The sequence below is a fragment of the Nyctereutes procyonoides genome, unplaced genomic scaffold (genome assembly GCF_905146905.1).
Source record: "Nyctereutes procyonoides isolate TBG_1078 unplaced genomic scaffold, NYPRO_anot_genome, whole genome shotgun sequence".
NCBI classification, from domain to species: domain Eukaryota; kingdom Metazoa; phylum Chordata; class Mammalia; order Carnivora; family Canidae; genus Nyctereutes; species Nyctereutes procyonoides.
Window position 1 is genome coordinate 439,386 of NW_026575049.1, and position 103,262 is coordinate 542,647.

The 103,262-nt window shown below is 53.1% G+C and overlaps 7 protein-coding genes, 1 long non-coding RNA gene and 1 other non-coding gene across 16 annotated transcripts; 8 read left to right on the top strand and 1 right to left on the bottom strand.

The window, feature by feature from the left end:
• Positions 1–2,230: 2,230 nt before the first annotated feature.
• On the top strand, positions 2,231–20,186 carry ERBB3 (erb-b2 receptor tyrosine kinase 3). The gene is given in 29 exon segments (XM_055327895.1): positions 2,231–2,496; positions 5,785–5,936; positions 6,474–6,660; positions 7,268–7,393; positions 7,953–8,018; positions 8,161–8,279; positions 8,384–8,525; positions 8,865–8,978; positions 9,074–9,194; positions 11,622–11,695; positions 11,875–11,965; positions 12,204–12,409; positions 12,624–12,756; positions 13,144–13,234; positions 13,452–13,606; positions 14,001–14,054; positions 14,608–14,749; positions 15,306–15,425; positions 15,552–15,650; positions 15,837–16,022; positions 16,151–16,306; positions 16,552–16,627; positions 16,803–16,949; positions 17,256–17,353; positions 17,446–17,483; positions 17,485–17,632; positions 17,786–17,857; positions 18,065–18,359; positions 18,521–20,186. Coding segments are annotated over 29 exon segments (4,014 nt in total). The 5' UTR covers positions 2,231–2,414; the 3' UTR covers positions 19,045–20,186.
• A 1,142-nt stretch (positions 20,187–21,328) lies between these two features.
• PA2G4 (proliferation-associated 2G4) lies at positions 21,329–29,406 on the top strand. Its single transcript, XM_055327896.1, has 13 exons — positions 21,329–21,557; positions 23,406–23,534; positions 23,822–23,927; positions 24,022–24,091; positions 24,539–24,631; positions 27,171–27,234; positions 27,463–27,541; positions 27,692–27,770; positions 27,866–27,999; positions 28,299–28,393; positions 28,511–28,638; positions 28,805–28,858; positions 29,074–29,406. Exons 1-13 carry the CDS (start codon positions 21,470–21,472, stop codon positions 29,137–29,139), a joined length of 1,185 nt encoding a protein of 394 aa, XP_055183871.1. The 5' UTR covers positions 21,329–21,469; the 3' UTR covers positions 29,140–29,406.
• A 3,299-nt stretch (positions 29,407–32,705) lies between these two features.
• On the top strand, positions 32,706–33,921 carry LOC129511334 (uncharacterized). Of its 2 annotated transcripts, XR_008664795.1 has the most exons (4): positions 32,706–32,746; positions 32,861–32,885; positions 33,271–33,293; positions 33,556–33,921. It is a non-coding gene; the product is annotated as an uncharacterized LOC129511334 (long non-coding RNA). The 2 variants fall into 2 exon arrangements; XR_008664794.1 differs by having other exon boundaries at positions 32,709–32,885.
• A 363-nt stretch (positions 33,922–34,284) lies between these two features.
• On the top strand, positions 34,285–40,539 carry ZC3H10 (zinc finger CCCH-type containing 10). Of its 2 annotated transcripts, XM_055327795.1 has the most exons (4): positions 34,285–34,465; positions 35,226–35,289; positions 36,096–36,268; positions 37,115–40,539. In XM_055327795.1, the coding sequence occupies exons 3-4, from the start codon at positions 36,264–36,266 to the stop codon at positions 38,475–38,477; spliced, it is 1,368 nt and encodes a 455-aa protein (XP_055183770.1). In that variant the 5' UTR covers positions 34,285–34,465; positions 35,226–35,289; positions 36,096–36,263; the 3' UTR covers positions 38,478–40,539. The 2 variants fall into 2 exon arrangements, with proteins under 2 accessions (XP_055183770.1, XP_055183771.1); XM_055327796.1 differs by lacking the exon at positions 36,096–36,268.
• A 3,495-nt stretch (positions 40,540–44,034) lies between these two features.
• Positions 44,035–58,890, top strand: ESYT1 (extended synaptotagmin 1). Of its 2 annotated transcripts, XM_055328936.1 has the most exons (31): positions 44,036–44,668; positions 46,053–46,094; positions 46,265–46,399; positions 46,526–46,599; positions 46,717–46,789; positions 46,947–47,036; positions 47,209–47,264; positions 47,678–47,801; positions 47,890–48,066; positions 48,186–48,268; positions 48,564–48,612; positions 48,737–48,823; positions 48,947–49,039; positions 49,270–49,341; positions 49,515–49,601; positions 52,162–52,311; positions 52,642–52,797; positions 52,916–53,092; positions 53,257–53,339; positions 53,466–53,514; positions 53,606–53,695; positions 53,800–53,895; positions 54,377–54,448; positions 54,540–54,626; positions 56,402–56,542; positions 56,823–56,971; positions 57,049–57,156; positions 57,262–57,393; positions 57,471–57,576; positions 57,772–57,821; positions 58,027–58,890. In XM_055328936.1, the coding sequence occupies exons 1-31, from the start codon at positions 44,291–44,293 to the stop codon at positions 58,064–58,066; spliced, it is 3,306 nt and encodes a 1,101-aa protein (XP_055184911.1). In that variant the 5' UTR covers positions 44,036–44,290; the 3' UTR covers positions 58,067–58,890. The 2 variants fall into 2 exon arrangements, with proteins under 2 accessions (XP_055184912.1, XP_055184911.1); XM_055328937.1 differs by lacking the exons at positions 57,049–57,156; positions 57,262–57,393; positions 57,471–57,576; positions 57,772–57,821; positions 58,027–58,890 and having other exon boundaries at positions 44,035–44,668; positions 53,800–53,867; positions 56,823–56,961.
• Positions 58,891–69,189: 10,299 nt separating this feature from the next.
• On the top strand, positions 69,190–73,520 carry MYL6B (myosin light chain 6B). Its single transcript, XM_055328507.1, has 8 exons — positions 69,190–69,343; positions 70,802–71,024; positions 71,743–71,770; positions 72,022–72,165; positions 72,394–72,567; positions 73,048–73,125; positions 73,254–73,291; positions 73,418–73,520. The coding sequence occupies exons 2-7, from the start codon at positions 70,848–70,850 to the stop codon at positions 73,280–73,282; spliced, it is 630 nt and encodes a 209-aa protein (XP_055184482.1). The 5' UTR covers positions 69,190–69,343; positions 70,802–70,847; the 3' UTR covers positions 73,283–73,291; positions 73,418–73,520.
• Positions 73,521–73,734: 214 nt separating this feature from the next.
• On the top strand, positions 73,735–76,889 carry MYL6 (myosin light chain 6). 2 transcript variants are annotated; one of them, XM_055328509.1, is made up of 7 exons: positions 73,735–73,849; positions 74,093–74,120; positions 74,987–75,130; positions 75,359–75,532; positions 75,624–75,701; positions 75,963–76,007; positions 76,701–76,889. In XM_055328509.1, the coding sequence occupies exons 1-6, from the start codon at positions 73,847–73,849 to the stop codon at positions 75,989–75,991; spliced, it is 456 nt and encodes a 151-aa protein (XP_055184484.1). In that variant the 5' UTR covers positions 73,735–73,846; the 3' UTR covers positions 75,992–76,007; positions 76,701–76,889. The 2 variants fall into 2 exon arrangements, with proteins under 2 accessions (XP_055184484.1, XP_055184485.1); XM_055328510.1 differs by lacking the exon at positions 75,963–76,007.
• A 747-nt stretch (positions 76,890–77,636) lies between these two features.
• SMARCC2 (SWI/SNF related, matrix associated, actin dependent regulator of chromatin subfamily c member 2) lies at positions 77,637–99,766 on the bottom strand. 4 transcript variants are annotated; one of them, XM_055328503.1, is made up of 29 exons: positions 99,612–99,766; positions 97,769–97,888; positions 96,727–96,812; positions 96,186–96,267; positions 95,992–96,084; positions 95,120–95,189; positions 94,815–94,884; positions 93,789–93,864; positions 92,672–92,803; positions 92,451–92,566; positions 91,932–92,056; positions 90,654–90,713; positions 90,499–90,536; positions 90,082–90,212; positions 89,722–89,793; positions 86,614–86,727; positions 85,999–86,152; positions 85,215–85,307; positions 84,863–84,982; positions 84,703–84,765; positions 84,102–84,360; positions 83,722–83,883; positions 83,400–83,464; positions 83,097–83,232; positions 82,849–83,015; positions 81,701–81,835; positions 80,309–80,690; positions 79,921–80,004; positions 77,637–79,040 (listed from the first exon to the last, which is right to left on the bottom strand). In XM_055328503.1, exons 1-29 carry the CDS (start codon positions 99,720–99,722, stop codon positions 78,964–78,966), a joined length of 3,393 nt encoding a protein of 1,130 aa, XP_055184478.1. In that variant the 5' UTR covers positions 99,723–99,766; the 3' UTR covers positions 77,637–78,963. The 4 variants fall into 4 exon arrangements, with proteins under 4 accessions (XP_055184478.1, XP_055184475.1, XP_055184477.1 ...); XM_055328500.1 differs by having other exon boundaries at positions 79,579–80,004; XM_055328502.1 differs by lacking the exon at positions 85,215–85,307 and having other exon boundaries at positions 79,579–80,004; positions 84,863–84,979.
• Positions 99,767–100,469: 703 nt separating this feature from the next.
• On the top strand, positions 100,470–100,551 carry TRNAS-CGA (transfer RNA serine (anticodon CGA)). The gene has a single exon. It is a non-coding gene; the product is annotated as a tRNA-Ser (tRNA).
• The last annotated feature ends 2,711 nt before the right edge of the window (positions 100,552–103,262 follow it).

The window sequence follows — 103,262 nt, forward strand, 5'->3', positions numbered from 1 at the left end:
GGATCCCAGGATGCTGGGATCACCACCTGAGCCAAAGGCAGACGTTCAACCCCTGAGCCACCCAGGTGCACCGCCCATTGAATGCTCCTAAAAAAAAAAAAAAAAAAAAAAAGGTTTTATTTATTTATTTGAGAGAGGGAGAGTGCAGAAGGGTAGAGGGCGAGGGAGTGTGCGTAGACTCCACCCGGAGCCAACCGCGGGGCTTGATCCCACCACCCGCAGGTCCAGGTCGGGAGATGGATGGGTCCTGACCACCCGGAGGTCATGACCGGAGAGGAAGCCAAGAGTTGGTGGCTTAACCCACCGAGTCGTCGAGGCGCCCTTGATTGAACTTTTTTGTTGTTGTTTTGTTTTGTTTTTAAGATTTTATTTATTTAGGGATCCCTGGGTGGCGCAGCAGTTTAGCGCCTGCCTTTGGCCCAGGGCGCGATCCTGGAGACCCGGGATCGAGTCCCACGTCGGGCTCCCGGTGCATGGAGCCTGCTTCTCCCTCTGCCTGTGTCTCTGCCTCTCTCTCTCTCTGACTATCATAAATTAAAAAAAAAAAAAAAAAAAAAAAAAAGATTTTATTTATTTATTTGACAGAGTAAGAGAGAGCAAAAGCAGAGGGAGCCGGAGAGGAGGAAGCAAGGTCCCAGCAGAGCAGGGGGCGGGATGGGGGGCCAGGACCCCGATCCCTGGGACCAGGGCTCCAGCACGAGGCGCGGCTAAGGGGCTGAGCCCCCGGGCGCCCCTCATCTCGGGCCGCTGCGAGCCGGAGCCCCGCCTGCCTATCGTGACGCTCCCGCCGGGGGCGCAGCTCCTCCGCGGAGAGGCCTCGGCTCCGGGAGGGCCTGGAGCCCGGGCTGGGTCGGAGCCTCGTCCCGGCAGCCCCTGGAGGGGCTCTAGGCTCGGAGCGGAGGCCGCCCGCACGCTGAGCCCGCGGAGCTGCAGTCTCTGTGGCGGGAACCGGCGCAGCCCCGCGCTCCTGCGGATACGCCTGGCCCCGCGTCTCGGTGGACCCCCGCGCCGCCAGGGCCCCACGTGCGGTGCTGCCGCCCACGGCACGTGCTTGGGGCCCGTGAAGCCTCGGCCCGGGTGGCAGATGAGGCGCCGTTTGTTTGGATTCGTTACCGTGTCGCTGCTGCGGGGTCGGGACCGTCCTGCAAGGACGAGGACAGACCAGCGCCGGGGTCAGGGTGAGCCCCGCAGAGAGCGGGGGCCCGGGCGACAGCGATCCCGAGCAAGCTTAGAGCCTTAGGCGGGAGACTTAGTGACGGGAGGAAGCTTTCCTGGCCGAGGCGCTGGGGGTTGGGCTTGAGCCTCGGGGCGCCCGGGAGCCCCCGGGCGGGGGCGGGAACGCCGGCCTCGCGCTGTGAGATGCGCACCCCCGGCGCCAGGGGGCGCGGGTGAAAGCTGCTGGGGGACCCGCGGGGCTCGGGGGCCGCGCGCCGGTGCCCTCCCCCGCCCCGGGCCAGGACCCGGGAGCGGCCGCCGGAGGTGGCGGGGGTCCGAGCCCCTCGTGGCCGCGGCCTCGGGCGCCCGCCTTGCGCGCCCCTTTGCAGCGCGAGCTCGGGCGTGCAAGGAGCCCGCGCGGGTGCGGGTGCGGGTGCGGGTGCGGGTGCGCATTAAGGCGGCGGGGGCCGCGGCCGCCCCGACGGCGGGGACTCCGGGCCGCGATGGGAGGCAGCTGTTCTCCCAGGCGGCCGCGGGGGGCAGCAGAGGGGGCGCGACAGGTGCGGGAGCCCCTCCCGGGCTGGAAGGGAAAAGGCGGGCTTCGGGTCTGTTCCCAGGCTGGAGGCCGCCCCCGCCTCCGCCCCCCAAATCCCCCGGAGAGGCCGGGCCGGCGCCGGGTCTGCGGGAGGAAGCGGCCGGAGACGGCGCGATTTCACGCGGCCTCGGGGCTCGGCTTCCAGGGCAGCGTGGACGGATTACGGGGCCGGAAGGGTCCCGGGGAAACCGAGGCGCCTGAGCGTGCGGCCCGCGCCTTCCTCACAAACACTCACGGAGAAAAACATTCACATTCAGGGAGCCTCCCCCCCGAGTGACCCAACCGGCTGGGGAAGTTGAGTGATCTGGTTAATGGGCGCGGCCAGCTTCCAGGGGCCGGGCTTCGAGGCGCCCTCCCCGCCCCCAGCACCTTTCCCCGTCGGAGGCGCTAGGGCGTCTGCAGTCCCGGCCGCCCCTCGGCCCGGCCCCCGGGAAGGTGCGGGCGCGACCCCGGCTCGGCTCGCGTGGCCCGGGGACGAGCCCCGGCTGCAGCGCCGCCCCGCTCCCCTGCCCGGCGGGCCCCCGCCCCGGCCCGGCTCCGATTGCACTCCGCAGCCTCGCCGCCGCCGCCGCCCGTCGCTGGCGGCTCAGGTGGCCCCGCTCCGATGTCCTAGTCGGGGCCCCGGGCCGGATCCCGCGGGGCCGCCGCCGCCTCCGCGGGCGTCATGAGGGCGACGGCGCCGCTGCAGGTGCTGGGCTTCCTGCTCAGCCTGGTCCGCGCCTCCGACGTGGGCAACTCCCAGGCAGGTAAGCGGCGCGGGCGCCGGGGGGGGGGGGGGGGGCCGGGCGGGGGCGGGGGGGGCTCTGGGACCACCCCGGCGGGGCGCTGCGGCGGGCTCGGGGCTCCCGACCCCCCACTTCTGATCTGCGTCGGGGTGGGGGCCCCCCGGGATACCCCGCTCCCCTGGGCGCTGCGGGCGGGCTCGGCGCTCCCGACCCCCCACTTCTGATCTGCGTCGGGGTGGGGTCCCCCGGGACCCCCGCTCCCCTGGGGCGCCCTGTGGGGACGGCCGTGGGGCCTCGGCTCCGCAAACGTGCGGCGGCAGTGAGGGGGGTGAGGTCCGGGAGAGTGGGGGTCCCGGCCTGTGAGCCCACCCCCTCCCTGGGTTTCGGCGCCTCCAGTTTCGTTGTTTTGCCGACAGGGCGGAGCTAGGGAGGGGTCGGAGGGGGTTGTTGTTTTCTACTCTTGGAAAAACAAGAGCCGCACCTCCTCTTCTGTGGACCTGCCCCGGGACGGGCGGAGGCGCACCTAAGGGCCAAGTACAGGTGACATCGGGGTGAGAGGCCACGCAGAGGCCGACCTCCCTCATTTCCTCAGAATAACCAAGCTGGCTGGTCCCCGGCTTGACCAACCTCTTGTTTTTGTCAAGACCCAGATCAATTCAACTAATATTTATTGAACATCTACTACGCACAGGCCCTGGGCCAGGAGCTGTAGGGTCAGGGGCCTGCAGCCTGGACTTGTCTGTCTTTTCTCCCCCAACCCGAGACCAACAGGACGTCTCTCCCACCTCCTGAGCTTCCAGTCTGGGAGTCCCCGGACCCAGCTCCCCCCCCCCCCCCACTACATTCTGCTTATTGTCTGACTCTGTCTCCTGGAGTCTAGACAACAAACTGCTCCTCTCTTCCTCCTCCCACTCCCATACCATCCGAGCCCACCCCCTTGGGGTGTCTCTGGGACCGTGGACACCTGAGGGTTCTGGTGTTGCTCGAATTGGAGGAATCCTGTTGATCTCTTCCCCTCCCCCAGACTTCAGCTTGGGGTTTGGGAGGGCCAGGGCCTCTTCCCCAGAGGGGGAGTGGGAGAAACACCTGTGCTTCCCCCACAGTTGCTGGGCCTAAATTTAGACTTGGGATCTTGACTTTGAAACTCCCAGCTGGTGGGGGGGGTGGAGGGGGGGGTCTGGGGACTGGAGTGGGAGGGACCAAATAGAATGACTGGGTCACTGTCCCATCCAGACCCTTGGAATCTTCAACCAGGAACCCAGGAGTCCCAGATCCTGGCCACCTTCCCTTGGGGAGACAGGAGGCAGGCATGGTTGGGTTTCTTTACCCTTTATCTGGATCCTGCAGCCTCTGGGCATCCGGCCCTGTCTCAGTCCTTCTATAGTCCCTTTGTCCTGGCTGTGATGGGGGTGGGGGCTATTGGAGAGGAGGCCTCTGGTTGAGGAGGCCCCGAAGATTCCTGGTCTGGTCGACCCACCCCAGTGCTCTCTACCAAAGGAGTGCCAGGCCCCTCCCTAGGCCCCTGGTCCCCCGGTACAGTGGGGCTTTTCCTTACACTCTTCCCCCTTCCCTCCTCCCCATGCTGCCTGTTCCTCCTTAGAGGTGGTTTTCATGCTCTCTTCCTGAGCAGGCCCTTTGCTCCCTGTTTGTGTAATATGGACTTTACCCTCAGGATGGCAGAGAACTGGGACCTCTAACCCTTTAGCCTTCCAGGCACAGACACAGAGTCTGCACAGACACCTAAGGCAGGTGGGATAGATGGGGCCACCTGAAATACTTCCTCATAAGGAACCCCGAGGACAGAACCAGTATAGATTTCTGGGCCAGCTGGGAGCGGTGTGCATGCTTGTCTGTGTGTGTGCGCACGTGTGTGTCCCTCGTGCATGTGCACACACACACATCACATACATACCCCACTTCTCCATGCAGAAATCTTGGCTCCTCCCTTATCTGGGGAGAGCGGTTGGCGCCTTGACTTGCAAGAGGGGGTGTCCTACCAGGAAAGGGTTTAGGGTGGGGCTGTTCCCTAAATGATTAACCTTCCTAGTTTCTTTACTTTCAGCCCCAGGACCCTAGAGTTCCCAGGCTCCTCTGGGAGCTCCCAGCCAGTTTACTCCTCTGCTGGGTCTAGCCCACCGCCTTCCTTCCCATTGTGGGGAGTGAAAGGGGATGGGAGCCCTCCAAAGTCCAGTGGTCAGACTAGGGGTGTATCTAGGAGGAGGGGTTGGAGCCTCACTAAATCTCTCTTCCTCCGTTCCCACTCCCGCCTCCTTAAACTGCCAGAGCCTCGGGGAAGGGTGGTGAGAACAGGTGGTGTCTACCCCCCACCCTCCCCCGGCCTCTGAGCGGAGGGGAGAGGGGTGGGGCTTCGGGGTCCCGCCTTTCCCTTAGCCCCTGTGTCCTCCATACCTAGAAGGGCAAGTGAACCCCCAAGACTGCCATGTTGCAAAGCTTTTTAATGAATCTTTTGACAATGAAATTGCGTGGAAGGCTTAGAATGGGGGGATCCTCTGCTGTTTCCCTCCAGGCTTGTCTGTATTTGCTGGAAAGTGTGATGGTGAGGAGCTGCGATGTGTTGGAATAGGGCAAGGGAACCGGGAGGCCAGAGTTGAGGAAGAGGGGGTGCGGGGTAGGCAACCAACTCCTTATCTTTCAGCTTTAAGGACAAAGCTCACATTGACCCCCTCTCCCCACTGGAGCTCCCCCTCTAGTGAGGTCACTTGTCTGAGCCCAAGGCTTGAGGGTGGAGGGGGCGGGTGCCACTGAGGGCAGGGTGTCTCGGGACTGGGTGGAGCAGCCCCCTCCTCCCAGATAGAATTGCCTCATTGTGGGCTGAAGTGTGGCCCTGGGCACTGCCCCCACCCTCTGCCCCCATCCCACCACCCTCGGTAGACACAATAGGGGCTGTGTGCTGGCCCCAAAGAGATATTTATTCCAGGATGGGGGTAGAGAAGTAAGTACCCTGGTTGGAGAGGGGGGAGGGAAGAGGAGGGTAACCAAGTTGTGGTCCATTCCTAACTTCCCTAGGGAGGGGGGAAAAACCCCTACATCCTCTTTGGTTAACTCCTTAGTACCCAAAGGAGTACCTGACAGAGGGAAACTTTTTCACCTGCCTGTGCAGAGAGATGGCGCGGGGGTTCTGGGAGGGGAGGGGGTTCGGGCTCTCAGACCGACATTGGCCTTTGTGTCCGGCTCTCGGGGTGAGGGCTGAGGTGGCGGCTTGGTGGGAGGGCGACCAGGGGGATGACTCGGGGGGGCCGGGTGGGAGCTGTGTCCAGTCTCCGCCACTCTGACCCCCACTTTGAGCAGTGTGTCCTGGGACTCTGAACGGGCTGAGCGTGACCGGCGACGCTGAGAACCAATACCAGACCCTGTACAAGCTCTACGAGCGGTGCGAGGTGGTGATGGGGAACCTCGAGATCGTGCTCACGGGGCACAATGCCGACCTCTCCTTCCTGCAGGTCAGAGCGCGGACTCCCTACCTCAGGCTCCCCCCTTAATCTTCCCCACAGAGACCCCCTTTCCCTCCCCCAGGGCTACCCTCTGCTGGGGTTCAGCACGCCTAGAACCTTGGGGTTTGTAAGATCCCAGCCGGGTGCTTCCGGGGCCCGGGCCGGGATGTGGGCCCCAGGGCCTGGTCGCTGAGGCTGGGGCGCGCGGGGGCTGGCCCGGGAGGCGACTGGCTGGTGCTGGGCACCGGGGCCCACTTGGGGACTTGGGGAGGCGCTCTGGAGGGGAGGACGGGCCTGAGCAAGGACCCAGGACCGAGGAAGCTCCTGGCTCGAGACCCTGAGAAGGAAAGGGGAGGGGCCTAGGATTCCCGGCACTTGTGCCGCCTGTCTTCCTTGGCAGAAGGGACACGGCAGTGGGCACCCGCTGCTCCCTACTCCGGAGCAGGAATTAGAAAGACTTGGGGGGGTTAGGGATCCCCCTAGGATGGGGGATCGAGGCCGTTTGTTCTGTTATCCCTCCCGCTGACATGACCTGTGCCACCCCAGTGGATCCGAGAAGTGACCGGCTATGTCCTGGTGGCCATGAATGAGTTCCCCACCCTGCCCCTGCCCAACCTCCGGGTGGTGCGAGGCACTCAGGTGTACGACGGGAAGTTCGCCATCTTCGTCATGCTCAACTATAACACCAACTCCAGCCATGCCCTGCGCCAGCTCCGCTTCACTCAGCTCACGGGTCAGTCCTGCGGGTGCCTCCCGGCCGCCCCCAGCCAGGCCGCGGGCAGGCGTCCTCCTGAGACCCAGGCTGCCACCAGGCGCTCCCCTCCGCGGCCTTAGTCTAAAGGTCCGCTCCTCCTTAAGCAAGAGAGGGAGCGGAGGGCCCTGCCCCGGGGGAGGGCCCTATGTCCCCAGCCAGGAGCTGGGGTTCTGAAATCCTGTCACTTCCCCCTCACGATTACCCCCAAGCTGGGGAACTGTGGGGCCACACGCCCCAGGGCTACCTCTTACCCCCCTGCCCGGTCCTTGGAAAACACACTTGGAGGCGTGGAGGCGGACCAAGGAGGTGACTGAGTCAGGGATCTCCTGGCTCTGCCTCCCCTCCCCCACCGGCTAAACCGGATCTGGACAGGTGTCTGGGAGGCCGCGTCCGGCCTGGCCCCTCCTGCCCCCTCCTGCCCCCTCCTGCCGGCCAGGCGAGCCTTCTCCGCAGCTGCTTTAATCAGACAGATTTGCCTGCCCCGCCTCCCTTCTGCCAAGTCCGAGTCCCGGTGGCCTGCGGGGTCGGTGGGGGCAGGGGGAGGCCTGCGGAGCCCTTAGCCTGTCACTGCTCTGCCCGACCTCAGAGATTCTGGCGGGGGGAGTGTATATTGAGAAGAACGACAAGCTTTGTCACATGGACACGATCGACTGGAGGGACATCGTGAGGGACCGAGACGCCGAGATAGTGGTGAAGGACAACGGCAGGAGCTGTGAGTGACGTGATGGGCCGCCCCCCGCCCCGCCAGACAGAGCGGCCCTTCCCCCGTCATCACCTACCCCAGTCCGAGAGGAACACCTGGGGCCCCAGACCCCTGGGCTCCCAACCCCGGAAGCTCTATGCGAAGGAGCAGAAGACCCCGGGACTGAGGAGAGCCTCATCCGCGGGCTCCAGGCCCCCATCTCCTCCGTGTCAACATTCCGCTCTCCGGGCCCCCTGCCCCCCATCACAGTCCGCTGCCCCCGCCCACTCACACACACACACACACATATTCCTGCTGGGTTCAGTTTGCTGAGGAGGAACTAAGTGCCCGGGGTGGGCCCGGGGTGGGCCTGGGCCGGGCTTGGCACTTTCAGCGGCCCTGCTGGCGGTGCGGAGGTGTGGCCCCACCCCTTGTTGACAGTTGCGGAGCCCCAGGGCCAGGAGGGACATTGCCCGGCCCTTTGCTTTGTGGGACTGGGGTGCCTGCGTGCTGACATCATACCCTGTTGACTCAAGCAAGCCTTTCTTAGCCCTCAACAGCCCTTTACGTTGCTTTCTTTCCCAACCAGGTCCCCCGTGTCATGAGACCTGCAAGGGGCGATGCTGGGGTCCTAGACCAGAAGACTGCCAGACATGTGGGTTTACTCCCCTCCAAAAACCTCATACACTTTTAATATCCCTGCCCCCCCCACCTATGTCAACACCGGGGGTAGGACAAGCCTAGACTAGAGGGCAAGAGTCAGAGCCCTGACTGCTGTGCTTCTTCTCTTTCTATAGTGACCAAGACCATCTGTGCCCCTCAGTGTAATGGTCATTGCTTTGGGCCCAACCCCAACCAGTGCTGCCATGATGAGTGTGCAGGGGGCTGCTCAGGCCCTCAGGATACAGACTGCTTTGTATGTACCACCGTTTGCCTGGTTCTGAAGTGGGGATGTGGGCTTTGGGGAGGAAGTAGGGATACGTACATAATGTGAGTTTTATGAATCTCCTACATTCCTAGGCCTGCCGACTCTTCAATGACAGCGGGGCCTGTGTGCGCCAGTGTCCACAGCCTCTGGTCTACAACAAGCTAACTTTCCAGCTGGAACCCAATCCCCACACCAAGTATCAGTATGGTGGAGTTTGTGTAGCCAGCTGTCCCCGTAAGTGTCTAAGAAGAGGAACAATGATAGTAGAACCAGGGTTTTAGAAAAAATTTTAGGAGATATAGGAATCAAGTTGGGTGGTAGAGGATGTAGGTTGTAATCTAATCACCTCCGGTGAATCCTCTCCCCACTGTCCTGTCTACTTCCCATGATTTCTAGCAACTGCTCCTAGTTCTGCAACAAAGAGCAAAGAGCTTTTCTCAGCCATAGGACAGCGCTTAAGGAACCTTGGGTGGTGGTTTGGGACAGATCCAGCACAGAGCAGGAGGGAGCAAGGTTCAGTTGCTCGTTGGCAGTGTTCCTCTCTTGTCTCTCATGGTGCCCTCCTCTCCCTAGATAACTTTGTGGTCGATCAAACGTCTTGTGTCCGGGCCTGTCCTCCTGACAAGATGGAAGTAGATAAAAATGGACTCAAGATGTGTGAACCTTGTGGGGGGCTGTGCCCTAAAGGTGAGTAGGAGATGGTGAAGAGTTGGTGAAGAGAACTTCCTTTCCCCAGAGACCACAATCAGGCTCCACCCACTGAGCCTCTTTTGTGTTTGCAGCCTGTGAGGGGACAGGCTCCGGGAGCCGCTTCCAGACTGTGGACTCGAGCAACATTGATGGATTTGTGAACTGCACCAAGATCCTGGGCAACCTGGACTTTCTGATCACTGGCCTCAATGGGTTAGACTCTGCATTCCCTCTCTAACCCCCACTCCATCCATCCTCTCATGGTTCATTGCATTTGGCTCAACCCTTCATATGTGCAGCTGATTAGGAATATGAATCACAGGGGCACCTGGGTGGCTCAGTCGGTTAAGCGTCCGACTCTTGGTTCCAGCTAAGGTCGTGATCTAGGCGTTGTGAGATCAAGCCCCGCATCCTGCTCTGTGCTTAGCGTGGAGTGTCCTTGAGATCCTCTCCCCCTGCCTCTGCTCTTCCCCCTGCTTGCTCTCTCTCTCTCTCTCTCTCAAAATAAATAAAAATCATTAAAAATTAAAATAATAAAAGAAATATAAATCATGAAATTTTAAAGGTTACACAGTACCTGACCATTCCTAACTCTGTCTGCCACCCAGGACTTGAATCCCTTGAGACCCCCCAAGGAATCTGATAACCGTCTCACTGCACGGCAGTGGACAAAGAAATTGTGTTCTCTTACTACTTTTTTTGTTTTTTGTTTTCAGATTTTATTACATCTACCTATCTATCTAACCATTTATTTGATAGAAAGAGACAAGCAGGGGGAGCTACAGAGGGAGAGGGAAAAGCAGGCTCTCCTACTGAGTAGGGAGCTCAATGTGAGACTTGATCCCACGATCCTGGGACTGTTACCCGAGGTGAAGGCAGACAGCCAGCTGACTGAGCCACCCAGGCACCCCTTTATGTAAGAGAGAGAGGAAGAAGGATGCCCGGGTGGCTCAGCAGTTTAGCACCTGCCTTCGGCCCAGGGCCTGATCCTGGAGACCTGGGATCGAATCCCACGTCAGGCTCCCTGCATGGAGCCTGCTTCTCCCTCTGCCTGTGTCTCTGCCTCTCTCTCTCTCTGTCTCTCATGAATAAACTTAAAAAATCCTTTAAAAATGAGAGAGGGAGAGAGGGAATCCCAAGGGGGGCCATGTCAGGAGCACAGCCCCACGTGGAGGACCCTGAGATCATGACCTGAGCCGAAATCAAAGTCCAATGCCTAATGGACTGAGCCACCCAGGCGCCCCTTAAGATTTTTATCTTTAAGTTATCTCTATACCCAACGTGGGGCTTGAACTCAACCCTGAGACCAAGAGTCGCATGCACCACTACTGAGCCAGCCAAGTGCCCCTGCCCGAATCAACTTACTTTAAGAAAGATTTTGTTTGTTTATTTATACACACACACACATACACACACGTGTGCATGCTTGTGCGCGTGTGCGGGTGTGCAAGTTGGCGAAGAAGCACATGGGGAGGGAGAAGAAGGGGGAATCTCAAGCAGATTCCACGCTGAGCACAGAGCTGGCCTGGGGCTCCATCCCATGACCCTGGGATCAGGACCCCAGCTAAAACCAAGACTTGGATGCTCAGCCGACAGCCACTCAGGCACCCCCTGAATCAATTTTTTTAAAAAATTTTATTGATTTATTCATCAGACACAGAGAGAGAGAGAGAGAGAGAGGCAGAGACACAGGCAGAGGGAGAAGCAGGCTCCATGCAGGGAGCCCGATGTGGGTCTCATCCTGGGACTCCAGGATCACCCCCTGAGCCAAAGGCAGAGGCCCAACTGCTGAGCCACCCAGGCATCCTCTGAATCGATTTTTCAATGAGAGTTGCCACATGATGATTTTCTAACTCCATTATTCCTTTTGCATTTATTTGTCGGCATTTTAGTGTTAGGAACAGTTTTCCGTTCCCATTGATTGATTGATTGGTACCTATTTCACTCAGTCCTTTATAATCTTTTACAGTTATTTTTTTTTTTTTTTTTTTTAATTTATGATAGTCACAGAGAGAGAGAGAGAGGCAGAGACACAGGCAGAGGGAGAAGCAGGCTCCATGCACCGGGAGCCCGATGTGGGACTCGATCCCGGGTCTCCAGGATCACGCCCTGGGCCAAAGGCAGGCGCCAAACCGCTGTGCCACCCAGGGATCCCCTCTTTTACAGTTATTATTTTGGTGTTGATTTGTCTCTGTTCTGGCCACTGGGGGCTTCTTCAAGCCGGATCCCAGATTCTTTGTACCCTTCATTCTCTGAGCACTTACTTCCTTTTTTGCAAAAGATGCTATAAACTCATGTTATATTTCTCCCGCCCTACTCATTTCTCCAAGGAGCCCTGTTTCCTTTTAGTGGAGGATGGTATTAGAAACGAAGTTCTGGGCAGCCCGGGTGGCTCAGTGGTTTAGCGCCACCTTCAGCCCAGGGAGTGATCCTGGAGACCCGGGATGGAGTCTCACGTCGGGCTCCCCGCAGGGAGCCTACTTCTCCCTTTGCCTGTGTCTCTGCCCCTCTCTCTCTCTCTCTGTGTCTCTTATGAATAAATAGATAAAATCTTAAAAAGAAAAAAGAAACAAGTTCTGAGGCTAGGTGTGACTGGGTTGTACCTGTATCTTGTTGACTGGTTTGGACTGTTCTCTCCAGAGACCCCTGGCACAAGATCCCTGCCTTGGACCCTGAGAAGCTCAATGTCTTCCGGACGGTACGGGAGATCACAGGTGAGTGGGAAGAGAGGCTGCTACCCTTTCTGAGAGAAATGAGTGAACCACTGACACAAATTGGCGCATAACTAGTTACAAAATCATGTCCCAAGTGATGGGAGAGGGGCCACTAGAACCTGAGAAGGCAAGAGGAGAAGACTCCTTCCCTGCTGATGCACCTCTCTCCAACCCGTCAGGTTACCTGAACATCCAGTCCTGGCCTCCCCACATGCACAACTTCAGTGTCTTTTCCAACCTGACAACCATTGGGGGCAGAAGCCTGTACAAGTGAGTAGTTAGGAGGGTGGTGGTGGTAGTACCTCCAGGCAATGAACCCTGTTTCTTAGGCATCTTTGAGTGAAGCACACGTGTTGTCTCAGCATGCCCAAAGGGCTGAGAGTTGGAAGGGGAATCTCTCTTCCCGGTCTGACTGGCCCAGAGCACATTGGTTAAATGAAAAGGAATCAACTGCATGGTCATTTTCCCCTGTGTAATCTCCCTTCTTACCCCGTTTCCTTGTTCTCAGCCGGGGTTTCTCTTTGCTGATCATGAAGAACTTGAATATAACATCTTTGGGCCTCCGATCTTTGAAAGAAATTAGTGCTGGGCGTATCTACATAAGTGCCAACAAGCAACTCTGCTACCACCATTCTCTGAACTGGACCAGGCTGCTTCGGGGGCCTCCGGAAGAGAGGCTGGACATCAAGCATAATCGGCCCCGCAGAGACTGCGGTGAGGGGAAGGGCCCAGAGGGTGGCTGGGAAAAAGAAGTCAGGGAGGAGAGGGTACAGTGTGTAAAAACTGTTCTGCTCTGGAAGTAGGAGTAGGGATCAGAGGGTAGAGCCAAGGAGAGGGGTGTGCTAGGCTGGAGGCACTTAGGAGGAAGAGCTTAGCAGAAGGCACGTGAGGAGAGCTGACTCCTCCTGTCTCACCCCTTCCTTCCCAGTGGCAGAGGGCAAAGTGTGTGATCCCCTGTGCTCCTCTGGGGGATGCTGGGGCCCAGGTCCTGGTCAGTGCCTGTCCTGTCGAAACTACAGCCGAGGAGGTGTCTGTGTGACCCACTGCAACTTTCTAAATGGGTAACACTGAGGGGAGAGAGAGGCACGAAGGGGTGGGAGGATGGGGCCCTGGGATGGATGCAGCTATTCAGCTGGTACATGAAGGCCTTTAGTCCACTTTCTTCCTTTTTTAAAAAATAATTCTTTATTTTAGAGGGCGGGGAGGGGCAGAGGGAGAGGGAGAGAGAACCCCAAGCTGACTCAAGCCCCGATGAGAGGCTTGATCTCACAACCCTGAGCTCACAACTGGACCCGAAACCAAGAGTTGGATGCTTAATTGACTGCATCACCTAGGCGCCCCTAGACAACTTTCTGCATATGCCTGGGTGGGATCGAGCAAGGGGACCCTGTGGTTGGACATAAAGGTCAGGACTTAGAAGTGACCCCTTCCCTTTACCCCCACTGCAGGGAGCCTCGTGAGTTTGTCCATGAAGCTGAATGCTTCTCCTGCCACCCGGAGTGCCAACCCATGGAGGGGACTGCCACATGCAATGGCTCGGTATAGTAGCAACACCAGGATCTCTAAGGGAGGAAGGGCATGGGCAGTACTAGAAGGTCTTGAGAATGATAATGGCCAAATCACAAGGCCAGCACAAGGAGGCCAGATAACCCTAGGGTCTGTGGATGGAGCATCCTGAATCGCTGCGTTGGTCCTTGCTGGGAGGGGTGAAGTTGGCCTTGGGATCCCATTCTTCCCAACCTTCTCTTCCACCCAGGGCTCTGATGCCTGTGCTCAGTGTGCCCATTTTCGAGATGGGCCGCACTGTGTGAGCAGCTGCCCCAGTGGAGTCCTTGGTGCCAAGGGCCCCATCTACAAGTACCCAGACACTCACAATGAATGTCGGCCCTGCCACGAGAATTGCACCCAGGGGTCAGTGATGGGATAATAATGGGGGAGGGGGAAAAACAAAACTAGGGGGAAATTAGAGGGTAAAGGGGACCTGAGAGAAGAAAGGAACTGTGATTTTAAGAATCACGCCAAGCTGTATGGTGAAGAATTGGAGAAAAAGAATCTCAATAACAGCACAAAATTATACCACAGTTTTGAGAACCTGAAATAACCCCAGCTCAGGGGAGTTTCATTCAAGAGAGGGACTAGGGGAGAGTTGGCAAGCTAGAGAGGGGGGCTGTGTCTTATGATTAGGGCTCCAGGATGGGATACCATGGTAGGGTCTGAAACAGTGTCGTGTGTTGAGGCTGGTGGGATTGAGCTTGCTATGGGGGTCTCCCAAGCTCCCATTTAAGGAGGTGACTTTCTTCTCTAGGTGTAAGGGACCAGAGCTACAAGACTGTTTAGGTCAAACACTGGCACTGATCAGGTATGATGGGCTTGGAGATTTTAGCAGCTGGGGGTATTTGGGAGAGAAGCTAGGGAAAGGGGCAGTTATCTGCTGGGAAGAGGGTCTCTATTCATTCTGTCCTTTTTTTTTTTTTTTTTTTTTTTTAAGATTTTACTTATTTATTCATGAGAGACACAGAGAGAGTCAGGGACACAGGCAGAGGGAGAAGCAGGCTCCATGCAGGGAGCCCGATGCGGGGACTTGATCCCAGGACCCCAGGATCATGACCTGAGCTGAAGGCAGACCCAACCACTGAGCCACCCAGGCACCCCCCATTCTGTCCTTCTATATACACCAGTATCCCTGGACTTGGAGACACAAGAATCCAGGCTTCTGGACTGCCCATCCTAAAATTAATTTGTAGTATCCTCAGGAGGTGCAGATGTAGTTTAACCCTTTCATTGCTCAATAATGTGTATGTGAATGTTAACTTCTTGCCCCAGATCTGTACTATACCTTTCATGTAGGCGTAGATGACATTTTTTAAGGGAGGTGTAGACCCAGGGTAATGCTGGACTTCTCTATCCCACAGCAAAACCCATCTGGCAGTGGGCTTAACAGTGGTAGTGGGATTGGCAGTGATTTTCCTGATCCTGGGAGGCACTTTACTCTATTGGCGTGGGCGCCGGATTCAGAATAAGAGGGCTATGCGGCGCTACTTGGAACGGGGTGAGGTGAGTGCCTAGCTTACTTACTTACTTACCTACTAAGAGCCTCCTCCTTTCCCAGAGATTTGATCCCTTTCTTCAAGGAGGTGGTATGGTCCATTAGAAAGAACTCTGGCCAGAGAAACGGGAATCCTGCATTCTGGTCCTGATTTTGCCATTAATTTCCCACATGACTGTGAAGTTACTTTCCTTCTCTGTGCCTCATTGTATGCTCGTAGATGGAAAAAATAATAACATTTATCCTTATAGGATGGCTGTAAGGATGAAATGGAATGATGTACATGAAGGTGCTTTGAAAAGCATAGAGAATTGTATAAAAGTATTCAGGGTGGTAGCATTACCAGCTCTGCCCCCTTCCTCCCATCAAAGGGGAAACCCAACTCTTGATTCCTGTTGTCATGAACACAGACCTTAGGGTCTCTTACTCCCCAGTATGCCTGCAATGACTTTAAAGACAATTCTTCCTGTTCCCACTGCTCTGGGCATCCACTTATAGGTAGGGGGTGCGAGTGGGACATGGTAATGGACTTTCCTGAGTATATTCTTCCCTTCTGCTCCTCAGAGCATAGAGCCTCTGGATCCCAGTGAGAAGGCTAACAAAGTCTTGGCCAGAATCTTCAAAGAAACAGAGCTGAGGAAGCTTAAAGTCCTTGGCTCAGGCGTCTTTGGAACCGTGCACAAAGTGAGTGGAGGAGGAGGAGGAGGAGGAGGAGAAAGGTTCTATCTAGAATGAAGGAGAGAAAGATTTAGGGAAAGGGCCAGCCTGGGGAGAATGACCTTAGGCTGACTCCTGCCCAACACTTCCCAGGGAGTATGGATTCCTGAGGGTGAATCAATCAAGATTCCAGTCTGCATTAAAGTCATCGAGGACAAGAGTGGACGGCAGAGTTTTCAAGATGTGACGGATGTAAGTGAAGGAAGGGTATTCTGTATGCCACTAGGAGAGAGGCCAATAGTAGGTAGGATTTTGTAGCAGCATGGTCCTGTGTTAGCAGATACTGTTGGCCTCACTGATGTCCCTGAATGTTGGGCTAGCCCTCTGGGTGTACGTGGACTTTCTTGATCCTTGGATAACCCCTCCTGTGTCTCATAGCATATGCTGGCCATTGGCAGCCTAGACCATGCCCACATTGTACGGCTGCTGGGACTGTGCCCAGGGTCATCTCTGCAGCTCGTCACTCAGTACTTGCCTCTGGGTTCCCTGCTGGATCATGTGAGACAACACCGTGGAGCACTGGGGCCCCAGCTGCTGCTCAATTGGGGAGTACAGATTGCCAAGGTGAGAGGAACCTGGCTGGTGGCTGGCAGGGAGGTTGAAGTTCTGAGAGGTGCCCTTAGGGTTTAGGAGGATTCTGGATCTCAAGGATCAGTTCCACCCAACTTTGAGAATACGTCCTTCCTCTGTAGGGGATGTACTACCTTGAGGAGCATGGTATGGTGCATAGGAACTTGGCGGCCCGAAATGTGCTACTGAAGTCACCAAGTCAGGTCCAGGTGGCAGATTTTGGGGTGGCTGACCTGCTGCCCCCCGATGATAAGCAACTACTACACAGTGAGGCCAAGGTGAGGTAACACAAAGGGCTGGGTAAGGAGGTGGGGGTGGAGTGAAGCATGGGAGTAGAGAGCAGTCAGTGGTCTCCTTCAGAGGCAAATGGATGCTGCACAGTACATTTGAGGAGAGGAACCTGGAGATGGAAATTCAAGTTCAGAAAGCAACAAAGAAAGGAATGAGAGAGAACTTGGGGCAGAGAAGTGGTGAGAAAATCTGTGGAAGTCAACTGATGACACTTTTGCCTTTAAATCCCCAGACTCCAATTAAGTGGATGGCCCTGGAGAGTATCCACTTTGGAAAATACACACATCAGAGTGACGTCTGGAGTTATGGTCAGTCCCTCCATACCGTCACTGGTCCAAATTCCATAGTTGCCTTTTGAGAGACCCCCTTTTCAGAATTTCTGAGCCCTTCAGATCCTTGTGTGAGATCAAGTTCTGCTTTCCCTTCATCTTCATGCCCATGTCTACTATTTTGCCATCAACTAGTCATATCTTCCTCTACCAGGAGTGACAGTTTGGGAGCTGATGACCTTTGGGGCAGAGCCCTATGCTGGGCTACGATTGGCCGAAGTACCAGATCTGCTAGAGAAGGGGGAGCGATTGGCACAGCCCCAGATCTGTACCATTGATGTCTACATGGTCATGGTCAAGTGTGAGTTACTTGCTGATCCCAGCCATTTTCTCTTTCTTTCTCTTTATTTCTTTCTTTAATTAATTTATTTATTTGAGAGAAAGATCGAGAGAGCAGGGAGAGGGGCAGAGGGAGAGGAAGAGAGTCCTAAGCAGACTCCGCACTATGCAAGGAGCCTGATTCAGGACTCAATCTCATGACCTGAGCCAAAACCAAGAGTCAGATGCTTAACTGCACCACCTGGGTGCCCCCCAGCCATTTTCTAACTGCCTTCCCTCCCTACTCTACTCCCCTCTTATGGCTCTGCTTCCTACATCTTGCCACCAGGTTGGATGATTGATGAGAACATCCGTCCAACCTTTAAAGAACTAGCCAATGAGTTCACCAGGATGGCCCGAGACCCCCCACGGTATCTGGTCATAAAGGTGAGTAGTGGTTAGGAGTTGTCAAGGAGATCTAGAGGAAGGGGGACTTGGCTGGAACTAGGATCCATCTTAACAATCACCTGCCCCTACAGAGAGAGAGTGGGCCTGGAATTCCCCCGGGGCAGAGCCCCTGCTCTGACAAACAAGGAACTGGAGGAGGTGGAGCTGGAGCCAGAACTGGAGCTAGATCTGGACTTGGAGACGGAGGAGGATGGCCTGGCGGCCACACTAGGCTCTGCCCTCAGTCTGCCAGTTGGAACACTTAATCGGCCCCGTGGGGTAAGGCACTTCCCAGTTTTAAGACTCTGCACCCTGAGCCCTCTATCTACCTAGACCCTCATGAACCCCACTGATGCCCAGATTAACTACTTAAAAGCCCCCAGGGTGAGTAGATTTCTCCCTTAATCTAAACCTTCACTTTTTTCATCCTAGAGCCAGAGCCTCTTAAGCCCATCATCCGGATATATGCCTATGAACCAGGGTAACCTTGGGGACACCTGCCAGGTAAGGTCTGTCTCTTTAAGGGGCTGCTGAGAGGCTGGGTGGCAGTTTCTTAGAATCCATAGGGGCCATGTGGGAGGCTTTAGAAATCCTTGAGGTTTAACCAGTGCCCCACAAAAAAGAAGGCATCGAACAACCCAGTCTCTTAAAGGAATACCAATTTTTCCCTCATCTCTGTATAAATTTCCATGTATTACTTTCCTCCTTTAGGAGTCTGCCATTTGTGGGACTGGTGAGCGGTGCCCCCGTCCAGCCTCTTTGCACCCAATGCCACGGGGGCGCCTGGCATCAGAGTCCTCAGAGGGCCATGTGACAGGGTCTGAGGCTGAGCTCCAGGAGAAGGCATCAATGTGTAGAAGCCGGAGCCGGAGCCCACGGCCACGAGGAGACAGTGCCTACCATTCCCAGCGCCACAGCCTGCTCACTCCTGTCACCCCACTCTCCCCACCAGGGTTGGAGGAAGAGGATGTCAATGGATATGTCATGCCAGATGCACACCTCAAAGGTGCCTGACTCTTCCTAGAAATCTTTCTCTGATCCCTGCCCCCAGGCTCCTTTTGTCTTCTCTGATCTAATCCCTCCCTTTGCATAATTTCCTCTTTCCCCCAGTTCCCACCAGCTACTACCATGTTCTCCACATACCTACCCTCTCTTCTCAACCCTTAGGTACTCCCTCCTCCCGGGAAGGCACCCTTTCTTCAGTGGGCCTCAGTTCTGTCCTGGGTACTGAAGAAGAGGAGGAAGATGAGTACGAATACATGAACCGGAGGAGAAGACACAGTCCACCTCGTCACCCTAGGCCCAGTTCTCTCGAGGAGCTGGGTTATGAGTACATGGATGTGGGATCAGACCTCAGCGCTTCCCTGGGCAGCACACAGAGTTGCCCACTCAACCCCGTGCCCCTCATGCCCGCTGCTGGCACAACCCCAGATGAGGACTATGAATATATGAATCGGCGACATGCTGGAGGAGCTCCTGGGGGAGACTATGCAGCCATGGGGGCCTGCCCAGCCGCTGAGCAAGGGTATGAAGAGATGAGAGCTTTCCAGGGGCCTGGAAACCATGCCCCGCATGTCCACTGTGCCCGCCTCAAACCTCTACGTAGTTTAGAAGCCACTGACTCCGCTTTCGATAATCCTGATTACTGGCATAGCAGGCTTTTCCCTAAGGCTGATGTTCAGAGAACATAACCCCTGCTCCCTGAAGTACTCAGGGAGCATTTCATGGCAGCTAGTGCCTCTAGAGGGTACCCCTCATCTCCCTAGTCCCTTCCTCACAGGTCTCAGCCGTATTTCCCCAGCCCTAGACAATTCCATTCAACCTTTGGAGGCTTTTAAACACTTTGACACAAAATTCTTGATATGTAGCCAGCTGTGCACTTTCTTCTCTTTCCCAATCCCAGGAAAGGAGATTTTCCCTATTTTGTGTGCTTTCCTAAACCCATTCGTCAGCTTCCTCAGGGGGACTCCCTGAAGATATGAAGGATTACTCCCTTGTCCCTTTCTCTCAGACTCTGACTTGTCGAGATTAGTCTTTAAAGTGTGCTTTTGTTTCCCATCAGACTCCTAAGAAAGAGGAAAATGGGGGTAACGTGCCAGGGGCAAGTAAACTTTGGGCTTATGACTCAACCCTCTAGGAAGAATGGAAAGCTTCGAATCTTAAGTGAAGAGAGAGATTGGGCATAGATATTAATGAGTACTATTAATTGAGTATTTACTATGCCAGCCATCATGCTAAAGTTTACCTATGTTATCTCTGTTATCTCATCTAATCCTTAAAACAATTCTGTGAGCTAGGTATTAGCCCATTTCACAAATAAGGAACCTGAGCCTTAAAAAGATTAAGTAAATTAAGTGGCAGGTTCAGGATTCAGTATCTTACAATGCAGGTTTTCTTACTGTAAGGTATCAAGGAAAACTGATAAAAGTCAGAGTCCTTGTAAGGGGCATTGTCTTCTTGTTTTTGCACTGAATCAAGCCTAACCCCCCAACAACCACAGCCTCCTCCTACACCCAGACTTCTCATCTCAGGTCTCAGGAAGTAGGGGGAAGGAGGTGGTCGGATGGAAAAAATAACTGGACATTTTTGTGTAAACCATAACCTGTATGTGCTGTAAATGGTCTCTTCTTAACCAAGGGACAGCCTCACAAGGGTCGCAAGAGCCACTTTTAGGGTCTGTTCTCATCCAGTAGTGGGAGGCTTCCAGCTGGGATAGAAAGAGGACCCAGCTTCAGGCCTCTGTCTCCTTGGATGGGAAACGGAGTATGTTGTATCACTGAAGATTTTTATTTTGTTTTTATACACACCTGAATAAATGCCGGTTTTTCAGCTTCCTGTGTGTCAGATGAAAACCTTTATGGTGTGGAAGGCAGATCACCCCTTCGCTCCTCCGCAGTGCATGGCCATTTAGCTTCTGACAGTCTGTACCTTGCAGCTTCTCCAGCCCCACTTTTCTTTGTATTCTCAGAGGACAAGCATAGTATACACACAGTTCCTTCTCCTTTAAGGCTTTTACTAGGAATCTTTTTTTTTTTTTTTTTAAAGATTTTATTTATTTACTCATAGACACACAGAGAGAGGCAGAGACGCAGGCAGAGGGAGAAGCAAGCTCCATGCAGGGAGCCCGTTGTGGGACTCAATCCCGGGTCCCCATGATCACAACCCGGGCTGCAGGCGGCGCCAGGCCGCTGCGCCACCCGGGCTGCCCTTACTAGGAATCTCTAAGGACCACCAGCTGGGAATAACAAAAACAAGAAAGCCCACATTTGGGAAAATAAGAAAAAGCCCTACAAACGTGGTGCCTCACGGGATGGAACAACTCGTCTGTCGGAAACTCCCGTGTATTTCAGAAGTCTTGCTCTCCTCACGTTCTGAGCACTTCCTCAGGTGCCATCCAAGCCTATTGTTGGAACAGCAGAGCCATCTTCAGCGGAGTCTGGCCTCTGGGAGGCTGCACGTGGATAATCCCTCTGGAGTCGAGCCGCCCCCGGGGCTCCTGGTTCTCCCAGCATCGGAGGGTGACTGGACGGGCCGAGCCGGTCCCGCCGGCCGCTCCAGGGAGCCCTGGAAGGGCGCACGCAGCCTCCGCGCCCGGCTCCACCCAGCTGCCCCCGCCGCCTGCCTCTACCCGCCCCATCCCGCCCCTTGGCCCGCCCGCCCCTCTCTTACGGCTACTCGCTCAGGGCTCCTGGTCGCTGCGGTTTTTCCGGGAGAGACCACGCTTCCCCTCAGGCTCCCCGAGGGCTCCGCCTTCCCGCCGGAGTCGGACCCTTCCCAGCGTGCTCGGCGGTTCCGGCGTGCGAGGCCCTCGGAGGGCAAGGCCCCAGGGCCTGGCTTAGGGGCGCGAAAGGCGGGCTGGGAGTCGTAGTTCAGGAGTCCGCAGGTTCGGCTAGAGGCGGGCTGTAGCAGGGACTCGTTGTCCCAGCGTGCCTTGTGCCTCAGCCCGCGCGCTCGCGGCTTCTCGCTCGCCCGCCCGCCCGCTCCCTTGCTCGCTCGCGCTTCGCTCGCGCTCTCCTCGCGGATCCAAGGGGCTCTGGCCACAGCCTGCGGCTGGGAAGGGAGACAGAGGCGGCGGCTCAGGGGGAACGAGGCGGCGGCGGCGGCGGAGGTGGGAAGATGTCGGGCGAGGACGAGCAGCAGGAGCAAACTATTGCCGAGGACCTGGTCGTGACCAAGTATAAGATGGGGGGCGACATCGCCAACCGTGAGTGCGGGCCTCGGGGGTCCGGAGGTCGAGGCTGAGAGGGGGAGGCGGAGAGGACGGTGCAGGGCTGCCCCCGGAGCGGCCGCGGCGGTGGGGCCGTGCCGAGTGACCGCGGAGGGCCCCGCTCGGGTCCCTGGGGGCGGCGGGTGGGAAGACTGCTGCGCTGGGACCCGCGCCGCCGGGCCTGGGCCGGAGTCTGGAGGCACGGGCCCGCGGCCGGCTGGACCTCAGGCGGTTACTCGGGCGGCCGGGCGCAGCTGCCGCCCCGCGCTCTTGCTCCGGATCCCTGCCTCCCGACTCAGGCAGCGGCGAGGCCGCCTCGGGAGGGAAGCGGCAGCTGTTGGCGTCGGAGGCGCCCCTCTATTTTGTGTTCGCTCCCCGGCGTCAGGAGCCCAGCCGACACGTGTCGCCGAGTTCCCTTGCGGATCGCCGGCTCCCTTCTTCCCCTGCTGCCTCCCCTGACACCAGCTTCCCTACCACGTGCTTTGCTGGAGGCTCGTGCTTTTTACTTCAGCTCCTTCGCTGGTGGGGCCCCCTTCTACTCTGGGTCAGCTCGGGGACCGTTGGAGGGCACCCCTGCAGATCCTACCACAAGTCTTGGAGATCCGTCTGCCTTTCCTTGTAGTTATTCATCACTACCAGCAATCTGGGCGGATCGCCTTAGTTAACCATCAGATATGATTGTTCTCAGGGGTTTGACAACTCTAGGAGTGTTTTGAGGTTCTCACCCCAACTAGGCCAGCCTTGTGAACAGTACAGAAAAGGGAGGGACTGATTTTAGAATCTCAGAAGTTCTCTCCTTATTATGACTGCGCTCTGACTTTCTCAGCAGCTGCCTGCCAAGCTAGGCAGGTGTCTCACTTTCTGTTTTCTCTCTTTCCAGTTCACCTTTTTACTTTAATACCCAGTTAAGGGGGACAGAAGATGCTTGGATTTGGGCTTTTAAGTGGTTTTGACAGTAAAGATAAGTATTTAGGATCCCTTTAGTCCTAGGGCCAAAAACCTGTGTTTTTCACACTTCCAAAGAATCCCCAAAACTTAGATAACAAAAATCAAACCTGTAGTTCAGGTTAGGCCACAGACAGAATGTCCTGTGACTACAACAGTGCTTTATAACATAATGGGCATTTAGTGTAGTGCCCCCATTTGGGGTACTTTTGAGTATTAGTGGTTTGAATCAGGAAAAAAGTTTTCCCTTGCAACTTAACAACTTCTGAGGCACTGTGATCCCAGATATCAGTTTGAAACTCTTTCGGGTCTTAACACCTCTTTGAATTGTGCTGAAAGCTGTAAGCCATGAGCCCGTTGAAGCCCAGGGAATTTAGGCTAAGTCCTCTTGGTTTATACACTGGTTGATGAAGAAATACGTTTACACAGAGATTACAAACATCTAATTGGGGTGTCTGGAAAGGGAAAAAGGTAGCATTTAACAATGCATCAGCTTCGAGTCAGCAGTTCTGTGTCTACCTTCCTGTTCCTGACGCCTATAAATTTCTTCTAGTCTGCTTTGCATGTATGTTGGTTACCTTGATGAGAACCCCCTCGAAGTTCGTAACTGTCCTACCGTGCCACAGGTATCTTTGGAAAGTCTCCCTTTCCTAGGGAGACAGATAGTGTTTACCCAGTTGTCACATTCTATAGGGAGGGATTTTTTTATTTTAGGAAAAAGAAAGTAGAAATTTAGTGATTATAGGTAGCTGTATTCCAAGAGGCAAAACTTTTCTGTTCACTCTTTCAGCCTTTGGGCAATGGCACTACGGAATATTAGTAACTCTAACTTCTGGATATTATTTGGATGGTAACTTAGACAACACATGCAGGGCTGACATTGTGGGATTCTGTTCCCAGGGGTACTTCGGTCCTTGGTGGAAGCATCCTGCTCAGGTGTGTCGGTACTGAGCCTGTGTGAGAAAGGTGATGCCATGATTATGGAAGAGACAGGGAAAATTTTCAAGAAAGAAAAAGAAATGAAGAAAGGTAAAAAAAAAAAAAAATCCCCCCACTAATTTCCCAAATTTGACTCTTACTCAGTCCTGTTTGTTTTATTGTAATGATGTAACCCCCATCCGAGCCCTGGTTGAGATATTTGGAAATTTGAATGGCAGGTGGGATACAAGCAGTTTCCTACTCAATCCAAACTGATCAAACGGGCAAGACCCTGAAGAAAATCCTTCCATTTTTCTGAGGGGCAACAGGGCTGAGAGAAAGAGAAAGAGAGAGAGAGAGACAGCAAGGCAGTAAGGCTGATGATTGTCTCTTTACAGGTATTGCCTTTCCCACCAGCATTTCAGTAAATAACTGTGTATGTCACTTCTCCCCTTTGAAGAGCGACCAGGACTATATCCTCAAGGAAGGTGACTTGGTAAAAATGTAAGCTTAAGCCGTTTTAGAGCACTTGTCTGTTTCCTAAGCCTTTGCGTAGTGCTAGTTGCTAATGCTGTGCTCTGCTCTTCTTGCCTTTTAGTGACCTTGGGGTCCATGTGGATGGCTTCATCGCTAATGTGGCTCACACTTTTGTGGTTGATGTAGCTCAGGTAGGTGGCCTCCTTTGAACTCTGTTCTACCTATGGGGAGTGGGGGAGGATATGCTGCTGCTTGCTTTTTTTTTTTTTTTTTAATTTTTATTTATTTATGATAGTCACAGAGAGAGAGAGAGAGGCAGAGACATAGGCAGAGGGAGAAGCAGGCTCCATGCACCGGGAGCCCAATGTGGGACTCGATCCCAGGTCTCCAGGATCGCACCCTGGGCCAAAGGCAGGCACCAAACCACTGCGCCACCCAGTGATCCCCTGCTGCTTGCTTCTTATTCCCACTCTCTACCACCAAATGTTTTGAGAGATTCCCTAGAGAAATAAAAAGAGGAAAGTGTTTTCTCTCCTGTTCATTGGCTGGCCTTGCATAGTGACCAGTTGAGTAAAGCACTTTCCAGGAAGGTACTGATTGCATCCAGGAAGGTACTGATTGCATTTCCTTATCTACAGGGGACCCAAGTAACAGGGCGGAAAGCAGATGTCATTAAGGCAGCTCACCTTTGTGCTGAAGCTGCTCTACGCCTGGTCAAACCTGGAAACCAGGTAAGTAAGCGGTTGAGTCCAGTTCCAAAGATGATAGAGCCAAAGTTGATTAGTCACATATAATTATTCTCTCTCTCTTAAGATTTTATTTATTCATTCATGAGAGATATATATTTAGAGAGAGGCAAAGACATAGGCAGATGGAGAAGCAGGCTCCCTGTGGGGAGCCCAATGTGGGACGTGGGACTCCATCCCAGATCCCAGGATCACGCTCTGGGCCAAAGGCAGACGCTCAACCCCTGAGCTACCCTGGCATCCCACATATAACTATTCTCTATTGAATTCCCAGCTTCTGCAGCCCCCTTATAAAACAGCTTTTCTTTGTTTTGTTTTTTTAAGTAAGCTCTATACCCAAGGTGGGGCTTGAACTCATGACCCTGAGACCAAGAGTCACATGCTCTACTGAGTGAGCCAGTCAGGTGCCCCTAATACAAACAGCTCTTTAAAATTAGAATTGGATTTCTGGGTCCTGGGTGGCTCAGTGATTGAACGTCTGCCTTTGATTCAGGTGATGATCCCAGAGTCCTGGGATCAAGTTCTTGCATCAGGCTCCCTGCAGGGAGCTTGCTTCTCCCTCTGCCTATGCGTCTGCCTCTCTCTCTCTCATGAATGAATGAATAAAATCTTTAAAAAAAACAAAATTAGAAACAGATTTCTGAAATAGAAGAAGCAGTTAACTAAGCACTGTTTAACTCTGAGTGCCTATCATAGGTAAGTTCCATGCTAGGTATATGGGGATGTATGATCCATTCTTCATGGAGCCTAGAGATCTTTCCTTTTTCATGTTTTGGCTGTGCATCTTTTCCTAAAATAATTTGAGGTATATTACTTGGAGTAAAATACATGTTAAAAAAAGATGAAAGGGCAGCCCTGGTGGCTCGGCGGTTCATCGCCACCTCCGGCCCAGGGCGTGTCCCTGGAGACCCGGGATCAAGTCCCGCATCGGGCTTCCTGCATGGAGCCTGCTTCTCCCTCTGCCTGTGTCTCTGCCTCTGTGTGTCTTTCGTGAATAAATGAATAAAATTTAAAAAAAAAAAAACTTTTTCTTTTTAACTTAATTACTTGAGTAACCTCTGCACCCAATGTGGGGCTCAAAATCCTATCCCCAGGATCAAGAATTGCCCTTCCAACTGAGCCAGGCAGGTACTCCCAAAACCCAACTTTAAAAGCTAATGAAACAAATCATAATAGTACCAGTAAACTGGTAGCAGAGAGAGGCCAAAAGTGAGTTCTTTGCCTTGCAAGACAATGTCAGGGAAGCCTAGGGATCATGAACTGTTATGGATTCATTCTAACACTTTAACATGTTAGATTATGAGTGGAGACATTTTTTCTAACACTTCAGTCTCCAGGGTCCTATTCGATACTTAAAGCTTGCCTTTTTTGTTCCCCTGTGCTCTTGTTTTTTATGCTTTTAATCAGTTTGTACCTCATCTCCATTGTTATTCACATCATTTTTACTTAAACCTCTGTCTTGGTTTCCTTATGATACTACTTCCTACCACTCTTATGAAGCTCTTTGAACAATGCCTGGCCCATAGTAAGCGCTTGTGCACATTAATTATTTTTATTCTTTATATACTATTGCATATCTCCACTGGAACGTATAATTGTATAGTGGCTATTGTAAATTATGACATACATCAGAATTTCTGGGTTCTTGCCCTGTTGCCACCCCTTACTGTTTAAAAGTAACTTGGAGGGATCCCTGGGTGGCGCAGCGGTTTGGCGCCTGCCTTTGGCCCAGGGCGCGATCCTGGAGACCCGGGATCAAATCCCATATCAGGCTCCCGCTGCATGGAGCCTGCTTCTCCCTCTGCCTGTGTCTCTGCCCCTCTCTCTCTCTCTCTCTCTCTCTCTCTCTGTGATTATCATAAATAAATGAATGAATGAATGAAACTTGGAATTCAGATTTCCTCATCTGCAAAATAGGAAAAATAAAATTGCCCCTTATTGTCAGAGGGTTGTTACGACAATTGAGATGATCCATGTGAAGTACCTAACACAAAATTTAGTATTATTAGTTATGATTATGTATTTTTCACTTTGTTTAATGACAAAGGAAATAGTTTAGGTGGAGATCAGATGTTTGAAAGAGTTAAAAGGGAAAATCAGAACTTGTCCCCTCTCAACAGATATCATGGGATAAACACGGGATTTATCACCAGAAAACCTGGGTTTATTCCCATTTCTTTTCGGTTAACTGGCTTAACCCTATGCAAATCTTTTAACCTTTCCAAGCCTCAGTTTATACATCTTCTAAATTGGGATATGGAATATAGCTCTGCCCCATTCATCTTTCAGAATTATTGTCTACTTGGACCATCTTGGTGAAAGCATTTATAAAATGATAAGCTAATGTAAGGTGTTTTTAGGTTGTAGGGATAATAGGGCTATGAAATGAAAAGCCACTGAGAATCATTGCTTTTTGATGGAGGATATGGAGACTCTCAGTTCTTTTATCCCTTTCATTCTCATGTTAGAGAACTTGTTGACCTCTGGTATATATCTCACCTGTTACTTGATTTTGTACTTCTAGAACACACAAGTGACAGAAGCCTGGAACAAAGTTGCCCACTCGTTTAATTGCACACCAATAGAAGGTGAGACCTCAGATAACAGGGTTGAGGGTCTGAGTGAGTGCTTTAGTAGAATGAAGAATTTTGCTCCTTTTAGGATCTATCCTGGCTCTAGCACAGTCTAAGCCAAAACCCATACTACCCTGAGTTTTCATAGCCAGGCACTTTTCCTTTATTGCATGCCCTGTCACAGTGTCGATGGGTGGATTTGGAAACCCTTTGGGATTCTAAATGGCTTTGTCGTGTCTACAGGTATGTTGTCACATCAATTGAAGCAGCATGTCATCGATGGAGAGAAAACCATTATCCAGAATCCCACAGACCAGCAGAAGTAGGTGCCAATTCCACCCTTTACTTTCTACCATCTGAGACTAGTCATGAATGTTTTCTTCCATACGCCCAGCCTAATTGTGTCTGCCTTTCTATTTCATACTCCAGGGACTAATCATTTTTTTTACGGTTCCCTTTTTATTCCTTTTAGGAAGGACCATGAAAAAGCTGAATTTGAGGTACATGAAGTATATGCTGTGGATGTTCTTGTCAGCTCAGGAGAGGGCAAGGTGAGGAGAGTTTACCAGAGCTACCAAAGAGGGGTAGCTGAAGGTATGTTCTAAGAGCACCAGACCAACTGTGACCTAACGCATTACTCTTTTAGGCCAAGGATGCAGGACAGAGAACCACCATTTACAAACGAGACCCTTCTAAACAGTATGGCCTAAAAATGAAAACTTCACGTGCCTTCTTCAGTGAGGTGGAGAGGCGTTTTGATGCCATGCCATTTACTTTAAGGTACTATGACTGCACTTAACAAGAACAGGACTTGGAACCAGCCTGACTCATAGACCACACACCCAGGAACACTGTTACCTCTCCCAGTGCACCCCCTCCCACCCTGCCCCTGCCTAGACTTGTAGCTCCAGCCTGCATGCATGCCTTCTCTCCCTCTCCCCATTGCCCTCATCGAAGATAATGTGCAAGAGCAATCCTAAGCATGATTTCTGCCTGAGGGTAGGAGCTATTTAAAAACAGGAAAATGGTAAGACTTGATAGGGGGTTAAGGATACCTGAATCTGTCTTCCCCCACCCAGAGCATTTGAGGATGAGAAGAAGGCCCGGATGGGTGTGGTGGAGTGCGCCAAACATGAACTCCTACAGCCATTTAATGTTCTCTATGAGAAGGAGGGTGAGTTCTAAGAAGAGAGTTTCACTTTGGAGCCCCTAATTAGGGTCCCCACCATCTAGCTTCAGAAAAGATTATGACAGGGGGTCATTTTATCAAAACCTTTCCTTTCTCCTATAGGTGAATTTGTAGCCCAGTTTAAATTTACAGTCCTGCTCATGCCCAATGGCCCCATGCGGATAACCAGTGGTCCCTTTGAGCCTGACCTCTACAAGTCTGAGATGGAAGTCCAGGATGCAGAGCTAAAGGTCAGTGTGTGAGCACAAAGGAGAGTGGCGAGCACATGGCACCTGTCCTGGGAGTGAGGATGAGATGTCAACAAAGGCCTGAAAAGAGTTACGATACTGAGAGTGACATTTCATGTTTCCTCGACATTGCTCAAAATTTGTTTTCTTTCTTCCTCCTCTTTTCCAGGCCCTCCTCCAGAGTTCTGCAAGTCGGAAAACCCAGAAAAAGAAAAAAAAGAAGGTGTGTTATGATCTTCCCTCACTGGCAGGGTGAACCTGATCTTTAGTCTTTAGTCTACCTTCCTGGGTTGTGGTGGACGTACATATTTCTGTAGATCCTTACTGCCCTGCTTGGTCCTGACCTAAAGCATTAGGATGTTTTTGTCCTTGGTCTCCCAGATACTATCACAAGTAGTTGGAAACTGATAAGTCTTCCTGTTCTTTCCATGAATATAGGCCTCCAAGACTGCAGAGAATGCCACCAGTGGGGAAACATTAGAAGAGAATGAAGCTGGGGACTGAGGTGGGTCCCATCTCCCCAGCTTGCCGCTCCTGCCTCATCCCCTTCCCACCACACCCCAGGCTCTGTGAAGTGCAGTTCGTCTTCTCCACCCAGGACCGCCAGCAGAGCAGGGTCTCCCTGCCCCCATCCCTGTCCCCATCCCAACCCCTTCCAACAACAACCAGCTCCAACTGACTCTGGTCTTGGGAGGCCAGGCTTCCCAGCCACCGAAGACTACTTTAAATAGAAAAGAGAAATTGAATAATAAAATCAGGAGTCAAAATTCATCGTCTTCAAGCCCCTCTTTCTAGCCTTTTTCTACTACTCTCTGCTTGGTCAAGGTTTATGGCCCTACAACAGAACAGGGAGAAAGCTAAAGTAGCCACCACCACTAAAAACTCAGCTGAAATTTTTTTATACCACTCTGGTGTCAGCATTTTCCCACCTGTTGGGGCTTGTTCCTCTCTTTTCCCACTCCCCAGGTATTTTATCAGGCCTCAAAATATAGAGAGGAGCTATATTCTTCAGATTGTTTTTATTCACATGTGGCAGATTCCTTTTCTGATCCACACTGTCTGGTTAGGCCCCTCTTCATTTTTAGCAGCTGGAGCCTGAATTTACCAAGGGATTCTCATCTGTCAAATGGATCCTTATTTGTAAATCTCTTTAGTCATTTCTGTTCCACAGGACTTTTTTTTTTTTTTTTTGTCTTCACAAAGCTGTGAAGAAGTAATCCATCTCAACCTTGTCCATTTCTTTGGAGTCAATGGGGCGGGGGGGGGGGGGGGAGTCAATGCATTCCCCTGCTCCATCTTAGAAACCTGAGCTGGAAGCTCAACTGGTTTTTGTTCCCTGTTTGAAATATTTTGACCTCCCTCCCTGAAAGACCAGGAACCAAAGGAGCAGACTGACTGAAAATACAACTTTTGGCTTTTTGAAGCTGTGGACTTGGATTGGATGAATTGCTAGGGGTTTGGAGAGAAAGGTGATGAATTTCAGTACCTCTGGCATGCTGTCCCAGGAACTAGGGCTCCCGCTAACTTATGAGGTTTTTAAACATGTTGAAAAAGACATGGCGTTAAAATAAATTTGGATTTGCTCATAATCCTGGTGCCTTCATATGCTGCTCTTATTTGATGGAGGTGGGGGAAATGTCAGTTGAAGTGATGGTCATTTGGAACTAGTTTTCTATGTTGCCACATTCTGTCTTTCTAATCCAAGAAGTACTGTGGATTGGGGAAGACCTAAAGCCTGGGTTCTCTGAATTAAGACAGTAAATTTTTAATGAAAGCTTTTAAATTTTTCTAGAGTAAAATCTTACCCCTTGTTGGTGACAATTTGTTCAGGACAAGGTGTACTGTAAGAAAGAAAGCACTGTATATAAGTATCTTGGGGCACCTGGGTGGCTCAGTCAGTTAAGTGTCGGCCTTTGGCTCAAGTCATGATGTCAGCACCGTCATGATGTCAGGGTGCTGGTATCGAGCCCCATATGAGGCTCTTTGCTCAGTGGGGAGTCTTTAAAAAAAGTATTTTGATTTCAGAAACCAGGAAAAATGCCTTTGTCTTTAGGCAACTTTTCAGGGCCAGTCTGAGATGGATGGATGATTTATTAGACTATCTTACTTGTGAGGCTTTGCTGATATGGAGATAACTATAGTGAACAAAACTGAATGTAAGTCCCTTCATAAGAGCTTATAGACTACAGTTGACGCCTAAACACAAGGATTAGGGGCACCAACGTGCTGGCACAGTCATCCATATGTAACTTGACCCCCCAAAACTTAATAGCCTACTTTTGACCAGAAGCTAGAATAACCATTAACACATTTTACGTGTTATAGGCATTATATACTCTATTACAGTAAGATAAAGACAATCACAAGGAAAATACATTTACAGTATTGTATGTAGATTAAAATTCCACGTGTAAATGTACTCATGGCAGTTCAAACCCATGTTCATATGGCAACTGTAGTGGGCAATCAACAGGTGAAATGCTGGTGGACTTGATTTAATGTTGATGGAGGTTTTTTTTCAAAAATTGTTATATTCTGATGGTGACAATACTAGGTCTTCTTAAACGAGGGCCTGAAGTATTAAAAAAATTTTTTTCCAGTTAAAAAGGTGAAGTGTTACTGTGTAAATTATAAAGGAAAATACGAAAAAAGGATGATCACAAAAAGCTGTACACTCTTACTATAAAAGTAAGGTGAAATCTGTATGGTATAGGGCTCTTTCTCATCCTTCCTAAATCAAATTTCCTATAGCCAAATCTATGGGTATGTTTTCTGAGTGCTTCTGACCTGACCATACCATGAGATGGGTAAGTTCTTTACCTTAATACCAAATATTCTCACTCTAAAAACAGCTGAGGGGCACCTGGGTGGCCCAGTGGTTGAGTATCTGCCTTTAGCTCAGGTCATGATCCTGGGGTCCTGGGACTGAGTCCCACGTGGAGCTCCCTGCGGAGAGCCTGCTTCTCCTTCAGCCTGTGTCTTGTGTGTGTGTGTGTGTGTCTCTCTCATGAATAAATAAATAAAATCTTCTGGAAAAAAGGGATGCCTGGGTGGCTCAGGGGTTGAGCATCTGCCTTTGGCTCAGAGCGTGATCCCAGAGTTCCCGAATCAAGTGCCACATCGGGCTCCCTGCATGGAGCCTGCTTCTCCCTCTGCCCTCTGCCTCTGTCTCTGTCTCATGAGTATATAAATTTAAAAAAAAAAAATCTTTTAAAAAATAAAAATAGGGACGCCCGGGTGGCTCAGCGGTTTAGCGCCGCCTTCAGCCCAGGGCGTGATCCTGGAGACCCGGGATCCAGTCCCATGTCGGGCTCCTGCATGGAGCCTGCTTCTCCCTCTGCCTGTGTCTCTCTCTGTGTCTCTCATGAATAAATAAAATCTTAAAAAAAATACAATAAAAATAAAGACAGCTGATCTTCCTATCTTCCTCTATTGATTTGATCTTCACCCCTAGGTAGAGGGAGAGTCACTCAAGTATTTTCTGAACAAAATGCATTGTGGCCAGGAACCTTGCGACATTCAGCCTCAGGTACTGTGGGGAAAGACCATAGTTGAGGAAAAAGCACTGATTTAAGTGACAAAGGCCTCTGTAGTATGGCGGCCTCCTGGACTCCCCACTTAGCAACCCTCCATGTCCTGTAACTTAAGAGCCTTTGTAAATCTCCGAGATAAGATCTCCCTACGGCAATTTAGAAAATAAACCAGTAAACCAAACGAGGAATTTTTAGACTCCGTACCTAGCCTTAATAAAATGGACGGCGTCGCCAGGAAACTGCAACTCCCAAGAAGCAGTGAGGGAAGGCGGAAGTCTGCGCCTCTCCGTCCCACGTTGGAAATACGCGCTCACGTTGAAATGATACATAAAAATGGTCCTCATAAAAAATAAAAAACAGAGGAGGGGAATTTTGAGACTCAAATGTCAAACGTTTCCAAGAGAATTCCTAATCCAACCGCTTCACTTGCCACCGGAGACGGGCTGAAAGCCACGGAGACTCCCTTGGGAAGCCCCGCCCCCGGAGGGAAGAGGCGGCGGAAGTGACGACACAGCTCCTTGTTAAATAGCTGGAGGCGGGCCGCCGCCGCTCTCTCGGCGTCAGCGCCATCTTCCCGGGTGAGTGTTGGTGCCTGTTGTGTCCGGATTTCGTGCACAATCCATTAACATCTGATCTCTGCACTTGCCATCATTACAGCAAACTAATTGTAGCCTTTCTCTCTTTACCTGTAGAGACCTCTGCGCCATGAGAGCCAAGGTAAGCGGTCCCTGGCGGCAAGCGGACGCAGTAGCGATTGGTGGGGGGGGGGGGGGGAGACACAGCCAGGCAAGGGAAGTCCGCCATGGCTCCCGAGCCGCTGGGTCCTCCGGGATGTCCACGAGCTAGGAGGAGGGAGGAGAATTTGGGGAGAAGCAGAGGAGGTGGGTAAGAGGGCGGGAGGAGAAAAACGCACGGAGATTCAGATTTATGTAGGCGGTTGAGGGAGTCAAATTACTCATCGGGTTACTGCGACTAGGCCCTCATACTTGGTCAAAAACCTGCCAGGTTTTAAATAATGCCGTTTACACCCCTGCCTAAAACTATTCCTAAACCTAATAATCTCTTGTTTTGTTCACTGCCTCTGGTTATGATCGGTTGCCAGTGGAGGAAGAAGCGAATGCGCAGGTATGTTGAGATCTGACCGGCCAAAACGGGAAGAGGGAAACGTAGCGTTCCTCGGACAAAACGTGGGAGGAACACACTTGGTGTAGAAATCTAAAATAATTTTAGGTGGAAAACCATCGAAGTATTGACTTCCCCTAGTCAGGGATTGAACACAAGATAATAGGAGCCAAGGGCTTGTCGGTCTTGCCGGCCCAGAAGATGGGAGGGAAGGACTGAACTGGTGTTTGTGGGCAGGAGCTGTATTCCCGTGTCTGCTTTTCAGGCTGAAGCGTAAAAGAAGAAAGATGAGGCAGAGGTCCAAGTAAACCGCTAGCTTGTGCACGCATGGAGCCACGGGAGCAGAGATCAGGGAAGCCAGAGGCCAGGGACGCTGGGACCAGTTGTTGGACTGCATGCCTCCTTTCTAGAGCTTGATACAGTGTATCTAGAACATCCATCGCCATCTGATCGCGACAACCACCTTTGAGAGACCGGACTTGATCATCCCCAAACCGTCCCTCCTTGGTCCTTTGCCCTGGACCTGTTACTTTCGGGACTAATTCTGTTTTCGTTTGTGGCTGAATGTAACGTGTACAATAAATCATCTCTTCTGCTGTCTTAGCTGAAGAAAAAAAAAAAACAAAAACAACGGTCTTGTCTGATACGTGGTTTTTATGGTTCCCTCGCCTGGGGAGTGTGTATCGGTGCAGCAGGCCCTTTGAGTACCCCGTGCTGTAGGGTGTCAGGCACGCTACGGAGGCTACGGCCCGGGCTGGGACCCCCGTCCCTGGCCAGCATCTGGCCCCAGGCCCTCGGAGCAGCTCGATAACTGGGTGGCCCTCGCCGTGTTGGGTGTCGTACACGCAAGGGGACGGATTTCAAGACGGTTTCGCGGCTGAGAGCGGTGAAAAACCGTCCCACCCCTACTCTGCTTTGGGCTCACGGAAGCTTAAGTTCCCGCTTTTGGGTCCCTACTGTGTTGCTGGCCTGGGTTGCTATGGTGACACGCAAGGCTTGCTGGGAACTTCCTGCGGCGAGCCGCTCAAGTACTCTGCACACCATAGAGTAGTTCCGGGTCTGGTGGCTAGAGCGTCACTTCTTCCGCAGGAAGCGGAAGGGCGAGAGGGTAGGCGGCTCTTTGTCGAAGCTAGAGGACCGGCAGGCGGCAGCAGCAACTACGGCGGCGGCGGCAGGTGAGGGAGGCGGGAGACTTAGGTGGAGGCCGCGCCCGGAGGGGAGGAGTCGGGGCCGGCCCAGCAGCTGGGCTCGGCCGGGCTACACGAGGCCCCCCAAGACCGAGCCGTTGCTTTCTCACGCCCCGGGGCCGAGCCCTCTTTCTGACTGACCCTGCTTCGCGAGCAAACGCCAGCTCTGTGACGTCACAGCCCTGTCCATCCCCGCAGCTTGATGTCACCTGGAGTCCCCTCTGCCCGCTCCACCTGTGCCCCCTTAGTGCCCGTCCTACTCGCCTGGTCCACCGCTGAGCGCCGGTCGCGCTGCACAGAACCTGGCAAGCCGGCCGACTTGTGTGGGAAACTCCTAGGACTTTCCCCGAACTCCGGGGTGTTGCGAAGCGTCATAATCACCGCCCCCAAGTGTAACCAGCCGTCCCGCTGCACTGTCAGCCGCTGCCCTTGCGCGGCTCCCCGCTCGGAGAGAACTGGCCTCAACCCGGGCCCGGGCCCCCCACCTTCCTTCATCTTGAGGCAGGGCGCCCCTCGGCAGGTTTTCCAGCCCGTCCTCCTAGGCTCTCCAGAGGAGTTCTCTCTTACTCCTCTTACCGACACCTTCTCCCTCTGACAGGAAATTCAGTTTGAACTCAAAGGAAATTTTGGAAGCGCTCAGAGCTCTTGCCATTTCGTCAGACTTCTTAATTGTGACAAACACCTCATAGTCCCCCGTTCTTACCCCTTCTCCCACCCAAGGCTCTGTTTGTTTTTTATTCCTGTTCAGAATCCAGCAGTGATGTGGAGGTGGAGACCCACAGGAGCCCCGGACTTCACCTGAGCTACCTCAGGTATCGAACCATCCGGGGAGAGTTGGGTGGGGAGGAGTATCATCTGATTACCTGCCTCTGGTGGGACTTGCAACGTGCTTCATCTAAGCCTGAAGCACGACTAAAAGGGTCTTTTCCCTTTTAGTAAAAGTTTGTATCTTCCATTTTTACCCTTTTTTCCTTGATTGTTTCTGTTCTGGGACTACATCCCTTTGGAGGAAGAGGATCCCTCTTCTTCTTCTTTTTTTTTTCCCCTAAATATTTATTTATTCATGAGAGAGAGGCAGAGACAGAGACAGAGGGAGAGCAGGCTCCCTGCAGGGAGTCCAATGCGGGACTCCATCCTGGGACTGGCCTGAGCCAAAAGCAAGCGCTAAACCACTGAGCTGTGCAGGCGTCCCGAGGATACAGATTCTTCTGTAACTCTGATCTGGTTGGTTCATTTTAGGGAGCTCTGAAGGCAAAGTCAAGGCAATGGGGAAGGTTCTTGGGGGAAAATGAAGACCAAAGAAACAAGCAAAGATTTCCTTGTAACTCAAGGGGAAACAATATGAAGTTTTCCTATTTGAACAGCAGGGGGAGCCTGATCACTGCCGTAGAAAGGCTTATGAGGTCAGACACGTGGTGGCAGGGACTCCCAGTCTTCTTGGGGGTGGGGAGAGGGGAGGGCTAGAACCAGGGCAGTGGACTGGCATTCCAGAGCTCTCTTGGGAAAGAGGAGACTTAAAAAGCTTTTATAGAGTCTATAAATAAAGAGGATCTTTTTTTTTTTTTTTTTTTTTTTTTTTTAAATTTTTATTTTATTTTATTTTATTTATTTATGATAGGCACACAGTGAGAGAGAGAGAGGCAGAGACATAGGCAGAGGGAGAAGCAGGCTCCATGCACCGGGAGCCCGATGTGGGATTCGATCCCGGGTCTCCAGGATCGCGCCCTGGGCCAAAGGCAGGCGCCAAACCGCTGCGCCACCCAGGGATCCCATAAAGAGGATCTTTATGGGGTAAGGAATGGTGTGGTTTGATGTCAGTGAGATCTTCTAATGGGGAATAGGAGGGGGGTGTAGAATGGGGAAAGAGAAGTCACTTGTTCCTGTGAAATTAACTCCTACATCCCACCTTGAACTTGATCTTACAAATGGTTTTGTGTCTTGGGGGTCTATAAGTGGAGATTCCAGCTGTAGAACTTACCCTGAAAGGGAGTGGAGGGCACTGACCACAGGGTTGAGAGCGGTGGTAAACAGAGAGAATACCGAAAAATGAGAGGTTTGGGGACTGCCCTCAAGCTGGTGACAGCAGTCTCTTCACTTAGTATTTCCTGGGGTCTAGAAATCTGATACTTCACAGTGCCCTCCCCTGAGACCCCATGGAAGAGGGGATCTGCAGTGTCCCATTATCCAGAGCCCTACTAGGCTCATCAGCTCATCTCCGCCACTTTCCAATCTCCTCCTAACCTATTGAGACACTGAGACAGCAGTTTTAATTTCACTTCCTTGACTTTAATAAGGTCAGCTCAAAAAGGGACATAAAACCCAACACTGTTTTCTCCTTGCTCCCCTCCCTGGCCTGTCATCATTAGTGAGATGAGGTGGCTTCACCCCAGCTCCCTCCCTCCCTCCCGCATTAGCCAGGCTAGTGTGAATCATTCTGGCCCAGACCAGGTGCACCAGGGCCTGGGCGGGACTTCTGACAAGCCACCCAGTCCAGCCTGAATTCTCATCCCTTAGATTTTCCATCTCCAAAGCCATTGCCCCTCTGACCTGCCTGTTGTGGGACTGCCTCCTCTATAGCTGGGAAGAGTGTGGCCTTTCTGGAAGACTCCTGTTTGACACAGTTCTCCTTTTTCCTAGTGGTCACCAAGGGTGGCAAGAAAAAGAAGAAAGCCCTGAGTTGGGGGGGACCAGGATGCCTGACCGGGACAGCTATGCCAACGGCACTGGGAGCAGCGGTGGAGGCCCTGGAGGCGGTAGCAGTGAGGAGGCCAGTGGGGCAGGGGCAGGCAGTGGCGGGACCAGCTCAGATGCCATCTGTAGAGACTTCCTGAGGAACGTGTGCAAGCGAGGCAAGCGTTGCCGCTATCGCCATCCAGACATGAGCGAGGTATCCAACTTGGGGGTGAGCAAAAATGAGTTCATCTTCTGCCATGACTTCCAGAACAAGGAGTGTAGCCGTCCAAACTGCCGATTCATCCATGGCTCCAAGGAGGATGAGGATGGTTATAAGAAGACAGGAGAGCTTCCCCCTCGGCTGAGGCAGAAAGTGGCAGCCGGCCTGGGCCTTTCACCAGCTGACCTGCCCAATGGCAAGGAGGAGGTCCCTATCTGCCGTGACTTTCTCAAGGGTGACTGCCAGAGAGGAGCCAAGTGCAAGTTCCGCCACCTGCAGCGGGATTTTGAGTTTGATGCTCGGGGTGGAGGAGGCACTGGTGGTGGCGGCTCAACAGGCCCGGTCCCCTCAGGACGACGTCATGATCTCTATGATATCTACGACCTCCCTGACAGGGGCTTTGAGGACCATGAGCCAGGCCCCAAGCGCCGGCGAGGTGGATGCTGCCCCCCAGACGGCCCCCATTTTGAATCCTATGAATATAGCCTGGCTCCGCCCCGAGGGGTGGAGTGCAGACTGCTGGAGGAGGAGAATGCCATGCTCAGGAAGCGGGTGGAGGAGCTCAAGAAGCAGGTCAGCAACCTGCTGGCCACCAATGAGGTACTGCTGGAACAAAATGCCCAGTTCCGCAATCAAGCCAAGGTCATGACCCTGAGCTCTACTGCACCAGCGACTGAGCAGACTCTGGCCCCCACCGTGGGCACTGTCGCCACTTTTAACCATGGCATTGCCCAGACTCACACTACTCTTAGCAGCCAGGCTCTACAGCCTCGCCCTGTGTCCCAGCAAGAACTGGTGGCCCCCACTGGAGCTCCAGCTGCTCCCCCAGCTAATGCTGCACCTCCTGCTGCTCCACCACCCCCACCCCCACACTTGAACCCAGAGATCACGCCACTGTCAGCTGCTCTGGCTCAAACAATTGCCCAGGGAATGGCACCCCCACCTGTCTCCATGGCTCCTGTGGCTGTATCTGTGGCTCCTGTGGCCCCTGTGGCTGTATCGATGGCCCAACCCTTGGCAGGAATCACAATGAGCCACACCACCACTCCCATGGTGACTTACCCCATCGCTTCCCAGAGCATGCGTATCACAGCCATGCCACACTGATGGGGCTAATGGACACTCCCCTGGTATAGCCTCCCAGGGCTGGGGTCGAGGGGCCCTTACCCACTCACCTAGCCCTCCCAGGCCCTGTCTGAGGGCCCACTCAAGAACTAGGACAAGAGACTACAAGGAGTTTGCTTCTGAGAAGGGGTTGGGCTGGTCTGATTTCTCTCACCTCCCTTTTATGAGGGTCCTCTTGTCCATCTTCCTTCAAGCCTCACAGAGAGGGCTTGCATAGGAGTGCAGACTGAAGCCAACAGAGAGGAAGGACTGACGGAGGGGCTGTCTGTCCCCTGATGGGAAGATGGGGACATCCCTGGTCTTGTCCTCTCTTCTGCATAGCACAGGTCCCAGCACTGGCTTTGGAAGAAAAAAAAAAAAAAAAACCTGCCTAGAGGGAAAGCCAGGAAAGATTGGGAAGCAGGTGGCCAGGAGAGAAGGCCTGATAAGAGCCTTCAGACAATGGGGGGGGGCCTAGTGGAGTTGGACAATACAGGAACTGTTCCTGGGCCCATGGGAGGGTGGGGACCATAGTACTCCAGCCCAAAGACAAGGGGAGCATTCATTACCTTGGCTTGGCCTGGAAATTCATAGGGCAGGGCCCACCACTTTCCAAAGAAATAAAAAAAATAATTATTTTTAACAAATGGAGGCAGTGAAAACTTGCTTAGATGTTCTGTGTGGAACATGGGAGCAGTAAATAGATCTCATGCCAAAATTGGTTAAAGACCCCACCCTCACTTAGCTTGGATAAGGTTGGGCTGAGGCCAGGTGGCGGGTAGGGACCCAGAACAAGACCAGATGGAGCTTTGTAGGGTAAAAGCATTGGAGTCACCTAGTCTAGTTTAAAAATAGTCCCATCTGTTTCTGGTTTCTATCTGCATGAACTATTCCTAGGATACCTAGTAACCAGGGCTCCTGGGGTCATTTAGGGGGGCAGGTACTAAGGAGGGGTGGATGTGCTGGGAAATGGGAATGGGATATGTATTGACAGGTCCTTCCCTTATTCAAATAGTAGGGCAGGTGGCAGTTGCTCTCTTGAGTTGTTGATGGCAGTTAATATCCCTCTTATCCCATCCCTTTCTCAGTTACAATGCCTTAAGCCTTCAAGGCTTGGGAGGTGCTGGGAAAAGGAAAGTTCTTCTGGGGACACGAGTCTCAGTGTTCATCTCTTGTCTCTGCCTCCATATAGAACCACAGAGGTTTTAAATCCATTTAAGAGTAAGGCCAGGGACCCTAATAGCCAAACCTCAGTTCCTCCTCAGCTCATGGTTGATGTAGGGGAAACAACTCAGGTGTCTGATACAACAGTGGATTTTGAGTACAGAAAGTGATCCTGAGTTGCACTTCCCCCATCATATCTCCTGCTACCTCTTGCTTTTCTTGTCTGGTTGATGACTCTCAGGTTACACCTGGGGTTGGAGATGGTGGGCTAGGTCAAGGTTGGTCACAAAAAGAAAAATTTAAAAAAAGGCCTAAAGACTTAAAATGGGCAAATACTGAAATATTGTGGACTTTAGAAACCACACGTTGATAAAGCTTAATGTTGATTTTTCTGGCATAATTCTGGATTATTAAAAGATGGTTTTTAAACATTTAGAGACAAATGTGATCATAGATACAACATGAGTTCATCCCAGCCAAATCCTGTTTTTTTTTTTGTTTGTTTGTTTGTTTTGTTGCCAAGTATCTCTAAAGTAGATTTGGGAAACTAGACACTTGATGTTCTTTATTAACATATGCCAGCTAAAGGCCGCCAGGAATACACCTGTAGTTGAACAAGTTGGGTTTAATGCTCAATGGAGGAAGTGTGCCATGGGACCCATGTTGTGTCTCAGGAAGGCGGCAGTAGGACTTTCAGGACTTGGACTTTGGTTAAGTGATTCGGGGGAAGATTCAAGGAAGTGGAGCTTTACTCTGGGTTGGGTGCTGTCAGGGAAGCAGGGATACTTCTGTGACGGGTATCTGACCTAGGAAATAGGCAGACTAGAGTGGAGCTGAAATTGGTGAGAGCAGCAGTCACTCAGCTGGGAGAGGGGGTTGGTTGCTATGTCATGATCTGCTCACTGACCATGTCTCGTGTTTAAACAAAACTGTGAAGTGTGATCTTTTTTTTTTTTTTCCTCACTTCATCACAGTCACTGAGTGCCCTTGTGTGATATTAGTGTTTTGTGAGACTGTGTCCAGTAGAACACGATTCCCTAGCTGTGAACCCAGGTCAGCCCCTAACAAATCCGAAGCCCAGCTGTGCCAGCCAGTTCCCAGATGGCAGGGGCTGCTTTCTCCTTCCTCACTTGCTAAGTCACTGCAGATGAGAGAATAATCACTGCTCAGTTAATTGTAGAGTTCGGTGGAATCAAAACTCAGCACCTATGCTTAATGTTGATTAGTACATTTTATTAGAAAAACCTCTAGTCTCAAGATCTACCAAGGGCTATGTTCTGCTAAAAAAAAAAAAAAAAAAAAAAAAAAACCTTGTGTAAAAATATGAAAAACCCTGTTATCAGTCGTAACACAAGGAAGAACCAAGTAATCCTAAGAGCCTGTAATTTGGAGTTACTGAATTAATCCAGGAGGTTAGTTTGGATCAATTTGGATTGATCCTCCCCGAAAACATTGCTTGAGTCTGACTGAGGGAGAAATGCAGAGAGCTACATTATCAATAATTCACATGAAAACAACACAAGACTTCTAGTTATAAAAAATAAAATCTCAGTCCTCCTAGTATGTCAATTCATAAATATTAAGAGCCTGCTATGCTCTAGGCATCTTTTAAGGAGCTCCATGAGGGTAAAAGAACCATAGTAATGCATCTAAATATAGTAGCAGTTCTATGGCTGTTTGAGTGGAACCACTCCTACTAAAGTATTGTGTGTGATAAATGTAATTTTTATTTTTTTTAATTACAATTTTTTAAATTTTATTTATTCATGAGAGAGAGAGAGAGAGAGAGGCAGGCTCCATGCAGGAAGCCTGATGTGGGACTCTATCCCGGGACTCCAGGATCACCCCTTGGGCCGAAGGCAGGTGCTCAGTGGTTGAGCCACCCAGGGATCCCAGTTAAATGTAATTTTTAAAAAGGCCTAGTGATAAACCAATAGCAGAAAACAAAACAAAAAAGACTGAGGGGAGAACTAATGGATAAACTTCTGATATTTGAAGGGCTCCTCAAAAGTTCCTATCTTGCTGCATAGGAGATAAACAGGGAGTTCTAGAATAATAGCTAAGTACTTAATAATAGGGGGATCCCTGGGTGGCTCAGCGGTTGAGCACCTGCCTTTGGCCCAGGGGTGATCCTGGAGTCCCGGGATAGAGTCCCACATCAGGCTCCCTGCATGGAGCCTGCTTCTCCCTCTGCCTATGTCTCTGTTTGTCTCTCATGAAAAAATAAAATCTTAAAAAAAAAAAAAGTACTTAATAGCCAAGGCACTGTGCTAGGCACTTTACACACACCATCTCATTGACACAATGGGTACTATTATCACACCAGGTTTGTAGAGGAGAGCAGGCTTAATGAGAGCTGCCCAGGGTTCTGCAACTAGTAAGGGATGGAGCCAGGAACTGATTCAAGCAGTCTGACTCCAGACTTGGCATCAGATAGTTCTAATGATAGACCTACTTTGCAGTAACTTTTGAGGAATAATAGAGGAAATGTCCTCAAATCCTGTTGTCCCTTCCATCTTGGAGAGAGGACAAGGCCTAGATTACCACGTGCAACCCTCTGCCTCCCCTAGGATGTAAATGAAGTTTACATATAAACGCTGATTGCAAATCCAGGAAGTCGTAGTAGTCTCCTCACTTGGACACTTCCTCTAACAAATGGCCACGCTTTCTCCGTTACTGATTTACTGCTTATCGCCACCAGGTGGCACCTGGGCAGCACAGTTGTCTCAGGGCAAGGACCCACCCTGTTTACTTGTTCTGGTGCTGCATTGCAGCTGCTGCTCCTGTGGCTCCTGGGCCCTAGCTGGGAAGAGACCTTCCTGAGGATGAGCTTTCAGAGACCGACTTTAGTAGAAGGGTCTGATGCTCTAGATGGGCTGAGAAAGGGGAGAAGGTTGGAAAGGAACCACCGTTGGTCGAGCTCTCCACTCTCTAGCCTAAGTCACTCCTACTCTAGTGCTTGGCAGATTTTCAGTTTACAGAGAGGGTTCCCTCTAAGGAGTCTCATCCATTTTCCTACTATAGTTCTGCTTCATCAGTTGGTGAGCAAGTCTCCCTTACCTCTTCCAACCTCCATGAGCTCCTTCCTACCCAATTATCTGAGAACATGGAAGGTGTAAACAGGAGATAGAAAGCTGTTCGCTGTGCATTTCTGCATGCTGAATGAAGCACTCTAGATCCTCTTAGCCCCAGGGAAGTAGAGAAGAGGAAGTGGGAAAATTTAAGATTAAGGGGGTAAGGCTGAGCAGGAATAGGTTTAAACAGTGGCGATGAAAACACAGTCTGATGAAATCTGTGCCCTGCAGAGCCAGATAATATTTATCAGCTGCAGATCTAGGCTCTCCCCACCAAACCACCCCATTCCCCTGCTGCACCAAAGAGTAACACAACAAAGCCCCACACACGCTGCATTAAAAGATAAACCCTTTTATGACCAACTCTTCCCTCCTGGGCTTCCAGTCAGTTTAGTTTCTAAGGTCCTGGACAACACTCCTAAGTGCAGGTAACCAGTAACAGTAGTCCTCAAGGTGCCCTGCACTTCTCCCCTCCTTTTTTTTTTTTTTTTTTTTTTTTTTACTTCTCTCCTCCTAAACCTACACGCTACAACATGGAATTGCATTAGATCTACATCTGACTGTATTCTGAACTTGCCTTCCAACTCCAGCAAGTAAGAAATGAAATTGTCTCATTACTCTTGATTTCTTATTTTAGCGTCCTAGCAGTTCTTCAGGGTCAGGAAATTCTTGGAAGATGTCATCAGATCCGCTGCAGCTGATGCATCTCCCCTCCCCCCACCTTTTGGGAGCCAATTTAATTTGTCCTCTATGATAGAGATAACTAAGTCCTGGAGGTTTCTAAAAAAATAAAGCCTCGCTTCCTATTCATGCCGTTCCTCTCTCTCTTCCCTGAAGGCTGGATAATTTCAACTCTGTAATACATTCTCGTATTCGGCAGTTTTTGCAGCGTTGCGCGGCACCAAGTAGAGGGCGGGACAGGATAGACGGAGTCGGTCACCGCACATTTTCCCTCCACCGGGGTGTTTTCTAAGGACAGCCAAGGAAACCCTGAAGGATGAGTGACGTACTTAGAGAACGAAGCCCAGGGACAGGCGACAAGCGGACACGGAGGAGTCCCAGACAAATCCTGCCCAGCCGTCCGAACCGGGTGGAAGCACCTCCCGGTCGCCCACAGCGCCCCAACCCCGCAGCCTCGGGTCCCTCCGGAGCCGCAGGACGCGCCCGACGTCGCAGCGCAGGCACGCCCACCCCACTTGGGGGAGCGCCCGCCCCGCCCCTCCACAGGGTGGGCCACGCCCCCTCCGCCTCCCCGCCAATCAGAGGCCGCCCCCAGCCTCCCTCCTCCCTTCGTGCCGCCCGGGACCGCCCACCTCGGCTCCGCCGCGGGGCCGCGGAGGTCCTGCCTCTCCCGCGCCCCGCGGGCTCACGGCGGAAGAGGGGGGCCCGGGCTTCGGCCTCCTGACTCCGCCTCGGCCCGCGTGCGGCGCGGGCCACCCCGAGCCGGCAGGTCGCGGGGGCGTGGCCTACGGTCCCCTCCCCCGGCGCGGGGGTGCAGCTTGCAGGGGGCGGCGGGCCGCCAGACCTAGCGACCTCCAGCCAGTGTCGGGGTGGGGCGGGTGCCCCGGAGGCGGCAGCATGGAGCGCTCTCCCGGCGCCAGCCTCCTGGAGCGGGCCTCTGATCCCTCGGACCCCCCGGCCCGGCCCCCAGGCGCTCACACGCAGCGGGACCGGACTTCTGGGAACCAGCCTGCGGGCCCAGGCGCGGCTGCGGAGGCGCTGGCGCTGCTGACTTCGTTCGGGCGGCGGCTCCTGGTGCTGGTGCCCGTGTACCTGGCGGGGGCGGTGGGACTCAGCGTGGGTTTCGTGCTCTTCGGCCTCGCGCTCTACCTGGGCTGGCGCCGCGTCCGCGATGGGAAAGAACGGAGCCTCCGAGCGGCGCGGCAGCTGCTGGACGACGAGGAGCGGCTCACGGCGCAGACGCTTTACCTGAGCCACCGAGAACTACCTGCCTGGGTGAGCGAGCGCCCCGCTGCCGGGGTCTCCCTCCAGCACGGGAGCCCCCCCCCCGCCGGCCGCCTTCTCCGGGGACCGAGCAGCCCCCCCTTGCCGCGCGCCCGGATCCCGGTCCGTCCACCGCATCCGTGCTTCTTCCTCGGCGCCAGGGCAGGCGGTGGGAACCCCTGGGGAGCCGGGTTCGGCCGGGGCGCCCCCCCCAGCCGAGTCGCCCGAGCGCTCCCCGCTGCTCCCGGACGGCGCGTGGGGCTCCGAGGGCTCCCTCCTCTCTCCCGTCCTCCTGCAGACTTTTTTCTGTATTATCATCGTTTGCGGTTTAAGGCCCTGAGGTTCCTCCTTTTCCAGCTCTTCCCCCGGGGTACCCGCCGGGACCCAACCGCGGGAGCACTGCCGGGGGAGCCGCCGCCCCCGCCCCACCCCTGGCCCTGGCCCTGGCCTTGCAGCCCCTGGCGGTTGGGCCGCCGCGCGGGGGGGCGGGGGGAGGGCAGGGGGGGCGCAGCTGCGGCGGGGGAGGGCGCCCGCTGCGGGGGGAGGGAGGGGAGGGCGCCCGCGGCCCACGCTCGGCCGCCCGGCCGGCCCCACCCTCTTCCGGACTGCGCCCCCCCAGCGCCGCCCGTCCCCCGCCCCGGCGGCCGCCGCCCTCCCGGCAGGGGTGTGGGTCTGCGGCCTGAGAGCGGAATCCGAGCCGACAGCGGGCGGGCGGGGCCTCGCTGCGCGGGCCGAGGCAGGAGGGGGGGCGCGATCGTCCCAGGGCACTGCAGCCCCGCGGCCCCCACGCCTCGCCGCGGGAAGCAGCCTTGTCCCTGAAGCACCGCTACTCCTCCCCAGTGCGGAGCGCAGGTGTCCTTTCCCATAAAAGGAGTCACACTGATCCAAAGAAAAAAAGACGACGACGACCCGGCTGGGGCCCGGTAGCTCGTCTCCCTCCCTAACTCAAGGAGCCGCTTCCCTCCACCTTCTGGGCTTAGAAGAGGCCCCAGTAGGTAGCGAGGCGGGAAGGGGGCAAAAAGGAACCGAGACCTCGCCAACCCAGGATTTCCTCCTTAAACTCTGATTTGTCAGGCCCTCCCCGTCCAGCAAGAATGTGCCCGCCCGCCCTCCCCCTGTGCGCCCCGCAGCTGTCCCCGGCCCACATCCCCACATCCCCCGCTGTCCACAGAGCGACTCTGTGGGGCCCACACCGTGTGGGCACCCCCGTCACACCTCGACACCCCCAGATCCTGGAGGAGTGACTGCTCAGGCATCCCAGCCCCTCCCCTCCAGCCCCTGGGCTGCCGAGGTCCTGTCACACCTTGTTTCCTTTCCTCTGTGGGCGCCCCCCAGCATCTCAGTAGGAAACCGCGGGTGGCGGGTGCTCATCCCTCTCTCCCTTCCTCACCTCTAGGTCAGCTTTCCAGACGTGGAAAAGGCCGAGTGGCTAAATAAGGTGAGGGTTGGTTCTTTCATGTTTCATAAGCAGGGAGCGGGGTTCATATCTCCAACCAGACGCTGCGCACCCCAGGGGGAGCCCCTGTGCTCTCTGTGGGGAGGATTCTAAGGAGCTTGTCTTTAGGGAGAAGATCAGGCTCTCCTGTGACAGGTTCCGTCTCCTTCCAGATTGTGGCCCAGGTCTGGCCCTTCCTGGGCCAGTACATGGAGAAGCTTCTGGCTGAAACTGTGGCCCCTGCTGTTCGAGGCTCTAACCCTCACCTGCAAACATTCACATTTACACGAGTGGAACTGGGTGAGAAGGTGTGTGCGGTAGGAAGGAAAGTAGTGGGAGGGAGGAGGCGGGACAGGGGGGCTGGCCGGCTGGGAGGGGGTTCAGCTACTCCTCCCTTTCCCTCTTCTCTCTCTTGAGAAGTCCTGTCTCCGCAGCCGCTGCGCATCGTAGGAGTCAAGGTTCATGCTGGCCAGAGCAAAGAGCAGATCCTGTTGGATTTGAGCATCAGGTAATCCCCTCACTGTCGCAGCTCCCCCTTCACCATCCTGGTTACTCTGCCTGCCTTACCCCCTCCCCGCCTCAGCCTAGTACCAACCCTCTCTGTTCTCTTCCCGTCAACCCCCAGCTACGTAGGTGACGTGCAGATTGATGTGGAAGTGAAGAAATATTTCTGCAAAGCAGGAGTCAAAGGCATGCAGGTGGGCAAATGTCAGGGGCCCCCATAATAGGGAGTCTTGTTTTGCCCTAAAGTTCATCGGATATGGGGAAGTGGGAAATTGGAAAAACCAAGGCTGGGGCAGTTCGGGACGGAAAGAAGGCCTTTTGTGGAGAAAGGCTTTGCTCTTCTCTTCCTAGCTACACGGTGTCTTGCGGGTGATTCTCGAGCCACTCATCGGGGACCTTCCCATCGTGGGGGCTGTGTCGATGTTCTTCATCCGACGCCCGGTAGGGGAAGACACTGAGGGGCATGGGGAAGGGGAAAATAGAGGACTGGGAGGAACAGGGTGGCCAGCTCTGGGGCTTGGAGGAGGAGAGGCTGAGGGATCTGGCAACTGTTGGATGGGTGTGACCGTGCCACCGTGTGCCCTGTCCTGATCCCCTTGCCCCTTCCTTCCAGACCCTAGATATCAACTGGACAGGGATGACCAACCTGCTGGATATCCCAGGACTCAGGTGTCAGGATTTATGGGGCCCCTAAGTATTCCAGCCCTTGGTTGTGGGTTTTTGGGATACAAAACAGTAAGAGATGTAGCCGGCACCCTCTGGGAGTCTTGATCATCCTAGCTGGAGAGATGACAAATCCCCCTGTGATTTTCGTCCTGTCGGGGAGCACGCATTTGGGTGGGGAGCAAAGAGGGTTGCAGGCTGCTCCGCTCCATAGGGGTAAGAAGCAAAAGGCGAGCTGGGATGGCAGCAAAGATTCAGAGCAGTAGGTGGGGAGTGAGGGTAGGAGAGCAGCCAAAAAAGCTCTTCAAGAAAGGATGTTCCTCTAGCTTTACGGCTCTCTTGGTTGTGGGCAACAGAGCTGGGGGTGGGGGGCTTCTGGACGTTGGGGACACATACCTTCCTTTCTGTTCCCCCATCAGCTCCCTCTCTGACACCATGATCATGGATTCCATCGCTGCCTTCCTTGTGTTGCCCAACCGGTTACTGGTGCCACTAGTGCCTGACCTTCGTGATGCGGCCCAGCTGCGTTCCCCTCTTCCCAGGGTACGGCCTCTCCCCCATCAGATAGATCCTTCTCTCGGGGACCTTGTGCCCGCTCCTTCGGTTCTCATGATCGGATTGCTTTGCACAGGGCATTGTTCGGATTCACCTGCTGGCTGCCCGAGGTCTGGGCTCCAAAGACAAATACGTGAAGGGCCTGATTGAGGGCAAGTCAGACCCCTATGCACTCGTGCGAGTGGGCACCCAGGCATTCTGCAGTCGAGTCATCGATGAGGACCTCAATCCCCAGTGGGGGGAGACTTACGAGGTGGGAGAGCTGAGGAGTGGGGCCGTGTTAAATAGGGAGGCCCTGGGAGGCCGTGTGAGAAGGTGCTGAGGGACCCTCACAGCATAGCCCCTGAGCCCCTTCTCCCGTGTGTCCTTCAGGTGATGGTACATGAGGTCCCAGGCCAGGAGATTGAGGTAGAGGTGTTTGACAAGGATCCAGACAAAGATGACTTTCTGGGCAGGTGAGCCTCGGCCTGTTAGGATTCTAAAGCCTCGGTGCTACCAGGGTCGCAGAGGTAATCCTAATCCTTTTGCAGGCCTGGGAATTGTATATTACTTTCCTTCCCAACCTCCCCACCCTCGCCTCCATCACACACACGTGTGTACACACGCACGCAAATATCTGCTGAACAGAAGAAGGGAGTCTGAGAATTGCCTTTTATTTCTAGGCGGGTGAGTGGAGGGCCAATGACACGCTACTAGTAACAACACTCTACTTTTCCTCTGCTCACTGCCAATCCTCCCCGCCCCCTCCAGGATGAAGCTGGATGTAGGGAAGGTACTACAGGCTGGAGTCCTGGATGACGTAAGTTGAGAGAAGAGGAAGTGGGGGTAGTCTCACCCATTAGGCTGACAGTCATCGCTACGTTGGGGGAAGAGGTTGTGCGAATGTCTGATCCCTTACCCTTCACTTTCTGCTCTCCCTCCAGTGGTTTCCTCTACAAGGTGGGCTAGGCCAAGTCCACCTCAGGCTAGAATGGCTGTCGCTTTTGCCACATGCAGAAAAACTGGAGCAGGTAAAGGACATGGGAAGTGGGAAGGTAGCAGGGGGGAAAGAGGTGGCTGAGAGTGTAGGACTAGGGGCGAGGGTGTGACAACCTCCCCCCCCCCCCCCGCCCGCCCGCTGTCCCGCCCTCCAGGTTCTGCAGTGGAATCGTGGCGTCTCCTCCCGACCAGAGCCCCCATCAGCTGCCATCCTAGTTGTCTATCTGGACCGGGCCCAAGATCTTCCCGTGAGTGTGGCTCCCGAGGGCAGCTGAACAGGAAGCTCTGGACGCAGCATCCCCCCGCCCTCTCTTGTCCCTCCCCACGTGGCTTCAGAAGCAGCAGCATGGAATGCCAGGGGTCCCAGGAGGGGATCAGAGCCACCTCAGGGAAAAGATCCTGATGAGAGCCCGCCTTCCTTCACTGGGACAAAACCAAAAACACCCAAGATGGTGACTTCTCAATTCTGCCCCCACAGCTGAAGAAGGGGAACAGGGAGCCCAACCCCGTGGTACAGCTGTCAATTCAGGATATGACCCAGGAGAGCAAGGTGAGGGCCGGGGTGTCATGGTGGGAGGTGTGTGCGCGTACGTGCATGCACATCTGGCTGGGGAGGACTGTTCTTGGGATGAAGTTTCCCCTTTAGGCGACCTGTGAGGGCAAAGGCTTTCTGAAGAAACAGGAATGGTGCCGTAGCGCATACCCTTCTCCCCTTCTGCACAGGCCATCTACTGCACCAACTCCCCGGTGTGGGAGGAGGCTTTCCGGTTCTTCCTACAAGACCCTCGAAGCCAGGAGCTCGATGTGCAGGTGAGATAAAAACCCACTGAGCCCCTCCTGGGTGTTCCGTTTGCCTTCCCAGGTCGTACCGTGTCCCTCTTTGATCATATTCCAGTCCATCTACCTAGACTCTCCCCATCTTCCCCAGTCATCTCTCTAGAATCGTATTTCCTTGTAAGATTTATTTTTTTATTTTAGAGGTCGCGCGCGCGTGTGTGTTTGAATGAGAGGAGGGGCGGAGGGAGAGAGAATCTCAGGCAGACTCCCTGCTGAGTGCAGAGCTCGACTCTAGGGCTTCACCTCAAGACCCTGAGATCACGCCCTGAGCCAAAACCGAGTTGGTGGCTCAACCAACTGAGCCACCAAGGTGTCCCTAGAATCATTCTTTTAGCGGCGCCTGGCTGGTTCAGTCAGAAGAGCATGTGACTCTTGATCTTGGGATGTGAGTTCGAGCCCTATGTTCGGAGCGGAGATTATGTAATCAACTTTTTTCTTAAGATTTTATTTATTTGAGGGCACTGGGTGGCTCAATCGGTTGGACCTCTCTGCCTTTGGCTCAGCTCATGATCTTCAAGTCCTGGGATCAAGCCCTACATTGGGCTTCCTGCTCAGTGGGGAGTCTGCTTCTCTCTCTCCCTCTCTGCCCCTCCCCACTGCTCATTCTCTCTCAACTAAATAAGATTAAAAAAAAAAAAAAGATTTCAACATTTAAAACTGAGCATCCTTGGGGCACCTGGCTAGCTCAGTCCATAAGCACGAGACCCTTGATCTTGTGTAGTGAGTTCAAGCCCCACCTTGGGTATAGAGATTGCTTAAAAATAAAATCTTAAAATTAATTAATTAAAAATAAAATGAAACTGAGCGCCCTCCCTTCTTTCCAATGAAACAAAAAAGAAAATTTTAAAGTAGGAACAAGGGACGCCTGGGTGGCTCAGCAGTTTAGCGCCTGCCTTTGGCCTAGGGCGTGATCCTGGGGTCCTGGGATCAAGTCCCGCGTCGGGCTCCCTGCATGGAGCCTGCTTCTCCCTCTGCCTGTGTCTCTGCCTCTCTCTGTGTGTGTGTCTCTCGTGAATAAATAAATAAAATCTTTAAAAATAATAATAATAATTAAAAAAATAAATAAAATATAAATAAGTAAATGAATGAATGAATGAATGAATGAATGTAGGAACAAATTCTAATAGAGGATGTCGATCCCAAATAAGATCCTACAGGTTCTGCTGATTTTCCCATCAAGTGGCAGGGCTCAAGTTGTCATCAGGAGAGAATTTTATTTTAGAAGTGTCATCTTAAACTGCAAAGATGTCTTTTTTTTTTTTTTTAAAGATTTTATTTATTCATTCATGAGAGACAGAGAGAGAGAGAGAGAGATGGGACTCGATCCCGGGACCCCAGGATCACGCCCTGGGCCAAAGGCAGGCACCAAGCCGCTAAGCCACCCAGGGATCCCCAAGGATGTCTTTTAATCATCACAATTAGGGCAGCCCCGGTGGTGCAGTGGTTTAGCGCCGCCTGCAGCCAGGGGTGTGATCCTGGAGACCCGGGATCGAGTCCCACGTCAGGCTCCTTGCATGGAGCCTGCTTCTCCCTCTCCCTCTGCCTTTGCCTCTCTCTCTCTCTCTCTGTCTCTCATGAATAAATAAAACCTTTAAAAAAAAAGAGAGAAAAAGAAAAGTACGGAGGCCGAAAAAAAAAAAAAGAAGAAGCTGCAGAGGCTTGAGTAACTAGAGATTTTGTGAAGGATGGGCTTTAAAAGATAAATAAGATTTAAGTAGAGGGGAATTTTATTTTATTTTTTTATTTTTTTAAAAGATTTATTTATTTATGATAGAGAGAGAGAGAGAGAGAGGCAGAGACACAGGCGGAGGGAGAAGCAGGCTCCATGCCAGGATCCCGATGTGGGACTCGATTTCGGGTCTCCAGGATGGTGCCCTGGGCCAAAGGCAGGTGCCAAACCGCTGAGCCACCCAGGGATCCCCGGAGAGGGGAATTTTAAAAAATAATAAAAATTTAGGGCAGCCCGGATGGCCCAGCGGTTTAGCGCCACCTTCAGCCCAGGGCCTGATCCTGGGGACCCGGGATTGAGTCCCATGTTGGGCTCCCTGCTTTTCCCTATGCCTATGTCTCTGCGCCCCGCCCCCCCGCCCCGTCTCATGAATAAATAAAATCTTTAAAAAATAATAATATAAAAAGAATTAAAAAATTAAAAAAATAGTCTGAGGGGAGGAGAATGAGAACTTAATGGGAACAGGATAAGCAAAGGCAGAAAGGACCACGGAATAGGCATAAGAAAACCTGGCTGGAGTGGAGCAAAAGTTGTGTGGTTGGCGGAGCAAAAGTGAAACTGGAGCCATGTTACGATTTCCCCAGTATTTCTCCTTTTCCCTACTTTTTTTTTTTTTTTTTAAGATTTTTGAGAGACAGAATGAGGAGGGGGAGGGACAGAGGGCGAAGCAGACTCCCTGCTGAGTAGGGAGCCCAATGGCTGGGATCCAAAGATTCCACCTGAAGGCAGATGCTTAACTGAGCCACCCAGGCACCCCTCCTTTTTCCTTTGCTCTTCCCTACATCCCCTCTTCCTGGACTCTAGGTGAAGGATGACTCCAGGGCCCTGACTTTAGGGGCACTGACTGTGCCTCTGGCTCGCCTGCTGACTGCCCCTGAACTCACCTTGGACCAGTGGTTCCAGCTCAGCAGCTCTGGCCCCAACTCCAGGCTCTACATGAAATTGGTTATGAGGGTATGGAGACGGAGCACGCACTGAGGGTTGGAGGGGCCTCGTGGATTCCTTGCTATTAAGACTAAAGAGGAGGAAATCCTCTAAGATCCGATGAGCTAGTGTATGTGGAAGCACCCAGCAGGCACACAAAAAATGTTTGTTGCCCAAACCGAGGAAGAAGTGGTGTATGAGTAGGATGAGTGTCAGGGCAACCCTCTAGAGATTAGCCCAGCCAAGGCAGGGACCTGTTTTCCCTGTCAGAGCCTCTGCGCCGCCTCCAACCCCCACGGCCCTTGCTTGCAGGTGTCTAGCTGCACTTCTCTGATTGCACAATTACACCACCCTTCCCAGATCTTGTACTTGGATCCGTCAGGAGTGCGCTTTCCCACTGTGCCTGGAAGTCCTGGTGCTTGGGACCCAGACAGTGAGAACCCCCAGACAGGCAGCAGTGTGGATGCCCCACCTCGGCCTTATCGCACTACTCCTGATAGTCACTTTGGGACTGAGGTGAGTCTATCTGGAAAGCACTGGCGAGGATCTGAGTGTTGCAAAGCCTGTTCCAGGGCTGGTTTTGGCAGGTTTCTCTCTGACTGCCATCTGGTGCCCCTATCTGTCCCTTTTGCAGAATGTGCTTCGGATCCATGTATTAGAGGCCCAGGACCTGATTGCCAAAGACCGTTTCTTGGGGGGATTGGTGAAGGGCAAGTCAGACCCCTATGTCAAACTAAAGCTGGCAGGACGAAGCTTCCGGAGCCGTGTTGTTCGGGAAAATCTCAATCCCCGCTGGAACGAGGTGTTTGAGGTCAGAATTGAATGGCTAGGACTCCTCGGAGTCCTCCTCCTTCTTTCCTCTAGCTCTGAGAATGGTCCAAAAGCCCTCTGGGGTTCAGGTGATTGAGGGGGGACATTCCCAGTTATTTGAAGAAGAAAAAGATAAAATCTGCCTCTGCTATTTTATCCTGCTAGGTGATTGTCACATCAATTCCAGGCCAAGAGCTAGACATTGAGGTTTTTGACAAGGACCTGGACAAGGATGACTTTCTGGGCAGGTGAGAGGACAGAAGTCCAGAGGGAAAGGCCGGTTGGGCGTCCAGAGGCCACAGAAGTCTGGCTCTGGGGAGGCAAAGACTCAGCTCCGACCGTGGGCCTCAGGTTTTGTTTTTTCTCCTCTCCAGGTGTAAAGTGGGTCTCACCGCAGTCCTGAACACCGGCTTCCTTGACGAGGTGAGCAAGGACTTAGAACCCGCGGCTCGTCCTCCTAGCCCCTCTGTCCCCACACCCCCGAGTCTAAGCCTGCCCACGCCCATGCCCACAGTGGCTGACCCTGGAGGATGTGCCATCTGGCCGCCTGCACCTGCGTCTGGAGCGTCTGACCCTCCGGGCTTCTGCTGCTGAGCTAGAGGAAGTAGGTGGGGGGCTCCAGAGGGGTCACGGAGGACCCTTGCCCGCTCGGGGGCATGTGCGCCCCGCATGTCCTCCCGCCCCCCAAGGCCGCGTGTCCTCCCGCAGGTGCTGCAGGTGAACAGTCTGATCCAGACGCAGAAGAGCACCGAGCTGGCCGCGGCCCTGCTGACCGTGTATGTGGAGCGCGCGGAGGACCTGCCTGTGAGCCCTGCCACCCCCTCCCGGCCTCCCCCGCCGCCTCAGGCTCTGATGCTGCAGTGCTGCGGGTGTATTTGGAATAGTGAATTCCGGGTTCCCCTTCCCAGGGCCGTGGTGGTGCTGGGGTGGGAAGAAGTGGCCTTTTGAGGCCACGAGGGTGGCGGTGGCAGTGACACTGGGCCCTGCCTGCTGGCGGGGGAGCGGGGAGCTGCCGACCCAGGTCTAAATTCCAGAGCCTATTTTTTTTTTAAAGATTTTATTTATTCATGAGAGTCGAGAGAGAGAGAGAGAGAGAGAGAGAGAGAGAGAGAGAGAGAGAGAGACAGGCAGAGGGACAAGCAGGCTCCATGCAGGGAGCCTGACATGGGACTGGATCCCGGGTCTCCAGGATCACGCCCTGGGCCAAAGGCAGGTGCCAAACCGCTGAGCCACCCAGGGATCCCCTAGAGCCTATTTAATAAGTGACACAACATTCTGTCTCTAGCTCCGGAAGGGGACCAAGCCTCCCAGCCCTTACGCCACTCTCACCATTGGGGACGCTTCCCATAAGACAAAGGTACCCCGGAATGCCCCAGGGCCGTCTGGGAGGGGTGCGGAGGCACAGGAGAGCATTCCAAGGCCTGACCACCACCCCTGCCCTCCCCCAGACTCTTTCTCACACTTCAGCCCCCATCTGGGACGAGAGTGCCTCCTTTCTCGTCAAGAGACCACACGCTGAGAGCCTGGAGTTGCAGGTACTGGAAGTTCCTCCTGTGACCATTTTGCCACTGTGGGCCAGGCCCTGAACCAGGCACAGGGTCAGAGAGGGCAGAGCCAGTTTTTTTTTTAAAGATTTTATTTATTTATTCATGAGAGACAGAGAGAGAGATACAGGCAGAGGCAGAAGCAGACCCCATGCAGGGAGCCTGATGTGGGACTTGAACCTGGGACTCCAGGATCACGCCCTGGACCGAAGGCAGGTGCTAAACCGCTGAGCCACCCAGGGATTCCCCGAGCTAGTTTTTATCTTTATGGAGCTCACACTCTCTTTTGGGAAAAAAAGAACCAGGGAAAGCTTCCAGACTGGCGACTGCTTGAGGTAAAGGGCACTGTGGGGAGCAGGCGATCAGGCACAGAGGGGGGGGGAACGTGGAGGCTGCGAGTGGCAGCCGTAGACGACCCTGAGCTTAAGGGTAAGCAGGCGCTGACCAGGAAGAGGAGGAAGGCTCGAGGCTGGGAAGAGAATGAGGAGAAAGAAGCAAAGTACAGGCCACGGGGGCAGACAGGCGCGAGGTCACCAGGGCTCTTGACTACTACGCGAAGAATGTGGATTTATCCTGAAGGCGGAGGGAAACATTCGGAGGAGTGAGGGGTGACATACCTAGATCTGCACCCTACAAAAGTCATGCTGACGGCAGGATGAAGAACAGACTGAAGGGAGAAGGTGCTGGAAGCAGGGAGGTCAGCCAACAGGCTACTTAGTGGGGTTATTCGGACATGGGAGGAGGAGAACAGCAGAACAGCCTAGACGCTAACTCTGGGGCTTGTAGCGTGGCGGGGCTGGACAGAGAAAGGTGCCGTTGCCAACACAGGGGATGCCCAAAGCAGGAGTTTTTACGTTTGAGGCTTCGGAGACCATCCAAGGGGAAATGGCCTTCTAGGAGGCGGGTCTGTGGCCCGCCATCTTCCTCTCCCGTTTGCCGGCCATGAGCAAGCAGCACGTGGCAGCTGTAGCGGTGGGTGTGAAGGGCCATTCCTAGGGCCTGCACCGTGGCAAGGCCACGGGGGACACGTGAGCGCCGAAGCACTGAAAGCGCAGACGGAGGGAGAAGAGCCGTCCGAGGGGCCTGAGGTGTCGCCAGGGCAGTGGGGCGTCCACCAGGAAAGAAGGGGGTATAGAAGCCAGTGGGGAGTGTCTGAAAAGATAGGAAGTGGCCAGATGTTAGCAAGAAACAAAATGAGATCCCTGAGCACCACGGACTCTTCAAGGTCACGATCATTGACGCTGCGGCCGGAAGCAGCTGGATTTCAGTGGATTCAAGTGTGAACAACCGACGGCTGGGAGGCGGGCGGGGGGGGTGGGGGGTGGGGGTGGGGGTGGGTGCCCGACGTCATCTGGGGGCGCTTCCTCTGCAGCGGGGGGAGTCCAGTGCCTTCCAAAGTTGGTAAAACGATAGAGAATGACACGAACGAACGGAAACCAGGAGAAGTGAAGCTGAAGTAACTTGGCAGCTCGCGCTCGGGCGGGGGCGGCGGGGGCGGCGGGTGCTGAGCGGCGCCTCCGCGAGTCTTGCCTGGACGCGCGGGCGGGCTCCGGGGTCTTCACGCTCTGCAGCCCCGCGCGGGTGGAGGCCGCCCCCCCCCGGCCTCCCCGGCCTCCCCGCCGGCGCAGGCACTCCGGCCCCGGGTCGGCTTTGCCCGAGCTCCGGCGGGGGCGCCAGGGCCCCTGCGCCAGGGGGGGGGGGGGGGGGGGGGGACGGCGCCGCACGCGGGGTTGCGGACCGGGCGGCTCACGCAGGCTGCCCCGCAGGTCCGGGGCGAGGGCGGCGGCGCGCTGGGCTCCCTGTCCCTGCCCCTCCCGGAGCTCCTGGCGGCCGAGCAGCTGTGCCTGGACCAGTGGTTCCCGCTGAACAACGGGCAGGGGCAGGTGCTGCTGAGAGCGCAGCTGCGGGTGAGCGCCCGGGGTGGGTGCCCAAGGGTGGGCGCCCGGGGGTGAGCATCCGGGGGTGGGTGCCTAAGGGTGGGCACCCGGGGGTGAGCATCCGGGGGTGGGTGCCCGGGGGGGTGGGTGCCCAAGGGTGGGCACCCGGGGGTGAGCATCCAGGGGGTGGGTGCCCAGGGGTGGGTGCCCCGGGGGGTGGGCACTTGGGGGTGAGCGGCCAGGGAGCAGGGCCACGCTCGGCCGAGGTCGCTGAGGCCCACTGTGCCTGCTCATGGCCCCCTGCCCCCAGGTCCTGGTGGCCCAGCACTCAGAACGGGGGGCTCCCAGCCCCAGCCCTAGCTCCTCATCCCTGAGCGAGGAGCCCGAGCTTTGGGGGGGGCTCCCCCACGGCCCCTCCTTGGTGCCAGAGCTGCGGCAGCGCCTGCCACACGCGGACAGGTGAGGGGCTGGGCGGGGGCTGAGGGGTGGGCTGCGGGCCCCTGGGCGAGAAGCTCCCAGCACCCCTGTGTCCCCAGGCCCCAGGACACCCTGGCCGGGCCCCCGGGCCAGGTGGGCCAGGTGCAGCTGACCGTGTGGTACCACGCAGAGGAGCGGCGGCTGGTCAGCATCGTCCATGGCTGCCGGTGAGCCCCCCCCTTCACCCCCCCCACCTCCCCACCTCCTCCTCGCCCCACCCCCGCTGCTTTCTCCCCCCAGCTGCCTCCCTCCAGCCACCCTCCCTGTTGCAGGGCCCTTCGACAAAATGGACGGGACGCCCCCGACCCCTATGTGTCCCTCTTGCTGCTGCCGGACAAGAACCGGGCCACCAAGAGGAAGACCTCCCAAAAGAAGAAGACCCTAAGTCCTGAATTCAACGAACGGTCAGCGGGTGGGCATTGAGGTGGGAGAGAAGGCAGCCAGGGAGGAACCCCTGGCCCTAACACCCGGTGCCCCCCAGATTCGAGTGGGAACTGCCCCTGGATGAGGCCCGGCGGCGAAAGCTGGATGTGTCTGTGAAGTCTAACACCTCCTTCATGTCACGAGAGCGCGAGCTGCTGGGAAAGGTAAGGGGGTGAGGATGAGCAAGGCAGAGGTAGGACTAGCAAGGCCGTAGTCCGTCAGGGGTCTGGGGAGGGGGCACGGCAGGTGACAGCTCCCCACGTGACCTGCTCCCTTCTGACTGGTTCGTAGCAGGAGCATGTGATGATGGGAGACTGGAGATGCTGACATAACAGCTTGCCCCCCGTCCTCCCGTGCAGGTGCAGCTGGACCTTGCCGAGATAGACCTTTCCCAGGGAGCGGCCCAGTGGTGAGTGCGGCAGGCTGGGGGTGGGCCTGGATATTTAGGCAAGAGAGATCAGGATATTCTCCTGATCCCGAGAAGGGAGAAAGGAATGCATTCTGAGGTGTGAGCCCTTGGTTCTCTGAAGTCCAAGATCCCTCGGGTCATGTTTCACTTACAAGGGGACACAAGTCCCCTTTCTGCCTGAGCTTTTCTCTGCTTGTTCCCACAGGTATGACCTCATGGATGACAAGGACAAGGGCAGCTCCTAGGATCACGGATTAGCAGCCTGACCGCTGTCTCCTTGCCTTGCCCCTTGCTGCATCACCACCTCAACATGATGAGCCTAATGCTGGGCCCGAGGGCAGAGCCCGTGCCCCTCGGCCCTCTGCCCCCAACGCCCCAGGCCCATGCCAGGGCCTTGCCTGACCAAAGAGGAGGACCACACGTTACCCTTTACTGCATGGCCTTTATCCTCCAGGCTCCCGGAGCGGACACGCGAGCGGGTTCGTTCCCGCTCTGCCTGCACGCTCCTCTCCCTCCGCCCCAACTCCTCAGGGCCTTCTGTACCTGTGCCTGGCCACTGGCAGCACTAGCAGTGGCATTAGCTTATGCCAAATACAGCTTTTGGAAAGACCTTTTCTCTTTAGTCGGATGGCCACCTCTTTCCCTACTATGAGCAGTCAGGGAAGGCAAACAGCCGGCTGGGAAGGCGGGCAAGCTAACGGCCAGTCAGGCCGAGAGCCTCCTGGACTGCTGCATGTAGGAAATGGATAGGAACCCAGGCCCTGTGTCCAGTCCCCACGTCTCAAGTCTGTCCTAAGATTACACCTGCTGTGATGACTAGGGCCAGCCTCTGGTTGACTCTGGGGACTAGAACACAGTAGCCACAACTTGAAGACTTACAGATAGAATTTCTATCAGCCTTGGGGCCTCTGGCTGGTGCTGTGCAGAGGGCCTTGGACGATGGGCCAGCAGGGCCAATTTTTTGTTCAGGTGCCTACGCTGTTAACTCACAGACTAGAGCAGGATCTCTTGGTTTTGCACCAGCTCTGCCAAGCCACTGTACCTTATATTAAACGTTGTACTCAAACCAGCTGTGGCTCTTTTCCTTAAGGACGGGGAACCCAGCCTACTGTGACCTTTTGCAGAGGACAAATTACACAGAGGAAATCTTAAAGACACCACCAAAAAACTGTTAAACTAAAAAATCAGGAAGGTTGTAGCACACAGAATGAACATACACCGATAGCTATTAGATAAACCAGTTTCATTTACTGTTGCTTCAAAGAGAATACCTAGAAATAAATTTAACCAAGGAGGTAAAAGACCCATACACAGAGAACTACATGACATTGGGGAAAGGAACTGAAGATGCAGATAAAAGACATTCCATGCTCAGGGACTGAAGTACTGTGCAAATGTCCATACTGTCTGAAAGTCCGAGAGCTCTCCTCTCTGGGCTCGGACCTAGTTTGCGGCGACGGCTAGACGCCCCAAGAAGGTGGGAACTGTGGGTAAATACAGGCTCCTGCGTGGAGCCTGTAGCTGTGGCGCCTGGGCCTGTGGCACCACTTGTGCAGTTGCGGTAAAGTCAGCCATCGGGAGACTGAAGGACCAGCAGAAGCTTCACCATTTGAAGCCTTGCTAGCCTATAGTAAACGGGTTAATCTAGGTGATAGAAAAAAATCCAATGGCATCTTTCACAGAAATGGACAATCCTAAAATTTGTATGGAACCACAGAAGTCCCCAACCCTAGAGGCATCACATCACACTCCTTGATTTCAAAGTATATTCTAATCAAAACAGTGTGGTATCGGCATGGAAACCTCTAGATCAACAGAGCAGAGCCCGGAAACAAACCCGGGCGGTACACGTTTCCCCCCCCATCTGGAAGCAGTGTTCCTGTGAAACCTTGCGTAAGCCAAAATGATTGATACAAAGTGAAAAACTGATTCCCCTTAGCTTACCCGGAGGAGTTTTTGAGAATTCCCAGACCCCCAAAATAATCTCTGAGGCTTCTCTGATGCTTTGGGACACCTCTTGCAAACAGACGCACAAAATCAATTGAAGGCAGCCCGGGTGGCTCAGCGGTTTAGCGCCGCCTTTGGCCCAGGGCGTGATCCTGGAGTCCCGGGATCGAGTCCCATGTCGGGCTCCCTGCATGGAGCCTGCTTCTCCCTCTGCCTCTGTCTCTGCCTCTCTCTCTCCTCTCTGTTTCTCATGAATAAATAAAATATTTTTAAAAATAAATAAAAAAATAAATTGAAATACTGCCTGGATACTCCTAGTTCAAAGCTAGGGCACTTTGATGCGACATGTAATCCCCAGGGAAGCTTGGTGGGCGGCTCTCCCAGTGTGGGGTGCTCACGGCCTCTGAGGGCTCACTGCAAAACAAAAGTTGAATGTCGTTTTTTGCTTTTCACCCTATTTCATAAAAGCAAAAATCCCCTTTAGATTTCTTTTCATGAGTGAAGATAGGTCCTAACGGAGGTCTTTCTTAAAAGCAAAGTGGCCTAACAGGAACTTTCATAAGGCAGGGGATATCTGTATCGGCAAATCTGTATCTTGACAAACGAGCCAAGTATTCTATACGATGGGGAAAGGACAGTCTCTCTAATAAATGGTACTGGAAAACTAGACAACCACATGCAAAAGAATGAGACTGGACCATTGCTTTACAGCATTCACAAACATTAACTCAAAATGGGTTAAACACTTGGATATAAGACCTGAAACCTGAAAATTAGAAAAGATGTGATAAGCAATTTGATGTATGTCTTGGCAATGATGTTTTCTAATGTGACACCCAAAAGCAAAGGCAACAAAAGCAAAAATATTCATCTACATCAAACTAAAAAGCTCCTGCATTAGCACAGGAAACCAACAAAACAAAAAGGCAAACTACTGAGCCGCAGAAAATGTTTGCAAATCATATATCTGATAAGAGTTTAATATTTTAAACCTATAAAGAACTCACACAATAGCAGAAATAAATATATTAATTAATTAATTAGTTTATATCTCCAATTTAAAAAGGGCAGATCTAAAAAAATAAAAAGGGCAGATCTGAATAGACTTTTCCCCAAAGACGACATACAGATGGCTAACAAGTACCGGAAAACATGCGCACCATCATGAATCATCAGGGGAATGCAAATTAAAGCCACAATCAGATATCACTCGATGCCTTTTAGAATGGCTATCATCACAAAGACAAGAAATGACATGTGTTGCTGGGAAAAGGAACACTTGTACACTGCTGGTGGGTTATAGACTGATGCAAGCACTACGGAAAACAGCATGGATGGTCCTCAAAAAATTAAAAACAGAACTGCCATTGATCCAACAATTCCACTTCTGGTTTATAGCTAAAGGAAATCACTGTCTCAAAAAGATACCTGCACCCCCATATCCACTGCAGCATTATTTACAATAGTCAAGACATGGAAACAACCTAGGTGACCCCTGAAAAATGAACAGATAAAGAAATGTGAGGGTTTGCATGTGTGCATACACACACACACACACACACAGACACAGGAATATTCAACCATAAAAAGAAGGAAATCTTACCATGTGCAATAACATGAAGGAACCTTGAGGGCATTATGCTAAGTGAAACAAGTCAAAGACAAATACTGTAGGATCGCACTTATATGTGGAATCTAATAATGACTAAAAACTCATAGATACAGAGAACACTGTCAGTGACTCCAGAGGTGGGCATTGGGGAGATGGGAAAAATGGGTAAAGGAGGTCAAAAGATACAAACTTCCAGCCAAATGGGACACCTGAGAAGCTCAGGGATTGAAAGTGTCTGCCTTGGGCTCAAGGCATGACCCCAGGGTCCTGGGATCGAGCCCCACATCAGGCTCCCGAGAGGAGCCAGCTTCTCCGTCTGCCTATGTCTTGGTCTCTCTCTGTCTCTCATGAATAAATAAAATCTTAAAAAAAAACATCCAGTTATAAAATAAGTTCCAGATGCAATGTACAGCATGATGACTATTGTGAATAATACTTTACTGTATATTTGAAAGTTGCTAAGACAACAGATCTTAAAGTTCTCATCACCGGGAAAATTTTTTTTTTGGTAACTATGTAAGATGATGGATGTTAAGTGTAAACTAGACGTACTGTTTGTCATTTTGATTTTTAAAAATATTATTTATTTATTCATGAGAGACACAGAGAGAGAGAGGCCGAGACACAGGCAGAGGGAGAAGCAGGTTCCATGCAGGGAACCCGACGTGGGACTCGATCCCAGGTCTCCAGGATCACGCCCTGAGCTGAAGGCGGCGCTAAACCGCTGAGCCACCCGGGCTGCCCCTGTTTGTCATTTTAAGATGTATACAATATTATGTTGTATACCTGCAACCGATATTCTATGTCAATGTTATTTTTTTAATAAAAAAAGGAAAAGATACAAGTCAAAAAAATTTTTAGAGATTTTATTTATTCTTTTTTTTAAGATTTTATTTATTTATTCATGAGAGAGAGAGAGAGAGAGAGAGAGGCAGAGACATAGGCAGAGGGAGAAGCAGGCTCCCTGCAGGGAGCCCAATGCGGGACTCAAACCCAGGACCCCGGGATCACAACCTGAGCCAAAAGCTCAGCCAATGAGCCACCCAGGTGCCCCCACCTACGACTTTTAAAAACATTTTTATTTAGGTAATCTCTACACCCCATGGCGGGCTCAAACTCACAACCCCAAGATCAAGAGTTGCATACTCTTCTGACTGAGCCAGTCCCACAAATGCTACTCTTGAAATGTGGCTTTACTGGCCCAAAGTGCTGTGGTTCACTGGGTGTGGCAACACCACTGTCTGCCCAACAGCCACCTTCCCCTCTTCCCTACATACAGAATCCCAGAGCATTCCTGGTGGCAGTGTGCCGGATAAGACGTAAGAGGAAGTCAGCTGGGGACTGGAGTGTCAACAAAAGAAAACCCTCATTGCCTCCTTCCTTTTTGGTTGGGTCACTGTTGGAAGGATGTGATGCCTGGAGCAGCAGCCGCCTTCTTTCGGGCCTTGAGGTGACTAACATAAGGAGGAAAAGCTAACATGATTAAGGAATACATATTTTATAAATTAGGGTCATGGGGCATATACATACAATGAAATATTATTCAGCATTAAAAAAAAAAAAAAGGAAAACTTGCCATTTGCAACAATTTGGATGGACCTCCAGGGCATTATGCCAAATAAAATAAGTCAGACAGGGCAGCCCTGGTGGCGCAGCGGTTTAGCGCCGCCTGCAGCCCAGGGTGTGATCCTGGAGACCAGGGATCAAGTCCCGCATCAGGCTCCCTGCATGGAGCCTACTTCTCCCTCTGCCTGTGCCTCTGCCTCTCTCTCTCTGTGTGTGTGTGTCTCTCATGAATAAATACATAAAATCTTTAAAAAAAAAAAAGGAAAGACCACTGCATTTGGGGGTCTTTCCTGTTAAAAAAAAAGTCAGACAGAGAAAGACAAATACCGTATGACCTCACCTGAATGTAAAAATACATAAAAAATAAAACACTGAGCTCACAGATTCAGAGAACAGAATCGTTGTTTGGGGGATCCAGCTCTGAGGGTGGGGAAATGGGTGAAAAGGGTGAAAAGGAACCAACTTCCAGTTATAAAATGACTAAGTCCTGGAGATGTAATATACGTCTACATGGTGACTAGAGTTAATAATACTGTATTGCATATTTGAAAGTTGCTAAGAGAGATCTTATAAGTTTTCATCATAAGAAAACAATTCTTTTCTGTGTGATTATCTCACAATATATATAAATAGAGAATCATTATGTTATGCACCTAAAACTCATGTTACATATCAATTATACCTCAACACAAAGAGTTAAAAATCTAGGCTCAGGCAATAGAGTGAATACACACACACAACTGAACATAAGAGAGGGTCGGAGGATAAAGGGGAGCTAAGAGAGCAGCTGAGGGGCCTTATGTCATCTCTGCAAACCTGTGTCTACCTAACACTGCCTGCCCACTCTACCCCCTAAAAGTCTTTACATTTATTTAAACGAAGCTCGCTCTGGCCTCCTCTGAAACCTGGCTCACCTGCCAAGAGACCTCATCACCTGGGAGGTGGGGTCCACATTCTCCTTGCACCCCAAAGCTGCTTCCCCATTGTTATTCTCATAAAAAATCTCAGCTCCTGGGACACCTGGGTGGCTCAGCGGTTGAGTGTCTGCCTTTGGCTCCTGGCGTGATCCTGGGGTCCTGAGATCGAGTCCCGCGACGGGCTCCCGGCAGGGAGCCTGCTTCTCCCTCTGCCTGTGTCTCTCATGAATAAATAAATAAATAAATAAATAAATAAATAAATAAATAAATAAATAAAATCTCAGCTCCTTTCGAGTTGATACACCGTCTCTACCGTCTCTGTCATTCACTAACCACACACCCACTCCATACTTACCGGAGGGCATGGCCCCCTGAATACTGCTGTCACTGCGTGTCTCCAACGTATGCCACAGGCTCTTGGGTAATCACCATCAGAGTTCCTCCTTGTGGCGGACAACGTAGGCTTCCTCCCCAGTGTCCTTCTACTCCTTCCCGTTTGGATGGGCTCCAGTCCACCTCCAAAGGCAGACAAACCCCAACTGGTCTGTGGGGCAGGGTAACGCCGTCCTCCTTGTCACCGGGGCGGGCAAACCCCAGCTGTCCCACACAGGGCACGCTGTTTCCCTAGTCATGGTGATGAATTCCAGGCTTGATGGCAGCATTTTTCTAAGTCCGTCGAGTCAGAGTGAAGTTCAGGAACCGATTCCAATGGTGAAGGAGGGCTCCCTCTGGTGTGTGTGGCTCTGTCAGGACAGCAGGAGACTCCCGATCTCAGGGTCATGAGTTCAAGCCCCATGTTGGGCATAAAGCTTACTTTAAAAAGAATACAAATAAATACTTCCAAATTAAAAAAGAAAAGCTCACTCTCTTCCTCTTGTGGTATAAGGATGTGATGCCTGCACAGCCAAGCCAGATATGACTCCAGGAGGGAATTCAAGTAAGAAGCTAACAAATGGAGGACAGTGGCCAGAAAAGTAGAAAATCCTTTTATTTTTATTTTTATTTTTTTTTAATTTTATTTTTTTTGAAAATCCTTTTGTGATGTCATGAAATTCTGGATCAAAATGAACTTGAAACCCACCCTACCTCTTGACTTTTCAGTTACATAAGCCAATAAATCCTCTTTATTGGTTACCCAGGTTTAGTCAGATTTTTGCTACTTGCTATCGAAAAAGCCCTAAAGAACATTCTCCTCAGATCCAATAACCTTCACGTCTCTACCCTTTCGACCACTCACACCCTATTCCTGTCTTCCTCTATAGTCTTTGGAATTTTAAATTCAAATGCATTATTTCCTTCAACAGCTGTGAGATCTCCAAGCATCTTACTTCTCAACCTCATTGAGACCCAAGACTGTTAGTGACTTTTTATATTCTCTCAATCTAATAGGTCACTTTTTTTCTCTCTCTCTCTCTTCTTTCTTCTTTCTTTCTTTCTTTATTTCTTTCTTTCTTTCTTCTTTCTTTTTCTTTCTTTCTTCTTTTTAAGAAAGCTCTACACCTTTTTTTTTTTTTAGCTCTACACCCAATTTGGGACTTGAATTCACGACCCTAAGATCACAGGTTGCACACTCTATCCTCTGACACAGCCACACGTCCTAATGGGTCACTTCTGTACTTACTCCTCTATTTGGCTTAGACCACAAACTCTCTTTTACTCAGACTCCCAACTTCCTCACTTTCATGTTCATCCATCATCCCTACTCCACAAAACTCCATTGTCTAGATCCATTACCATTCCAGCTGCCTCTTTGCTCTAGCTCCATCGTCCAAGCAGCAGAATACAGTCGGAAGGAGGAAATCACTACCTGGCATCGTTACATGAGCTCCCACTGCAACCACCCTTTAAGCTGCTCAGTAAATTCACGTAGGGAGCACAGAGTAGGCACTCAGTACATCTCAATTGAGTATTGACTGGCTCCCCAGTAAGCTGTCTCCCACTTTCCATAGTACCTGTTTCAAACCTTCACTACCTTCTCAAGCCACTTCCTCCTATTTCCTCTTTTAGCAAATCAATCACCTCATATTCTAATGCAAGGTAAAAATACCTGGGAACTCTCTCAATCTCCTGAATCCCCAATCTATCTCATCAACATACTAGTATCAGCGTCTATCCTTGATTCTTCCCTTTTATCCAAATACCCATTCATTCTACAGATATTTGCCCAGTATATGCCAGGCACCGTACCCTACTTGGCCCTAGAAAGTGTGTGTTGGAAGGGAGGGAGAGTAGAGATCTAAAAGACAGTAGCAATAACCTGAGAAAAGGGACCAGGACATCTTTAAAGATCTGCGAGCTAGTAGATGTGGCTGGTATAGAGGTGTAACTGATACAAGGAAGCAGTGTTTGAAACTGCTGGGTTTTGTGAACCAACTAAAGATTTAGTCTTTACCAAAATACATGGAAGGATTTTAGGTAGGGAGATGACATGATCAAATACACATTCTGAAAAGATCATTCCTTTTATTAAAGCTGTAGTTAGGGATGCCTGGGTGGCTCAGTGGTTGAGCGTCTGCCTTCGACTCCGGGCGTGATCCTGGGGTCTGGAATCGAGTCCTGCATCGGGCTCCCTGCTTGGAGCCTGCTTCTTCCTCTGCCTGTGTCTCTGCCTCTCTCTCTGTCTCTCATGAATAAAATAAAAAATATATATTTTTAAAGCTGTAATTAACTTAGTTTGTTCTCTGTCCTTTCCATAGCTAAAATATTTCAAAAAGATTCCCAGGCCCTAACACAGACCCAGAGTCAGAATCTTTGGGGGAAGAGTCTGCAAGTTTGTCTGTTTACAAAGTTCTCAGGATATTCTGAAGAACAGCTAAATCTGGGAACCACTAGTTTAGAGCATTAAAAAAATGAAACTAGGGGCATCTGGGTAGCTCAGTCAGTTGAGTGTGTGCCTTTGGCTCAGGTCATGATCCCAGGGTCCTGGGATCAAGCCCCACATTGGGCTCCCTGCTTCTTTCTCCCTCTTCTACTTACCCCTGCTTGTGTGCTCTATCAATAAAAATTAAAAATGAAACTAGCAAAGGGGGTGTCTGACTCTTGATCTTGGCTCAGGTCTTGAGCTTAAGCCCCGAAGCCTACTTAAAAAAAATAAAAAATAAACACAAAACAAGGACTTTGGAGTTAGATTCACTTTTTATTTTTTAGATTTACATTTGAACCTTGACTCTGCTCCCATACTCTATATCACATTGGCAAAAGAAGCAGAGACTCTGGGCGTCTCCGTTTCCCGTTCCTTAAAGACGGAGCCAGGGATTCCTTGGGTGGCGCAGCGGTTTAGCGCCTGCCTTTGGCCCAGGGCGCGATCCTGGAGACCCGGGATCGAATCCCACGTTGGGCTCCCGGTGCATGGAGTCTGCTTCTCTCTCTGCCTATGTCTCTGCCTCTTTCTCTCTCTCTCTGTGTGTGACATAATTAAAACAAAATTAAAAAAAAAGACGGAGCCATGCCTGACCTTCCTTATGGGGTGCTTGGGTGGCTCAGTTGATTAAGTGTTAGGTCATGCTGTCAGGGTCCCAAGTTGGGCTCCCAGATTAAAAGACAAGAATAGTGCAAAAATGAGGGACAGTCCTCCAGTCTGTTTGCCAAGAGTCTTCATGTTTTCTCTGCACTACTTCTTTATAAAGCAGACAAAAATGTTATAAAGTCAGATGATGCCATAACCGCTTCTACTTGACAAAGTGCCAAGAGGGCTACAGCTAGACCACGGGGAAGAGAAAAAAAAATTAAACAACATTTTCCAAATCAGCTACTGCTGACATGATCAAAGACACTTGTGATACAGCTCTTCCCCAGCTTTGTACCAGACACTTATTTTTTTTTTAATTTTTATTTATTTATTATAGTCACATGAGAGAGAGAGAGGCAGAGACATAGGCAGAGGGAGAAGCAGGCTCCACGCACCGGGGGCCCGACGTGGGATTCGATCCCGGGTCTCCAGGATCGCGCCCTGGGCCAAAGGCAGGCGCCAAACCACTGTGCCACCCAGGGATCCCCATGTACCAGACACTTATGCAAAATGTATTTCTTCTTGCTCCATTTCTTCAGGCCTAGTGATCCTTTATGGATGTTTAACAGTGGGCAAAAAGCAACTACTTCATAGGTTGGGAAGATTAAAGGAAATTTATTTCACAAACGCTTCTATTCCACTACTCACTCTGTGCCAGGCCGTCTATTTTACAGACATTAACACATCTCATCCTCCCGACAACCTTATCAGCTGGGTGACGTTATCCATATGTTACAGATGGGGGAAATTGAGGCAGAGGTAACCTGCGTGAGGTTACCAGCAAATACCTAGCAGAACCTGGATTCCAACGGGGCGGGGCGCGGCGGGGCGCGGCGGGGCGCGGCGGGACCCTTCTCTTCAGCTCCCCCTCGGCTGCTCCTCGGAGGTAACCCAGCCCAAGCGGAAAGGGCCTGGTGAAGGCCTCCGCGGAGAGCGGCTGACCTCCTCCTCCTCCTCCTGTTAGGCTGTAGGCAACCGTCCCTACTCTTCCGAGCGGCTTGCACACCCCCACCGCCCGCCCCCTCCGACCCTCGGCCCTGTCAGCCGCAAGCCCCGCGAGCCCCTGCAGCCCCAGGAGCCCCCGCAGCCCCGGGGGGCTGGGGGGCGTCTAGGGAAGGAGATGACCAGCGCGGACGGAGGCGTGAGGCCCAAGGCGCTGGGCGGCGCAGCCCCGCGTTCCAGGCAGAGCCGATGCCCCGTGCCCCGCGCCGAGGGATGGAGAAACTTGCACCGTGGGAGGAGCCGGGGCAGGTGGCCAAGGCCTAACCCCAAATCTTTTTTTTTTTTATTTTTTATTTATTTATGATAGAGAGAGAGAGAGAGGGAGAGAGAGAGGGAGAGAGAGAGAGGGAGAGAGAGGGAGAGAGAGGGAGAGAGAGGGAGAGAGAGGGAGAGAGAGAGAGGCAGAGGGAGAAGCAGGCTCCATGCACCGGGAGCCCGACGTGGGATTCGATCCCGGGTCTCCAGGATCGCGCCCTGGGCCAAAGGCAGGCGCCAAACCGCTGCGCCACCCAGGGATCCCTCTAATCCCAAATCTTAACATTTACTTCAACTACCAGCAGCTCATTACCGAAAAAAAAAGAAAAGAAAAGAAAGGAGAATTCGGTGGAGTTGCTGTTCCAAGTCACACGGCCCCTCGGCGGCGCCCGCCCGCCGGGAGCCTCCGCTCAACGTCGCAGATGCCCCGGCCCGCGCGGCTCTGGCGCCGGGGGGGGGGGGGGGGGAGGCTGTAGAGCGGTCACCGCCGCTCAGCTCCGGGACGCGGAGGGCGCCCAAACGGCCTGAGTCACCGCCGCCGCCACCGGCCGGAAGCCGCTGCTCGGGCGACGTCTCCCAGCTGCCAGCGACCTTCCCGTGAGCCCGCGGGCGCGCGAGGACTACGACTCCCGGCATGCTCCGAGGCCGCTGGCGTTAACCCTTCGGGGCCCGCGGCCTCCCAGCCCCGCCTCCGCCCTCACCTGGACCCCGCAGGGTGAGTTTTGGGGAGCTGGGGAGGGACTCTTTCCTTTATTTAAGCTTGATTTGAGGTGTGGGTGCGTGCGTGTGCATGTGCGTGTGTGTGAGTGAGATGAGTTCTGGGAGACTGGAACGATTCCGATTTTTCTAAAATGGGACAGTGTTCAGTAATGAGATTCAGACGCATTTTTGCAAGTGAGAGACGAATCATCAATTCTCTGAACCCCAGGGTCTAAGTGGAATCACTACTCTTCCTCAGAATGCTGCCTAAATCTTTTCCTTTCTTATCCCAAGAACAAAAGTAGCCGCAACCCCTCCCCTCTCCCCGCCACCTCCGACTTAGACCCTACCCTGTGCCCCCAGCAAGGTTTGGAACCTGGCGCCAGGGCCAGGGTTGTTACTATTCTCTGCTTGGTGGGTAAGTACCTTTGGAACCCATAGGACCTCCCACATCCTTTTGGATTAGAGATTTTAGGATTTAGGCCCCTGGCCTCCCAGGGCCTGCCCTTCCTCTCAGGTGCACCACAGAGTCCCTGCAGGCTCCGCAGGCTCCCTACCTTCCTCTGACTTGAGGGACCATGGGGCCTGTGGAAAAGGGTTCCTTCCTTGGAGTGTGGGTGGTGGGTGTTAAACCTGATCCTTGTTCCCACCCTCACCCTTAAAACCATACTGGGAACAGGAGATCATGGTGTGTGTGTGTGTGTGTGTGTGTGTGTGTGTGTGATCACACTCCTTTATGTTACTGTTCTTTATACTAGCACAATTCCAGTTCCGGGCTGGGAGACGGTGGCAGTGACTGTAAGATTTGGGGATTATAGGCTGTGGGGTCAACTGCCCCTGCTCCTCAACTATAGTCAGAGGGGAGTGGAAGAGCTGCTTGGTTTTTTCATCTTTCACTGCTCCTGGACCCCACTTTTTTTTTTTTTTTAAGATTTTATTTTCAAGTAGTCTGCACACCGAGGGTGGGGCCCAAACCCACAACTCCAAGATGAGGAGTCACATGCCCTACTGACTGAGCCAGCCAGGTGCCCCTCCCAGACCCCACTCTAACAATCCCAGTTCACAAGGGCCCCCTCCCTGCCTCAGCCTTCAAGGGTCTAAAGCTGCTAAAACAAAAGGGCTACTCTGTGTCGGGGGGTCAAGGCCTGGAATGCCTGGGTCCCCTTCTTTGCTTCACCCCTGTGTCTGTCTGTCACTGGCAAGCATCCTATCCTTACCCCGGAGGTTAACTCCCTCATTCTGGGCAGTCTCTGGCTTCCTTCCCCTGCCCCCAAAGGGGCCATTGTTCTGGCTAGCATTTGGGGCTTAGTGAACAGAAGAGAGAAGACCTTGGGGCAGGAGTCCTGAACCATAGGAGTCCAGGGCAGGCCGGCATATCTCTCCTCTATCTCACCCTCCTCACCGCCAACTGGCTCCCTGCCTCTGCCCCTGCCCCCGCCCCTTGACATCCCAGACTCCCTGGCTATTTAAACAGAGATGGGTGCCCCCATCGGCACACTGTCCTTTGGCCACCGGACATCATGCCTCCCAAGAAGGATGTTCCTATGAAGAAACCAGCGGGACCCTCTATTTCTAAGCCTGCTGCCAAACCAGCAGCAGGGGCTCCTCCTGCCAAGCCCAAGGCTGAGCCAGCTCCAGCTGTCCCTCCAGCTCCTCAGAAAACCCAGGAGCCCCCCATCGATCTCTCCAAAGTGGTGGTGAGTCTTGGGAGAGTGAAGAAAAATTTGGAAGGGATGGTACAGGGTAGGAAACAGCCAAGGTGGTTAGGGGTATCTAAAAGATAGGGACTCGGTGAGCACTGCACGGATACTGGAGATCCCTCTTGGTCCCCTATTTGGAAGCATCCAGGCTTATGACTGCTGTTCTTTCTTATTCTCTCCCTCTAACCTATACTATATGTGTGGGTACATACACACATTCTCACTGACCCCTCTGCTGGAGGCAGGGACCCGGGAGATGGGGAACATCTGGGTTCTGAGGACAGTTTCAAGGTGAAGAGAGGGAGCTGGTGCCTGTGCCTGGCTGACTGTTCGGTTCTAAAAGCCACAACTCTGAACCCCAGGAGGGAAGGCTGAGGAGGACAGACTTGTTAGACAATCACAGCTGGGGGCCAGGGGTAAATTTAGCCTTTGTTCAGCCCCCAGTTATGTGAGGGATGCAGAGCTCAGGGCACTGGAGGGAGGGGAACAGGTGGCATGGGATTAACCCTGTTCCCAGGAAACCCTCCCCCCCATAATTCCTCCTCTTGGGATTCTCCCAAGGTCCAGAGCTGGGAATGGGACTGAGGTGGCTGGGCTCCCAGCCTGGTCTCTTTGGGCCCCTCCCCAGAAGTGGCTGCCAGTTGGTTGGGAGGAGTGCTGGAGAGAGATTCAGTGAGCCCTGTCATCCCTCCTCACCTGCTCTTTTCTTCCACAGATCGAGTTTAACAAGGACCAGCTGGAGGGTGAGGAGAAGCTGGTCCCTTAAGCCGCACCGTCTAGCCCCAAGCCCCTGGTCAGATCCTCTTTCTGTTCCCCTAGCCCAAACTTGGATAGCGCCACCGTCTAGTCCCAACCTTGGAACCTTCCTCCTAGTGCTCTGTGTCCTCCGTTCTGCCCAGCTCTAGCTCGGAGTTTCTGAACCTCCTTTCTGTCAGGGGTGGGGTGGGGGGGTGATGGGAACCCCTGGTCTCAACACTGACCTCTCGTACTTCAGAGTTCAAGGAGGCCTTTGAGCTGTTTGATCGAGTAGGGGACGGCAAGATCCTGTATGGTCAGTGTGGGGATGTGATGAGGGCTCTGGGCCAGAACCCCACCAACGCGGAGGTGCTCAGGATCCTGGGGAACCCCAAGAGTGATGGTGAGGGGGATGCCTGGAGCAATGCGGGTTTTCAGTGTGGTGGTGGAACCGAGGAATGGTGGCAAGGTGACAAAGGATGCTGGGGTGGCTCTTGGGACTTCAAACACTGTCAGACACCTTTAGAAAAACATCCTGAACGTTGAACGGGATGAAAAGCTTCGTGGTAGGGACGGAGCTGGGCCCAAAGTGACACTACAGTGACCCCTCCCTCCCGTTTCCAACCTCCAGAGCTGAAGTCCCGGCGTGTGGACTTCGAGACTTTCCTGCCCATGCTCCAAGCAGTCGCCAAGAACCGGGACCAAGGGACATACGAGGACTACCTGGAGGGGCTTCGAGTGTTTGACAAAGAGGGGAACGGCAAAGTCATGGGCGCGGAGCTCAGACACGTGCTCACCACCCTGGGTGAGGCAGGGACGGAACTCGAACTCGAGGGAACTCGGAACTCGGGGCGGGTGGGCGGGGAGCAGGGGCCGGACCAGTAGACGCGGAGGCAGAGCCGGGAAGCATTACCGCCCTACTGGCCTTGGGCAGGGGCTAAGGAGGTCGGAGCCCTGGGGCAGAACCCGAAGGTAAGGGGAGGGGTGCAGTTGCCTCCCACAGGACAGAGGAGAGGGTGAGGTGGAAAGCCTGACTTTGCTGTGGGAGAGAGGCCTGTGCTCTGTGACCTGGGGCCCCCCGCCCACTTTCCCTCCGTGGAGGCGTTCACCAGGCGCGCGGGCAGGTGCAGTGGGAGGGAGAGACAGGGCACACTGAGGGACCCTTACTAGGATTCCTTTGGGCTTCGGCTCGGCGCCAAGCTTCCGGGGGGGGGGGAGGGGAACACCGCCCCAAGAGGAAGGGCGGGGTGGGGGTGCAGGGACTGATCTGCTCTGTCGGGCTCAGGAGAGAGGATGACTGAGGAGGAGGTGGAGACTGTCCTGGCCGGACATGAGGACAGCAACGGCTGCATCAACTATGAAGGTGAGGGGCCGCGGGAGCGGCGGGAGCGGCGGGGCCGGGGCTCGCGGTCCGGGGGGGCGGGGACGGGCCCGGATTATCTGAACCCGGAGCCGGGCCTGCTTCTGAACCCTCCCGCCTCGTCTCCGCAGCCTTCCTGAAGCACATCCTCAGCGTCTGAGCTCCACAGGTAGGGCCGTCCCGCTGCGCCCGAGGCAGCTTCCGTCCCTCCCCTCGGCCGGGCCACGGGGCCGAAAAGGCGAGCCCGCGGCGCCGCGCGAGCGACCGCCCTCGGCAGCTGGCCTCGTTTCCACAGGCGCGGCGGGGCCGGACTCGGCGCCCCTCCCCGGCGGCGGAAGCACGTTCCTGCCACTAGGAGGCCCCCTGTTGTTTCAAAATAAAAAGACGGCTCTTGCCTAGGCGTCCGACTGCTGCTTTCTTTGGGGTGGGGGGGAGACGGGGGGCGGCCTCTCCTCTCCCGGATCGCCGACTCTCGGATCCCTCGCGCCTAGCTCCGCCCGCCGCCGCGGCTCGGCCCCCCGCAGGGAGCGCGGCGCCAGAGGGAGGAGCGGAGGCCCCGCCCACCCTATTACTAACGCAGCGCCCTCATCTGCATAAGGCCGGGCCGCCGTTCCTATTGGCTGGGCCGGCGCGGTGACGTCACGGGGACGCGCGAGGACTAGGGCACCGCCGGGCGCCGGAGCCATTGCTGCAGGAGAGGGTCCCGCAGAGGCGCGCCGTCGCGATGGTGGGGCCCGGGCCCGGGACGCGGAGCGTGGCTCGGGGCGAGGCGGGAGGCCGGGGCGGGGCTTTGCGGAGCTACCCGAGGGCCTGGCAGGTCGGGGGCGGGGTTGGAGAGTTCGGGGGTCCTGTCCTGGCGGGAAGCGAGTCCCCAGCACGGAGCAGGAGTTAGTGGTTCAGTTGGCGGGACGGGGATGGACGCTTGGGGGCTGCAGTTGAGATGCTGACGGCCCCCCTCTTCCCTGAGCAGTGTGATTTCACCGAGGACCAGACCGCAGGTACGTAAGCCCCGACCCGCTGAGGTCGCGTCTCGGGAGAGGGGTCCCCGCCTCCAGCACTACCCCCACCCGCCGGCCCACTCTTTTCCCCCGGGACCTACTTCCTGCCGTCTCCTCTTCCTCCTCGGCATCCTCCATTTTCTCTTCTCACTCTTTCTTCCTCCCTCCCCTTCCACTCTAGATCCGAGCCCCAAGCCCCGGGTGAGTGTTAGGCGGTGTGGGCATGAGACAACTTGGTCACCTAACGCCTGCGGTGTGTGCGGGGCGGGGAGGGTGTATTAAGTTGCCTGCGCTCCTCCGTCCCTTAATCAGCTTCTGCCTCTTTCCTCCTCCTGTGATAACAACACCCCCAGCTCCCCCCTCCCCCCGCCCAGCCCGGGATTGTGAAGAGTGTAGAAAGCAGTGACCTGGAATTCTGTGAAAAAGGGGACAGGAGAATTTGCTGAGGATATTTCATAGCAGTGCCCTCTGGAAGTCTGTACCGGAGGGGTGGGAAGTGGCAGGCAGGGATGACCCCGGTCCCCGGCTGCTGCTCCCTCTTCCTTATAAGGACAGGACCCAGACAGGGCGGTGGCGAATTCCTGCCCTGAGTGTAGGGAGGAGGCTGGGCGGGCTTGCTGTCGGCTGAGGGGCCAGAGGGGCGGCTGAGGGGCCAGAGGGGCGTGTAAGTGGCTGTTACCCTTCCGTCCTGGGGAGGGGGAGGCCTGTCATTTTGTGGAACACCTGAGCAGGGAGGCAGGGACTAGTTCCCTCTCGGTGGACCTGGGCGTACAGTGGTACTAAAGTTGAGTGGGCAGAGAGGGTTTGGGAGGCAGGGTTTGGGTCAACCCCCGCATGCTCAGTGCTGATCATGTCTGAATCTTCAGAGTTCAAGGAGGCCTTTCAGCTGTTCGATCGAACAGGGGATGGCAAGATCCTGTACAGCCAGTGTGGGGACGTGATGAGGGCCCTGGGCCAGAACCCCACCAACGCCGAGGTGCTCAAGGTCCTGGGGAACCCCAAGAGCGATGGTGAGGGTCCTCAGGAACTATTCCTCAGTGTGGTAATGGGCCTACAGTTCTTCAGCTAAGAGCTTCCCTTTATCTTCATGGGCCCAGACCTCAAGCAGGTTTGTCTCAACTAGCAAATCCCACAGATTTCTCCTGCTTTCAGTGGGAGCCCCCTGCCCCCGTGGGAGCCCCGTAGTCTCCTCAGTCCTGAGGACCCGGGTGACTTTCCTTCCCTCTCCTTTATGGCAGAGATGAATGTGAAGGTGCTGGACTTTGAACACTTCCTGCCCATGCTGCAGACTGTGGCCAAGAACAAGGACCAGGGCACCTATGAGGACTACGTCGAAGGCCTTCGGGTGTTTGACAAGGAAGGGAATGGCACTGTCATGGGTGCTGAAATCCGGCACGTTCTTGTCACGCTGGGTAAGGCTCTGCCCTTGCTCCTTTGAGCTGAGGTGCCACCTGACACACACTTGCCACCCAGATCCCAGAATGCTTTTCTTTCCCTCTGCAGGTGAGAAGATGACGGAGGAGGAAGTAGAGATGCTGGTGGCGGGGCACGAGGACAGCAATGGTTGTATCAATTATGAAGGTGAGGGACATGGGGCTCTCATGGAGGAAGCGGTTGTACAGGCAGCCCAAGTGTTTGGGGCTCCAGAGGCAAAGGGCAGGGCCTGGCCCAGCCCGGGAGCGGGAGGCCATGGGGGTATGACAGGAAAGACAAGGGTAATGTGTGAAGGGTGGGGAAGGAATGGGAAGTAAAATAAAGGGAATGTCTGTTCCCCCACCACCTGAACCCTTCACCCCATGTCTGTGTCTTGTCTTCACCATGAATGTCTCTTCCTTCCTGCAGCGTTTGTGAGGCATATCCTGTCGGGGTGACGGGCCCATGGGGCGGGTACGGCTCCTCCCAGCCTCCCTTCTCTAGTCGCCCTCCCCAGTGTTTTTCTCCCCAACCTCTGCTCTCTAGTCCCTGCCCCTCCCCTACTACCATCTGACTTCCTCCTAGCATGTTTCTGCATGGAGCTGACTGGGCAGGGGAGGGGTTCCTCAAAGAGGAAGACAGCCTGGGGGTGTGGTACCTCCTCTCCTAGAATGGGCTCTGAGGTTTTGCTTCTAGGGTCCAGGGTGCCGGTGTCTGGGAACTCGCACCAGCCTGTCCCCATCTTGCTTCAGGGTGATCCTTTGGCCCTGGGGCCCAGGTCGTTGGCATGGGGGGGGTCGCCTGCCCCATTGTGCTGCTATAGCAGAATAGTCATTTCTTCTTCCTTCTGCTGGGCAGCTTGGAGGTACCCTAACCCAAATCTCTGTCTTCTCCTGCCAATGGCTGACAATAGCTGTAGGTGTAGTTGAGAACTTTTCTGCCTCTTGCTGTATTCTTGCTGCTCAGGGTAGGGTGGGGGGCTAACAGCTGGTGGGAGGGGAGCTGGGGGCCAAGAGAACTGGGCAGACTGAAGGTGGCTCCTCTGCAAAGCCAAGGTTTCTGTGGGCACACACCCATGCTACCTTTGTGGTCCTGTGGTCTCCTGGCCCCTGGTGGACCCCTCCCCTTGGCCCTGCTCCCTGGCTCACCCCTCTCTCCGATCCACAGAGCTTGTCCGTATGGTGCTGAATGGCTGAGGACGTTCCTGGTGTGCCCGAGCCCCGTGCCTTCCCCCGTGTGAGACTGCATGTAGCCCCGAAGGCGTCCTAGGTCCTCTTGTCACAGCACCTTTGCCAGCTTGTCTCTCTTGGATTTTTGCTGTCAGCAGTCACCAAATAAACTTGCTCTGTGCCCTAAGTACGGTTCTGCCTTCCTTCCTGAGCAGGGTGAAGGGGAGGAAAGACCATCCACGGCCAATAGACCAGGGGTCAAAAAAGCTGGGGAAGGGCTTGGGGGATCCATCTTTGTGTCATTTAAGAAATACTGGCCCCATTCACTGATGTTCCAGAGGCTACCGCTTGGGGGAATTAAGGAAGCCATAAATCCCTGTAGGACCAAAGGCTGGCCATCCTCAGTCTGCCTCCTTTCAGGAAGTCCGCGTAGCCCTCCCATCTGATTAAACCCAGCCGTCCCTCTCCCAAGCACTGATGGCCTTTTGTGGGGGAAACCCAGGGAGTGTTTAATGGAGCTAAAGCCAGACCATATTAGCACTGCTGAGCCTGTCACCTCGGTAGGGCTAGTGGCCAGTAATAACAGAAGTATGTGACTTGCCTGCCTTCTTCCTGCCTAATAAGGGAAGGAATGAAGCCATTACTTCTGAAAGGATAAATATACAAAATCTCCAGGTTGGGAGGATGTCCTTCCAAGTCTCAAACAGCTATTTTTAGGGAAGGTGAGAGCCTCTGCCCAGCTTCCAAAACAGTGCACAGTCCTGACAGCTGTGCTGCCTTGAGCCTGTTGTGGAGAGAGGCCTAGTGCCTGCGTGCCTATCGTCCGTCCAGTGCCTCTCCAGCCCAGGCGAATGCCCCTGGAAAGGCTGCCCCCAGCCCCACCCCCCTGTCTGGCAGCCACAGGTCAGAGAACACAGAAGGCATTCACAAGATGGAACTGAAAGCAAATTAATTTATAAAAAAAAAAAAGAGAAAAAGAAAAGAAAAAGGAAAAGAAAAAAGAAAAAAGGAAAGAAAAAAAATTTACAGAAAACTTTTGAACAGAAGAAAGGTGCTGAGACGCAAAGGAAGAGAAATACGGGGACGTGAGCGACAAAGACCCGGTGGCAGGGACCAGGCAAACTAGTGGAGAGCCCGCCCGGGGTCCTGTCCACCTTCACATCAAGGATGAAGAAGGGAAAGATGGGAGGCCGTGGAATCCGGGGGGCAGAGCCGAGCTGCAAGCTGGGGTAGGCACTGCCCTAGGTTGGGCACCCCTCCTCCACAGGGAACCCCAAGCTACCAGTCAAGGTTCTGATGGTCTCGGTGGAAGAGGGAAGAGGTTAGAGGGGTGACCCACCAAGTCAGAAGAAGGAGGTGCTTAAGTGCTTTTTGAAAAATGCAGGTTTTTACAGCTCCCCATCCTTTCTAGCTCCCCTTTCCATGTCCTCTAGGCACCCAGTGACAGGGCCCAGGGAGGAGGAACGGTGCTCTTCCTTCCTCTGTTACCTACCACAGGAATCCCCAAAATATGTTTCCCCACCAAATACACATACGCTGACATCAACTACGCAGGTGACTTTTAAAAACACAAAACTGACATTTGGGGGGGGGGGGAAGGGGTCATTGGCTGAGTTGGGGTGACCTAAAACAGCAACACTGAGGAGGCACAGGAGAGATTAGTAGGAACAAACCGGGGATGGGGTGGCTGATGGGGTTGGGGAGTTGATTCAGTTACTAATGAGGGGCTGGAGGAGACAGATTCTGCACCCTACTCTATCCCCAGAGCTCTCCCAGAACCTTAGTTCCCCTTTCCTGTCACCTCCCTCCTCCAAAAAATGTAAAAGTTGGAATTTTTTTTTTTTTTTTAGTGGGTGGAGGGAGCTCCAATGTGGCTTTTTTATCTCTCTACTTCTTTAAAGGGCTTCATTTTTTTTTTCATCCGTAAAAAATGCAGTAGTTTTGAGGGGGTGCACCCTTAAAAGTGGTTAATTAGAACCTTGTATAAACACCTTTCCCCAGCCCTTTGAGGGCAGCATCCCCAATCCTATCCTCTCTCCCAGACATTAGAAACATCTTTTAAACAGAAGTCCGTGAATAATCCGATATAAAAATGCATGCCTCTGACAGGCATGATGGGGGCTTTGGAGGGGCAGGAAGAGCTTTCCTTACGTAGTGATGAACTCTCCAGGCTGGGGAAGGGTCCCAGTGGTGGGGAGAGGGCTGTTCCTGGAACCTTGATCTCCATAGGGGGTGAGGGAGAGAGATGTCTGGCTGGCTCCTCACTGTGGAGGTGGCACAGGGGTGACTGTGCCTGGGCTTGGGGCCGTGGGGTCTGGAGGCAGAGGGGTACCTGGGTCTGTGGAGAAAAGGAAGATGAATCAGCTAGGGTGAGCAGGAGAGGGATCCAGACCCAGGCCACCACAGACGAACACAACTGGGCATGGCATGCAATGGGTGGGTAGGTGACCGAGGGAGCCTTTCCCCAAAACCCTCTCCCACCTCACACTGGGCAGATGGAAATACCCACAATCCTCCTGCCCCCAAGGGAACTCTCTAAATGGGGCATTTGAACGTGATGGGAACAAGCAAAGGGGATGCCAATCATCATGCAGACAGGTAGCTGTTTTTCAAGTTTACAATTGAGACGCTGTGCCTTAGGACTCCTCCGTGACCCACCAGTGAAAGGCCCCAACGTCATCCCAGAGGTGGCAGCTGCCAGGGTGGGGAATGGTGGAGGACAGCCAGAGAGGCCCTTCCCCCTGTGTTCTAATTTACCAGAGCGTTCAAAAAGGATCGTGGAAGTTCTATGACCTAAGCCCTTCCCCTAGCTGACCCCCCATCCCTCCATGTGGACCCCTCTCCCTCACCCTCTTCCCCTCCAGGACCCTTCTCACCTGGCAGTGGGCTGGCACTGGGCAGGAGGTTGCCCTGAACAGCTGCCACAATGGCAGGGCTCTGGGCTGCGGCGGATCCGAGCCCCGGCCCGAGAGGCAAGGAAGATGGCATGGTGGTGGTCGCCGGCAGGTTAGGATGTAGAGGGTTCGCCATGGACACAGGCAGGTTAGGTGGGGGGAGAGTGCCCGGGGCAAACGGGAGATGGTGGTGATGCCCATGCAGGTTAGGAGGAGGGGGCAGGTTAATACTGATGGAGTCGGCTAGACTACCAAATGGGATGATGGATGGAGCAGGAGGAGGAGGAGGTGGCATGCCAAAAGGCAAACCCAAAGGAGCATTACCCGCCACGCCTGGGTGCCCGCTGCCTGGCACTGCCCCTGGCATCATTGCGGGAGGAGTTTGTTGGTTGGGGAACGGTGAGGGGCCTGGGAGCAAAGAGAAGAGGTCAAGAGGGTTAGAGGCGTAAGATCTCCCTTACCGACTCACTGTGCTAGCAAAGATCACCTAGCCACTTCTCAGCACCGCCTTCCCTGACAAGAGAGTAAGCGGTAAAGCCTCAGATGAGACTCAAAGATTTGGACGTGGGGAGGGAGCCCTGTTGGTTCAGGGGTAGAGGGAGGAGAGCCCATCTGTAGAAATCTCATCCTGTCACATATCCCTTTCAAGAGGGAATCCGAACATTCACCGGGGGCCCCCTGGTCAGCAGGAGTTCCAGAAGCCGTCACTTACCATGGGGTCCAGGGGGGGGAACCCCTGGTGGGACTGCCCCAGGCTGGGGGGCTCCAGCTGGTTGCTGCTGCTGTGGCCCCGCAGCTGACCCTGCCTGCCCAATCTGTTCAGAGGGGCCCAAGCTTCCGGGGGGGGCCCCACTGCCAGCAGGAGCGGGGGCCACAGAGGCCGGAGCCATGGCCAGGCTGTGAACCGTGGGCGGCCCAGCAGTGCCGGTGGGTGGGACAGGCTGGGAGCCCGGGGGCAGAACTGGCGGTGGCTGCTGCTGCTGTTGGTGCATTTGCTGGAAGTGCTGCTGCCGGGCCCTCATCTCCGCATACTTCAGCTGCTCCATGTGGAAGGCTTGTCTATCTGCCAGGAGCTGCTGCCTCTGATACTCCAGCTGCCGGTGCCAAGTGGGGACCGTTACCCACGTGCAGAAGCCCATGAAGGCAAACGCCCCACCGCCTTCTCCGTCCCGACAAACCCTGCCTCTCATTCTGGCAGTTCCCTGCAGCAAGGGGGATCTTGGGTTCGGCCTTCCCGAGGGGGAAGATCTTGGGCTTGGCCTTCCCGGGGGCCCTGCCCTGCCCTCCCGGCTCCAGAATCCCCACCGCAGTGTCCGGCTGCCCGCGTGGCTTCTCACTGCGGTGGAGTTCATCTAGTGGGAGCTCTGACTCATTTCAGCTCCAAAGCTCGAAATCGGTCATGATTTTCATTGGGAAAATGCTTCCCGTTCCTAATGTCAGCTCATGGTCTGTTCTTTCCTCAAAATTGGCAAAATGCTTACCAAGCGTAGGAAGCCATCCCAGATCAACTCTGTGGCCTCTGAGCTTTGCCTTTATTTCATTATCTCTCAGGACTTTTAATCTGAATTTGTCAGCTACTTTAAGCATTCACTGTTTTTGACGCCTCCATACTAGATATTGGGGTCTCTGGTTAAGTGGTAGGTTCTGCTAGGATCCCTGTCTTACATTTCTTTTTGTATCATCTCAAAGCCAAAATGGTTCAATACCATGTCCATTCTATCCCCTTTCCTGTTCACCTCCTGGATCTGAAGCCCCTTCCCTCTCATCATCCCTTAAACTTGCTCGATCACTTGACGAATACTTATTTACCGAGAGTCTACAATGGGCCAAACACTGCTCAAGGACCTGGACCCGAGGCAATCAAAAAACCAACTAGAATCTCTGCCCCATGATGCCAACATCGTGTGGGACCTCTGGCTCCAGGCTTCCCCTGTGAGCCACTTGTCCTTAACTGCCCAGGGCTGGATCCTCCTGCCCCTCCACCACGAAGCTCTGCCACTCTCAGGCTTTCTCCACTGCTGTTCACGCCCATCCTCAACCAAGGCCCGGCCCAGTATCAGGCTGTGGCCCTGGGCTGCACTGGCCCCCAGGGATTGCTACTCACTGCCTCTCGCTCCCGGTCCATGATCGTCTCCAACTCTTCAAAGTGCCGGAGTTTGATCTCCAACTTTTTCATCTGGGTCTCCACCAGCAGGGCCACCAGTGATTTGATCTTCCTCTCCTCCACGGCGGCCAGGTGCTAGGGAAGGCAGGGAGGGCGGCAGGTGAGCCGGAGGGCCCCAGGGGAGACAAGTCCGGGAGAGAGCCGTAGGGTGAGGCTGGCAGGTTTTAAGAAAGAACTTGCTGGGGGGATCCCTGGGTGGCTCAGCGGTTTAGCGCCTGCCTTTGGCCCAGGGCGCGACCCTGGAGTCCCGGAATCGAGTCCCACGTCAGGCTCCCGGCATGGAGCCTACTTCTCCCTCCTCCTGTGTCTCTGACTTTCTCTATCATAAATAAATAAACAAACAAATAAACAAATAAACAAACAAACAAACAAATAAATCTTAAAAAAAAAAAAAAAAAGAACTGCTGGGGGCGCCCGGGTGGTTCAGTGGCTGAGCACCTGCCTTTGGCTCAGGGTGTGATCCTGGGACCCAGGATCGAGTCCCACATCAGGCTCACTGTGGGGAGCCTGCTTCTCCCCCTGCCTGTGTCTTTGCCTCTCTCTCTGTGTCTCTTGTGAATAAATAAATAAAAATCTTTTAAAAAAAGAAAAAAAGAAAGAAAGAATGAACTTGCTGTGGTCACAATCCACAGAGTAGCAAAGGCTTCATATTCTTAAAAGAACATGAAAAAAGAGAGAGTGGCAAAAGATAAGGTCAAATAATTAGAGGATAGACACAGGCCTAATGGTAAAAAGCTTTAAAAAGGGGATCCCTGGGTGGCGCAGCGGTTTGGCCCAGGGCATGATCCTGGAGACCCGGGATCGAGTCCCACGTCGGGCTCCCGGTGCATGGAGCCTGCTTCTTCCTCTGCCTATGTCTCTGCCTCTTTCTCTCTCTCTGTGTGTGACTATTATAAACAAACAAACAAATGCATGCTTTAAAAAGCTTCGAGAAGAGACGACCAACTCTCCCTCTTGGGATCAAAATGAGAAGGAAATGGGCCAGCGTTATGGAAACGAGGAGCACAGAAAAATTTCCCGCAGCGGAAGTGAGATCAGAGAAGGGGGCAGTGCCTTCCCTGGGGGTCTTCTGGGCCCCTGGCCCTCACCTTGGCCTTCACTGCGGCGGCGGCCAGGGCAGCGGCTGCGGCAGTGGAGAGGTTGCCCTCGCCGATGTCCCGCTCCACCTTCGTCTTCCTCTCCCCCTCTGACTCCACCATGTCCTTCAGCACTTCCTCCTGCCCTTCCTTTGGTTCCTTCTCCTTGTCGGGGTCAACTGGGCCAGGAAGAAGGTGGGGTTAGGCCGGAAGCCCACTTCTCTTTCCCTGGACACCAAGCACCAGGCGCGGAGGCTCACCTATGGGGTCCCCATCACTCTTCTCTGACTCCTTCTCACTGTCGCCTTGTTTCCCTCTCTCTTCATCCTTCTTGGGGACCTCGCTGGTCTTCTCCTTTGTTTCTTCTTCAGTAGCCCCACCTCCTTCTCGGGGTTCCTGACATCCCAGTGAAAGAAAAGTAGACGGTGTCAGTGTAGCTGGTACACACAGGGCCGGACTGGGAGGTGAACTCCCACCTCCTACTGGGGAGGCACTCGGCCTCCCCTCCCCACGCCCCATGCCCCAGCCTCACAGCCCAGCCCATTCCCGCTCATTCCCTATACCTTGGGCTCCTTCTTCTCCTCTGTGGCCTGGCCCTCCGCCCGTGCCTCATCAGTCCCGCTCTCCTCTGGGCCCGGGGGAAGAGAAAATGGGAAATGTCTGCTACAGAGTCCGTCTCTGTAAAACTTTTCCAAAAGTCTGCTCTCCTAGCCAAGATCTTAGCAGAGAGCCACGGTCCCAAAGCGGGGTCCTGGGGGAAATACAAGCCCTGCCGATTCTCCCCATTCATCTTGTGCTCTGAGGATGACCCAAGGCAGGGAGGGCCCCGGGATGGCTTGGGCTCTTGGCAAAAGGAGAGAGATCCGGGACCCTGCCAGGCCTCACCGATCCGCTCGGGCTCATCGGAGGTGGTCCCTGCGATCCCACTGCTCTCCAGACCGAAGGCTGGGTCGGCCTTGCCTGTCACTTTGGCGGCTTCTTCCACTTTCCGAACATGGGCCTCCACCAAGGCTGTGGGTACTTCTTCCTTCATCTTGGAGAACTCTTCTGCAAGGTGCAGAGAGGACAAGGCTGGGGGCAGGGGCAGGCGGGCAGGTCTGGCTGTCCCTGTGGAAGCTGTCTCAGAAGCCCGTCTCTTCATCTAGACCAGCGTGGAGCTAGACAGGTGCCTGCGCTGATACCAGCAGCAGACAGTGCCAGTAGGGCAGCCACACTCGAGGGCCTTTCAAACCAAAACTACAGAGGCTGGGACCCCTTCACATTACCTAGGGCCGACTTCGCAGCAGCAGAGGCGACTCGAGGATCGACGACAGAAGCCAGGAAGGCAACAGTGCTCATAACAGGGTTGCCTGACTGACTGAAGGGGATAGGCTGGTAGGCCAGGGGGCCCAGGGAGGCCTCCGAGTCCTCCAGGTACGGGTCTTCAATGGGAAGACGAAGAAAATGCAAGATGCACTCATCCTGCGTGCGGCTTCCCACGTGCTCTGACACTTTGTTCCAGTCATCTTTGTACATTTCCAGTGCCTGGTGGTAGTGGTGGAGACACAACTTCCTTACTTAGCCACTTTCCTTGAAGGTCAACTCCCCCCATCCTACTAAGGGTAGCGGGCTTCAAAGCTCTCTGGTTGTGGTATTTGTGGATTCTGCTGGGTCCCAGGGGAATCTCCAAGTAGCACTATGAAAGGATATGGAGTTAATGAAATGGCCCAAATGCCTGGCCGGGAGCTGTTCCCCGGGGCAGGTGCGGCCAGCATCAGGGAAGAGAAAGACTGGGGATGAGATCACGCTCTCCCCACTCATGAGTGTGGCTGGCACCCTGGCCACTTCTGTTGTCATGGAAAACCCTCTTTCCCTTGCCCCAATTACCTCCAGGAGTAGCAGGGTCTCTTGTTCCGTCCACTCTCGAGTGGCACTGGCTGCAGCTTTGCTCTGCAGGAGAAACGGGCAGGTCAGAGGCAGGAGCCCTGGCTCCTGTGGGACAAGGACACTCCAGCGCTGAAGTCAGCCCGCACCTCCCCCTCCGTACCTTGGAGGGGACGTTCTTCCTTGTGTACATGTCTGTGCGCAGCCCGAAGTTCTGCATGTCTGCTGGCTTCTCTTTGCCTTTGTCAGGGAAGTTGAGCATTTGCTGGGAAGCAGAGGTCTGCTATTTGTGGAGGGGAAAGAAAGAGGTGAGTCCGGGTGACCAGGGGCGCCAGGGGCCCACAGAGAGAGAAAACAGACAGAAGGAGCTTCTTTCCCAAAGCCAGGGACACCGCTGGGTGGGGCTTCCTCCCTCACTGCTGTAGCTCCTCTGCTCTCACGTCTCTTCTTCCCGGGCAGGGGCCCCCCAATAAAGGGGCAAATAAGAAGCCCAGCGGGGTCTACACCCCACCTACCAGCTCTGGCTTGCCCTTAGCCGTCTCTGGCACCAGGTCATCCAGCTCTTTGCCCTTTCGCCCAGCCTTGGTATCAGCATCAACCTGGCGGCCCTGGGGGACAGAGCTTGGCGTCATGGAGGCTGGGCAGAAAATGACCAGGCCAAGGCCCTGGAGGCCTCAAGGCCAAATGCTGGGCGGCCTGCAAGCTCTGGGGGCACTCATGCCACGGTTCCGTGTTCCCTTAATGATCAGTTAGATCTGTAGCTGGCATGATCCCCATTGGTATTCATGTAAAACTTTGTAAGTTCCTTTAGGAGCTGGACAATTAGGTTCTAATCCTAGATTTGGTACTCTGTGACCCTGGGCAAGCCACGTAATCTGTCTCCTCTTAAGCTTTGTAATGTATGGAATGGAAGTGGAAAAAAAAAATGGAAGTGATAATAGTTTGAGGCAAAAATGAAAAAAAAAAGTTGGAAACATGACAAAGTTAAAAAATTTCATGCAACTTAGTTTTAAGCCATTTTTCTCTAACTGCTCCATGCCCTATGCTGGCCTGTCTGCTCCTCGAGGACCAGGAGCATCTCTTCTCTCTCAGCAAGTCCTCGCAGTCTTAGGTACAGAGGCTGAGAGAGGGTGCTAAACACATGGGGCTGATTCCTGTGGCCCTTTGCATCCCATGGAAAAGGAAGAAGCCTCAAAACACTCCTGAACCATTACCCTAAAAAACCAGAAAAAGAAAAGTCCGAAGAAGCCCAGTTTTTCCCAGCACCCCCGCCCCTGCCCCCACAGCCCCTCACCCTACCTGCGGGGTCTTGGGCTGCAGAGGCACCAGCCCCGATGGTGTGTCTGCCAAGACATGGAAGTGAGAGGTGGGCGGAGGCCCCATCGGGGTCGGTCGACTCTCAGCATCCACCTGGTAGTTAATGAGACCCCACTGCTCTAGGAAGGCATGGACCCTGGCAGGAGAGAGGGGAGACAGGGTCACACAGGGCAGCCAGAGAGGGGCAGAGGTGGGGTGTAAAGCTCTTTCCCCAGCTCTCTTCTCTGCTCATTCTACTCCCTGGCAAATCCCACCTCCTCTCACTCGCTAAGTGCCAGTGACACCCAGGCCTCCATTTCCAGTCAAGACCTCTCTCCATATCCACCTATCTAGTAAACATCTCTTCCTGGAGAGCCAGGAAAATTGAACCGGGATCTTTCAACTACAGACACACTCCTTCTTTCTTCCACACACCAGAGAAGGCCACTACCATTCTCGCAAGTCACACATGCCCTGAGTGTGAACCGTGACTTTCTCTAGAGGTGTTTTTTTTCCCTACTTGTTACCCTATGCTCTTTGCTGGAAGCTCCCCTTACGCCAAGAGACATCCGTGGGCAGGCATTCTTACGCACCCCGTCCCCTCAGCTGCAGACCCACCTCATGATGGCACAGACATCACCGGCCAGGTTCCTACGGCAGGCAGTAGAGGTGAGATATTCTTGGGGGTTCAGCCGGTAAGTGTCAATCATGAAGTTTCGATAAGCCAGGTAGCTTGAGGGGAGAGACAGAGAGGTGAGAGGAAGAAGAATAAGTCGGCTGAGGACTGAAGGGTAGGAAAAGTGATAGAAGAGGTGATGGTTCCTCCTGTGTGAACCACTCTGTGAAGAGAACAGAGTGGATCGTCTGCCTCAGAAACCACTGCGGGTCTACACGTGCTAGATGCAAGGGGTTCAAACATTGCCCTGTTTTCCTTGATGGGGTTTTCTTAGTTAAATGAATTGTCTCTCTGGCTATACTTGGGGAAGTTTCATCCAACTTTTGAACAAGCAGCCAAAATGCAAGAAAAGGTGCCCTTATTTCCAAAAGCCAGTGTTAAGGGGATGTCTTTATCCCTGCATCCAACTAGTCAGCACGATGTGCTATAAGGAATGTTTTTTGTTTTTTTAAGTAAGTCCCACACTGGATGTGGAGTTCATTAAAAAAGAAAAATATATATACACATATATATTTATATTTATTTTTTTATGTTTTTATTGGAGAGAGAGTGTGCACGGGCGAGGGGTAGGAGAAGAATCTTTTTAAGATTTTTTTTTAAGAGGGCAGCCCCGGTGGCTCAGTGGTTTAGCGCCGCCTTCGGCCGGGGGCCTGATCCTGGAGATTGAGTCCCATGTTAGGCTCCCTGCGTGGAGCCTGCTTCTCCCTCAGCCTGTCTTTGTTTTTCTCTCTCTCTCTCTCTCTCTGAGTAAATAAATAAAATCTTTAAAAAAAAAAATGTGTCTCCATGAGAGACATACAGAGAGAGGCAGAGACACAGGCAGAGGGAGAAGTAGGGTCCATGCAGGAAGCCTGATGCCAGACCCGATCTCGGATCCTGGGATCATGCCCTGAGCCAAAGGCAGACACTCAACCACTGAGCTACCCAGATGTCCCCCCCCCCCCTTTTTTTTTTTTTAAATATTTTATTTATTTATTAGAGAGAGAGCAAGAAAGCACAAGCAGGGAGAGGGGCAGAAGGAGAAGGAGAAGCAGGACCTTGCTGAGCAGGGAGTTCAATGCAGGGCTCAATGCCAGGTCCCTGGGATCATTACCTGAGCCAAAGGCAGCCACTTAACCAACAGCCACCCACGTGCCCCAAGAATCTTTTTTTTCTTTTTTTAGAATCTTTTTTTTTTTAATTATTTTTTAAAGATCTATTTATTTGAGAGAGCGAGCACATGTGAGTGGTGTGAGGGGCAGAGGGAGAGAATCTCAAGCCAATTCCCCACTGAGCATGGAGCCCAAACTCGGGGTTGATCCCACGACCCATGAAATCATGACGTGAGCTGAAATCACAAGTCGGATGCTCAACCGATTGAGCCACCCAGGTCCCCAAGGGAGAGAGAGAATCTTAAGTAAGCTCCATGCCCACTGCAGAGGCTGATGCCAGGCTCGATCTCACAACCCTGTGATCATGACCTGAGCTGAAATTAAAAGTTGGGTGCTTAACTGAGCCACCCAGGCCCCCCGAGAATATAGGTTTTGAAGGTGGAAAAGATCTAAGTTCAAATCCCAGTTCTACCATGATGGCCTTGAGCAAGTTACTTACATTTTTTGAACCTCAGTCTCCTAATCTGTACCATGGAGTGTCTGCTGAGGACTAGAAAGATCTAGTCTAGTACAGTGCCAGGCACACTTTAGGAGCTCAGCAAATGGTGGCTCTTGTGTGGTATAGCATAAAGTTTGAGGACATGAACCAGTCTAAAGAAGTCAGATCCTGGGCAGCCTGGATGGCTCAGCGGTTTAGGGCCTCCTTCAGCCCAGAGCATGATCCTCGAGACCTGGGATAGAGTCCCATGTCGGGCTCCCTGCATGGAGTCTGCTTCTCCCTCTGCCTGTGTCTCTGCCTCTCTCTCTCTGTCTCTCATGAATAAATAAATAAAATTAAAAAAAAAAAAGTCAGATCCTGGTTTACTATTCACTGGCTGGGTGACCTTAATCAAGTGGCTTAACCTCTCTGTATCTTAGTTTCCTAATCAGTAAACTGGAGAGGATAAGAGGATGTACCTCTAAAGCTGATGTGAAGATTAGTCAATGCCTGTAAGACACTTGGTATGGTGTCCAGGAGATAGTAAACTTTCAGTCAACGCAGGCAATTATCACTATTTACTATCTTATGTTAAGAGAACAATGTGTAGAACAGTTCCAGATTCAACCCTGCCTACAGACCATGTTGAATTCCTGTCACCAGTTCATTATTCCCTTTTCCTCTGGAGAGAGTGAGGCTTCTTCATACATACTGCTTTCCCTGGGGAAGAGGAGAGAACCCTACCAGGCTACAGAGAAAGAAGCATGGTGGGATGGCAAGATGGCCCCAGAGAGGGGGAAGCTGAGGAACAGCTGGGAAGCAAGCTTGTTCAGTTCTCAGGGGCATCAACTCTTTCTCACTCTTTTCATTCTGATATTTATCCTGGAGCATCCCTAACCATAGAAGATCGCCAAGACTCATCCAAAGCCAAACAGGTTTGGCTCGAGGCAACATTTTGAAGATGACAAAGACTTCTAAACCCTAAGCCCATGCTTCTCAGAAAGAGAGAAACAGAACACTTCTCTCCAGGGAGCCTTCTCCATCCCTTCACTCCAAGTCTTGCATCTTCATGGCTCCTCCTGTTTTTCTACTAAAATCTACTCTCTGGGGCTAGCATGGCCATTCACATTTTAGTCAAAGCTATTATTTACGCTAGGGACATCTGCGTTCTAGATACCTCATTTATTTATGGATTGGCAGGCTCTGTCCTCTATTGAGAGATGGAGGCATCAGAGCAGGTACCCATTTTGGACAGAAGACCATGCTTAATCCTGCCCCCAGGCAAATCCAAGAGAGCATTCTACTGTGGCCACAGTGCTAGGCTGGGGCTGCCCGTAGGAGAGATCACATCTTTGTGAGAGTAGCACAATGCCTAGCTCATCGGAGAGCTCAAGAAATATTTGCTAAACTGAATCCTGCTGGGTCAGGAAGGGTGATCAGGGACGGGAGGGAGAAAGAGTCATGAGCTGAGATCTCCTTACATTTCCGGGGTCTTGGACTTGTTCTTGCCGTTAAAGAACTCGGGGAGAGCCCTCCGCTCAATGGCATGAACACTGCAAGAGAAGACAGAGTAGATTCAGAAGGCGCCCGAGCAGAGATGGGAGCCTCAAAGAGAGGGAAAAGCCGAGAAGGGAGGGAGGACATGGCAGTTCTCCCTTCCCTGGGGAGAACCCCCCACAGGGCGGTAAGACTCAAGGAGACCAGAAGCTCCGCCAACACTGAAGCATACCCATCTACCTGGTTGATGAAGAAATAATTTATTTGGAGACAGAAGGGGAACAACATGTTGGCCTCAGGAGGCAGGGAAATAGGGATGCAGTGAGAAGTCAGAGCAAGAGTACCTATTATAGTCAAACCAGGCAGCGTAGCTGGGAATGATAATGTGGTGGGTCTGCTCAGTCACGTTGTCCTCGTGCAGGTCCGGGTTCTTCGTCTGCTCCCCCTTATTCCCCATACTGTTTTCATCCTCATCCTAAAAGTATGGAGGCTGCTGGACACTCAGCATTCCCATTTTGCCCCTGGCAACCCTCTGCTTCTCCCACACCCCGGGAAAGTGGGAACTAATGATGCCATGGAAATGGACTGTTAAGGGCCCCAGGCCCCGGAAAGGGTCAGAGTTTTGAGTTCTGAACAACAGCTAAAACTAGACTAAGGTGGGAAAACCCTAGGCAGTAGAAAGTTCTGGGTAGAAGGAACTTTAGAAGCTCAAATCCAAATCCCATAGAGAGGTAGAGAGGGCCTCTCTAAACTGGCTCCACCTTGCCCGTGGTCTCCATGCTTTCATCCTCCTGTTCATCTGAAAGAGAGAGTGAGCAAATCAGGAGGGGAGCCTCCAGAGCAGCAGCAAGAGTCCTGCCCTCTGAAAAGCCGTGGCAGGCTAGGGGAAGCGGGCCGCAGAGCCTCCTCTCCTTACCCAGGTCAGTCATGGTGCCTCCTTTGACTGGGGCGGACTCTGAATCCTTCTTAGTGTTGACTGCCAGGAGAGAGAGTCATTTTATCAGACAGGGTCTGCCCGAATCAAGTCTTTAACTCTCCACCTTTAACAATTCTAAGAGATCTCTGATCACAAAAGGGTTCGGTAACTCCCTCCAGGCACAGTCATTCTGGGGCTTGAAACTCACCTGCTGCTTTCCCTCCTTCCCCTGCCAAACGGTCACTTAACTCTTCCTATACAGAAGCATCTTCCACTCTACGGACACTCATCAAGCATTCCTGTCTCTAACAGGCCCCTCTTATCTCCATCTGTGTGTCTGTGAACTCTTAATGGATTGAGACAGAGTCTGACCAAATCACTCTGGAGAGGACTGGTTGGATCGCCAACATTTTTGAAAGCAAGGGGGCTTCTCTTAACCGAATCCGTACACAACAGCTCAGGAGAAAACATGGATATGGAAGAGAGCCGCCGTGATTGATGAAGGGGGTTGAGGCCAGCACTCCTCTCTCTCAGTAGCCCCCACCGCAACCCCTGAAATACACTCCTTGACATCAGAGCTTGTCTATGGAATACAGATTGCAGTCCACCTTTGCAGCTATACAACTCTCTATCATTGCAAAGCAATGGTCTCCAAGGTGGGGTTCTTACACAGGACGGCAAGAGATGGTCCAGTGGAATACACGTAGAGAATAGCAGAACTTCTCTTTATATTTGTTTTTTCATTTTATCCTTTACATTTTCCCATTTTTTAGATAATGTTTGCATGTGTCTCACGATGTTCCTAAAGCAACGGTACAGCAGCACATATATAACTCATGCTCAAGCGGCACCCAGGTGGCTCAGTGGTTGAGCATCTGCCTTCGGCTCTGGTCATGATCCCGGGGTCCTGGGATCGAGTCCCACATCGGGCTCCCTTTGTGGAGCCTGCTTCTCCCTCTGCCTGTGTCTCTGCCTCTCTCTCTCTGTGTCTCTCATGAATAAGTAAATAAAACCTTTAATAATAATAATAATAATAATCTGTGCTCAAATACTTTACTGAAGGGGGTATGTGATCAAAAACAGTTCAGAAACAACTACTGTCAGGTACAAGCACAGTACACAACTCAGATGTGGCTCAAGTCAGAGGACTGCCCATGTTGAGAAGAATAATTTTAATAAACAGCTAAATTGAAGGGCCAGATCCTCAAGACCCGGAGCTCGGCCTGGGAAATCAATCCTCTTGGAAGGTAGGTCCCTGAAGCTTGGTGTGGCCCGTACCTGTCTTAGGTAACGTCACCTCCTCTACATTGGGGACTGGTGAAGGCTCATCCATATCCTTTGTCAGGTCTTCTTGCTCCTCCTCTCTGTGCCCACGCTTTGACTTGGTGTAAGGTGTTGAGGGACTGGGGAGGAAAGGTAATGAAAGCTAACCTGGTCACCCTTAAGCAAGGAGTCCCTGGAAGCTGAGGTTCAAGGGGAGTGAAGTAAGAGAGAATCCCCAAGGGGAGCTAAGCATGCATAGACACGCATCACTACAGAGGACAGGGAAGTGCAAAGGTCTTCCCTTGAAGATGTCACTCTGAGATCACTAGTGGCTGCAACTAGAACTAACAAGTGGAAAAAAAAAATAGAACTAACAAGTGGGCAGCTAAAGAAGACCTCACCCTCCCTCTCAGGACACCTACAGGAGTAGGGCCGACCCCGGTCAGGGCCAGGTAGTTACAGGAAGGAGTCTATCCTTCCTTCCTTCAACATGGAGAGAGTGGTGAAGGTGAGGCAGGGTAGCGGCTGGCATACCCTTTCTTGGCATTTTTCTTCTTAGCTTCTGGGGTTGGTGAAGGAGAGGGGGAGCGCTTCCTCTTTTTATAGTTGCCCCCCTTCTTGTCCCGTCGATCTGAATCTGGGCTGTTCACCTGCAGGTTGGAGAATTGGAGTGAATGTCAGCCAACAAGCCCCACTGAAGACTTATCCCCAGGCTTGTTCTAAGGGATCAGGGAAGAAAGAAGAGGAAGTTTCACCTCATCCGTCAGAGTCTTGGCTGAAATCTTCTTTCGGCGGGAGACAGGGCTTTTATCATCATTTACTTCATAGTCTTCCTCATTCATCCATTCATTGAAAGTGTCTGTGTCCAGAATCCACTTTGCATGAACCTGAAGTACAAAAGGCAGACTGCAGGAGAGAAGCCTGAAAGCCACAGCTGTCTGGGGGTCCCCCCTTTATAAGATCTTGTTTATTTATCTGAGAGAGCGATTGCGAGTGTAAGAGAGAGCACAGGTGGGAGTGAGGAGCAGGCTCCCAGCTAAGCAGCTGGGATCCCAGCACCCTGGGATCATGACCTGAGCTGAAAGCAGACATCCAATCAACTGAGCCACCCAGGTGCCCCTGTCTGGCGGTCCTTAAGAGAAGAGCTGAAGGAGACAAGAGCCTGTGCTTGACCTGCTTGACCTCCAAAGAGTGGTCTGGTCCCAGTATACATCTTTTTTTTTTTTTTTAAGATTTCATTTTATTATTATTTTTTTAACTATAAAGTTTTTTTTAAGATTTATTTATTTATTTGTTTGTTTATTTATGAGAGAGAGAGACAGAGAGAGAGGCAGAGACACAGGAGGAGGGAGAAGCAGAGAGAGGCAGAGACACAGGAGGAGGGAGAAGCAGGCTCCACGCCAGGAGCCCAACATGGGACTTGATCCCGGGACTCTAGGATCGCGCCCTGGGACAAAGGCAGGCACCAAACCGCTGAGCCACCCAGGGATCCCCCAACTATAAAGTTTTGATGTAAACTCTAAACTTCTTGAAGAAATGTTATTTATTTATTAGAAAGGGCAGAGAGCCAATATGAGCAGGGGGGAGGGGCAGAAGGAGAAGGAGAGGGAGAAGCAGGTTCCCTACTGAGCAGGGAGCCCCACAGGGCGCTGGGTCCCAGGATGCAGAGATCATGACCTGAGCCAAAGGCAGACACTTAACTGACTGAGCCACTCAGGAACCCCTAAAAAGATTTTATTTTTAAGTAACATCTACACACAACACAGGGCTCAAATTTACAACCCCACGATCAACAGTTGCATGCTCTACCAACTGAGCCAGCCAGGTACCCCCTGGAATACTTTTTGTGGTCAGGGGGCAAGAAATGCTCACCTTCCTAGGTTTCTCAGGAGTTGGAGCATCTTCCACAGATGCTTCAATTTCACTGGCTGGGATCCACGTGTCATAACTGCCATGGGAAATTGAGCATGAAATAGGATCAATGGGATGGAATTGTAGAATAGTAAAGTACGAATCTTTTACCTTTTCCATTTATAAAAAGCATTGGGTTGTTGGGTTATTTTTTGGTATGATTGTTTTTCCTATTAATATTGGGTTTTCTTCCATTATGAAGTAATAAAAAACAATTCCAAAAAAAAAAGAAAGAAAGAAAGAAAGAAAGAAAGAAAGAAAGAAAGAAAGAAAGAAAGAATGAATCAGCCCAACACAACTATTTGGTATATATATTTTTTCCAGTAAATTTTTCCTGTACAATTTTTTAATTTATTAATGAGAGACAGAGAGAGAGAGAGAGAGAGAGAGGCGGAGACAGAAGCAGACTCCTTGCAGGGAGCCCGATGTGGCACTCGATCCCGGGACCCTGGGATCATGACCTGAACCAAAGGCACATGCTCAACCACTGAGCCACCTAGGTGCCCCTACAATTTTGTTTTTACATAATTCCAATGCTACTATGTTATTTCACAACTTGCATTTAACATTTTCTATAAATTATCCAGTGATTTCTTTTTTTCCATGTTATTTCTATTGTATGTATTTCTATTAGTATGGCTCCAGACTAATCCACTGAATAGATACACAAATTGCTAAAACATTTTCCCACTGTTAGACATTTAGATTGTTTCTAACATTTACTTATCGCAAATAACACTGGAATAACCATTTCACACATAAAGCCCCCGTCCTTTTAGCTTAATCCTCATCTATAAATCCAACCTCTCCCAAGACAGATTCTCATGATGGAGAGGAGGAGGAGAACAAACAAAACAAAACAAAACAACCCCCAACAAAACAGACCTAAAAATAACCCCCAAAGAGTGCCTGCTTGCTTTGCTAGACGTTCTAGGGCTTCTCGGTCTGGTTTCTGTACTCATACCTGCCCCAGGACCCTATCCTCACCTGTCAGGGTAGTAGCCCCAGTGCAGAAGAACCTGCTTATCCCGCTTCATGACTGGTCGTACCCATTCCTCTGGGGATAGAGACAGAACAAGGAGAGATATAAGCTAAAGGGATACACAAAAGGTAACTAACTGTTCACAACTCATGTTGCAGCGAGGGACCTGGAAATAGGAACATATGGCAGTGGGAGGGCTCAGGGTTGAAAGGAGAGAGGAGAAGCCCAGGCAGTGTGCGGGGGCTGAACAGTCCCCCGGTCCTAGTCCAAGCCATCCACTGCAGAGGCCAGGAAAACCCAGGTCTCTCACCTTCTTCCAGGTTCCCTGGGACAGGATACACAACATGGGAGGCATTGTTCTTATCCTCAGTGACTGTTCCCTGGACGACACAAGGAAAAGCAGGTAAACACAGTCCCCTCTGAATTACTCACAGGTGTAAATAAGCCAAAATAAGATTTAGCCACAGACTGGCCTTCCTAATCATATTTTGCTCAGAACGGTATTTAAGTTAATTTGCATTCTTTTTTTTTTAAATTTTTATTTATTTATGATAGTCAGAGAGAGAGAGAGAGAGAGAGAGAGAGAGAGAGAGAGAGAGAGGCAGAGACATAGGCAGAGGGAGAAGCAGGCTCCATGCACTGGGAGCCCGACGGGGGATTCGATCCCGGGTCTCCAGGATTGTGCCCTGGGCCAAAGGCAGGTGCCAAACCGCTGCGTCCAATTTGCATTCTTTAAGCACATACTAGCTGAGAGGCAGAGGGAAATAGCTGGGATACTGCTAATAATGAAGAAAAATTAAAGAACTAAAAGTTGCTCTAAAAATCCTCTGAATAGATAATCTGCACATGGGAAACGTAAAGCTGACTGTATGTCCCTAGCAATGGCATCTGCTTGTTATTACAGAGTTCTAGAATAAAGGTTTCATTTCTCTGAAATCAGGAAATCTCTGGCTTTCCTCACCCTCAGGCCAATGCAGCCCCTAGGAATAGTAATCCAAACCTGTCAAGACTGGGAAATAGGAAAAGTGAACTGAGAAAGAGAGGCTCAAGGCTTTAATCTTTTTCCAAGTAGGCAGAGCAGCCCCTGCAGTAGAAAACATGTCATCTAAAGGCTGCTTATTGTACAGAAAACATCAGGAAAAGAAGCATGGAGTTTCCAAAACTTCTCACACACCCACTCACCTGGTGTCTCTTGATAATGTCCTTTAATTTCCCTAGCAGTTTGGGTTCAATTTCCGGGCAGAGAAAAATGTTAGGTCGAGACAGGCAGTTATTCTGTGAGGAGAAGAAATAGATGGGATAGGATCATGGGGAAAGCATATTTTGGATTTTCACTGAGGGAAAGGAGATGGACCGCAGAGGTTCTTGACTATTACCTGCACCAAGGACTTCTCAATGGTCATGAACATTTCCACGTTGCGGTCCATGCGTGATGGATTCTGGAAATCGTAACGCCGCCTTGAGAAGAGGCAATAATCTAGTGAGTGGTACAGATCAGGTCTGAAGATGAGGTTAGGGTATGTCACTTTTTAACATGGGAAATCAGGAAACAATCTTGCCCGCAACTGTTGCCAAAATGGCCTGGGATCTCGGGTTCACTAATCTCAACTCCATGAATCACTTTGTACTTAGTCTGAAAGGACGAAGAAAAGCTTGAGATGCCAACCTAAGAATCCCCTTTCCTCTACAATACACGCACTGATGCACATATGCATACATGCTCACTCACTCTTGGAAACTATTTTGGCTCTGACACTCAGCCACTCTTCTGACCTAGCAAGTCAAGCTTACTGACCTAGCAAAGCAAGAGACTTGCAAGGATGTCTACCTGTGCTCTCCCACCTCCAGAAAGACCCAGGGAATCATAAAGGGGGAGTCCCCTCTAATGTAAGAAGCATAGAGAAGTAGGCATCTCACCATCCCTGGTCACTCTTGAATTTGTAGGCAGCTGCAAGTATGTGGCACAGGGAGCCTCCTGCTTTGAAATCTAGGAAACATTTGATCTACAAAATTGAGATAGGAAAGTAGTATGTGAGAGTTATATCCTAAATTCTCTTATTAACAATCCTTCCACAAAATCCCATGTTGAACTAATCTCTCTCAAAGCTGGAATTCTTTTTCATGTTTTTTAAGATTTCTCTATTTATTTAAGAGAGAGAGAGAGAGAGAAAACACTGTGCAGGGGGGAGGGGCAGAGGGAGAGAGAGTCTTAAGCAGACACCTCGCTGAGCACGGAGCCCCATGCAGGGCTCGATCCCACAGACCTGAGTTCAAGATCTGAGCCAAAATCGAGTTGGGAGGCCCAACCGACTGAACCACCCAGGTGCCCCAAAAGGTGGAATTCTTTAACCCCTATGCCACAGTATCACGTGGCCTGGAAGAAGGGGGAAAGAAAAAAACCAGTATTCACAAAGCCCCGTCTTGTGCCACGTACTTACTGGGTCACCTCATTGACCATTACAGAAATCCTACAAGGTAGAGATATTATTCCCATCTAGAGATGAAGAACAGACACTTAAAAGGTTTAAATGGCTTGCCCAAGATCACAGAGATACCAAGTGGCAGAGCCAGGATTTGAACACAAGCCAATGCAAATCCCAATCTTGTACCCTTTCAACCACGCCACAAGAGTTTCATGTACGAGCTCAGACACTCTGACATAACCTGTTGAATAAAGTTTTTTTCTTTTTTAAGAAGAATAGAGATTTTAAGAAGTCTCTATACGCAACACTGAATTCACAACCCCCAGATCAAGAGTCGCACACTGCACCGACTCAGCCAGCCAGGTGCACCCTGCTGCTAAGACAAAGGGGATTGGGGACCAAGGCAAGCCAGTAACGCCCTGACCAGGGAGGGGGATAACAGGCAATTACCCACATCTCCAAAAGTATGAAATTTACAAAAACCCCACAGTTCCCTCTCCAGTTTGAAGGATTCATCCCCTTGCATTTGCACTCACCGGCAGTTTAGTGAGCGGCGCATTGCTGACATGTTTGCCAAAAACTTCTTCCTGAAACTGTAGCAACTGTACAACCAGGCTAGACAAGGACTTGTTGGTAGGTGGTTCAGCTTGTATATACTGGGGAAACAGAGGCAAATGGAAGAGAAGTAGACCTCAGACAAACTGTCCACTATCTCCCTTATTTTTTCCCAAGGGGCCTTGGAAGCATCTGGGGTGGAAAAAATAGTGTCTCCTTCCCCCACATGTCTAGTTTCTATAAAGAAAATGGCAAAAGGGAAGGCATCTAAGCCCCTCACTGGAAGTTGAAATTCTGCAACCCAACCTGCCAGCAGCTGGTGCTGGAGGCAAGTGGGGCTTCCTACTTGTCAGTTACGTTCTGAAACTGGGAGTTAGTTGTAGGATCCTGATTTCTAGTCAACAGCACTGAGGGCAGTAAGATCCTGAAGGTTCAGTAAATTCAGGCAAAGGAAGCAATATCTTTGAGGCTCCAAGCCAGACCACAGTGTATTTCTTGGGGGTAACTTTGTGGAGGCCGAGACTCCCCCTGCAACATAGCCTAGTAAGAAAGGTGCAAGGAAGTGAGGCACGGCAAACAGACGGGGAGCGAGCCGGGCCTTCTGCTTCTGCTAGGAACCGGGCACAAACGCCTTCGAGGGGGGCAAGGACCAGCTCCTACCCAGCCTGGTGAGGAAGAGCAAGAAAACATCGATGCTTTCTGAGGAAACAGCATCTGAGACAAGCAACCCCGGGCCTTCTCAACGCATTTCCATGTGCCACTACCTAGTATCCTAGGCTCCTGTTCTAATTTAAGTCTGAGCCAGGAGGCTAACTTTCTCTTTACCTTTTGACCCCTGCTTCCTCAACCCTAATCACAGAGACCAGCGCTCCTCTCAGTGGGAGATGTAGAGAGCGCCTCGCACCAGAGGGTAAGCGACAGGGGCCGTCAGCCCCCCGGGCCAGAGACTAAGCCCCGCTGATCTCCCTTCCGGACCTTCCGGAAGGTCAAAGGTGGAGGCCTGGGAGCCGGGGCCTCGCGCTGGGGTGCAGGCGCCCCCGGCCCGGCAGCTGGTTGTCAGGAGCCGCGGGGGAAGGGCCGCGGCCGGGCCGGGGGGCGGACTCCTAAGCGCCCGGCAGCTCCTGACAGGCTGCGGAGCTGGGCAGGAAGAGCCGGGCCGACGGCGAGCCTCCCACCGGGCGGCGCGGGGCGGAGGCCGAGCTGTCCGCGGGCGCAGCCGGGGCGGACGGCCCTCTCGGCCGGGCCCCGAGACAAAGACAGCGCCGGGGGACGTTCGACGGGAAAGTCAGGTAAGGCTTTCTGAGCCCTTTGTTCAGCCGCTTGTCACCTGCAGGCGCGGCCGGGGGCTGAGGCAGCAGCGTCCCGGGCCCGGCGCCCCGGACCGGAGCGGTGCGAGGCCAGCGGCCGGGGGCTCCATTGTGAGGTGGCAGGAGGCTGTGCCCGGGGCTGCGAGCTCCCGGCTCCCGTGGGGCGGGCGGCGGGGACAGGTGGGGGGGCGCTGCGGCCGCGGGCCCGGCCTGCCCGGCGCCTGTTTACCCGCTCGCTCCCACCGCCTCCCGGGCGGACACAAAGCCCGCGGAGGCCTCAGCGTCGCCGGCCCGACTCGCGGCAGCTCCGGCGGGCGGGCTGGGCCGGGGGCATCCGGCGCCGCGTCCGCCCCCCGCCGCCTCTCCCGGAAGGGCCCGCAGGGCTGTGGCCCCGGGCGGGGGCGGTCGGCGCCGGGACCCGCCGCGCGGCGGCGAGAAACGGGGGCGGGGGGGCGCGGGGGGCGCGGGCGGCCGCGGCCTTTGTCCCGCCCCCGGCCGCGCGGCCCTGCCCGCGTACCTTCTTGTAGTTCTTGCCGAGCCAGAGCCTCACGTTGTCGAACTGGGTCACGGTGTCCGCGGCCTCGTAGTACTTCACGTTGGGGCCGCCGTCCTTCTTCCGCACCGCCATCTTCTCGGGCTCCGGCCCGCCGCCGCCCGCCCCGCGCCGCTCAGCTCCCGCCTCCTCCGCCTCCTCCTCCGCCCGCCTCCCGCCGCCTCCCGCCGCCGCGGCCGCCGCCTCCCGCCGCCTGGGCCGGCCCGGCCCGCGCAGCGCCCCCTGCCGGCCGCTCGGCCACGGCGGCGGCGCGGCTCCCGGCGCGGGGCGCACTCGGCGGCCTCCCCGGCGGCGGCGGGGGCGCGGGGAAGCAGCTGCGTCCCGGAGGGCGCGCCCCCGGTCGCCCCCTCCCCGGCGCGAAGCCTCTCCTCCCGCGGCCTCTCAGCCCAGGGCGCGGGGGGCCGCCCACCCGCCCCAAGCGGACGCTCGGCGCCGGAGGGCCCCCCGGCCCTGCCCTCCGGGGAGCCAGGCCGGCCCTGCCCCGCGCTCCCAGCCCCCGAGCCCGCACGGCCCGGGCACCCCGGCCCCCAGCCCAGGAAGCGCCTTGCTCCCATCGCCCAAGCCCCCCACGCCCGGCCAGCCCCCTGCCGCGGTGACCCGAGGAGCCCTCGGCCGCCCCCCCGCCGCCCCCGGCCGGCCGCTGCCCCCAGCTGGCCCCCCGCAGGCCTCGCCGGCGCCTCGAAGACCCGTCCTCCCGGGGCGGGCCGCCCCCGTCCGCCGGGCCCTCCGGGGGCCGCCCGGCTGTCCTCGGCGCGGCGTGGAGGCGGGGGGCCCGGGGGCGCGGCCCCTCCTGTAAGCGCGCGGCGGAGCGCGGTCTGGGGAGTCACGGTGGCCGAGTGGTTAAGGCGTTGGACTCGAAATCCAATGGGGTTTCCCCGCACAGGTTCGAATCCTGTTCGTGACGGCCGCTTTTTTTTCTCGCTCCCTCAGGAGGCGTCGAGGGGCCCCGCGCCCGTGCCCCTCGCGCACTCCCCTTCGGCCCGAGGTCTCCCCCCGGACCGGGCGAGATGCAGGTGAGCGAGGGAAGCCTGCCCGCGGCACAGCTGCCGGGCTGCCCGGACGCAAGGCACCTGCCGCGCGTCCTGGGGCTTCGGGTCTGAGAGCTTTGGCGCACGTTTTCATTCTTGGGGAAACGAATGGCAAAGGATTTGAAGAAGGGTTAGGTTTTTGGAAATGTGGATGCCTGTTGTGCTAGGATACTCAAAACTAGAGTTTCCAGGAAAAGAGGGCACCTCTGGATTTCATGACCGGAAGTCAGATTGTAATTGAGCCCCAAGAAAAGGCATGGTCTCGTTTGATGTGAGGAGGCGCCTCTCGGTGTTTCCAGGGCTAGGAGGACAGCCTGTTGGAACAACACTGCAGCCCGAGCTGGAGCTGGAGCGCGGCAGAGAACACCCCGAATGTGTGTTTTTACCGAATGCTCCTTATGTGCCAAGTACTGTTCTAAATTCTCCGTGTATTAACCAAGCTAGGGAATTAATTCCCTCTTTAACCTCTAACTCTCCTGTTCTCCCCCGGTTAGAGGTTAGAGGGGAATGATACTTGTTGGGGATGTTCTTTTGGTGTTTCATTTCTTGCACAGCATCATCTTCTCCAAGAAGGATCAGGGAGCTCAAGAGTAATTCACATTTACTTGAGTAGTTCAAGAGCTTTCTATGCATCTGTACCTTGCAGTTTCCCACCTTCATACCCTGAGATCATCCTCACCCCTGTCTCCTTCCCACTCCAGCACCTCCATCATTTATCACTTCCCATCCTGCACATCTTTTTATCCTTCCTCTTTAAGGCTCTTGATTACTTCAGCTGGAAGCCATCATTCTACCGCCACCATGGACTAGGTCACATGCAAGACATCTCCTTTGACACACTGCTGCAAGAACTAATTTATTTTATTTTAAAGATTTTATTTATTTATTCATAGAGACACAGGCAGAGGGAGAAGCAGGCTCCATGCTGAGAGCCCGACGTGGGTCTCGATCCCAGGACCCCAGGATCACGCCCTGGGCTGCAGGCGGCGCTAAACCGCTGCGCCACCGGGGCTGCCCTGCAAGAACTAATTTATTTATTTATTTTTTAATTTTTATTTATTTATGATAGTCACACAGAGAGACAGAGAGAGAGAGAGGCAAAGACACAGGCAGAGGGAGAAGCAGGCTCCATGCACCGGGAGCCCGACGTGGGATTCGATCCCGGGTCTCCAGGATCGCGCCCTGGGCCAAAGGCAGGCACTAAACCGCTGCGCCACCCAGGGATCCCTGCAAGAACTAATTTAAAAAGTATTTTAAGACTTTATTTATTGGAGAGCAAGAGTGAGGGAGATCACAGAGGGAGAGGGAAAGGGAGAAGCAGACTCCCCATGGAGCAGAGAGCTCAACACAGGGGGCTCCATCCCAAGTCCCGGAAATCATGACCTCAGCTGAAAGCAGACGCTTAACTGAGCCACCCAGGCATCCGTATTCTGCTTCTTAAATGGGTCTTAAATCTGTTCACTTTTCTCAGGGTGAGTGCAGGCTAGACTGATCACCTGCTGGAGTCATTAGGAAAGTAGTGAGACCACATGAGTTAATGTATGTAAAACTGCACTAGGGCATCCAGTTGTAGCCCGAGACCTTGAACCTTCCCATGGCTGCTTTGTTTCATGACCTGGTCCCTTTCCACGCGCCATTCTTTCCTACTCACTACTTTCCATCCACTGGCATTCTTTTAGTTCCTGGTATAGGATTTGTCTGTGTTCATGCTGTTCTCTGCCTGAAACAATCTTTCTCATCCTCACCCTCTACTCAGCCTCCAATCCACACATCAATGTCTGTTTTCCTAGGAAGTCTTCTCTGATCACTTGTCACCCACCATATCATAATCATCTGTTGTGAACTCTGTCTTCCCCAGTGGAATATCAACTCTTGGCACACATAAGACGCTCAATTAAAAAAAACAAAACAAAAACAAAACTTTGTTGAGTAAATGTGTTTTTTTAAAGAGCAGTTATATATACATTTTTAAGCCTTCACTCAGACTGGACTGTATGCTTCCTGAGAGTCAGGACTGTGTATTTTGTTTTTGCTCGTATTCCCTTTGCTAGGCCTTTATTCGCAAATACGATCAAAGGCGTACTGAACGAAGATTCCAGGAGGCTCCGTACTGTTTCCTACCAAGTGCCATTTTGCGCATGCTCGGATTTAAATGTCTGGAGAGGCAAGACCAACATTGACCAGCAGAGGGCAACCAGCAACCGTGTTGTGAAGGTGAGGAGGCACCGGGGCTTACAAAATGGAGGACCTGGACGGGAACCTGGCAGAGGTGGTTTGGTCCTTGGAGGTCCTGCCTTTCACTCAGACGCTTCCCTTGTAACTGCCGTAGATAGTTTCAAATTCCTGCCATCCCCACAGCCCACCTGAACTCCCCAGTTCCTACCCCTTTCCTCTTCACCTTGTCCCCTTCCTTCCCTGATCAGGTGCCCCTACGCATCCTTTCGTTTCTGGCTCAGGATTTGACTTTGCTCATCTGCCTTAAAGCTGCCTTCTCCACGTAGGCTTGTAATCCCACTCATTTCAACCTCCTAAGGAAACTTCCATTAACATCCTTGCATAAGGGCAGCCCTGGTGGTCCAGCGGTTTA

What these genes read in the sequence shown, in the direction of transcription:
- MYL6 (XM_055328509.1), top strand. An exon ending in GGGGAACCCCAAGAGCGATG is followed by an intron (nt 75,131 to 75,358) that starts GTGAGGGTCCTC and finishes CCTTTATGGCAG; the next exon opens with AGATGAATGTGAAGGTGCTG. An exon ending in TGGTTGTATCAATTATGAAG is followed by an intron (nt 75,702 to 75,962) that starts GTGAGGGACATG and finishes TCCTTCCTGCAG; the next exon opens with CGTTTGTGAGGCATATCCTG.
- ESYT1 (XM_055328936.1), top strand. Translation starts at nt 44,291, where the DNA reads ATGGAGCGCTCTCCCGGCGCCAGCCTCCTGGAGCGGGCCTCTGATCCC. An exon ending in ACCGGGCCCAAGATCTTCCC is followed by an intron (nt 49,040 to 49,269) that starts GTGAGTGTGGCT and finishes CTGCCCCCACAG; the next exon opens with CTGAAGAAGGGGAACAGGGA. An exon ending in AAGGATGACTTTCTGGGCAG is followed by an intron (nt 53,340 to 53,465) that starts GTGAGAGGACAG and finishes TCTCCTCTCCAG; the next exon opens with GTGTAAAGTGGGTCTCACCG.
- MYL6B (XM_055328507.1), top strand. Translation starts at nt 70,848, where the DNA reads ATGCCTCCCAAGAAGGATGTTCCTATGAAGAAACCAGCGGGACCCTCT. An exon ending in TAACAAGGACCAGCTGGAGG is followed by an intron (nt 71,771 to 72,021) that starts GTGAGGAGAAGC and finishes CTCGTACTTCAG; the next exon opens with AGTTCAAGGAGGCCTTTGAG. An exon ending in GGGGAACCCCAAGAGTGATG is followed by an intron (nt 72,166 to 72,393) that starts GTGAGGGGGATG and finishes TCCAACCTCCAG; the next exon opens with AGCTGAAGTCCCGGCGTGTG.
- PA2G4 (XM_055327896.1), top strand. Translation starts at nt 21,470, where the DNA reads ATGTCGGGCGAGGACGAGCAGCAGGAGCAAACTATTGCCGAGGACCTG. An exon ending in TGTTCTCTATGAGAAGGAGG is followed by an intron (nt 28,394 to 28,510) that starts GTGAGTTCTAAG and finishes TTTCTCCTATAG; the next exon opens with GTGAATTTGTAGCCCAGTTT. An exon ending in TCCAGGATGCAGAGCTAAAG is followed by an intron (nt 28,639 to 28,804) that starts GTCAGTGTGTGA and finishes CCTCTTTTCCAG; the next exon opens with GCCCTCCTCCAGAGTTCTGC.
- SMARCC2 (XM_055328500.1), bottom strand. Translation starts at nt 99,722, where the DNA reads ATGGCGGTGCGGAAGAAGGACGGCGGCCCCAACGTGAAGTACTACGAG. An exon ending in GGTGACGTTACCTAAGACAG is followed by an intron (nt 90,714 to 91,931) that starts GTACGGGCCACA and finishes CTCTCCTGGCAG; the next exon opens with TCAACACTAAGAAGGATTCA. An exon ending in AAGTCCAAGACCCCGGAAAT is followed by an intron (nt 86,728 to 89,721) that starts GTAAGGAGATCT and finishes TCTCCCCTCAAG; the next exon opens with CTACCTGGCTTATCGAAACT.